The sequence below is a fragment of the Natator depressus genome, chromosome 2, assembly GCF_965152275.1.
Source record: "Natator depressus isolate rNatDep1 chromosome 2, rNatDep2.hap1, whole genome shotgun sequence".
In the NCBI taxonomy this organism is placed as follows: domain Eukaryota; kingdom Metazoa; phylum Chordata; order Testudines; family Cheloniidae; genus Natator; species Natator depressus.
The window spans coordinates 208,241,946-208,386,124 of NC_134235.1; the positions used below are offsets into that span (position 1 = coordinate 208,241,946).

Below are 144,179 nucleotides of genomic sequence, written 5' to 3' on the forward strand. Positions count from 1 at the left end.
AGAAGGGACCATTATGATCATCTAGACTGACCTCCTGTGTAACACAGGCCATAGAACTTCCCCAAAAAATAATTCCTAGAGCAGATCTTTTAGACATCTCAATTTACAAATTGTCAGTGATGAAGAATTCACTCATGTTCCAAAGGTAAGTACTCACATCACTAAAAATGTATACCTTTTTTTCAGTCTGAATTTGTCTAGCCTCAACTTCCAGTCATTGGATCATCTCATACGTTTCTCTGCTAGATTGAAGAGCCCATTATTAAATATTTGTTCTCTGTGTAGTTACTTATAGACTATCATGCAGTTACCCTTTACCTTGTCTTTGTTAAGCTAAATAAGAAATTAATAATCATATATCCTAGGAGAAGTGAGTGACACCCTAAGTTAATGGATAGTGGACTCTGGTTGGTTAAGAAACCCCGTTCCAAAAAGGGAAGTTGAGAGGCTCTCTCTAAGAGATCAGGGATTGCTCCAGAGTTCTTCCTTTGCTCTAGGTTTCCCACTCTAAATCATGCATAAAGCTTGCTGCTGCCGTCACCACAAGACTACAATGGTGGTAACTGGATCGTTGGAGCTGACTTTGTGAAACTGGACTGCATATTTGAAGGTCATGACTCTGAACCAGTGGGTCTCCTTTGTGGACTGTAGCAACCAGTTGAAAGAGAGCTGCCTTCTGATGCCCACTTGACCATGACTGAGTCTACCTGGATATGTAAGTAGGGTTATAGGTGGTTGGGGATTGCCTTGTGAATAAGTATTCTTGGGACTCAACTAGCCATGCAATTAATTGTAGGAACTGTGGGGTTGGCCATACTCCTAATACACTGTGTTTAAGCTTTCAGATTTTATTTTTATGTAGGTATATAGTGTGTTATTCCCCAAATAAAGAAGTATTTGTGGTTTCTTAAACCCAAAAATTCCAGGGGGCTTGTGTGTGGAGAAGAAAAATGTCAGAAAAGATGACTGGGGAGGGTGGCACAACAAAGGAGGGAGGTTGTGGGGAGCTGGTTACAGATTCCATTTTTCTCTACCCCAGCCCAAGCTCAGCTTGAGTATGATTCTCTAGGAATTTTATGCCAGTTAAAGATAGTCAGCACCTAACATACCATGGCTGCTTTCCCTCCCTTTCCATGCCATGTTCCCTGAACAGGGGACTGAGGGGAGGGAAGCATATGAACTAGCTCTATGCCTATTGGGGATGACTTCATGCTGGAAGTGGTCCCTGGCAGGAGACAAAGGGGAGGTTTCTGCTTCTCTGAACCACCTGCACCATGGAATGGGCAAGCACTGGAGCAGACAATCTGTTCACCTGTTTTCATAAGGTGCATAGGACAATCTCAGTTCAGGATTCAGGCTTTCAGAATATAAGCAAAGCCAGCAAGGCGTTGAAAAATAAAGTAGTTTAAGAAATTAAGCCAAGTACATAAACAAGCATTTCCGGAAAGCTACTGCTGAAGAAGAGGAGGAGGAGGAGGAGATTAAAGGGTCATTCTTAAATAGAGAACAACATCAAATCACATTTTAAAATGCTATTATATGAAGCTATTACTCTTTTTTAAAATGAAAGCTAGAGTCTGCAACTATGCCCTTTGGTGTTTGTGGCTAAACTCTAAGTTTGTAAAAGAATAAATCTGATTATAACAAAGCTGACTCCAAGCCAAGCAGGGAAATGAAAAGAACACACATTAAAAGTATTATTTAGATCACCCTGAACGTGAACCCCATCATGAACTGTAATGGACTCTGCTTTGGCTGTGGTGTTGTGCAAGAACTCATTTGATGTTATATGTTGTATGTATCTGTAATGGTAGGTTAAAGTTACATGTTTATTAAAAGAAGAGCTACAGGGCTTAGCCAGTATATGATCATCCTAGATAAAAGCTGATTCGTTTTGGCCCAAGGGCAGAATCGCTGAAATAATTCTTCTAAGCGCTAAAATCAGAGAGAATCAAAGCTTCAAATCTGGCATGCAAGAGCTTTAATCTAGAAGCACTATATACAATGTATTATAGTTTGGATTTTAATGTACTCATTGCTTGGAAAAACATCTGCTTTACATTATGACTGCAGTGAAGATTACGTTGATTTCATTGCATTTCTACGCAGAATAAAAATTACTGGACTCTATGCCATTTTTAAAATAACTTTCGATAAGAGTAGAACAACTGCTCTCATATTGGCATGGCATAAGATCCTAAAACCATATTTTGAAACCATAGTTCAGACCTGTTGCAGTCATTTTTAATTTAAGTTAGCCTGTAGTCTGACCACTGGTTATCTGCAATGGCCACTGAGCGATTTGACTGGAACATTTCCCTCATTGTATTGACAATTCCCTAAAGTAATAGGAAGAGAGACTGACCTTGAATAGATAGGTTTTTCAAGCTGTGGGGCATGAACCTATTCTTCCCCTACAGAATGTAAATTATAGCAGAATTCAGCACTGTTTTGGATTTTCAAGAACTTTAAACAGTGAGTATTTGTGGGTTTTAGACTTGTGTAAAATTAGATGTCAGACTGCTGATTGTAACAGGGCTTCTGAAGCCAACCTTAAAAGTAAATCGAGCGTGTAAAGGGTTTACAAACAAAATAAGCAGCAGCTTCTGCCATAGAGGCAACCATAACTTGCTGGAATTTTCAGGGAGAGTGAGAGAGACTCAGTGATGGTGATACTTTGATTATACATGTTACTGCACACGTAGTGAATGACTGTAGCACACAATCCTATAACAGCTGAAGAATATTTTTATTATGTCACCGGCCAGCGTAGAGGGGGAAAGTAGCCTAGGACAATGGTGCCAAGGTCAACCTTACCTTTTATTGTAAATTCTCCACTGCTCTTACAGAGAACAGACAAGTTGCTCTGTGGAGTTAAAGTTAATGCACTATACAGAATAATTTGGAGGACTGAAGCCTGGAAGTGCTGTTAGAGTCAAAACTCAAATCTTGAACTATTTCTCCTGTCAGGGGTCAATGCAGAGATGCTGTGGCTAGGATCCCCTCTACCAACACTTGATAATCATTAGGCCAACAACTATTAGCACCTGATCTATATGTCTAATATAGACATAACCCAACTTCATGACATAAAACCATTCATTAGCATTATCAAGACATAGTGTTGGACAAACATGCCACAGAGATGGTAAAAAATAGCCCAGAACAAGGCTGAAACCTTGAGCAAAGGTCACACCCAAACACCACATCACAATAGCTATACAGGTAAAAAATTAGATCTTGTGTATGTTAAGTTGTTTACTGAAGAAGCCCTAGTTTTGATGGAGCTTTTGGCTAATACGTTTGATTGTTTTAACCAGTATCCGGTTATATCAGCTTCTGGTGGATCATTAACCAGTATCTGGTATCATATCAGCTTCTGGTGGATCATGTTTAAAACAGCTGTTCAGTGTTAGCTAAACATTTTATGGTACATAAAATGCATAAGTGAGTTTCTTTAAGAAAAGAAGTAATTGGAAAACACTTTGAAAAATGAAGGGTTCCTACCTGGAATGTAAGGAGGAGACATGAAAGCATTTGTTTTGAGTTTACTTAAGGAGGTTTTGGATCTAAGTCCAGAGATAAATGTACAACTAAATTAATCTTAGTAACATGACAAGAAATGTTTTTACAACTAGAAATCTCTGAGGATGGGAGATGTAATTATATTAAATGTTTTCTTATGTCTTATTGATGGAATGGGTCTTGAGACAACACTAAAAGTGAACATTTATATTAGATTGGTTGGCACAGACAAGGCTGATTCATCCATTAATCTGTAAATCATAAGGAAGCTTCAGGCATTCAAAAATATTAGTCCTAGATATTAGGATCTGCAGACATCCTGTAAAAGGAACGTAAAAATGATTCTTCTCCTCATTCCGGATAAAATAAAGGGTTTCTGCATCAGTTTAAGTTGGGAACGAATGCCAGTTGCTACATTCTGGGTTGTGTTGGAGACTGGCTCAGTTGGGTGTCTGTAGTATGTTTAAGTGCTTCAACTATGAGTAACAAATATATTAAAAAAATTAGTCCATGTCCATATTATTTATTGGCTTTTTATTTAGTTATTACAAATGTGTATGTGAATTTAGTGCTGTTCCTTAGTAGTGAATTGACAGCATGGGAATTAAGTCTTCTAGCCCTGGAACAGATTTAGTAGAAGTACAAGTTTTCCCCTTCACTACCCAGCCATTGTACTGCAACTTGATCTGAAGAATCCATCTCTAGCAGATGAAGAGGGCAGTTCAATCTCCATTCCAGTTCAGGCCTTTGAGCCTTTTTCCATCTGCAAGTTCTGGTGCCTGTGTTCATGATGTGGTTTTAGATGGAGACCCAGCCCATTTCACAGAGGTCACTGAACAGCTATCTGATGATAATTACTTTCCCTCACTACTGTTGTGGGTTCCATAGTATTATTACCATAGCCCATTACCGTGATCCAGCCCATACTTTCAAACATTCATGAAAATTTTTTTCTTTCTCTTCAGAGTTGCAGGCCTGTAATCTGGTGAGTTCTAGCTCAGCACGTATATGCAGTAGCTGGCCACCCTCTAGTAGATCTTATTTTTATGCTGGTATTGGAGTTGAGGTTGATGGGTGGATATTACATCCCTCTCACTATTTCCTCCATTTTGCAAACAAGGCACAACTCTTGCATTGCACAGGTGGTAAGCCCTACTTTACCAGTCCACCTATGGACACTACTGGAATATGGTGTCAGGTGGCCTTAAGGAAGACTTACATGCAACCAATGGACCATTCCAGTGATGGCGTGATGTGACATTATGCCCATCTTTATTTGCTACAGAGGCCCCAAATGCCCACTTATTTTGTACTGTCCTCACAGGCCACTGTGTTATACAGGCAACCTGTGACAGATGAATCAGGATGGATGGAGGCCTGAGCACTGGTGGCAGAGAGCAAACTCTGACTTCCACTAAATGTGACATATAGTGGAAAAATGAGAAACAGGAAGGGGGAGCTCTCACAGCATCAGTTAAGGAGGGTGGGGCATGGCAGGGAGGGACAAACTGCTTACTTAAACCAGGGAGAGGAAGGGGAAATGTTATTCCATGACTATATTAATCATGAAGGATGAGTCTCCTGCTACACACACCAATAGCCTCTGTTACGCCCCAGTCAGCATAACAAATCTGCTGTATGGCCAGCCTGGGGCCTATGATATCACTGTAATGAGCAAATCATTAAGTGTAGAACTTGCAGGTCATTGCAGCATACAGGCTTAAAATAAATGAGCTTTCTGGCATGTAGCACATCTGCATTTAAAGCAAACCTTGTTTTAAATTTTTTTTGAAAAATACACTAGAACCTTTAATGAATTGTGCCTTTGTGTCAGGCTTTGAGCCAGAGAAAATGCTGTACCACTGGCTTTTCAGGGAAAGACCGAAGTTATTATTCATGGGTGTGGGGCAGCTACTATACACTGCTTTGAAGTGAAACCTTTCAAAGACAGTTTAAAGCTTCAGGTAAGCCACATTTATTTTTTAATATAAAATGTTCTCAGCCAGTAAAACTATGTGTAGCATGTCAGTAGGAAACCTTTAAAAGGAACAGTTTTATCAGAGGCAGGGAGAGGTGGCTTTCCTGGGAGATTAGTGCTGTATGAAAGAGAACACTTCTTCCCATGATCATTAGTATGGGACTATTCTTGCTAGGTGCTCAGTACCTTCCATGAGGGGTTCACTTCTGTGGAAGCTGAGAGTAGCCTCAACACCTTGCGGAATCAGGCTCTGTGTCTAACTTTTCTGTATGTATTTGTATTTATCTAGAGTGAAATGCACCCCTGAGCAGAGGGCCAGCGCAAAGTCTATGCCCATGGGTCGTGGTAGAAACATCTATGGAGCTCAACGTTCCATTCCAAGGATAGTGTCTTTGGACACAGAAATGCCCTCCAGGAACCTGCTGAAATAAGTCTCTGTGATGATCAGATATGCTTGGGGAGGTTCCCCTGCTCTGTCATAGTACCTTGAACTTCCTGAGATCAATATCCTGTTGTCCTGGACATCACTGCTTCAACAATGTGGTGTCATTTTGGTCCCCTACTGGGTGAGTAGTTGAAAGATTTATTAGGTGTTTTTCTACCCAGCAGCAGGCGTGACCAAGGTTGCATTGTCTGACTATTCTGGGATTGGGTTGAGTGAGTTAGTTGTCTTGAATTGGACCTGGATTGTTGAGTTACTGTCATTACCTCATTTTGAGGTAGTTGAAAACTATTTCTCTCTTGTTGACCATTTGCTCTGGGCCATCACCTTTCCCAGCTGGGGTTCTCATTCATTCCCAGTGAGAGTGCATCCACTTTTCCTCTCAGCAGACTCAATTAAACAGAATCCAGTACACAAAGACAGAATCACCATATTTATACTTGTGAATTTTCCCTAGAAGGCATTTTAATTATGTGCATAACCATACATTTATGGTAGTTACTCATCACAATTGGTTGACTCACTGTTTTTTTCATTTTGAAAAAAGAAAATCTATAATTGCCTTAATATATTTAACAGCACTAGTGAGTGGGTGATATATATGGGGGTTGGGCTAAAATAAAGATTTGTCACAAGTAGAGATGAATGAATAAGTCACAATGCATGGCTTTTGCTAATGGAATATTCATGAGCAAAGTCCAAATTACTTGAATTTATTAAATGAGTATCTTAATGATTTTATACTCTGTTGACAGAGCACCAAAATTCAGGATTCATGCTGTATTACTTAGTTATGATTGGCCAGGTGTGTCACATGGTATTTCTGTTCTCTGTCTGGGCAACCTTACTAGCCATTCTGGTGTGAATACTTACACATATAAACATAAAAATCTGGTTTCTGTGAATACTCATACAATTGACTTTGATATTCACTCTCAAGTAAACATTTTTCCTAGTGAAACACTATTAATTACTCAAAGGTTGGCAGCAGATGACCACAGAAGGAGAGTTAACATAGAGGAAGTAAATTCATTAAGAAATTAAAATTCCACTCAAAATTCACTGGATGATTTATGAGTGGTAGCATCACAAATGAGTTATACCAATTTTCCCATAAAAGGAACTAGCATGCTTAACTTTTTGCTTCAGCCACAACATGGTGGGGGGTTTGTCCTTTTTCAGTCTCCATCTGCTTTTTCCCTTTGAAGTATATAAAATATTAAGGAAACTGCTATGTCATTTATGTGGGTGGAGAAGTTAAATAAACTTTTTGTTCTGGACTTGTAGATGTATGTAACTATTTGACACTTTTACCATAGTTAGTGAAATGTAGCCTTTTATCTTATACATCTCTCACAATCCATAATCTTGCTCATTTGTAAGGTACAAAAGAGGGTTACGTCTAGTGTTGGATCTGGTAACAGATCTCTCTCTCTCTCTCTCTCTCCAACAGAGAAGTCTTTCTAATAGTCTCTCTTCAACCTCTAAAATGGTTGGACTGTGACCTTATCTCTCTGCAAAAGGAATAAATAAAACACATACCAATAAAGCTTCATAAGTGGGTCACTCTGCCGCAGCAGAGGTTGGAAATCTCTACTCTAGTCACTGAGTACCAACACTGATAGTTCATTTCTGCTGCCATATTAATGGTGGAGAGAAAGTAATTGCAGGTGGCTGCTTTATTTGAAAAACAAACTGACCAGACTTCTGCCATCTTCTACAAGAAAGAATTTTCCAAATATTGTCAGAACACAGAATGCAGAAATACTGTCCTTTCCTAGACAAATCAAGCAACATGGTGTAACTTGTGAAGATGTGTGTGTCCTCTTGTCAAGGTTCCTTCCCCACCCTGAACTCTAGGGTACAGATGTGGGGCCTGCATGAAAGACCCCCGAAGCTTATTCTTACCAGCTTAGGTTAAAAACTTCCCCAAGGTACAAACTTTGCCTTGTCCTTGAGCCCTATGCTGCCACCACCAAGCGTGTTAAACAAAGAACAGGGAAAGAGCCCACTTGGAGACGTCTTCCTCCAAAATATCCCCCCAAGCCCTACACCCCATTTCCTGGGGAAGGCTTGATAACAATTCTCACCAATTTGTACATATGAACACAGACCCAAACCCTGAGATCTTAAGAACAATGAAAAATCAATCAGGTTCTTAAAAGAAGAATTTTAATTAAAGAAAAGGTAAAAGAATCACCTCTGTAAAATCAGGATAGTAAATACCTTACAGGGTAATCAGATTCAAAACATAGAGAATCCCTCTAGGCAAAACCATAAGTTACAAAAAGATACAAAAACAGGAATATACATTCCATCCAGCACAGCTTATTTTACCAGCCATTAAACAAAAGGAAATCTAACGCATTTCTAGCTAGATTACTTAATAACTAACAGAAGTTCTGAGGCTGCATTCCTGTTCTGTTCCCGGCAAAAGCATCACACAGATAGACAGACCCTTTGTTCCCACCCCCTCCAGCTTGGAAAGTATCTTGTCTCCTCATTGGTCATTTTGGTCCCGTACCAGTGAGGTTATCTTAGCTTCTTAACCCTTTACAGGTGAAAGGGTTTTGCCTCTGGCCAGGAGGGATTTTATAGCACTGTATACAGAAAGGTGGTTACCCTTCCCTTTATTTTTATGACACCTGTTTTGAGGGGGAGGGGATACTATGTCCTGACAAGGGTGGAATAAGGCAGGGAGATATTTAGGTGATCTGTTATGTCCCCCACCCCCACCTTACCATCTCAGCCACTTTGGTCCCAAAGAAATCCCCAGCCTAAAGCAGAAAAGTAGTGTAATAAAATGATCAGTCAGTGTTTTCAGGGCTTAAAATGGACCTAAAAAAACAGAACTTTTCTCACTTAATGGCTTTTTTTTTTTTTTTTTTTTTTTTTAAAGATAAAAGCCTTCAGTCTAAAACATTCCAGCCACTGCCACTGCACTTTTTCTACATGGATGAGGAGAAGTGATCTCTTTCCTTAGGCATGTACAGTCTCAAGGTAAGGTAGGCCAGTTTTAAACCCACCTGCTATCTTTGACAAGCCAATTTTCTTCCTTTGCAGACTGAACTAAATCCATTGTGACTGGGCCTTTAGGGTAAGGAACAACAGGGAGGATAAGAATACAAGTAAGGGTGGAGAGGAGGACTGCAAGCCAGAAGGTAAATAAATACACCCTATAATTTATAAATATATAATTATTTTTAACACACTAAAAGGATTCCACAAAGTATTGCCAGAAATGCTTGGAAGCATCAAACAATTTATGGTGCAGTGTGTTAAATGCTTTAAGATGAAATATAACTGGAAGCAAATGAAGTGTTGGATCGTATTAAAGAAGTTCTGTATTAAAATCACAAATGAGTTTGAATCCCCATAGTTTAAATTCCAGGGTATTACTAATTAAGAGGTTCCTTGGTTTTTGGTACTGTTTCTCTCCCTCTATGTGTGAAACTTGCAAGCTGCTAATTGTGTTAGTACATTCTAAGACAGAGTCTGTTCTCAAAGCAATTCTTTGTAACAACAACTACTCACACAGAAAAAGACTCAAAGCAATACTCTGTAACAACAGAAACAGCACCTAGAGACTCCCCGCCCTTTTGTTGTATTCATCTCGCTTTGTTAACAATTGTGATTAAAATAGAGATAGAGGATGGATGCTTGGTGTGGATAACAAGTGAATGATCAGGGAAGTGCCAGCCTAAGAATCCAGTGTCCATCGGCTGAAGAAGGCGTCAAGTGGAAATAACCAGAGGACCCCCGGAGGGCAGACTGGAATCCACCCAACAGCCTCAAGAATGGGAGAACCAAAGAACAAGATAACATCTAGCAGCACGGAGCCATCAGGAATGTGCTATCTGCTGATTGATTCAGCAACAGCATGATGAAGCAATTCCCATAGACTGACATAGGAAGAAATTCCAATAAAAATGGACTCTGGAAAGTGAGAACTTTGGGGGGGGGTCTGATTCTGCAAACCAACTTCCAGGAGCATCAGATGAGCATCTGACAAGGCCCTGCTCCCTCCTCATGTCCAGGCTACCTGGCCAGTGGCTTGGCATGAGCAACTAAGGCTGGTAACTATGATAACAACCTTGCAGAACCTCTGTGTGTGTATGAATGAATGTGTGAATAAATATGAGATTGAATGGAATGTTATAGCTATAACTAACTGCTTACTATGATTCTTTCTGTAGTCACAATAAATGTGGTATTTTGCCTTTTCCCCTTTAATAAGATCCTGCTGGTTTTTATTTTATTGGTATAACAGAAGGTCTCTGGTTGTCTGTCATGGACCCTCTTCATGATAGCAGCAAACATGCTCTGCTGTCTGAAAGTACAAACACTAGATCTCAGCTGGGGCGTAAACACCCTCCCCTTCTTCCAACATTTCTGGGGAGATTTGGAAAGAGTATTTGGCTGGTGAACTTTTAAATTTTTTTGTTTGACTTTTGAAAAATGTACAAAAAATGAAATGTGGTAGGCGAATCCAAATTCTTCAGTCTCTCTCTCTCCTCTCACTCTCTCACACACACACCCACCCACCCTCTCCTTACATCTCAGGAGCTGCATGAACATGGGTTTCCCAATAGACTGAAAGATCCATTCATGGATTCTAAGCACATGTATCATAGGGTCATAAATTAAAGATGGGAGAAACCCATTAGGTCATCTAGTCCATCCCCAGAGAACAAGATGGTTCAGTCTATTTTTAAATGTCCTAATCGACAGAGCCTCCTTTGCAGACTCTTTCACAACCTAACAGATTTTACTGTTGGGAATTTTCCTTATACTTAGTCTACTCCTTTTTCTTAATTTCATCCAAATATTCCCAGCCAGATTATCTGGTACCAGGCTAATTCCTCCCTTATTTGGTATTTATACCCTTCAAGGAATCACAGCCAGATGTCTCTTCTTTAGTTAGCAGTTACTATCTGGTACCAGGCTAATTCCTCCCTTATTTGGTATTTATACCCTTCAAGGAATCACAGCCAGATGTCTCTTCTTTAGTTAGCAGTTACTATGTCTGTTCCTACGCAGAGGGGAATCATTGGAAAAAGAAACACCTGTAAGACAGCAATGGACAAAGAGAGGCTTTGGCGAGCAAATCAAATATGAGCTTGCAATGTAATATGCAGTAAATCCAGAGCAATGCAATGCTGGCATGCATGAGGAATTGTCTCCTGGAACAGGGAGCTAGGGAGTGGTTCTCTCCATCCAGATACTATTATAATGTGATGAGTACTTAGGGCTTGTCTTTACTACTGTGCCACATCGGTGCAGCTGCGCCTGGTGACCACACACTATGTTGAGAGGAGAGCACTCTCCCATAGACATAAGTACTCCACCTCAACGAGAGGTGGAAGCTATGTTGGTGGGAGAGCATCTCCCGCTGACATAGCATGGTGTAGACACCACTTTAAGTTGATGTAACTTAAGTCACTCAGAAGCATGTTTTTTTTCACACCCCGGAGAGCCGTAAGTTACAATCGACTTAAGTGGAAGTGTAGACCTGCCTTGAGACCCTCTGTCTGGAGTGACGGTACCTGAAATATCATTTTCAGTTTCAGAAAAACCTTGCCAAAGTGGGGGAGTTTAGAGAACAACAATAAACATGTGTGGGGGTGGGCAAGGGGCAGAAGGGATTTATTTATGAGGAAGATTAAATATGGTCTCTTCTGACCTAATAGGTATTTGGAATATTAACGTTTAAGGTAGCTCGTCACACAGATTATTATGTTGAGACACGATGAGAAAAAATGAAAGCTCTCTCTATGCTGCACTGCAGTGCAGACTCTGGGGGTGTGAATTGCAGAGCACCCTAAACTGTTCTGCTCCCGCTGCTCTATGTGGAGGTTCCTAGCATGAACTAAAAGATAACTGATCCTGGTTGAAAGAGGACTATGCTCACACGACCTCGGTACCTTTCATTTTGCACAAGCAGCAGCTGCACAGGGCAGTTAGAGCACAGCATGCTAGTAGTAAAGATCTTAGAGTAAAATATGCCCAGCTTGGCTAAGCAACAGCCAAGTGGGAAGGGCATGAGAACAGTTAAATATTGTGTGGTGTAAATATCCAGGAGAAAGAGGAAACATTTGATATAATGAACAGTGTATAAGGAAAGGTAATGGGAAGAAATTAAGAAAGGGAAAACTTAGCCTGAACACAGGGAAATCTTCCTGCCAGTGAGAACTATTAGGGGTTGACTGATCTCTCAAGTGAAGTAGTGGAATCCCCATTGCCTGGCACCGTTAAACTTCTACTGAACAAAGCTTTAGTACAACAACAAGCAATGCTGCACTGCCAGCAAGATGACATAGTAGGTTTTTACCATATCTAGATTTTATAATTCATCAGTAACATTTCAGTTTCTTTGATCTGTCTAAAGGCAGTTTAAAAATCAGGTAGATGTGGTTAAGAAATCCAGTGAAATCATAATGTTGGGCAACCTTATTAAAACAGGGGTGTATCGCAACATGTTATAACATGGTTTGGTTTTGGCTTACATCTCTGATGTAGGTAACATGGCTGCCTTAATATGGTTTGGACTGGTCTGCATAAATGAAAAAAATCCATGTTATAACACAGTTGGAGCATTGTAACGGGGTTCCCCAGTTACACTGTCCTTTAGATAATTCTTTAATTATCAAAGTGAGGCAGCTGGCAAATGGGAACTTTGATTGATGTCTGCCCTAAAATACAAATTAAGCAATGTCTTGATATTTGGCTGAAGCTGAAGTACAACCACCATGAGCATATAAAATGGCATGACAGTCACAGATACAGCTAATTAAAATTAATCCGATAAAGCAGTTCTACTCAATACTTCATTGTGAAACCAAAAATTTAGATTTTCATGATTGTAAGGAGAGATTTAACAGATTTTGTTGATTAAAGCCTTGAAACACTGTTTGATTGTTGGAATTTGCTCTGCAAATGCAGCTACCCTGCAAATGCTCACCCGAAATAATATGACAAAAAGAATTTAAGCAATGCTATGCTTAGTAAGCACAGTATCACAGTACTTGTGTTTTAGGAATACTGGAAGCTAAAAATACACAAGGCTCTGAGCCATTAAGAGAATCACAAAAATCAGAACAGGATGTAATCTATCCCACACGGTCAAAAAAGTTCTTTTTAATGTAACCTTAATGGAAATATACTAACATTCATCTGGTATGAATGATTCTATTTAGGCAGATTAAAAAATCCAAAAAGCCACTAACTGATATGTGGTTACAAATGAGCATGCCCCCAAAAAGTCTAAAGTAAATGATCCATTCAACAACATTCTCAGGTCTTCCAACTAATTTCCCCTTCTGCTACTAGGCAAAATGTGCACTTGAACACCAACAAGATTAATTTATGCTGGGTTGTATAAAGAGCAGTTGTGGGACCTTTCAGCTATGCTATAGTCTCCACCAGAACCACAATCATTTTATTTGTAAATGAAGGAGCATATTTGCTTTATACCACCAACTAGCCAGGAATTTGCTTGCTAACATGGGCATTTTATGCATGAATTAGTATGTTGAGTGCCAAGTAATTTTATCCTAAAATATACTATTAAAATACAGTATGGAGAAGCAAAGGTTTTGCTAGATCAAATTATTAATTGACTCATGATTTCAGTTCCAGGGGGTTATTTTATTCTTTGTCACACGATTTTTATATAGTAAGGGGTCCTCCGGGGGACTGAGTCATCTATCTGCCGCCCTGACCGGGAAAACCGAGAAGTCTGCTGCTTGCCAGGGGCTAAGATTCGCGATGTGACGGAGAGACTGCCAAGACTCATCAAGCCCTCAGATTGCTACCCCTTCCTGCTTCTCCACGTGGGCACCAATGATACTGCCAAGAATGACCTTGAGCGGATCACTGCGGACTACGTGGCTCTGGGAAGAAGGATAAAGGAGTTTGAGGCGCAAGTGGTGTTCTCGTCCATCCTCCCCGTGGAAGGAAAAGGCCGGGGCAGGGACCGTCGAATCGTGAAAGTCAATGAATGGCTACGCAGGTGGTGTCGGAGAGAAGGCTTTGGATTCTTTGACCATGGGATGGTGTTCCATGAAGGAGGAGTGCTGGGCAGAGACGGGCTCCATCTTACGAAGAGAGGGAAGAGCATCTTTGCGAGCAGGCTGGCTAACCTAGTAAGGAGGGCTTTAAACTAGGTTCACCGGAGGAAGGAGACCAAAGCCCTGAGGTAAGTGGGAAAACGGGATACCGGGAGGAAGCACAGGCAGGAACGTCTGTGAGGGGAGGGCTCCTGCCTCATACTGAGAATGAGGGACGATCAGCAGGTTCTCTCAAGTGCTTATATACGAATGCACAAAGCCTTGGAAACAAGCAGGGAGAACTGGAGGTCCTGGTGATATCAGGGAATTATGACGTGATTGGAATAACAGAGACTTGGTGGGATAACTCACATGACTGGAGTACTGTCATGGATGGTTATAAACTGTTCAGGAAGGACAGGCAGGGCAGAAAAGGTGGAGTAGCAGCACTGTATGTAAGGGAGCACTATGACTGCTCAGAGCTCCAGTATGAAACTGCAGAAAAACCTGAGTGTCTCTGGATTAAGTTTAGAAGTGTGAGCAACAAGAGTGATGTAGTGGTGGGAGTCTGCTATAGACCACCAGATCGGGGGGATGAGGTGGATGAGGCTTTCTTCCGGCAACTCGCAGAAGCTACTAGATCGCACGCCCTGGTTCTCATGGGTGACTTTAATTTTCCTGATATTTGCTGGGAGAGCAATACAGCGGTGCATAGACAATCCAGGAAGTTTTTGGAAAGCGTAGGGGACAATTTCCTGGTCCTAGGGGGGGAGCTTTTCTTGACCTCCTGCTCACAGACAGGGAAGAATTAGTGGGGGAAGCAAAAGTGGATGGGAATCTGGGAGGCAGTGACCATGAGATGGTCGAGTTCAGGATCCTGACACAGGGAAGAAAGGTAAGCAGCAGGATACGGACCCTGGACTTCAGGAAAGCAGACTTTGACTGCCTCAGGGAGCAGATGGGTAAGATCCCCTGGGGGACTAACATGAAGGGGAAAGGAGTCCAGGAGAGCTGGCTGTATTTCAAGGAATCCCTGTTGAGGTTACAGGGACAAACCATCCCGATGAGTCGAAAGAATAGTAAATATGGCAGGCGACCAGCTTGGCTTAATGGTGAAATCCTAGCGGATCTTAAACATAAAAAAGAAGCTTACAAGAAGTGGAAGGTTGGACATATGACCAGGGAAGAGTATAAAAATATTGCTCGGGCATGTAGGAATGAAATCAGGAGGGCCAAATCGCACCTGGAGCTGCAGCTAGCAAGAGATGTCAAGAGTAACAAGAAGGGTTTCTTCAGGTATGTTGGCAACAAGAAGAAAGCCAAGGAAAGTGTGGGCCCCTTACTGAATGAGGGAGGCAACCTAGTGACAGAGGATGTGAAAAAAGCTAATGTGCTCAATGCTTTTTTTTGCCTCTGTCTTCACTAACAAGGACAGCTCCCAGATTGCTGCGCTGGGCATCGCAACATGGGGAGTAGATGGCCAGCCCTCTGTGGAGAAAGAGGTGGTTAGGGACTATTTAGAAAAGCTGGACGTGCACAAGTCCATGGGGCCGGATGAGTTGCATCCGAGAGTGCTAAAGGAATTGGCGGATGTGATTGCAGAGCCATTGGCCATTATCTTTGAAAACTCGTGGCGAACGGGGGAAGTCCCAGATGACTGGAAAAAGGCTAATGTAGTGCCAATCTTTAAAAAAGGGAAGAAGGAGGATCCTGGGAACTACAGGCCGATCAGCCTCACCTAGTCCCCGGAAAAATCATGGAGCAGGTCCTCAAGGAATCAATCCTGAAGCACTTAGACGAGAGTAAAGTGATCAGGAACAGTCAGCATGGATTCACCAAGGGAAGGTCATGCCTGACTAATCTAATCACCTTCTATGATGAGATTACTGATTCTGTGGATGAAGGGAAAGCAGTGGATGTATTGTTTCTTGACTTTAGCAAAGCTTTTGACACTGCCTCCCACAGTATTCTTGTCAGCAAGTTAAAGAAGTATGGGCTGGATGAATGTACTATAAGGTGGGTAGAAAGTTGGCTAGATTGTCGGGCTCAACGGGTAGTGATCAATGGCTCCATGTCTAGTTGGCAGCTGGTGTCAAGTGGAGTGCCCCAGGGGTCGGTCCTGGGGCCGGTTTTGTTCAATATCTTCATAAATGATCTGGAGGATGGTGTGGATTGCACTCTTAGCAAATTTGCGGATGATACTAAACTGGGAGGAGCGGTAGATACGTTGGAGGGCAGAGATAGGATACAGAGGGACCTAGACAAATTGGAGGATTGGGCCAAAAGAAACCTGATGAGGTTCAGTAAGGATAAGTGCAGGGTCCTGCACTTAGGACGGAAGAACCCAATGCACAGCTACAGACTAGGGACCGAATGGCTGGGCAGCAGTTCTGCGGAAAAGGACCTAGGGGTTACAGTGGACGAGGAGCTGGATATGAGTCAGCAGTGTGCCCTTGTTGCCAAGAAGGCCAATGGCATTTTGGGATGTATAAGTAGGGGCATAGCGAGCAGATCGAGGGACGTGATCGTTCCCCTCTATTCGACATTGGTGAGGCCTCATCTGGAATACTGTGTCCAGTTTTGGGCCCCACACTACAAGAAGGATGTGGATAAATTGGAGAGAGTCCAGCGAAGAGAACAAAAATGATTAGGGGTCTGGAACACATGACCTATGAGGAGAGGCTGAGGGAACTGGGATTGTTCAGTCTGCAGAAGAGAAGAATGAGGGGGGATTTGATAGCTGCTTTCAACTACCTGAGAGGTGGTTCCAAAGAGGATGGTTCTAGACTATTCTCAGTGGTAGAAGAGGACAGGACAAGGAGTAATGGTCTCAAGTTGCAGTGGGGGAGGTTTAGGTTGGATATTAGGAAAAACTTTTTCACTAGGAGGGTGGTGAAACACTGGAATGCGTTACCTAGGGAGGTGGTAGAATCTCCTTCCTTAGAAGTTTTTAAGGTCAGGCTTGACAAAGCCCTGGCTGGGATGATTTAATTGGGGATTGGTCCTGCTTTGAGCAGGGGGTTGGACTAGATGACCTCCTGAGGTCCCTTCCAACCCTGATATTCTATGATTCTATGACTCAGAGAAGGAAAAATTCAAAGTTATAGAGTTTTCTTTATAAAAGAAAATAGTAAGTAATGGAAGTGTTAATGTGAAAATCTGTTCTCTTACTACTTCATACAACTGAAATTAATACCTTTTATATGTATGAAACCCATTTACCATGGATTCTTCTCTGGTTAGCAGACGTAGTTCATATCCCAAATCAATAGGTGGATTCTGTTTTCTTATCATAGATAATCCAAGCAATTTATAGAAATCTTGTCCCCCAAAGTAAGTCCAAGAATCATATAGGTGCCAGCTTGCCTTGAGAAATTCAGTATCTGCTGGAGATTCGTCAACAAGTTACTTCAAGAAGCTACTGGAAGACTATTCACTTAAAAAGAGAGGTTACTTACCTTATACAGTAACTGGAGTTCTTTGAGATGTGGGGTCCCATGGTTATTCTTTTTGAAGTGCACATGCACCTGGAACTGGAAGATTTTTCACCAGCAGTGTCCATTAGTCCACACCTGAGACTTCTTCCTCCTGGTGTCCAAATTAAGGGTATAAAGAGCAGTGTGGGCTGACTGCTTCTCCAGTTTCTTCTCTATCACAAATAATCTTCAGGGTGAGGATCTGAAGCAGAGGGGAAGGAGGGCAGGTAATGGACTACATACTGGAACCACACATCTCAAATGCCTGTTACTGTACCTGGTAAGTAACTTCTTTCTTGTTTGATTGGTGTGTATTCAGTTGAGGCAACTCTCAAGCAGTGTTCGCTGAGCAGGGGGGTGAAAGGAACCCTGCTGTGTCACAGATTGGAGAACCATTGATCTGAAGGATGTGTATGCTGTAGAAGCTGGTACCAGGCTGTCATGTCTTGCTAAGGTACCCACAGAGCCCCAGTTTGCTACTCTGCAGCCCTCCAGAAGGGGAACATCACGGAGTGAAGCTACCAACATAGCCTGGGCTCTGATCAAGTAGGATCTCACACCTTGTGGGGTAGAGGTTGCAGCAGGATGCAGCCTGAGTTCCATTTAGAGAGTCTCTGTGCAGAGATTGTGATTCCTCTTATGCATTCAGCAGAGACAAATAATTTGGGAGAGTTCCTGAAGGGTTTTGTCCTTTGCAGGTAGAATGCTGAAGTTCAATGGCCATCCAAAGAGTGGAGTTTCCTGTCTGTCCTGCTGGCATAGGTTTTCAGATAAAAGACAGGCAGGTGGATGACCTGGTTAAGATGACATTCTGAGATTACCTTCAGAATAAATTTAGGGTGTAAGCTCAAGGAAACTTTAATCTTGTGGGAGACTGCACAGGAAGGGTCCACCATGAGACCTACTCTTCTGGGTAAGGTGATTACAACCAGAAAGGCAACCTTCACAGATAGAGGAGCAAAGGAGCATGAGGCTAATGGCCTGAATGGAGGGTTTTTAATACTGAAAGAACTAGATTGAGATCCCATGATGGTATAGATTTCAGCATCAGAGGTAAGGTTCTGTCAGATCCCTTCTGAAATCTCACAGTAGTAGAATGGGCCAAGGCCAGAGGGTGAAAGGCACTAATAGTACTGCCAAGCGTACTTGCAAGAAGCTAAAGGATAGCCCTGACATTTTTAGAGATAGGAGGTAGTCCAGAATAGAAGGGATTTCAGAACGCTTTGGGGTCATTTGATGATTCTGGTACCAGACACAGAATCTTTTCCATTTTGCTGTGTCACATTTTCTTGTGAAATCTTCTCTCTTATTGCTAATGATGGATTCCATAGCTTCTGTGCAAAACCTCTTAGATTCATCAGCCATCCAAACACCAAGCTGTTAGCTGGAGAGATGCTGGGTTGGGATGGAGGATCTTGCCCCTTTCCTGGGTCTGGGAAGTACTGGCTGGGGATGTGTGGGCACAAGGACTACTGAGGGATGCTGATGAACCAGAACTGCCTTGGCCACCATGGAGCCACTAGGATCTCCGTCACCGTGTCTTGTTTGATCTTCATCAGGACTCAGGTAAGAGGGGGATGGGTGGAAATGCACATGTCAGCAGTTATGATCATATCCACTCTGGATTTGTGGCCCTTGACTCCTGGCTGCTTGGAGTAGGCCAGGCATTTCTTGTTCTCTTGAGATGCAAAGATATCCCATGGCAGAAATCCCTACTGTTGAAGGATGATCTGGACTTGTGAATTGTGTAGTTTCCACTCCTGGTCTATGGCGAGAGCTCTGTTGGGGCTGTCTGCCAGAGTACTGTGAACTCCAGAAGGGGCTCTGCTAAGATGGTGACCTGGTGATGGATGCACCAATTCTAGAGATTGACGTCTTCTATACAGAGGTAAGTCCCTCCGTTTGCTTTGTTGATATAATAAACTGCTGTCATGTTGTCCAACATGATTTGAATATGTAGGGTCAGAATAAATGGCAGGGACCATTTGCAGGCTTCATGTACTGCCCCCAGTTTCAAAAGGTTTGTGTGCAGCTTGGATATTATTGGGTTCTGTGCTCATCTAGATATGCTCCTGATATGCAGGGAGGCATATGTAATCAATTTTTTCATGGACAGAAGGTGCAGGGGTGGGGAGAAGGAAGGACCCCTCCCCCCCACACACACACACATTCTCCCACCAGCTGAATGAAATCAGAATGCTGTGGTGGAGACAGACCTGTTTGTCCAGACTGTGCTTGCTTGGCACATAGACTATCTGCAGATAATGCAGACAAAATCTCACAGAGGGGCATCACATAAGTGCACAAAGCCATGTAGCCTGGAAAGACAAGGCAAGATCCCACTGTCAACTGAGGGCTCAGTCAAAGATGAGTGATGAGATCCTTCATAGCTTGGAACATGTCTTGAAGTATGCATGCTTTGGCTCTGATAGCATCCAGAGTCATTCCATTAAAGTCTATAGCAGGGGTGGCCAAACTAACTGACCCACTGAGCTGCATATGACAATCTTCAGAAGTTTGAGAGCTGGGGTGCACCTGCGAGGTCTTGGGGCTTCAGCCCTGCTCCTGCTGAACCCCCAACCCCCAGCAGGTGCACCCCGCTGGGCAAAAGCCCTGAGACCTCCCTCCCCACTGGTGAGAAGCCCCTACCCCACCACCCTGCTGCAAGGGAGGGGTCCCAAGCTCCCATGCAGTCTGGTAGGTGGAGAATGGAGGGCAGGGGGAGCGCCTAGGGGGGTTCCACAAGCCTCACTTTATTGGGAAAAGAGCCGCATGTGGCTGGCGAGCCACAGTTTGGCCACCTCTGGTCTACAGTCTGCATAAGTGGTCTTTTCTATGTTTACTTGGAGTCCTAACCATCATGGCTGGGATACGGTTGCTATCTGCAGTTCTTGAGGACTTCCCTGTGAGCAGCCAGTCATCAAGGCATGGTAATACTGACATATCTTGATGATGCAGGTGAGTTTCCATGAATGATGATGCCTTTGTAAACACTCTTAGCACCGTCAAAAGGCTGAAAGGGAGCATTCTGTACTGGTAGTGATCTAGGCCTATGGTGAATCATAGGAACCTCCTGAGTGCGGGTGGATATCTGTGTAGAAAAAAAGTGACCTTCAAATCAAGAGCTGTAAACCAATCACCTTTGTATAATCCCCTGAATAAACAGGCCAGGGTGATCATTCTGAACCTCAGGCAGTGGATGAAGATGTTCAGTTGACTGAGATCCAGTATAAGTCTCTAGCCCCTTTCTTGGGGATGAGGAAATGTCTTGAGTAAAAGCTTTTCCCCCTGTGTTGAGGAAGCTTCCAGAGGGAGCAAGGCTTCTAATTCCTGTCTGAGCATCCTCTCATTAACAGGATCCCTGAAGAGGGACAGGGGTAGAGTTTTTTGAAGAGGGATAGACAGGAATTATTTTGTGTTACTGGTAGTGATTATCTCCAGCACCCATCTGTCTGATCCTATATGGTGGAGGAAGAGTGAATTAAGTGGCCAACAAATGGGGGTGAAGGAATCTAGTCTGAGTGGATTTGGTAGGAGCACTGATTTTCTGATCTCAAAGGCCACATCAAAAGGACATCTTGCAGGGAGACTGGGGATGACAAGAGAATGAAGGGAGAACATTTTGCTTACTGAACTGCATTCTTTGGTATTTCCTAGGAGGTCTGTAAGCCCTCTGGTAGCAAAATGGTTGAGGAGCTAGTCATTGTCTGTAAGTGCTGAGATAAAGATATCCAGAGAGCAAAGAAGTGTTCTCAAGTGCTTGACGGTGTGTAATGATTCATATTTGCTCATTAAGTTCATTTCCCTCAGAAGTCAGATCCTCCGTGGTGGATTGAATTTCTTTGGGAAATCCAGAGAATTGGAGCAACGAGGTCTGCTTCATAACCATGGATGCTTCCATCGAGCAGGAAGCTGTATTTGATGCGTCCACTGATGGAAACCTGGAAGGCCGAGCCGGCTATCAATTTACCTTCTTTGATGATTGCTTGGAATTGACGTCTGTGTTCTTGCAGCCCTTTGTTGGTGAATTCCAGAAAACGTATCTTAATAACATCATCTGTGACCATCAAAGCCTTGTAGTTTGCTAAGCAGAACTGTAAACTTGCCAAAGTTAAGCTCTTTTCCCCAAAGAGGTCTAGACATTGGCCTCTTTGTCTGTGGGTGTAGATCTAGGTTAGTGCTGCTTGTTTCTTTCAGCGACAATGTGCATGTAAGAGTTTGGAGCAGGAGGGAGAATATGTATTCCACCCCTTTTAGCTAGTACAAAGTATTTTTTCTTTGCTCTTTTCAGAGTGAGCGCACAGGTGGCTGGAGCGTGAGAGACCATGATGACCTATTCTAAGATGACCTCACTGATTTGCAAGTGCCACTGTACGAAAGACCCACACTCTGCAAGATATTCAGTAGCTTAGGAGGGGTTGGCTGTGCTTCCTTGAGGGGGATCTAGAGCATATTCATGATTCTCCTCAGGAGGTTCTGGAATTGTCTATAGTAGTAAGGCAGTGATGGTGAGGCTGGCATGAGTGCCTCATCTGGTGAGGATGATGATAACCCTGCAGGGGCAAGTGGGTCCAGCTGATCAAATGGTTCCTGTTCAAGAGCATTTCTGAGTTGAAGTTCCTCCCCCTGCCTAATCATCATCAGGATTTGGAACATCTCATATCTGGATCCCAAGGCCACCGGGAAGGTGTGAGACACTGTACCTCAGAATGGCACCCTGCAACCCCTATATTCATTATTCATATATGGTTGTAATATTTCATACAAAGCCTGCCACGTAAGCTATCCTATGAAAGGTCATGATCTGCTGAAGCCCATTCTTCTGTCCAAATATGTATAGCATTAGTGTGTATAGAGCTATGAGATTATGCTTTATGGTTGTTAGTAAAACGCTGTAAAATTTGCTAGTGGCATGCCAAGGATCCCTGCCCACATAGGTGTTGACTGTCCATTAATCATCTGAGAGACTCAAGTAGGCAAGCCCCACATAATGGGAACTGATCCATCACTGAGACTCAGGGGCTCCTTGTTCACTGTAACTCAGCAAAGCCCACCAGGACATGCCTGGGCTAGTGTCTGCCAGGCACATGGGCCAAGGGTATAAAATAAGAAACAGTGCAGCATAAGGGGGACTTTCTCCTCTACCACCTACGCTGGAAACAACCATGATGCCAAGATGACGACGATCAGCTGAGGAGACTGGTCCAGACTTCAGGAGGGAAGTCTGTGCATTAAGGACTATAACATCTAGCGGGTGAGACTATTACTTGATTCAAATTTTGTTTAGTTTCTAGAATACAGATTAGGTGCTTATTATTTTCTTTGGTGACCATCTTGATCCTTTTATGCCTACCACTTAAAATCAATTTTTCTGTAGTTAATAAACTGGCTTTATATTTTGCCTAAAACAGTGAACTTTGCTTGAAGTGCTTGGGAAACAAGGCATTCCACTGCCTGTGGGTCTGATCCCATAGGTGTGCTCCGAGCTTGCAGACAGGCTCGGGCTCCCAACAAAAAACATCCAGTAAAGAGCAGGTTGGGAATTTTTGTACGTGTTCCAACAGTCCAGTGGCTAGGATACTCACCTTGGACACGGGGAGTCAGGTTGAAATTCCTGCCCAGCCTTATTTTAAAGCAGGGACTTGAACTCATCTCCACAACCCAGTGCCCTAACTACTGGACTATCTCAGACAGGCTGGGCTGGATCTTTTGCAAATCTCCCCTGCTGAAGCTGTTCTACTTTGTATAAAATACTTAAATACTAATTGGGCACTAAGGAGGAGTAACTTCATAGTTGAGTGGCTAGTAAACTCTCTTGGGAGACCCAGCTTCCAGTCTACACTCGAGTGAACACAAGTATTTTATACAAAGCAGGAGAGATCAGAGAAGAGTAGGGTTGGAAGAGACCTCAGGAGATCTAGTCCAACCCCCTGCTCAAAGCAGGACCAACTAAATCATCCCAGCAAGGGCTTTATCAAGCCAGCCCTTAAAAACCTCTAAGGATGGAGATTCTACCACCTCCCTAGGTAACCAGTGTTTCACCACCCTCCTAGTGAAATAGTTTTTCCTAATATCCAACCTAGACCTCCCCCACTGCAACTTGAGATCATTGCTCCTTGTTCCGTCATCTGCCGCCCCTGAGAACAGCCTAGCTCTATCTAGATGAAGAGAAACCCTCCACTCAGAGGACTAGATGACAAGAGGGAAAATGACCAGTACCTGGACAAGTTATTGCCAAACAGTTCCCAGTAGTTACATAATAAAGTGAAGCCTAGCATCTTGTGTGTCTTTCTGCAGTGTCTGGAACAAAGGGTAAATGGAATGACTCAGGTAACCACAGGCTGATTAGCTTGACATGGATATCAGATAAAACCATGGCAAGGTTAACACGGACACAATCAGTAAAGAATTAAAGGATGGTAGCATGCTTGATACCACTTGCCATCATTTAATGGAAAATAGGTCTTCTGAAACTCATGTCGGTTTTTTTGCTTATGAGTTTGGTTGACAAAGTGCATTAACATAAGAGACTTCTGTAAGACATTTGACTTTGCACTATACAAAGTCAATACCTAATAAGTGGTCTAGCTGATGAATATTCTCTTTTGATGATTTGCATTCTATCTCATGAGGATGCTTTTAGTGGGGTCTCCACAGTGATCTGTTCTTGGCCCAGTGGCATTGGATCTCTCTATCCGTGATCTGGAAGAAAATATAAAAGCATTGCTGATAAAGTTGGGGAGTGGAAAATAATCATAAGGTCAGGGCTGTTCTGCAGAGTGATCTGGATCACATGGTAAGCTGGGGCTTACTTGGAGAACATGTGATTGTAATACAATTAAATGTAAGGTCATACTTCTAGGAAGGGAGGCTCTATTTTGGATGTCAGGAACTCAGAGAAAGACTTAGGGAGGACATAGTTGACAAACAGCTGAACATTAACGCAGTGTGATGTGATGGCTAAGAAAGCAAATGCAATCCGTGCATGTATAAATAGAGAAACATCAAGCAGAAGTAGGAGGGTGTTATCACCACTGATGCCATTACTACAATATTGTATCCAGTTGTGTCCACACTTTAAAAAGGATGTTAAATTGGAAAGTATTCAGAAAAGAGATAAGAATGACTACCTTACAGAACCTAACTTACAGGAAGAGATTAAAAAAGCGCAATCTATTGGGTTTACTTAAAAAAAGGTTCAGAACTGACTTGGTATCAGTCTATAGTTACATAATGTGAAGATTTCTGATACTAGACTCTGAAGATATTGCTAGCCTGAATTTGTCTAAGACGGATTTTTTAAATCAAGGTTGGATGTCTTTCGAAAAGAAATGATTTAGCTCACCCTGAAGTTATGGGCTTGATGCAAGAACCACTTATTGAAAGTCTTTTGGTCTTAAAATCTAGTAACCTGATGGATGGCCTTTGAGTGTATTCATTTTAAATTAGCCAAAAATTGTGTTAAAATACTCAAGACTGTGGGTTATTTACAAATTGTTCATGCCAACTAGACACCCTTAATTTGCACAAGGAGAGCAATGACTGGAACATGTTAGGATGAATAATCATTTGTGCTAAAATTAATGAGACATTTGAGATTCATTAACATTTTAAAATGCTCAGCAGCCATCCAAATCGTCAGACAGCCTTACTCCAGGAATATCTGAGATCACTTTCACTATTCAACTAGTTGTAATACTACAGAGCATGGACAGAATATTCTCTTTTAGATAGCAATTGATAACGCCCTTTAATGCTAAGAGCCATATTCCTCTATGTACTGAGAAGCAGAAGAGGGAAAGTACAAGACTTGTGTATCACTTAAGCCCTCCTCTGTGTGAGGAGGAAGGAAGGGCCTTTTTCTAAAAGGAGGCAAGGATGACTACATGACTCACAAATGGAAAACTCATGAGTTGGTCATGCCATCTCTAACTCACCTACAGAAAGGCATATTCCAGAAGAATAAATGCATTTTTCCTTTTATAGCAGACTTTGTTCAGTATTTTTTTTTATTAAAAGAGCACAAGATCAAGGTTTTTTTTCTTTTATATTTATTAAAAGGTTCTGACTGATTTATAATCTCTTTGAAGGCAACTGTTCTCCTATTAAACTCTTTCCTCACATGCACCTCTCTCTTACTTTAAAATAACTGCTGGTCACTTTGTACATACTCAAAAAAACCCTGGTTTTTTCCCCTCAGAGGAAATGTTTATACATTTTTCATTCAGAATATGGAGCCCTATAAAACAAAGTGAATACAAAAGTGTTAAGTCAAATGTTGGGCCTATCAAACTCTGGTTTCCTGGTATCAGACTATCTGGTTAGCAAGTGGTGTCTAATCCAACTCAACTGTTAATTGTTGCTATTTAAAATGTTGATAAGCTGCCAGTTACCATTCTCTGTGTCATTTTGTTACAGAACTACAGTTCAAATGTATGTTTTTATATACAGCACCAAATTGTCTCCATGTGCTTGTGTCTAACACTTTGGAAATTCCAAAGTCCACAGTGGTGAAATCACAAAGCTTCTGCCATAGACAAAGAATTGTTTGTAGTGAAAGAACATATATATCAGCTACATTCATATGATTATTTTATTACCATATATTATGTTTTACAAACATTGCTGAAGGTCAGTAAGAACACTACAAAAAACATACCCTAAGCCAAGAAACGTATTGCATGGCATGTGCAGGCATAGCAAATCAGAAATAAGAACTTAAAGCAAAACAAGCCAAGAAAACTGGTACAAAAATGGGTAGTAATACTGATTAACAATGGGTTATATCTTATATCATAACAGAACTGGAGGGCTAATGAAGACATTCAAAATTTCCTGTGCACTTTTGAAGTAATTTGGTGTAGATTAATAGTTCACTAATACACAGTCAATCATGGGTTTGTTGTTGGCACAGCTACAGAAAAAAACTGATATTATGTATATAACAAAACTAATGTTTATAATAAGGCAGTACACTAGTACTGCTGCTTCCTTGGCACTTAGTGATAGAACAAGAAGGTTTTGGTTTAGCTAGACTGATCAGATACATTTTTATTTATACTGATGTAAAAATGTACATTATCCCTTTGAATCTTTCAGTTTTACAGAATTTATATAACAGGTTGTCAAATTCACACTCTTAAAAAGTGATACACTAACTAGAAATGCAAGAAATTGGTTAAAACTTACCTTAAATTAAAAATTTAAATGTTAAAATGTGAATCCAGATGCTATTAAAATCAAAACTTTTTGTTTTTAGCGTGAGATATCACGAAGTTTGAAACTTTTAAAATTTTAATTTCATGCCCCAAGCCAATTTCTTTTTAGGGCTTTCCTGAATAATGAAGAGTATTAATACAAGTTATTTCCTTGACATCAGTTTCTCCCTTGGTAACTTTATTTAAAGGAACTGGTAGAGTCATGCATCTGAAATTCTACAACTGAATTTGATATTCTGTCTAGCAGATCATATTACACTATAGAAGGAAATGAGTTTTACTTTTGGAGAGTGTGTTTCAAAGAAGAAATCAAAGAAATGGGATGAAAATCTAATGCACAGTATTTAGCTTTGTAGTTATTTCAGTGCAGATTGCACAAATGGTGGAATGAAAGCTCCCGCATCACATTTTCAACAATTTTGCAAAATATTTTCTCTCCTCAAGTTAAAAAACTCCAACTATCCTTGTATTAAACAATATGAACACCAACCAGGAGGAAGGTGGTTTATTTTTGTTTCCTTTTTAACAAACTGCCTACACTGTAATTTATATTTATACACAACGAATGTAAACATTTCATCTTTATATATATGATGTAACACTTTAAAATTAACTGTTTTAAAATATTTTACAAAGACATTACATATGAACAATACAGCACACAAGAGTGTGCAATAATTTGAACATATACACGTTTCTGTATTTTTCCATTATGCTACTGTTTTGCACCAAACATTGGTGGCTACAATTCTAGCAATTCTCTCAAATAAAAAACCCAAAGCAATATTTTTAGCTTTTCTGAAAACAAAAAATACAAACATCTTTTTCATTACTAGGATAATCTCTCTGAACTTGAACTAATTTTTTTTTCAATTTTATATTTTGCACATAGCTCTTTTCAAGTGGGTTCACAAATGAAAAAATGATCACTTTTTCTTTAGAGTGCAATTTATCAGGGATAACATTTAATAGCAGACCCTCCCTTCCCCCCTGCAATGTTAAAAACTGCAGTCAATCGAACTTAGACTATCAGTGAAGACATTTTTTACAAAAGTAAACCTCAATACTATTTACTATTGAGACAGCTCTTCCCCCATAATTCAAAAGTTAACCCTTTTCGATATCCATTCTAGTGAAAGTATTTGCATAGAGCAGCCTTGTACTTTTATTTCCGAAGAACATTACAAGTGTTTTAACACAAGATAAGGCACATGTTTTTCAGCCTTGAAAATCTGAAACTAATCTTGAGGAATCCTCCCCCATGCAAAATCTCTGTTGTTTTTACCCTGTTTTACCTGAAGAAAGCAGATGTGTAGTACAGAACAACAAAACCCTTTACTTGAACTAAATGTAAAACATTTACATCTCCAGAAAAGTGTTACAACTCTGCAGACTCAGAACTGAGTCTAATTCGAAACAGCAATTGCTAAAAACTTTATAGAAAAAAGAAAGCCAATAGCACTGTATATGTTACTTAAAAGTTCACACAATGTCGATGACTAATTTATGGTGAATGTTTTCCAAAACAAGCTTCCTTTCAGAAATAAGGTAGCTAAGTTGTGAGGCACTTAAGATTGTCAGTAAAGGAGGAATGCAATGGATTTGTTTATATAAAACCTCAAATTGCATATCAAATCCTTGTTTTAATCCATCTATTAAAGTGCTAGAACTGGAAATTAAAACAAAAGGAGCTAAAATAACAAGCAATTAATCAAAGGAAAAAGCTTAGTATGCAGTAAAAAATAAGTGCTTCTGATGCTCTTAAATTTAGATCATTCTTTTTAAATTTCAATTTTTAAAAAATAAAATCTGGCAATAATCCAAGCGTGAAAACATTTTCCTTTGTGTCATTACTAGGTAGGTCGTCAAAGTGCCCATTTATTTTCTAAATAATAAAACCATTTACCTTATCTTATGTTCTACAACGCGATGTATGTAGTACATAATCCATATTGCAGCAACACCACATTTTCAATCTGACTGACAACAGCGCATGCACACTTTTAGTCAAAGTATAGTTCCTATTTCTACCCCAAAAAGTCAGGTTTTGGATTACATGTCCTATTGGTATATAGTGCAACCAGCCTCAACTACTCAAAACGTATTCGGGGCTTTAAAGCCCAGTGTTCATAGCCTTATCAAGCTCTCCTTCACAGGCCAAAGTGACAGCCATCAAAAACCACAGATGGGATATTGGCTCTGAATTACATAAATCCATTGGATGCCAAATCTGAGAAAGGTCTGGATTCTGTCGGATGATGAAGCGGCTGAAGGTGTGTAGCAGTCTGTGTGTTACTGATGACATCTAACTGAGAGGGATATGCTTCATGTAAGTTTATTTCACCGAAACCATTTTGGAACTGGAAAAAAAAATTACAAGGATTACTGACTGCTTTCTTTAAAAAACTTCAAAAGCATTTAGTAAAATGCACAAGGAAGATTAGAGATTCCTAATCCTAAAATAAAAAGGGACTCTTTCTGCATTCTCTGCCTAAGCTTCTGGTGGTGTTTACTCCCCCCCCTCCCCAAAACCCCACTCCAATCGTGAAAGAAATGCTTCTTCTATAGGGGCAGAAACTAGTCATAATCAGCTAACCTAGCTCCAGGTCCACAAAGTGACTCAGGTGCCTAAACCCAAGATTTAGGCACCACTGCAATCCACAAAACCCATGCTAAGTGGCTATCGAACCATGTAAGTGTCTAAACTTACTTGAGGACTATATTTTTTCTGTAAAAGTCCCCTAGGTGCCTAAGTTTCTGTAGGTGACTGGATGCCTATCTCAGACCTAAGACAGGACTAGATCTTAGTTCTTTGAGAGAGGACTAGTCCTAATTGGCACATTAATGAAAAGTTAATGTGCATCAGCACGGTACCGACCACAGCTAGAGCACAGTAGGCTAGTGCAGAGTAGATTCATACCTTACCGCAAACTAAATACGCTTGTAGACAAGCCCTTTGCATTATGGCTGGGGCCAATAGAGAGATACAACATATTGGGATGGGTAAAGAGGGCAATACAAACACACAGTAAAACAGTCATGTTTAACATAAGCAGAAGTCACAGCACAGAAGGCAAACTCATGGTCCTGGTCCTGTCAACATGCCTTAAGTCTATAAGCTACAGGCAGGGATTGTCTTTACTACAGGTGTACACAACCTCAAGCACAGATGGATCTTGACCCTTGATTGAGGCCTCTAGGCACTGCTGCAATACAAATAGTAAATTAACCATCACCACACTGGGTATGTCTGATATCTAAAGGGAATGGTCTAGCTATTACTTTTTGCTGAACTCAGTAAAATATTTCAATTATACCTTTCAATAAAAGTTTTTATGCGATACCCAATAAAGGATTAAAAGCTTAATACTGTATACAGAAAAATCCTATACTGTGTCTGATAGCAACTATGTGTCACCTTATGAATTGGACATGTGAATCCATGAGAGCTATCTATGGAAAAGAAAAGAACTCAGTCCCCCAATAATACATTTTTCATGTTTCCATACATCTCAAAGATTAGTCAGGGGCAAGAACTGCTTTTGCTTAGGACAGAGTTTGTGGACTTATGTTTTTCCCCCACCTCTCTTGTTCTTCCCCCAAAATTAAGATTACACAAAGATCACAGGCAATATTTTAGGATTATGAAAACTTTTCTGGCATCTAAAATTAAAAAGGAGTTGGCCATTCCAGGAATTCTGAAACTGGTTCTGAAGAATTAATTATCAAACTTCTGAAGTAGTAAAATAAGCTTAGTGGTTTTTGAATGTAAAGCATTCTTAATGGCACAAGACTCAAGTATTTCATTTTATAAATAATAGATATTTAAGATGTTAAAAGTTTATTTTTCCCTATTTCCTCAAGACTGTTTGGGGGACTTTTGTTTAGAAAAATATTAATAGGGGTTCCTATATATAAATATATTTTGGCTCTGCACTGCAAATCTGTCGTCATTTTTTAAAATAAAAAAAATTCAGTATGCCTTGAAACTTTTCAGTTCTAACTTTTTGTTAATAGTAAATACTAACACTGCACATGTTGCATAATAAAATCATAATAGATCCTGATTTCTGTGGCCAGTTGCAAACAGAACACACTGGACTAGTGAGAGAAATGGAAAGTTAAACAAACAAAGATCATGGGCACAATCCTACTTTTGTTGAAGTTAATGGGAATTGTGTCACGGACTCCAATGACAGAAAGAGCAAACACCTAGGTCTTGAAAGTTTCTCAAAATCAGATTTTTAGTGTGATTTTTTCCCCTCACCTCAACACTACCAATTTCCTTGTCAAGAATGTTACAATTTCAAAATCCACCTAAGGTCCTATTTTTGAGTGTGTGGTGGTGGTCAGCTTTTATGGTTCTTCTGTGAGTGCATATTCAGTTCACTTATAAATTGGAACGTACCCCACTTAATGCAGTTGGGTTTTTTGAATGACTGATGATCATCACCATATCTAACAAAATCAAGTGAGAGTGCTGAATGTTTTTTATTAGTCTTGACATACTGCATTTCAACAATTCTCTTCAAAAGCATTCCCCCTCACCCCCCGAACTATTTTAATCAACTGATGTAATGCTATCATTTACAAAAATCATTATATGCACAAATATTCCATATATTAGTGGAAAATAAAGCAAAATACTTTAAAAATTACATGAACTCTTTACAAAGTAGCCTTGATTTAACAGGGCATGAGGTGCACCCAAATTAGTTAAGGCCTGCCTTAAAATAGCACATACTTGATACTACAAGCCATGCAAGTGTGCACAGCTCTTTTCACTCTTGAGTTTCTAATGACTACAGGCAGTAGCTGTGGATTTTGCTGATTTTCTATCTGACGGTGACAAATCCTTCTGAGACAGATACATCAATTCTCTTTAGAAATATTCACAGAATCTTAAGTCAGAGATGGAAAATATCTACTAAGTCACTAGGACAGGATTATTTCAATGTTCTTCACTAAATCCATTTTGTGGTGAGATCACTTAGTAATATGTGCATTGTCTGGCAGACTTTGCTGAGCATATAGTAGTAATTAGTAAGGGGGAGTAGTCCCTGTTTACTAAAAGGACACTGGTCTTACAACCATTGGAAGAACTTTTCAAAGGTTGTGGTAGCTTCTTAATCACTAGAAACTTTAAAATCAAGTTTGAAGATTTTTCTAAAAGACATGCTCTAATTTAACCAGGAATTAATTCAGAGAACTCCTATGGCCTGTGTTATGCAGGAGGTCAGACTAGATATGCTCAGGGTATGTCTACACTGTGATAAAAAACACCCATGGCACTGAGTCTCAGACCCCAGGTTAGCTGACTCATGTTCATGAGGCTCAGGGGGCAGGGGCTACAAAATTGCAATGTAAACATTTGGGCTCACGCTGGGACCCAAGCTCTGAGACACTCCCCACTGCAATTTTATAGTCCTGCAAGCTTGAGTCAGCTGACCTGGGCCAAACATAGCTGTGCCATGCATCTGCATGGCTTTTATTGCAGTGTAGACATAGCCACAGCAGTCCCTTCTGGACCTTAACTACAAATCTTGTCATATAGAAACTAACTAGGGATAGAAGGATCATAAAAAGGGTAACTGACACAAAATGCTTGTCCATACACTTTTTCCCACCTGTTTTATTACTGTAACCATTAATAACTTCTCCCTATCTACAGTAACCATGTCTCAAATTCATTTTATTTACAGTCATGGTTTTGGAACAGAACTTATTTAGTGTCATTACGACTACAAGTATACATCCATTTCTCTCTCACGCACACTTGTTTGGAATCATTCACTCTTCTGACAGCCACAGTAAATACAGACATGATATAAATATATTTTAACATAAAACTGTCCTGGTTGCTCGTCTCCCTTTGATGCGTTAACATTACTACAAAAAGGTGAAAGCAGAACACAGTATTCTAGCGGTTTAACCATTTTCATGGACTAACAACTAGATTTAATTTTAACTATTTATAGTATCCTATTTGTGTGACAGTACATTTTGTTAGTACTGTGACAATCCACTAGAGTACTCTGGCATGATATCTTTGCTGAGGAGCGGGAAGAGAAAAAGTTTCAAAATGAAGTAACAAAAATGGGAAATAATTAGAGTGGCTATGAGTATTATAGTGAGAAATTAACAACCTACAAGTTAAAAAAGAAAATTTAAATTGGTTATTAAAAATAGGCATCAACATAACAATGCTCAAGAGTATGTGTGTAAATGGCAATCCTGTACTATTGGAAGGAGATTAACTTGGATGACGCAGGAGATGCTTTCCAACACTATTATCTAGGACTATGAAGGATTAATAGCACCGACTAGAGTGAGACATAGTGCAGCCAAGTGTTGTGTAAGTTTCCTTACTGAACTTTGCCAAAGTATCTTCATGCTATTTCAGTCTTGGGTCTCTCAAGCAAAAGCTATTAATCTTGCAGAAGCATGCTACATTTTAAAGGAGGTTTTATAATTCTATAATTATATTTTAATTAATGAAAGAATTAAGAAATGTAACAAGTCTTCATTTTACTTCTGATATGATGTAATATAGACTCTACATTTTCTGATTCTATTCTTCTTCCTTGCTCTGTGTATGATATGTGCCAGTTAATGCTTTAATTCGGCAAATACCTATGCGCATGTGCACAAGCATTTGTAGGATCGTGGCCTTAGAATGTACACTCTTTGGAAAAAGAATCATGCCTTTGTATTTTTGCTGCTATTACAGTCAAATAATTGTATTGAAATTGGAAGGTTTTCTTCCAAAGCTGCTAATGTACTCAATTCTACCCAGGAAGAATTTTGCTGAAGATGTCGTCTGAAGAATGGCTACACTATTTTAATGTGTTACATTATTTTGTTTTGCACTCTCCTTGGCAAAATATGGATATGGCTACCATTTTCAATGTTCAGATAATTCTTCCTTTCTGCTGCATATAAACAAAACAAAAAAGGTAGAGAAGACCTGGGTTTTTAAATCAGTAACTTGAGGAACAGGAAATAATTGTTTTGACCTTTTTCTGCTGCCGTATTATTCCTCTTTCACTGAGGTGCACTATAGCTAGTGACTTTGCACATTCAAAACAACTAGCACATAACTCCTAGTTTAAATCAGTAGTCAGTCCTGGTTTTGCTTGAATGTGCCCTAAAGAGCAAACTTTTCTGTAGCATTAAGGTATGCTTCTGAATAACCTTTTAACCCTTTTAACAGTTTTCTCTTTTGGAAGTTTTTTAAACTAAAAATTGTATACTCCTAAAGAAAAGAAAATTGTGTTTTTATAGATAGGTGTATCTTAAAATAATTTATGTCCATGCTCTGCTTTGAACTTCCTGCACTAAGGTAATTAGTCCCACCAATCAAGGCCTAACCAATATTTAATTTTTATTTTTGTGTGTATGCCCTATTTATGTAGCTTGTGCTAATTTTTCTCATATTCTTAACATTGCTCTAAATGCTGCAAAAGAAATACATGTACTTTTGTAAAAATTTAAAGTATAACATATTTATAAGTCTTAGTTCTTAAAAATGTTGTGGTATTTCATGAGTAAAATATGTATAGGCCAGTTTCTCAACTTAATGGTGTACCACATGTTGCCCCACAGTTTGAAACCACTCTCACAATACCTCCACATATGTAGGACAGGGATTCATATGATTCCATGCAAGTTATGTAAAATCAGAATTTGTATGTTAATGTGGTCTTTAAAATATATGAAATTAAGCAGTGAGATTCTGTTGATTTAAAGAGAAGATTTGTATTTTAAGAATCCAAACAATGAAAGTTTACCTTTTCTTATTGTAAAGTAATGAATTGACAATTAAATGTGCCAGACAATTGTACAGTCAGCAATCTATTTACCTACAAAATAGATACACACATACTCCAAGCTTCTGCCACACTGCTCAGCCTTGGCCTGGAAGAACTAATTTTAGGTTTGAGAGGAAGGATATTTGTAAGTATAAGTTTGACAGATACCAATTGTAGAGGTTCCTGTGATATGGACACATCCCCTGGGACCTGGACTGAGCATGGCTCATGTCAGGCTAATGAACAGAAGTTACAGTACCTCTCATTCATTACTACAACTGCATCAGTTTCAGATCCAATGACTTAGTTGACAATAAGGTCTGTATCCCATAAACCATCTAGTTTCCTGCTAAAAACTATTAGAACATGGAAGAAAATTTAACAATGCCCTTTATCATACCTTATTTAACAATAGTTGACCCTCCATCATAGAATTATATTGCATTTGATCCATAGGGTTGGGTTGAGTTTCTGGAACACACTGGTACATAGACACAGCACCTGCATAGCATGTTTGAGGAGTTACCATAACTGGCTGAGAGTTTATTCCACACTCTTGATTCTCGGGGACTTGTTGTGAACAACTGAGAAAATCCTCCATGCTTGAAGAACCAGGATAGATTGATCTGTCAAAATGTCCTATGGGGAAATCTATTTGGGTAAAACTAGAGAGCTGTGGCACGGGGGTTGTGGGCTGTTTATAAGGCATAAACTCCTGCCTACATGCATGAGGTGGAGGGTTGACTTCTGATTTGTAAGCGAACTCTTGAGTAGTACCATGCATGTCAGAAAAAACATACTGCACTGGCTGCTGCTGTGAACAGCTAAAAGGCACACTACTACCAGAGTTCCAATTTGTGAACATCCCATTGACCTGCATATACTTCATCTTCTGACATAACTGCTGCTGCTGCTCAACCACTTGTTTTTGGTGCTGATTAAGTTGCTGTTTATCCAAATGTTGCTGTACCAAACAGACAGAGTTCTGAACCGTTGTCTGTTGCTGATGGCAACCTGAATACAAGAAGTCAGGCTTATTATTTATAGAATCCTCAACATAGGTCAGGATTTCATCAGTTATGTTGATGTCTCCAAAATCATCCACACAAGAAAATTCAGCTTTAAAAAACTCCTCATCCTGCTGAATACATTTTATATCTTCAAAGTCAATACCCAGACTTCTCATGATGTTGTACAAGTCACTATTTTTATTATCTTGAAAGAGCTCTGCACTGTCCTCAGTAAGCATTAAGTTGCTTTCCTGGGGACAGTTGGTTTGTTCCCGTTTCAGGATGTTATTTCCAGTTGGTAAGAGATCATCTTGCCAGTCACTGGTAACAATGTTGCCCAATTCATCGCTGGTGTCCGTAAACAAGTTTCTCTCAAAAGAAAGTTTATCTGAAGCGGGAGGACAGAGATATACAGACTCATCTTGTCTTAACCTGGCACCCAGAAGTGAGTTTGGCTCAACATATTCTTTATGTAGTGTAGCTTTGGCAGGAGGTCCTTTCCCCTTGGTGCTTTTAACCTTTGTCTGCAAGGGATCCATTAGGCCAGGCAAAGGGAAAGTTACCTCATACAACACAGCCTCACCAGTTGCAAACATAAAAGGCACCATCATGTTTCGCTTCCGTAAATGCTCTTCCCCTTCTTCTTCTCTGAAATTGACAAAAAAAATAACAGTACTTTATTACAGTATTGTAGTAATTACAATAAAATAGTATAGTTTGTTTCCTTGAATTGACGCATTAAAAAAGTGAACTATTCTATTTGTAGGCACTTGAAAAGTGCCAGTCATGAAGGAATCTGACTATTAAAACTTAACTCTAGTGGGTAAAATGAGCAACAGATCTTGGTAGAAGGAGTTTATTTACTGTAATACTTCTGCATAGGTTAATCAATATTATGTGTGCAATTCTATAAACCCAAATGACATACTTCATATTCTACTATTCTTGCCTGGCTGGGAGCATGGATCTTTCAGCACTGAATTCTCTCGATATTTTTCATTTCTCATGTCAAGTAAGTGTTGGATTTGTCTGGATGATGCTAAATAATAAGTGGAATGGAATTCAGTAGGTACTCTACTGAAGTTAATTCCTATGAGTAATATATGAGGTCTCTGCAGCTGCAGTTGGATTTCTTCCAAGAGAAAAAGGGAGAAAAATAGAAGTAGGGTGGATGGAACAATTTTGTGCCTTTGTTTCATTAAATTTACTTCCTGAGAGGAACACCATGGCATCTGCCATAATCAGTGCTACATACAATTTGAGATCTCAAGGGAGGGATTTACAGATGGAATTACTGCAACACTGGCAATTTTTAACTCTTTTAAAGAAAAGAGCAACAAAAAACCAAAGCTCTTTGCAGCAGGTAGAGAACATTCAAAAAAACAAAACAAAACAAAAAACAAAACATAACCCCCAAATCCTGCATCTTAATAAGATCTATGTCAGATGGTAGGTTGGTTGTTTTCAAGCTAAGCTGCCATACTGTAACAATTACTTACGTAAGAGGTCTCTGTGTTGAAATGATATAATCAGGTCTTCCGTTTTTGTAGATCAGGCGTGCATTTGCTTGAACCCAGGCCCATCCATTTTCTTTGGTAAGAAGTCTAAACACAGTCATGCCACTCTCTCCAGTTTTTATCACTAGAATTAAAAAGGTCAAATATACTGCTTAATATTTTTTTCCAATTAAGCAATAAACAAGAAAACTTGGCATGTTATAAAAATAATTCCACTTCAAAAGCAATTTAAGTCTCCAATTACCTACTAGTATAAAAGGTAAGTACTTAATAGTATGTTTCCATATTACAGAATTTGTTCTCCATAAACCCATTGACATGCAATAACCAAACCCATTTGGACCCAGAAAGTAAAATAAAAACAAAATGAATATATGATCTGCCTGCCAAAAAGCTTTACCTAGGCTATGGGTAAATACAAGAACAAAAATCACAATGAATTCTAAGATATTCATATGACACTGACAAACCAGCACAGTTTAAAATGAACTAGCCAGTCCACCTGTGTTTAACCTTTAAAGGCATGTCAAGAGGCACTGCAATATAATCAGGTCAATTCAATGTGTGCTAGTATCAAAGCGATGTTAAATGGGCTAGCAGACACCAGCCCATTCAATTATGTTGATAAGAGATCAAGGAAAATGTTGATGGAATTGTTTTTGTCTGTCTGTATCCTGTACGCAATCAACCTTAAGATCAAAGATATGTATATACAGCATGAAATTAATGATATTACCTGCATTGTCTTCAATTATCTATCTCTGTTAAAATGAGTGGCCGGCAATTACCTTATATAAATCAATGTAACTCGATTATTTCTGTATGGATGGGAAGTAAAAGGTTAACTTCAAAGCAAGGGTCCTTCGTTTAACAATGGAGATTCACGAGCTGTCTGCATTACCTATTCTTACTCAGCAGGTGAAAACCCATGCTGCAACAGTGACACTCACCAAGCTGTTTGCAGCTATAAGCAGCAGCACTGGGAATGATCCTACCTTCTCTGATCTGCCGAACTCTCAACGGGGGAGTTTTGAGCCATTGGACTGAGATCCCCAAAAAGCTAATTTTGGGAAAGCCCTGAGACTCTTACGGCCATTAGCAGACATTACATCTCTGCTGTCAACTGGGCTCATATATTCTGATTCAATTGTAATGTATTTTATCTGCTTTTAACCTTTTTAGTAACATTTATTTTATGGATTAATAAATCTGTAGTTAGTTTACTAAGGATTGGCTACCCGCATTGTTTTTTGGTTAGAACCTGAAGTATCCAGTAACCTGAGGTGAGTGACCAAAACCTAGTGTGTGTTAGTTTTGGTTTTAATAACCTTACACCATAAAGTCCAGTTTGCCTGGGTGGTAAGTAGGGGCTGGAATGCCAAGGGGAGGTCTGCTGAGAGTCACTCCAGACACTAACAATTCAGTACAACCTCCCCAGTATTTAATGGCACCGTGGTCCATTATCTCACCAATAACAGGGACTGCTAAATACAACAGCACATAAATGATAAAATCCTAAACTCTGTTCTAGCACAGTGGTTCTCAAACTAGGGCCGCCGCTTGTTCAGGGAAAGCCCCTGGCGGGCCGGGCTGGTTTGTTTACCTGCCGTGTCCGCAGGTTTGGCCGATCACAACTCCCACTGGCCGCGGTTCGCCGCTCCAGGCCAATGGGGGTTGCGGGAAGTGGCATGGGCCGAGGGATGTGCTGGCCGCCCTTCCGGCAGCCCCCATTGGGCTGGAGTGGCGAACCATGGCCAGTGGGAGCCGCAATCGGCTGAACCTGCGGACTCGGCCGGTAAACAAACCAGCCCAGCCCGCTGGGGGCTTTTCCTGAACAAGCGGCGGCCCTAGTTTGAGAACCACTGTTCTAGCAGAAAGGCAACTGCAAATACAAAAACACAAAATAAAATGATCACCACCACCACACACAGGGCATTTGCTTTGAGTCAAGGATGGAAAATGTTTAGTTGTTTTAGATCTCTAATATGATGAAAATATTATAACAGTGAGTATTTCAAATAGCTACTGTAGCTTTCAGATGCTATCTCAAAAATTCTATCTGCCACTGCTTCATCTTGCAGTCCAACTGTCACTTTTATAGTACATACAGTGATGAAATAACTGCATTCCTAGACACAATAAATAATTTCATTCCTAGACACAAACTGAACTGCAAAATAAAAATGTAAAAGTTTGTAAGAGTCCCTAATAGAAAAAAATCTATTTTATAAGGAGGCGTTTAATATTCTTCGCACCAGAGTGGGGAAAACCAATGGGGAAAAATTATTCCATCTCTTCCCTGAACCTTCTCCCATTTTAAAAACCAAATCTTTTGAGGTTCTGAAACATTTGAGATAAATTTCCCTTCGGTGCCACCATTTTCAATCCTGGTCTCAGCCAGAAATTGGAAGTAATGAAGCTACCTTTGTAATATTTACATTCATTGCATGATCGGATTTGGGTGGGGGTGATTGAGTGAGCCACCAAATTGTTCTTTAAGGCTCCCAAACCTGCAAGCTGATCTGTGTGGGCAAATCTGACAGATTATTAATGGGGCTCTGAACAGACACAGGGTCCACTTACACATGTGAGATTTCACAGGTCAGGGAGGACTGTGTGCCTACTGGTCACCCCTTTGGTATATAGAGTGGGGGATAGCTAAACAGTTTGCTTTACAAATGATCAATGGAGAGCAGAGTCTAGGTGATTTACTACAGATGTGTAAGGGGATAGCAGGAAATTATTAAATATTACCTCCAAAGAAGAGTAAAAGAGACAGTGCCTGTAGATCATAGAAAGTTTTCCTGTAAGAGGCTAAATTGAGAACTATCTTAAAATCCATCTCCCTAGGAGAAGTTGCTGAAATAGCAGCAGTTGGGCCGTGGGGAACAAGAACTGTGAACAGCAGGACATGACAGGAACCAGGATATTTAACCAAAATGGGTCCAGATAGGAATATTAAATATTTCTTCTTCCAGTATAAACTCTTATATGAAGCAGAAGGACATGTATAAAGAAAAGTGTTTATTTTGTAAATGACTAGATTAATTTTGGTTGTGTTTCATAACATTTAGTATAAATGTAATCTTTTGTTTTAGCAGCCTGCCTTACACAGATGCCAAATTACACTTACTTCGGATATGATTCTCAGCACAATAAAGCATATCAGCTGCATGAAGAAACTGATATCCTGTTCCTCTCATACACAGCTCTGCTTCAGTGTATCCCAGCACAATTTTTCCTCTGTAAGACAAAAAGGAAAAGAAACTGTAGCACTACTGATGTATCAACGTACAGTATGAGCACAGGAACTAATCAATCTGGGCTAAACATTTCTGCTACAGCAGAGTATGTCATCAGTATTTACAATAAAGATTTTATACAAGATTTTAATGTGATTCTTCTTACAAAATTTAGCAAATACATCATGAGCCATAAGGCCTTTATTATTTACCTATTTACCTTCAGAATCCAGAAATGCTTCCACAAAATGAATTGGGATATTCCAAAAATAGACGTTTAGAGTTAGGCTCCTAATTCTGTATTTTGTTACGTATACAAAGTGGGCTAATTTTCAGAATTATTGTGCATGCAGTAGCTCCCACTTTCTGCAAAGGGACCCCTAGTCTGCTTGGCACTTTTATGTGTGTGTGCGCAAATCAAGCCATGTTTTACTGGTAGGTGCCTAAATATGGCATTACATTTCCTTGCTAGTTAGAGAAGTATTCTAGGCAATTTTCTACATCTATTCTACTCAAAAGTGTGTCCAAGAATATGCCACTTATGTTACTGAAGAGTCTGGGGATGCTCATAGTGCAATTAGGTGGTTGCTCATAGAGCAAAAGGAGGCTGGCACTGTGTGCTCTAGTTCTGCAGCACACAAGCCCACGGTGTCTCTAACCTCCCACTTCTCTTAAAAAAAAAAATGGAAGGACCTCCTTCCTCCAGTTATTAAACACTGCTTCTATCTCCTGCATTTCATGCCAGCTGCCACTCACCCAAGCTGCTCAATATGGGAGTGGATGCGAACGCCACTGTACTAAAGGGAACAAAGAAGAGTTGTGCTGGCAGTAGCACCATGCTCCATAGCAGTCAACAGGATTCTATAAGAGCCCTTCGCGGCCACAGCAGGATCAACAGGATATTATCAGGAATGGGGGAGGAAGAATGGAAGAGGCAAGAATTTTGAAGGAGCTGGGAGTATCTCCCAGCGACTTAGACAGTGGAAAGCTCAGTGCAAGGAAAGACTGGGGAGGAAGACATTTGGGGCACAAATGGAAGATGCAGTAGAAAGAAAAGGGAAAGAGATGTGGATAAAAAAAAAGAGAAAACAAAAAAGGAAAGGAAACAATAGACAAAATAAAGAATAAATGGTTTGTGAATGAAAAAAGAAAAATGGGAGATGGAAGGTAAGACAATAGAATAAATACAAAAACAAAAATGGAAAGAGGAAGAGATGAAGTTAGCAACCTCATGGCTAGTAAAATTTTACTTCTCTTTTATTTATTCACATATGTACTTTTCTTTATTGGGATTAGTAGTAGTTGGGGGAACATGGGAAAAACACTCATATACTGACGAAAGGGTGGAGGATAGTCTGGCTGTACATTGTGCAGCATGGGTTCAGGGGAATCTGACCAGGGCTACCCAATCATAAATGGAAGTGAAGATTTAAAGCACTGACAACACTTGAAAATCTGACCTCAGAAAGGAAGGGAGAAGGGAAAAAATTCAGGAGAGGCCAGAGGATTTTATCTTGTAAGAGGAATCAACTTAGTGGGCTTTTTGCCATGCTTGGGGCATGGTTGTGCTACTTTAATCTAGAAATGTAGTAGGGTTTATTTTTTTTAAATGAAGAAAAAAGAATGGTTTGGGAACTGATCCAAAGCACTGTGAAAAACAGTTATTTCATGTGGTTAATTTCTGTAGAATTTAGTTTCATTTATAGCTAATTTGCAACAAATCACATTTCCATAGTAGTTTACATCTATTTGAATTGAAAAGGTGTAGTGGAGGCGCAGGAGGAGGAGGAGGAAGTGGTGAGAAAGATGCTTTGATCTGGGTGAACTTCATCCTCATCAATGGAGAGTATTCTAAATCATCCCTCCCAGGGTTACCTTTTATCTCTAATTCATAAAAATACTTCTGAAGAACAATTTTTTGTTTTGATAATGCTCAGGAGACAGGTATCAAAGAGTTTCTGAGCGGATACCCGTAGACAGTACCCCTTCTATCTACAAGTGCTTTATATCTTCCAGCAGTGGAGGAGAAAAACCTAATGACAAAATACTACTTACCACCCGAATACACAATCACATCCAATGCTCACCTAAAGGTACTCATTTAAACACTTTAAAGGTGCAGAGATCTATTTCAGCTGCAAGTGTATGGGGAAATGTAACATGCTACATAGATGACCGTGTACCTACTTTGCATCACAGCCTGTAGGTGTGAAGTCCAGTTTGTGCTTAGTTCTGAAAATGAAGTTTTTGGTTCGTATCTCAAGGATGGATGGAAGCTGCAGTGGGGTAGCCACTGCAAATAGAGCCAGCTGAGGAGAGACAGAAGAGCCATCCTTCCCTTTCTTGTTCTGTCCATGAAGAAACTTTAATCTCCCTTGAAAATTCATGGCCTTCAGATGAGGAAAATATATAGTGATCACAGATGACAGAGATATTTACAATTCAAACTTTATTTATTTATTTAAAAAAAACCCACTTCTCTGAAAAGTGGCAGATTTTAACGTATTTTAACTTCCATCAAATTCATGCTTTGGGCCTTACTATTAATATATTTTTTTTAAATAGAGTTATGCTACTATACTTAGATGCCTGTCATTTAGAAATCTATTACCCCATAAACCCATCTCAAAAAGCAAATACAGAAAACCTGGTGTAAAACAGAACATCACTAGTAAAAAAAAAAAAAAAAAAAAAAAAAAGCTGAATTGTTTTGAACTCTATGTAAGCAGAGATGGATTCAAAGAACCTTTTATTTGATTCCTCGGCACCATTACCACCATTCTCTAGTTTTATACACTTTAGGCAATGGTGGAAGCCTTTATATAATTGTATACTCACCAAGAACCCAGATGAATTATCCAGGAGGCACCGTAATCTGCAGACGAAATTTCTTTCCATAAAGGAAGAATTCTCTGGAGGAAGCTGTTCTGGCTTATAACAGGCTGCTGGCTGTGAAAAGCCATTATCTCCTACAGGAAAAGATTATTTATAAGGGTTATTTTTAGAGAAACACCTAGTCAAGGCTATCTAAAACAAATGATCTTCCGCCCCATAAACAAAATCGCAGGTCATGACCTGAACATGAACAATGTAAACTGGAAACATCCTCAAGACCTACATTGACTGTACCACTAGAAATGGTTTAAATATCAGTCCTCCTGATAGGATCGTGTTTAACTGTTTATCATACTGTAGAATTGTGTCTAACACACCTCCTAGTTGTTGTTTACTAGTCCTTTTTTTTTAGTTTATGATTCAGATTTTGAAGCAGTCTTGGAAAATTAGATTTCTCCATGGGGAGTGTCCACACTGCCTTACAGGTGGGATTTTCAACAGGGAGTTTGGCAGTCAACTCCCATTTAATTTCCTTGGGAATTAGGCACCTAACTCCACTGAGTCCTTTTGAAAATCCTACAGCATTTCCTGTTGACGCCTAGTATTGCGTTAAGAAATCACAGCTCTCTACGCATCTAACAAAATCCAACAGGAAAAGTGCCACAGATCAGCTGCTCTGTTCAGTTGTGCATACTGCCACTTGTTAAATGTTTATTTTTTATAGATTTCAGAGTAACAGCTGTGTTAGTCTGTATTCGCAAAAAGAAAAGGAGTACTTGTGGCACCTTAGAGACTAACCAATTTATTTGAGCATGAGCTTTCGTGAGCTACAGCTCACTTCATCGGATGCATCCGATGAAGTGAGCTGTAGCTCACGAAAGCTCATGCTCAAATAAATTGGTTAGTCTCTAAGGTGCCACAAGTACTCCTTTTCTTTTTATAGAAACATTCTCATATTCATATATTGTGATGTCTCAATAGAATGTGCAGAACAGAAACAACAAAAGCAGCAAGATTTGTTATGTACAGTGCTGATCATGAAATCAGTGTGTCGTTTTACCCATCAGAAGCATGTGCAACTTTAGGATGTGTAACTGAGGTGGTAAAACGATACTGTGTTAGCAATTTAGGATAACTATTTTCTGTTGAAGTGACATTCAGGCATTAATTTATATTTCAACCGTTAAGGTCCAAGAAACATAATGCAAAAAACACTGCATCAGTAACCTGCAAACTGATCATATGATCTGCATGATGTTACATATTACAATTACTGTACTACGTCTGTTCAACGTTAGTTAATGAAGTACTCTCTGCAGGCAATACACCCCCTCCCCCCCAAATTCATATGCACGTACAGGTGAAATTGAGAAAACTGCCACAGTAAGAACTACAAGATCTCTTACGCAGTATATACGCCGTAGCTTTGGAGTTGTGCAAACAGCTTGATTAAAATAAACTAATCAGGTGCGTAAAACCTACACAAAATTTGCTCTGGCATTTACTCTAATAGAAATTCAAGAACTAACAGTATCAATGAAAAACTACACAAAGTCAATTGAAGGAACTGATTTTGATGGTATGAAAAAAAAGCCAAACATTAAATTTCAGATCTCAAGCAAGATCTAATTTGTTGTTTCTCATATATCAAACACAATAAAGTAAATGAGTTGCACATTAGCTACAGTACCATTCTCTCTCACACTATTTTGGGAGTAATTTTAGACAGTCCTGAAACACTGTTCAGCAATCCACCTTTAACTATCCATGGTACAGCTGCACTCAAGAATGTCTAAACATTTCTTCTAACTACCTTAGAAATAGAAAAGACCCAAACGTACACATTGGCACTTCTTTTTTGGATCCAGAGATCTAAAAGGTCATGAAATCTGGACTCTAATTTCAAGGTGTTAAAAAAAACATCTTACAATTAACTATGAATGCCAAAAATGGCAATATGAACATTAACACTAACAACTCAGGTAATTCATCGAAACATTGTGTAACAGAAATCGACATAGCGTAACCTGAATAGTATGGTCTGGGGTAGTCAATTGCTGTCCTGTTATTTCTTAGACTTAATCTTACTCTTAATACTAACACAGCAGGCTCCCTCCACAGCAGAACTACATCTGAAATTTTGAACATATTTCATTATGGAAAACTCAATTTTATACTGTCTTCCTTACTGTCATACCTACTATTTCCCTCTATGAATACAAAACAAAAAGGGAAAGTAAAAACAGCTAAATGGCATACATGGAATGCTTTCAGTGTTTCCATATAAGAAGAAAATGTTATAAACCATGAAAACGTGTTAATAATCCAGATTACCACACTTACACACAATTTACAATTTAAACGTGAAATGTTTGTACTACACTGAAAACTAATGGTTTCTAACAAACTAAATTTTCTGATTTACAGGTCCAGTAAATCGATGGCTAGTTGAATGAACTCTTCCTTTCCATTCTGCCCTTAATTCCAGCCATGCCTCACAATGGGTAAAATGTTTGTTCAGTGTCCATAGCAGTTTTATCCTGTTGGTCACTAAAAGTACAAATCAAGACAAATATATGTATACGAGATGACGGAATTAAAATGCTTTCACTAACATTTCGGGGTCCTCGTGATCATAAAAGTGACATCTGTTTTGTATCTGAATTAAATAATAATAAAAAAGACCAAAGAGCTGAAAGTTGTATTTTCCCAATTTACAAGTAATCTGGCATGAAAACCATTAAAATTTAAAGTAAACGAGAAAGTACTGCATAGCACTAATATTCCTGCTCTGTTCTTGCATTACTTCCATCATTCAAATGAAAACTGATGCTGAGTTAAGCTATTGTCTTACCTAGTCACACATTATTTTCACACATTATTTATAAATTGCTCTGCGCTGTTAAAAGGCATTTTTAATCTTGGAATGCTTTTTCACTCTAAAGTAAACCACTCTATACAAATATGTCTTCTGACAACAGCTGTTTGCTAAATTAAGTCCCAACACTAAATCAAAAGACATGTTCACTGTAGTATGTTTTCAGCTAGATGTGTAAATTGATCCAGATCTGGTATAAACACTATAAAAACCTAGTTGAGTCACAAACACAAACTAACTGTTTTGTACTAGGCACAAGAACAACTGTGAGGCACACTGAGCTTTAAATGAGCCAAGACCATAGGTCAAGGATATTTGGTCTTCTCCTACCTAGCTTAGTGGACATTTATCTTATTAAATATTGAAATATGCCATCTGTCTGCAATTGAAGAAGGTTAAAGGGAAATTGGAAAATTTTAAATCAAATTTCCTTATGTAGGTAGATTGACCACAATATGGGTTATTCCTTGTTTGCTGGATTCAAAGTAGAAATAATCCAATAATAAATAGGAAGAGGGGACCTGGCCCACACATTTATAAAACTACAATGCCAAAATACACTTCTCCAAAATGTTTTCAACCTAATAATGGTCTTTGCCCTCTTTGTCATGCAGTTTCAATGGTGAAGGCCCAAATACCATTTTCATTGCTATAAGAAGAGCAGTACGAAAGCCTTATTAAAGCTCAATCTAAGAGTATCACTGAAGCTAGTATATATGATAATTCAAATACAACTTTTGGATGGTATTCCAGATAATACAAACTGTAAAAATGTTAGCACCAAAGAAAGTATCTCCAAACATGATTCATTTGTGGGTGGTTGTGCTTTGAGCAGGGGGTTGGACTAGATGACCTCCTGAAGTCTCTTCCAACCCTAATCGTCTGTGATTCCATGAAACCACATGGTTACCTGGATACTGACTAGTTTGGTGGCTTTACTAGGAAGGATTCAGTTCCTTTGTTATTATAGGAAGCCAGCCATAAAGGCAGCTCTCCCAGTCCCTATAGGTAGGAGATATATTACTCACTAATTGCTTCTCAATCCAACAGATCAAATTGGCACCTACCCCATGAGGCCAGTTAGGATAGTCTCTGGTCTTAAGGGCCATCCCTCTTGTGTATTCAGCTACCTTTTGTTCTTTTGCCCGCTCCCACCCAGGAGGGGGTGCACATGGGAGAAACTTCATATATGAATGGGGAATAAAAAGCCACTCTTCCACAGCCACCAATGTACTTTTCCAGTGCTAAAATGTGACAAATGCACTGATTCAGCCATCACAGAAGATAGGCCAAAAGTGCTAAAAAGGGATGTCACACAATTTCAATGACGTCCTGATTGAGCTAACAAATTTGATGTCAAGCTCAGTATCAGGAGAGGATGTGTAATAAATGCATAATTTCATGGAAGGGACACCACTTCATTCAAAGAGAGATGATTAAGACCTTTACTCCCTCCTGACAGAGATCTTTAGATAAATTGATTGGTTGATATGTGTGTTTGTATCTTCAGTTTATGAAATAAAATCACATTTGGGCACTTTTGGATACATAGTATCCATCCTAGGCATCACATTATTTCACCCCAATATGAAATTAATGAGTAGTGATGTGATGCACACGGCTTGGGATCTGCACTTCAAAACAATATTTTCCACCTGTAATTTTCACTTAAAGTGAAACTAAAATCTTGTTTATGCAAGAGTCGTGTTAAATGCTATAAATGGTTATCAGAAATAAGAATTTATTATTCAGAATACAAATACATGAAAGGCAACTAAGCTAGCTGATTGCATTCTCACCTTGTATTCTCTCTGCAGAATCCGAAGGTTGTGCAGGGTTTAACGCCCAATGAAGCTGATGCTGAAACTCAGGTCTGTCTTCTGTATGAATCAATTCAAATACACTCTGGTGTATAATATCAGACTATACACAAAGAAAAAAGTTGAGAGAATAAGACATCTCTGATGACAGTACCAAAGTCATCTTATTGACTTCAATGACATGACTGGTTGCTGAACTGGGTATTACAATCCATCTCACTAGAGGTACAATAATATCAATTTGTATTTAAGAAGAAAAAGTTTCATTAAATCATTTATAAATGCTCATAAAAGAATCCAGTCTTGCCCATTAGAATTGAATTCCTTCTTGTTATATTTTGGTTTTCTTCTGACAAAAGCTCAGCATATCTTAATTTATCAAGGTTTTACTTTTCACTCTTCATTGTCCATGACAGCCTAACAGAAATGTAAAAAGAAGAAAAAACAACAGCTTTGCCATATTCAGAAATGACAATGGTAAATACGTCTCTCTCTTTTTTAAAATAGGAGATAAAGAAGTTTAGACTTGAAATTAGACAAACGTTTCTAACCATCAGAGGAGTCAAGTTGTGGAATAGCCTTCCAATGGAAGCAGTAGGGGCAAAAGACCTAAGATTATGGAGGAGATGGTATGATGGGATAACATGATTTTGGCAATTAATTGATCTTTAACTATTCACAGTAAATAGGCCTAATGGCCTGTGATGGGATGTTAGATGGGGTGGGATCTGAGTTAGTACAGAGAATTCTTTCCTGGGTATCTGGCTGGTCAATCTTGCCCACATGCTCAGGGTTTCAGCTGATCGCCATATTTGGGGTAGGGAAAGAACTTTCCTCCAGGGCAGATTGGAAGAGGCCCTGGGGGTTCTTCGCCTTCCTCCGTAGCATGGGGCACAGGTCACTTGCTGGAGGATTCTCTGCACCTTGAAGTCTTTAAACCATGATTTGAGGACTTCAATAGCTCAGACATAGGTGAGAAGTTTATTGCAGGAGTGGGTGGGTGAGATTCTGTGGCCTGCATTGTGCAGGTGGTCAGACTAGATGATCATAATGGTCCCTTCTGACCTTAATATCTATGAGTCTAAGATGAAATGGATTTTTTTTAAAGCACACTCCAGTTTATATAGGAGCAAAATAAGCACAGCGCCAGTCAGGACTTGAGCACAGTTGTGCTAGGAGTCAAGGTCCCGAAGAAACTTACAAATATAAGACAACTATAAACTATGAACGTTGGTTTTGTTTGCCTGAAATCTTTCCCTGTCTAAGGTCCATTTTTATCTTTAATTATTAAACTGCCTTATCTGCAGTAATGGTGCTTAAGAATGGGAAGTGAGCCAAAAATTAAGAACTTCCTGCATCAGGGGGTGAGAAAGAATTGAAGGAAAACTTTAAAGCTAAGAAAATAATTTCAAAAGCAGAATCAGTAAATTAAGATAAATTTCTGTGCCGTACGTTCTCTTAGAAAAATGTTTGTTTTCTGTGGTACCAACCATTATATCAACTCACAGTATCTAACAAGAACATAAGGGATATAAGATGGTTTTGGCAGAAGCAACAGTTTAGCTCAAACTAATTAGTTCTTTGATTTATGCATGTTTTATTAAAAAAGTATATATACACATACACAGAGTATAAGTTTTAAACAAACAATTTAATACTGGTACACAGTGATGATGATTGCAAAGCTTGGTTGAGGTGGAGGAGTCAGAGGGTAGGATATTTCCCAGGGAATGCCTTACCGCTAAATGATGAACTAGCAATTGGCTGAGCCCTCATGGGTTAACTTTCACACTCTACAGGGCAGGAGGAAAGGAGGGAGGGTAGACAGAGCCAGAGACACACACCCTGTGTGCGTTTGAGAGACAGAGATGCGCTTTTCCCCTTTAAGTATGAAGAGTGGGGTCAGAAGTACACTCTTTGTTAACTAGCTCAACAAGCTGAGACCTGACTGCAGCTGCTGCCTAAGACAGCAGCTCCCTCTGTCCATGTGTCCCCCCTGCTCTATGGAAGATGGGGTAAGCGGGGTGCAGGAGCAGGGGGGGGAAGGACATCCTGACATTAGCCCCCCTCTTCTTCCCCTCCCCCCCACACAGCAAACAGGAGTCTCAGTCTCCGGGAGAAGCTCCAAGGCAGAGGGCAGGAGCAGCACATGGCAGCGGGGGGAGGGACAGCTGAACTGCCCGCAATTGATAGCCTGCTGAGCAGCTGCTACATAGGGAACTTAGGGGAGCAGGGAGCTGATAGGGGGGCTGCCAGTTCACCCTGGTTCCAACCACCCACCAGGTAGCTCCAACGGGCTGCTCTTCCTGCAAGCAGTGGACAAAGCAGGCGGCTGCCAAACAACTTAGAAGGGAGCATTCCACAACTTTAAACGAGCATGTTCCCTAATTGATCAGCAACCTAACAACGAAACAACGTTAACCTGGACGACTTTAACTGAGGAGTTCCTGTATATCCAGCACCTGGCAAGAGTGAGACCTGTATTAATCCCAGGTGGTGAAGAGATTAAGTACAACTGTACCTTCCAGATATCAGTACGATCATTTTCCACGAAACAGGATTTTTTTTTATTCTGCAGCACAACATAATTTGTTTGGCTTATATATTAAGTGATATTATCATTAAACAAAAACTCAGTTCCTTCACTTACACAGTGAATTGTTTACAAAAAAGGTACTATACTTAAGAAAAAGAAAAACAAAAACTCAAAGGAACTAAAAAAAAATCAGTAAGCTAACCCAATACATAATTAAACTAACCTTAAAGCATATGTAGTTTATTTTATAACAAAAGTTTCTATTGAAATTACCTTTCTAGTGAATTACATACCATTCAGCTCCGTAAATTGTGCAGCATTTGATATGACTTCAAACATTTATTCCAGTATAGACAATTTAACTGTGAAAGTTCCCTGACTTGCTTAACATGTTGGAAAAATATTCCTATTTTGCTTGGTGCAAGATCCCTTCTCTACTATATCAGCTAATACTAAAGTAGTATAGTACCAAAGTAATCCAACTCAAAATATTTAACTTAGATTTTCCATGTAAATTATCAAAGACTAAATATGAGCACTGAAGCTTTAGGAAATTAAAATCTTCTAGAAATGAATAAAAACTTGTCGGGGTTGGGGAAGGGCGTAGTGAGAGAAAAAAGAAAAAAAAAGACATACTTGCTGGAACCCCAGATAGTCCTGGATGGTTGAAGAGACATAAAAGACTAGCGCATCTGCTGTAACAACCAGCACAAAGCCATTTAATGCCTGGAAAGAAAAAACACCAAATCGGTTAGCTCGAAAGACAGAATTCCAGATTAAGTAGTGTTTCCATAAATTCCAGTATTCCTATAAACCTACTGGCTGCTTTTTCATCTCCAGCTTTAGTTTGAACTGCAATGTACATCCGATGAAGTGAGCTGTAGCTCACGAAAGCTTATGCTCAAATAAATTGGTTAGTCTCTAAGATGCCACAAGTACTCCTTTTCTTAAAACAAAGTATCACTTTAAAAGAAATAAAAAATTTCCCTACTTACACTGTTAGACAATTAAGTCCTGATTTTACCAGTACCTTACAAAACTATGCAATTCTGTATAATTCTGAATCTGAAAGAAAAGAGTTCATATAAAAAATCTTAAGTACACATTTCTGCATATTGACTTTTTATGCAATAGCTTTAGAGCCATCCTCCTCCAAGCACATAACACCACCACCTAGTTCCTATCTAGCACTTTTTATTATTGCGCAAAATAATAATGTAGAGATGTGTTTTTATAAACTGAGAGGACTTGGTGCTATAGTAATGAACTGTAGTTAAGGATGCAAATATTTATCAAATAACTTCAGAGTGGAAAACTAATAGGCCACTCTAATTTCAAAAGAAAATAAATGCCTGAAAGCCAGGAAATTAACTTAAGTTACATCTTAAAACCTCAGATATTCAAAAGTCCATAAATGCAGGATTACGATAATCAGGTCACCTCTGTCCACAGATCCCTCTTACCCTACAGCACCAATCACAAGACAGTCATACCTCTTCAAATCATGTACTGATGATGAGTCATGCACACCAAATAGGTATATGGTAAGTGTAAATTAATTTCTAAAAGGTTAGTTGAAATACTATACTTATATATTCTACATATTTGAGTTTAATTAATTCCTGATGAAACACCACTGAGGGAAAACACTAAAGTAAGTCCTCTGAAGTTATTTACACCAAGGATGAATTTTGTTCTTGATGTGTTTTTTTTTAAATAAAGTCCCAATAATAGAAGAAATAAGGCAATAATGCAGGGTTAGCTCAGAATGCATAACAAATTCTCAATTTTAAGTGCATAACAGATAAACAATTTAAAAATTACCTTTTACTTATTTATAGGCTTGTCCACACCACACTACAAGTACCACAATGAGTGAGGAATTAAAAATAAAGACAAATACATAAAGACAAAACAAAAAAACACATTATCTCAGAGTTTTAACCCAAAAGGGATAAGCACAAAGCGACTCCATGAAGTTCACTAGTAACTTCTCTAATGCTACCGATTTTTTGTTGAAGATGTTGAGTTACTATGGTAATGGGCAGCACTATAAAACCAATATAGATCTAGTTACAACACAATTCTCCCAACCAACGGGTGGTGCAGATGAAACTTTAGTAAGGCTTAGATAGCCCAAACCTTTTACACAATTAACAGATAAAATCCCATATGCAGTACAAAATGGAACCAAATCTATTTTACTTATAGTGCATAGAGGCCTCACATGGAGAAGCAAGTAAATCAAAAAGCTCTATATGATTAAAAAAGCATTTTGCAGATCATTTAAAATATGCAGCTGAAAACCTCTGTACTAGCAGACGCTGCAAGCAAACAATGTTTTTAAAGAGAGTTTCCCCTTTATGAAGAAGTAGACAAAGTGGCTCCTTATTTAAAGTCATGCAAAGGGTAATTTATCTGAGCTCACAATCAATATGGTTCACAGCAATTGTTGTGATAGCAAACAGAACATTTGTGACTTGGCAGCTCATCTAAAAGGTGCTGATTTACTTCCATGGATTCCAGTCAAGATTTTAACAAAAGGCTGGCTCAAGGGACTGAATTAAGTATGTTTTGCCATTTAATTACCATAGTTGCATTTAGAGTTAGACTTTGTCAATGTGTTCAAATAAGCATATTTCAAAACTTTGTTTAGTGTGAAAAATTATTATTTACAACTTCTGGATCACAAAGTAAATGAAAGATAAAATACTGTCATGTTTACAAACTAAAGTAAGACAACGAATCTCACTACAAAGAATTATCCACCACCCCTACCCATTTGTGGTCCTCGGCACAACTGTTATTTCATGAATTCACCCTCCTAGGGTGCATTTACTACTTCAATTTGATCTTCCCATTACCAGGGTTTAATAAGGTTAGGTTAAATAGTCCATTAAATTACCTTTTCGAAGACTCTCTGAACACCTTACATTTAAAAAAAAAAATTAAAAAAAATTCAGAAATGTCACGTTTAAAAACTTTTCAAAAATGAAGTGCCCTCCACCTATAAACAGGATATTGCAGTTCTAATCCTGGAAGAATAAGTGACAGTATGAGTTCGAAAGAATCCAGAGTTAAATTAATAGTATAGCCAATCCAAGAGGTCTTCAGATCTCCCATAGCTGTCACTTAGTCAGCTATGAGATATATGTAAAGTGCCTGGTTTTGTTAAAAGATAATATAAATTAAAAGGGAATACAGTGCAAAAATGTCATGGCCTTTGTTTGGGTGCTCTTTTGATTTGATTTATACAGTACGAATACACCTAAAATTAAAAAATGCTGTAAACTGTACAGTGATTAAATTCTGGCCCAGCAGCTAAAATTAGTAATTTTAGTAAAATTAGTAATTCTGGCCCAGCAGCCAAAAGGTAATTCTGGATGAAAAGGTACAGAAGTCAAAGTAAGATTCTTTGCTCACTGTAATATGAAGAGGTCATCTCTCCAGTCTGGAGCAACATATTTTATAGTAAAAAGAAAAGGAGTACTTGTGGCACCTTAGGGACTAAAAAATGTATTTGATCCTAAGCTTTTGTGAGCTACAGCTCATACTCCTTTTCTTTTTGCGGATACAGACTAACACGGCTGCTACTCTGAAACCTGTCATATTTTATAGTGGTTCTGATGCTTAGTTCAGAGAAAAATGGCTGTTCATGCCAAAAATGGGTTATGTTAGATAAGCAGCAACTTCAGTTTCTATAAAATACAAAATAAGTCACTTTCCCAAAGCTTTTATTAGAAAAATAATACTTAATATTCTGTAAACATACAGGTGCCCTACATAAATTTGAACTCTTCTATTTCTTGTTTGGTTACAACAGTTTTATCAGGTAATTTATCTGTTTTTAAAAACTGGATAAAATAAAACGAAATTTCACTTTAAACCTAACAACTGGATGTCTCTAGTATAAATAAGTCCTTTATGTATGGGTGTGTTTTGCTCCATTTAAAAGGTAAACTGGTGGCCTTAATACTTCCACATTTGTTCACTATATCTGCTTAGAGTTAAAACAATAATATACTGAAGTACCTTCAATTTTGATTAGCTTTTCTAGTCATTGAGGACATTACTTTTCATCAATATTAATTTATAGTCATTGTTTAAGGATTCTTTCTTTCCCTTTCATGTTTTTTTAGGGATTGTTTTCAAGACGACAATATCTAAGACAGTATAGACAGAAACAGCTGTAAAGAAAGGGAAAATGTTGCGGGTCATCTTTCTTGATGTTCCTATTGAAAAAGTTGGTGAAGAGGAAACGCCAATTTTTTTAAAAAAAGACTCCGGAGGCAATCCTTTCAACTTCTGTACCAGGCAAATTGGTTGAAACTACAGCAAAGAACAGAATTATCGGAAACAAAGATTAACACGGTATGCTGGCAGAAGAGCCAACATGGCTTTTTTAAAGGGAAATCATGCCTCACCAATCTATTAAAATTCTTTGAGTGTCAACAAACATGTAAACAAGGGTGATCAGTGGACACAGTGTACTCGGACTATCAGAAAGCCATTGTCAAGGTCCCTCACCAAAGGCTCTTTAAAAAGTAGGCAGTCATGGATTAAGATGGAAGGTCTTCTCATGAATCAGTAACTAGTTAAAAGATAAGCAACAACGGGTACGAATAAATGATCAGTTTTCCACAATGGAGAGAGGTACAAAGGGATCCCAGAAAACGGGGTGACTAGGCCAAAAAATGGCAGATGAAATGTAATGGTGATAAGTGCAAAGTAATGCACATTAGAAAATATAGCTCCAATTATACATACAAAATGATGGGGTCTAAATTAGCTGTTACTATTCAAGAAAGATCTTGGAGTAATTTTGCATAGTTCTTGGAAAAATCTGCTCAATGTGCAGCAGCAGCAGACCAAAAAAAATAAAAAACAAAAAAAATCTAACAGTATGTTGGGAATCATTAGGAAAATTATATAAAGTCACTATATAAATCCATGGTGTGCCCACATCTTGAATAGTGCATACAGTTTTGTTCACTCAGTCTCAAAAAAGATACATTAGAATTGGAAAAGGTACAGAAAAGGGCAACAAAAATGATTAGCAGTACAGAACAGCTTCCATATGAAGATAGATTAAAAATACTGACCAGCTTAGAAAAGACACAAATAAGGATGGATATATATATATGTCTACAAAATGATGAATGGTGTGAAGAAAGTGAGTAAGGAAGTACTCTTTACCCCTTAACATAATCACTCAATAAAATTAATTGGTGACAGGTTTAAAACAAATATAAGGAAGTACTTCTTCAAACAATGCACAGTCAGCCGGTGGAACTCCCTGCCAGTGTATGTTGTGAAGGCCAAAGTATGGGTTCAAAAAATAGACAAATTCATGGAGATTGAAGGGTCATTGATGGCTATAAGCCAAGAAGGTCAGGGACACAATCCCATGCTGTGTGTCCCTAAACCTTTGACTGCCAGAAGCTGGGACTGGATGATCAGGGATGAATCAATAGATAATTGCCCTGTCTGGTTCATTCTCGCTGATGCACCCTGCATTGGCCACTGCTGGAAGACAGAATACTGGGCTATATGGACCAAGGGTCTGACCCAGTATGGACATCTTATGTTCTTATAAATATCAAAATTCAAAGTAGTACATAAAAAACCCAGTCTCGTTCACAACACTTCCCCCTGTCTCCCTCCCCCTGATACTAAAAGTGAATCACAAATTTTAGGTTTTACAATGTGAGCTGAACTTGTATTGCCAAATTTAGGCTTTTTCAAACCACCAGAGAAGACAGGATCTTTCACTCTATACCACCACCTATAAACATTTAAGTCACATGAAGTACTGCCTAGAGCAGCTCAGCAGATGGTATATTTCATTACACAACTCGAGAGTGTAAGTTTTAGACAGCTAAGTCCAAGATCACAAATTGTTATAGGTTTTAACCAATACTTTGAACTACACCTGGAACCACATAGGAAGTCAGGACTGGGTCCAGAAGACTGGTGCTCTGTGGTAACAGGCTGAACCAAATGAGACAAGATGTTGCTTTTTATGCTAACAAGCTTTTCAGTCATTGAAAGAGTACGACCAAGTGACATGTATCACCAGAGCCGGATTGATACTTTGTGGTCCCCACACCGTCCCTGGTGGCTGGGCAACTGTGGGGCCCCAGCTCCAAGCTCCCTCCGTCTGCAAGGGCACCCCTGCCAATCAGTGGCAGAGGGAGCTGTGGGGTACCCCCACCGTCCACAGCAGCTCAGAGCTCCTAAATGCTGCGGGGGTACTACTTGTAACTTTTAGGCGCCCCGCCCCCCCACCGCCTAGTGTCCCCTGCACACCCCCTACTGCCCAATACCCCAACACACATAGACCTCCCCCACCCTACACTCTCCAGAGCCCCCTCCACAAATCCACTCTCCCATGCCCTGCCCCACGGCCGCACTCACCCGTTCTGCTGGGAAGTGTCTGTGTCCACCGGGCTGAGTGAGGAGTGCTCCAGCAGGGCTGTGTGGAGCTGTCTCCCTCTTAGCTGGCCCTGCCCCGACGGGACCCGGGAGCAACAAAAATTTGAATTTTTAGGCACCCCCTCGGCAGGCCTACAGTTCCTAATGGGAAATCGGCCCTGTGTATCGCAGTAATTTGGCTTTGAAGATGCACCCATGGATCATCTACATCAGACAAACAATCCAAGCCCCACAGCCAAATATATATGGATAAAAATTGTTCTACACTGTATAGTTAAAAAAAGCAAAACACTGTTCCTAGACTCTTTGAATATAGTTGTTGTTCCAAAACTGATGAAATTGTAGCGCTAAAAGTTTCATATGTATCTCCAAAGAAAGACATTCTCGCAGCCCTTTCCCCATTGCTTCTAGTATTAATCCAGTTGTTCAAAGAATTTGGGAAGAAGCCCCAGGGAAACAGACAGTTCTTTCTGTAAGAACTATGTTTGATCTTTTGGGTTTTTTTTACCAGAGAATTGTAGCAGTTCTTTTTCTAACCTTTAGTAAGCACTATTCTCTTTAATTGTTTTGCATTCCCTTCAAGAAATAATTTTGCATTTCTGTTTAACAAAAGAAAATGCTTTTTCTGGTCAGATCTGTTCTTTATACAGCTATGCTGCTTTCTGTTTGTAGTCCCATAATCTTCTATATATAAGGACGTTTGTCCCATTATTTTACTGGGAACAGACATTGTCATTTACCAGTTTCATGATGGCTTCTTCTGCAATCCTCTGGTAACATCAGTCGTGAATTTTCAGTAAGTGTCAATGGTTCACAACTTTTGTTATCTAATTCCGTAATACCCAATTTTGTGTGTCATATGGGCCTGCTGATTTCTATATTAGTAAAAAACTTGGAAAACTAATACTTCCCAACTGGCCAATTTCTGCCTTTAGAATTAAACAAGGAAAGATTTTGCATTACAGCATCTGTAATGTATTTGTCCCTTCCCCTCATTTCTTATGTTTGTTCCTTACTTTCTCACTCACATTTTTAGTCTGGGAACAAGTTCCCCTTGCACTGGAACTGAGAAGAGAGCTGAAGGCTGTCTTCTGAGGGCTACTTTGCAAATTGTGGTGTAGGGGGGGATTCTGCAAGTGGGACTTCAACTTTGTGGAGTCTGCTGGGGGTGGGGGAGGTGGAGCCAGAGCCACAATGCATAATGTTGCATAGATCCTGGGCAGCACAGCTGCCCATAGACAGCCAGGGACAGACTACCATAGTTTAGACAAACCCACCAGGGTAATAAGTTACACAGGCAGTCACTTCAGCCCCTAGATCAGCCCAGAATTTGGGAGGTTGCTTTTAGCTGTCAGCTGAAGCCTGAGCTCTGGGACCCCATGAGCCTGCGTTAGCTGATCCGGGCCAACCAGCGGTGTTTTATTGCACTGCTGACATCCCCACAGAAGCACAGCATGGAATCTCACCCACAGCATCTTTTCTGGATTCTCCATTAACTCTTTTTTGCTTTTAGAACTTAGTCTCATTCCAGTCCTATGATTATTCCCTATGTGTGCCACTTAAAGGTACAATTAAAGCCCTGCTTTATATTGTATTCAATAACTAGCAATGGTATCTTATGCTATTATTCACATATTCTCCACCATGCATCTTTAAATAGGTCCACATCAGCCTCCTTGATCAGTTAGAACTATTTTTTTCTTTTGTTTTTAACACTGACCAGTTTAGCTTTATTAGTTACCCAACAAAAATCTGAGCAGAGTTTTGGATCAGTGTGGTATTCTGTGGTTTTGAATACCTTAAGAGTTGATATCGAAAATTTCCATTCTTGAGTTTCTGCAGTCCAGATGGTTTTTAATAGACACCTACTGTATTTTCTCCCTGTTCATTCTATTATAAGCCAAGTAATCTAGCAACAATTGAATTTACAATAGAAATACAAATCAAAACTAATTACAACGGCACTTAGAACACTATAGTTGTTCATAAAACATGGCATGCAAAATAGTTTGAACCCAAAATAAATTCAAACATCTTGAGTATGAAGGTATCAAAAATATAAAAAGTGTTCTACACTGTGCTTTTAAAAAAGTAATGAAATGTTTAAATAAATTCTCAAGTTAACAGCCTCCAAGCTGGGTTACAGATGGCTAGCATTTTAACCTTCCGTCAATACAAGGCATGGTTTTGTGTATTTGTTGGGCTTTTTCTTATTTTAAATAATCTGTTAGAGATTAAGGGGTAAGAAAGAACTGGAAGACTATTGGCTGACAGTAGGAAAATAGCCATTGCTATGCTGGATCAGACTAGTGGTTCATCCAGTCCAGTAGCCTGTCTCTTAAATTAGCTAGTACCAGATAACTCAGAGGAAGGTTCAAGAAATCCCATAATGACAATTACATAGTAATTTGACTATAAGAAGTTTCGTCCTAAACCCCATCAGTTAACTGCTGGCTTATTAAACGTAACAAAAGGCCTTTCTTCAGCAATTATTATATCCACTGTAAAACTTACCTGTAATAAAAGTTCTCCTTCTAGTAGATGTATGCCTTCTCCAGGCTTAGTTGTTCTGCAGCTGTCCTGAATGCCATTTATCTCAGGTCTGGTACAGTTGGAAGATTTTAATGCAACTATGGAAACAAAACAAAAAATAAAAATAAGTTTTTCTTTGAAGGTCTTAGTAAGCCATGAAAGTGCTAAACTGTAGTTAAAAAACAAAACAAAAAAAACCCACACACACAATGAAAGGTTCTTATGTTTTAATACCTTGTGTCCGTTTCTATCCTCTCAAAGACACAAAGTGTAATAATATGAAAAACAAGTAGATTTTTCAGGTTTTGTAAAGGCTATTTACAGAGTAGAAACTTACACTGCACGTCAATGGGACTTTTTTAATAAATCAAAATCTAGTTGTCACAATGGCAGTTTCCTGTTTTGTTATTTAAGACATTTATTTTTCACCACCTTTGCAATATGCATCTTTGCAATATGTGGCAGTTTTCATTTAACATACATTTAAGCATGTGTTTATATGTAAGCACATGCTTGAGTGTTTTCCTGAACTAGGACCCCAGTCCTGGTGGACATCACGGCATAAATGAGAGCCAGCTGCCTGAGTCTCTATCTGGATAAGACAAAAGAGAGATTGGTAGGCTGGGAATAACAGATGGATGATCACGTGGAAATTATATCTGCTGCTATTATTGAGGTTATACATCTGCAACTTATTCCCTGAGTTCATAATAGCAGGTGTCATTCACCCTGTGGAGAGAGTGGAATTCCATGTTTAATTAAGATCTGTGGGCCAGGGTATAAATTTCTAGCTTTCACATATGTGAGGATAACCTTCCAAATGCATTGTCGTCTTCCCAAATCTACAGAAGAGGGTTCAGAGAAATGATTCAAGCATTGGAAAAACTGCTTTATAGTGAGACTCAAGGAGTTCACTATATTAATTTTATCAAAAGAGTCTATTAAGGGGTGACTCGATCAGTCTATAAGTACCTACATGGGGAATAGAAACGAGGAGTCTTCAGCGTAGCATACAGAGGTATAACAAGATTAGATTCATCGATTCCAAGGCCAAAGGGATCACAGTGATCATCAAATCTGACCACCTGCATTTACTAGCTGGAAGTTACAGCTAGACAAATTCAGACTTGAAATAAGGTGCAAATTTGTAACTGATTGTTCCAGTGGTTGGTTTCTATCTATTAAGGGTAATGGTGGATTCTCCATCACTGGAAATTTTTAAATCAAGATTGGATGTTTTGCTATAAGACATAGTCTAATTCAAACAGGAAAGGCCTATGGCCTGTATTACGTAGGAGGTCAGAGTAGGTGACCACAATCATCCCTATAATCTCCAAATCATTAAATGACAGACTGTAGTTTGCGTTTCATCTTATTGTAATTTGACTATCCAACTCCAATCTTCCAGCAAAAAAGAAATCAAACCTGATCATTCTTACATGGATTTAAAAGAAAAAAAAAATAGAAAAAATAAATTATGCACTAATGTTTACATATTAAAAAAGGAACAAACAAGAGCACAATTAATGTGCTTCTCTGCAATTTACTTTTAATGAAAACCTTCAACAACTTTACAAATAGCACAAAAATAAATCATCCAAATTTTCTTTTTAACAATTGGGCTTCAGGCTAAGCACTTTTCTACTTTCATATGAAGCTAAACTGTAAACATAAGCTATGCAAGTGGGTAAATACAATTTATAATATCTGCATACAGGATTCTTTTTATATAAGAAAATATGTCCTATTTATAATCTCAAACTTCACTGGTTGTCACGTAATCCTGGATTTATCATCCAATAATAAATCACCCTACCATTGCCAGGAATTTTCCAATGCAGGTAAACACTAAACCCTAGATGTAGCAGAATGAGGTAGTGACCTTTTATGGCTTTTCTAAAACACAGCAGCTTCATGATTTTGTGTGCATTTGTCTTGAGTGTGAAATGCGATCTGCTCACACTCATACCAGCAAATGTAAAAAATATTAACTTGATTCAGTTTGTACTATGTCTACAGAAGACAGCAAGTTAAATACAGACACTTTATAGGAGAAGTAATTAAAATGCCCATGTTTAGCAACCATAACCTCTTATCTTTAATTCTAAGTATATGGAGGAAATTGAGTTTAAGTTAGATAAAACTGTGTTGTAGGTAGATGCTGACTTAAATGGTAAGTGGCAAATTAGTTTTAAAATCAGATGTTTGCATAGCTAGAAGTACCCATGAAAAAATGAACTGGCTCTTTATTTTCACAATGGAATTTCCACTTTGAGAAGCCTTGCTTCCTGGTATATTCTTGTACTGCTTGAGATAAAAGAATCTTACAGAATCAAAAGTCAGACACCACAGAGAAAAACATTGCATAAACTGTAGCCTCACCTATCATAACTGTAAACCACTGGTTATGATGCAGAAGAGAGAGGCATGTATGGGGGCTATCACAATTAAAGAGCAGTTGCATTTTTGACTCCTCTCTGATTTCTGAGTACCTGTCCTCAACTGTTAGGCCCTGTGTGCTGACTTAACTCAGCATGGAATCCCATAAGTCTCAGATTTATAGACTGGGTCCCCAGACTACAGAGCTCTGTGTTCCAATCCTGATAACTCACCAGGCTCAAATGGATTCAATACCTGCAAGTCTTCCCTTTGGGAGGTGTGGCCAATGGTTAATACAGTGACCTGAAAACTTCCATAAAGCAAGTTATTATTTAATCTTAACAGTAGGAACACAGCAAAGCATAAGAGAAAAAGTATTTAAAAACAATGAAAGCCCTCACATACCTATCTTCCCAGTGGCTTGCCATCCCTTGAAGGCCCTAGGGCATCCATTTCCTTCAGATCCCTGGCCTCTAGAGCAACCCCAACCACTATTCTCCTTCTCCCTCAAGAATGTCTCATGTCCCCACCAGCAGCCCTTTATCTTGCTTCTTGGGCTTTTGATACTCCTATGATTACAAACTGTGATTCTCCCCCTTAACAAATTGGCCCAGTGAGCTCAACAGGAGGTTAGAAGTCAGATATCAAAGCAAACGAGTATAATATTGTCCTTCAAGTGCATAAATAAATGGGTGGCACTCTGAAGATATTTACCTTGTTCATGCTGACTCCTTGTAGTCCGACCATAAACCCCTTACCACTGTCAGACAAGCAGAGCCCTATTCCTAAGTGATTACAAAGCAACTCTACATCCGTCACAGAAAACTGACCAGATTTAAAGGCAGTCCAAACTTACGTGATAGTGAAAAGACCTCCCCCTGTACTGTGTGGAGCCAGGTCCCTCGCACCATTTTGGAAGAGAGTCTAGCAATGCCGAGACGTGCTGTAACGTGTTGTACTATGGCAAAATTCAATGATGGATGTACCACCTTAAACTCTGCCTGCTCTGTACTTTTAATCAGAAGTAACAGTATGAAGACATACTCCTCCTTGGAATAATGACCACAAGGCTTTTTGGTTAGTAAAACAGGATATTGCTTATTTTGCCGACACTTATGCGGAGAAGATCCAGGAAACCAGAGAAGCAGCATGGTTTGATGGACTGGATGAAAATGAATCTTAAATTACAAGCCCAGCTCAGCCCCTGACTCAGCATCTGGGTATGTTTCTGAATCTGTCTCCATTTCCCCATCTGAAAAAACCTACCTACATACCTGACAAGGGATTTGTGAGAAACTTTAGCACCAAATCACTAATCACAGCCTCTTGGACAGATCTCATCACCTTTGTAGTAGCTCAGACAAGCCATTTTTTGTTTCAGGCAGACCTAAATTTGAGTCTAAATACTTAATTTGAAGAAAGATATGTTCTTGCAAGGCACCAGAAATAACCTCTAGGAATAAGAGAATTGTGAGTGTTGAGTGGCTGAAGAAAACAGAGGCCTTCAGTCTATCGAAATCAGTCAGGATTAAACAGATCTCTGATCTCAAAGTCTTCCAAAGCCAGAAAAGCTTTGTGAATGCAGATTGATCCTGCAACCATTGGCTGAAAAAGCTGAATGACAATCATACGAAACCCCTTCTGTGAGTTGAGCTTTTTCTTATTATTACAGATGAAGATGCAACTAGAGGCAGGCTGACTACTTGCATTGAGGTGGGAAGAAAAGTCTTAAGTTGCTAACTCCTAATTGAGCATTTTTAGAAGTCATTGCCAAGTTTCTGCTTAAGTTTGAGTCTATGCAATTTTACTATTAGGCAAATGATCTATTCAAGCCTAAAAACGTATTAGGCAAGTATTACATCAATCACAAGTAGATCTTTAGCGCATCACTCATGCAGCCCTGGAATTCAATACTAAAGAACTTCCCAGAACTGTTTATCATCAAATTTTGGCACAACTCTCACAATTTGATACAAAAAGTCCAAGTTATAGTTAGAGCCAGTTTAGTCTGTTTCATAACCCTTTCAATACTGTCATCAGTGCAACTAACGATCACTTTTAAAAATGCTCTGAAGAAGGGGACGTTCTTAGTTGCTTGAGTAACTACCACCAAACACCCAAAATAAAGTTAATCAATCAAAACCAGACTTATTTCAAAAAACCTAAAGGAAGACACTATTTGGAACACTGAGTTAATATTAAACAACTGCTTAAATCATTAACATACTTTAAACAGTTTATGCTAACTGAAGGTTTTTTTTTTTTTTTTTTAAATTTAAACTGATCTTTTCAAGGTGTTCCAGTAAAGGATATACTAAAAATAGATTTCACATTAAGTACCAGGCTGACTTGAGTTAAATCAGCAAGCAGGAAACATTGATTTAAATCTTGATTTACATTTGTACTTTTTAGTTATTTTCCTAAAGCAAGGTTGATCATCATTGGTTGTTACCTGTTAAAAACACATTGATCTGCAACTACATGTGGTACATTTTGCTAAACAGGAAGATATAATTTATCAATACACATTTACTTAAGCAAAAATATATATTCAGATTCTTAATTTTTTACTTTTTGTAGTATGCTAGAAAATGGTGAATGATGCTTTTCTTAAATTTTCCTTTGTAATTTGTGACAAACTATCTGTACGGAAATTAGAATCCAATTAAAAATCCAAAATTAGCATTTTAAAATTGCTTTCGTTAGTTAATGTGACACAGAAGAGGTATTTGTTATTAATATTAAATGTGCACATGAGAGAAAAATAAGGTTATCAAAACATTTTGCACTTAACATTAACTGATTTATTGAATAAAAAAGTACTCTATAGCTAATGAATTGAATGATTGTTTCTGAGCAGTCCTTCAAGATTTTAGAACTAGCACATCTCATCCTCTCACACCTAATTCCTATTCACAGATAGAAAAAAAGTGAACAATTTCCTGCTTCTTCAACTCAAATTCTTAAATTTGACTGCACTAGTCATTGCATTGAACTAGTTCAATCAACTGAAATGAAGAAAATGTGCTCTCTGCACCTAACCTTAGCACCAAATATGTACTGTAATTTTTTAAATTTCATTTACATTATTTTAACAGATTATAGTGATGGTGATGGATTCTCCCGTAGCTTTGACAGATGAGCACATATGAGCAGCTAGTATATTAAGTTCTGGGTTTATTTGTTTTTATGGCTTCTCACATGGAAACCAAGTCCAATCCAGGATTTTCAAATGCAGCTGCATTTGGTAGTGGGAGGGTTTGAGGCATCGACCTAATGATGCACTCACTCTCTTCTCAAGCAAAGACTTCATGTGCCACTCCTCAAAACTGGACACAGTCTTATGATGCACACTTCTCCAACCGGGGCTATCCTGTGCAACTTATCCCCCAAGTTTTAATGTCTATCTTGCACACTTTGATGTTGGCCTTCAAGGTGTGTCTGTATCGGAGGATGGGTCGCCTCTTATTGTGGGTTCCTATGCTCAACTGGCTGTAGAACATCGCTTTTGATATATGGGAAGCCTCCATGTGGATTGTGTGTGGACCAAAGTTGAGCTCTGATGAGCACGCTCTTGATGCTAGGGGTCTGGCACCTCTCAAGGACTTTGGTGTTGGGGATCTGTCCTGGCACTTGACACTGCAGACAGATCTTAGGCAGTGAAGGTGGAAGACTTCCAGCTGTTTGATGTGGCTTTGGCACAGCGTCCATGTCTCACAACCATAAAGGAGTGAGATGAGTACAGTGTGGTAGACTTATCTTAGTCCTGAGGCAGACTTCATGGGCCCTCCAGTGCCAAACTGCCCTTTACAGTCGCTGAATGATACATATAACATGGTGTTGCTGGAAAGCACGCTACCCAGATAGCTCTGTCAGGAAATTCTACTAAGTGACAATGGGATCATGATGCTTGTGATCTGGTTCTGGCTGGTACACCACCTCCGTCTGTTTCAGGCTGATTGTGAAACAAACATTTTGAGGCACAGGTAAAGCGATACACAATAAGATGAATATCCTCAAAAGTGCATGCAATGAGGGCACAGTCATCAGCAAACAGCTCTCTTGATAGCTGTTTGATTACAGTAGAACCTTAAAGTTATGAACACCAAAGTTACAAACTGACCAGTCAACAACACACTTCATTTGGAATTGGAAATATGCAATCAGGCAGCAGAGACCAAAAAAATGCAATTACTGTACAGTACTGTGTTAAAGATAAACTAACAAAAAAAAAGAAATTTAAAAAAATATTCACAAGGTAAGGAAACTGTTTCTGTGCTTGTTTCATTTCAATTAAAATGGTTAAAAGCAGCATTTTTCCTCTGCATAGTAAAGTTTCAAAGCTATATTAGGTCAGTGTTTGGTTGTAAACTTTTGAAAGAACCATAACGTTTTGTTCAGAGCTATGAACATTTCAGAGTTACGAACCACCTCCATTCCAGAGGTGTTCGTAATTTGAGGTTCTACTTTATGAAGGAGTTTCCATAGGCTCCGTGATTCACCATGTCAAAGCTTTGGTCAGGTCAACAAACACCAAATAGAGGTCCTTGGCTCTGTTCATGAGCCTTCTCTTGTATTTGTCAGACTGCCAAAATCATGTGCATCCACAGCCAGCACAAAAGCCACACTGACTCTGCATTATAGTAATTTTAGGTCTAAACAGTTTGTCATGTTTTCAGATTTAACTTTAAATAGTTTTTTTTAAATTTATTTATATTTTTTAATATATATCTCCAATTTTATTGAAAATTATTTTCAATCTCCCTTGTTAATAAATGTAAATCTATAGTGTAAAACTAGAGTGTATTAGGTAGGAACACGCAACAATGTAGGAAATGCAAAAATTAAGGTTGCATGTGGAAGCTAAACTATGGCATTTTGAATTACTCTCTACTGCTGAATCCATGTAAGACAAAAGGAGTTTATGAAAATACTTTAATATACATGATATCTCATCATGGAATAGGAATTATAAATTCTAATTTTATAGTATGAGACAATATATTCATGAAATGTTTAAAAAAAAAAGTTACGTAAATGAATTCCAATAGTTCATAGATCAGGGACCCAATCTTATGGGGTTCCAGGGGCTTCTGTATACGTTATTTAGGTTAATCATTCTATCTCCCAATGGGACTCAGTGCTCAGTCTAGAAGATACCATCACAGATGCTTAGTTTTGCAATTCTCAAACTGTGGATTTGTGTTAACAGCAAAAATATTTAAAAATAAATAAATATATAGAGGTGAGAAATAACAGACCTCAACCCTATTGTCCCGCTGCAAATTTGTGTACACAGTCAATCCCTTACCGCTCTCTAAAAAGTAAAAATTTCAAAAAATACAATGAATAGAAGATTGTTGGGGGTGGAATAGATCTGGACAAGGAGAAGTCCTGTGAGATGGGAGGGACAGACAGTTGAAACAACAGTGAAACTGTTGAGCAGCATATTAAAAAGTCTTGAGGTCTTTCTGAGTGCAGCCTTCTTTGATTTGAGATCTACCATACCATTCTCTCACTAGAAGGGAAAACCTATAATGGCAGCAGGCCACAAAAGAGACCCAGTTTGGGAATAAGAATCATTCAAGAAATATATGCTTGCTGAGGACGTTTTAAAGGAAGTCACACCAGTGAACTGGTGAAAGTTACCAAAGCACTTGGATTCAGAGACTGTTGAAGTGATAATCTCACTTTTAACAGCAGTAGTTTCTTCTGCCGGTATAGAAAGAATATTTTTTTCCTTTGGAATAATTTGTTCTAAATTGAGAAAAAGCAGGAAAGCTTGTTTCTTTTCCAGATTATGAACAAACAGGAAAATGAAGGTGAAGACGACTGAGTTAGCTGCAGAACCCAATATTTTAAGTTTCTCATGTTGACCTGGCTAACAGTCAATTTTTTTTTTTAAAACTATTTTAAACAATTTTAACAAAAACCAATCTGATTTTAAAAAAACTTGAATGTTTAAATTCAAAAATTCATATGCTTGTTTTGTTAAAACATTATATATTTTCTGTTGAAGAAAAAAATCCAGAATACATAATAATGTTATTTTAGTAAAATAAAATCATTTAAAAGTCTGTCTGGTGATGTTCTCCTCCCAGTACAACATGGCAAGAAAATCCCCCAAATATTAATGATTAACCTGCTGAACTGGAGATAGTTCACCTCCCAATGACTTCATAAATTCTGCTTCAATTACCTTTGGTAAATGAAATAACCAAACAATCATTCATTTTCTGATATAGCTGTAAAAACTAATCTGAAAAGTTTTCAAAATAAATCACTTTAAAAATGTATAGTGTGTACGTTCTAAAAATGAAACCTATATCTATCTCTGAGTTGTGAATAATATGTATTAAGGTTATAACAACCAACAAGAATGCACTTTTATGTAGAAAACCATGATTAAATCAAGTCTTCCTGACTAGTGATTTAAATCAAATCCACCCTGATTATTTGACTTAACCTTAAAGTGGAGTACAACACACTATTTTTTGTTTGTTTAAAACTTCCACTCATTGCATATTGCAATGAAAACTTCTCAGTAGCAGCAGCCATGTTTTAATATAGTCATGATGGCTTCCAATTAAAGGTAAAGGAATCAGTAATGAAAGCAATCAGCGAGCCACCTAAGGCATAACTTTTTGATTCTGGACATGCGCCTGCCTGGTCTGGGAATGGCCTGTATAAGGCATAGTTTTAAAAATAAGGATTGGTGGGAGGAGGATAGTAGAGGTCTCCCTCTTGAAATTTTGTCATTGGCCAATAGGTGGTCAGTCAAAACTACATGGGCTGTGATCTGATGGGAGGGAAATAGAATCAGAGACCTTCGGGTATCAGTAAGAAAAAACAGGTTGGAGCCCAACAGTGTTAGTGGGCTTGGAAACAAACACTGTGTCCTAAGAGTCTTGTGGCATGGCATAGAAGCTCCTGAACTTGTTTCCAGCTAGTCTAGTATCAATGAAAGACAATGACAGCCTGAGTCAGTTACTGGGTGTCAGAGCTGGGCATCATTATTTATTTCTGGAACCACCCACAATGTGCTAGACACTTTCAAAAAGTTATCTGGCTTTTTACTGGTCCAAATGGTGAAAGCTCTAGAAATTCACTTTGGGGGAATAAAGGGTGTATCACTGGGCATGCACTTACAGAATTCAAGAAAAATTCTAGTGTGCATAGGTATACGGTTCCAACTAATCCCTCTCTCAATCAGCAGCATAGCTTCTCAGCTGCTGCAACTGGGGTTTAAACTGAAATGTCTGAGATACATGTGCAGTCCTGCATTTTCATTCACCCAAACATTTTTTTAAAAAACCTCCTCTAAAACTGAGTAAAGCACATACTCCTCAGTGAACACTATGCCCATGCTTTATTATTTTTTATTATAATAGAAGTATAGCCAGTTATGAGCACATACTCTACTCAGAAAAACAAAACAATTTTCTCTTTGCAAATGGGAAAAATGTATTTTGTCACTCTTCCATAGTAAAAATTGCTAAAGAGAATTTGTTCAACCTTTGCAAAAAAAATTCAAACTCAGAACAAAGAAGGAAAATTTTAGCTCTAAAAGTGAAAGAATCAGATATTTAATAATGTGTGAACACAGAGGGTTTCAATGGAAACTATTTTGCAATCTTAATTATAGGGGTTGTCACTAAAAACAAACACTAAAATAAAGCACTATTTGGTTGCTAAAATAAAAAGTGCTTTGCATATTTTCAGTTTAGTCAGGATAAAGCACTGCCAATATTAAGGTTTTATTAGTAATTGTTGAATGTTTTAGAGAATACAGATGGAAACAGACTTACAAAACAAATAAAATAGTAAATATTTTGTCAGTATTGTCTTGAAAATTACTCAACATACAGCTACAGAAAATCCCCAAGGTCCCGAGTGCTTAAACTTTAAAAACATGTCTTCGTACATATTTTAAATTAACATGGAAAAGGAGTAGGCACTCTCTAAATTACTTCAGAGTCAGCAAAAAATACTCCTTGACTTAATTCATTATATGCACACTGTATACATACATACATACATACACACACACACAGAAAACAAAATAGAACAGACTCATGACCCAGGCATAAAAATATATTTTAAAACTGCTTACATTTTCATGAAAGCTGACTGCTAATAGTTAGTTTTTTTTGTGGTGCTTTAGAGTCATATACTACTAATGGTTTAATTTTAAGATAACCTTGGGTCAAAAGAAAATGTAAAATTAATATTTTTTCTTTAGCTGAAATCAAACAGACTTAATTAATTTAGCACAAAAACTATTTCTGTCATAAGGAAGTCTGTTGCTTGCCCTTTCAAAATTTACATGTTTGTGAGCTCAAACCACTGCTACTTGGTTTCCAAGTCTATGGGAGGAACATGTAGGTTTATAAATCAGAAGACAAGAGACAAGAACTTGGCAGAAGGAACCTCCTTCCCCACCCCCACCCCACTCCCCATTGAATTTCACTGGCTAAGACCAAAAAGCAGCCCATAATTTCCCAGAAATTACATTTCAAGATCACAAGAATCCCAGTAATAACATGCATTTTTACTAAACAGAACTCAAAGAACTCTTGTGTTTCATTCTATGTACAGTATCCTCATTTATTAAGTATTCTACTTGATATGGCTTAGTAACACAAATGAGGAAACATTAATACAGGGGTTCTCAAATTGGGGGTCAGGACCCCTCAGGGGGTCATGAGGTTATTACCTGTGGGGTCACGAACTCTTAGCCTCCACCTCAAACCCTGCTTTGCCGCCAGCATTTTAATATATTTAACACCATTATAAAGTTTTTTAATTTATTGGGGGGGGTCGCACTCAGAGGCTCAGGTGAAAGGGGTCACCAATACAAAAGTTTGAGAACCACTGCATTAATAGAAGTAGAAAAGCCTTTTTAAAAGGTTTTGATTAACTACTCTATACTCTTAGAGAGCTAATAAGCAACCTTATCTTACAATGGTCACTGGTGCTTTTATTTCCCAGTCTTCCCTTCTATACTCTGTTTTTCAAATTCTCATTCTTTATTTCATCTTAGTATTGAAAGCTTACTCAAAGATGTATTTCCATATCAGTAAGACGCTGTAATATATTCCACCTTAAGAACAGGCACAATCTTGGAAAATTTTGACACAATTGCCTCTGACCAAGATTATAAACACTTCTTTTCTCATATTAAAAGACATTTATTTACATAGGTAAACCAAAAGCATTCAAATATACACCATATCTTCATTAAAAAGCTGAGATTTCAGTCAAAAAACACATTTAGCATTAGACTAGTAGAGAAGCGACAGGTGGGGGATATGCGTTAATGTTTTCCTGTAATGACCAGAATACATACATCTGCTAGTACATAACTACATGAGGGTATGTTTTGAAAGAGAGGGAAAACCAGAAGCATAAGCTCCTCCTTTCAAACAACCTAAGCCAGTGGTTCTCAACTAGGGCTACATGTGCCACTGGGGGTACGCAAAGGTCTTCTGGGGCCACATCAATTCATCTAGCTGATATTTGCCTAGTTTTAAAACAGCCTATATAAAAAGCACTAGTGAAGTCAGTACAAACTAAAATTTCATACAGTGAAATGTTTATACTGCTCTATATACGCTGGAATGTAAGTACAATATTTATATTCAAATTAATTTAATAATTATATGGCAAAAATAAGCAATTTTTCAGTAAGTGTGCTGTGACACTTTTGTATTTTTGTTGTTTGATTTTGTAAGCAAGTAGTTTTAAAGTGAAGTAAAACTTAGGGGATATGCAAGACATATCAGATTTCTGAAAGGGGTACAGCAGTCTGGATCGGTTGAGAGCCACTGACATAAGCTATCTGCAGACTTCTCATATTAAGATGCTTCAGCTGCCTCGGTACCCTTTCCTGCAGTGGAAAATTTCTTAATTAACACAACTCAAAGAAAAAAATAATCTTCACTCACAAATGCAGCACAACTAATTCTTGGATGAAACATTGCAAATGTTACAACACACAAGCTTGGACAGAAAGTGAACCTTATTCAAATAAAAGTATGGGCTAAATTATTCAGGCAGATTATAAAGTAAATTTCTGAATCAGAACTTCGCCAAGACAGCAGGGTTATAACACCTTTATTTTCATGAAAAGGGCCACAGATATAATAGCTACAGACGGTCAAAACATAGGTTTTAGACTACCTGTAAAATACTGCAGCTGACCACGAATGATAGAGCAGTGGTTCAATATTGAATCTGAAAAGAATGCTACTCAGAGGCCTTCTACATGCTTCCCAAGATACACAAACAAGGCAACCCAGGCAGACCCATCGTATTTGGCCATGGTACTCTTACTGATATTCAGACTCCTATAAACTATTCACCACACAAAGGGCCAGCTTCCTACAGGACACAACCGACTTCTTCCACAAACTCCACAACATTAACAAGCTCCCTCAGAATATCATCCTTGCCCCCATGGATGTCACCTCCCTGTACACTAACATCTTGCACAATGACAGCTTAGCTGCCTGCCTCAAATATTTACAAAACAACGGACAACCCTCAGATATCCACCCTAAACACATCCCCAGACTCATCCATTTCAGCCTCACCCATAACAATTTTACATTCAACACACACTTTGTCCAAACCATGGGAACAACCAGGGTACTAGGATGGCTCCCCAATATGCCAACCTCTTCATGGGCCACACTGAAGAAGAATTTCTGGACAAATGCACCATGAAACCAATGAAATACCTGAGATATATCAATGATATTTTCATTCTCTGGACAAACGACTTGAACTCACTCAGAATTCCACCACAACTTTAACCACCACCACCACCACCACCACCCACCCATTAAAGTGTGTCTGGAACATTCCCACATCAGCATCAACTTCCTGGATACTACCATCAGCTCCAAGAACCGAACCCTACTGACAACCGTACACAAGCAACCCCTGGATCACCACACCTATCTTCAAGATACAGTAACCATCCCAAACAAACCCAGAAATCTTATCTCCAGTTGGGCCCTCAGACACCGCATAATATGCTCCGAGGAGAAAGTCTGTGATATACACTTTAACACACTCAAAACTGCCTTCGCTAAACAAGGACACTCCACCAGAGAAGTAGATCGCAGCATGGAACAGGACAACCAAATACCCTGAGAGAACCTGCTTCAAAACAGAAATGACTGCACACCCCTAGTTGTCACCTGCCACACCACAATGGAATCCATATGGGGTATCGAACAACTACAACCCATACTTGATGGGGACCCCATCCCGGAAAAAGAAAAAAATCTTTTGAGTCCTCGCCCCATCCTGTTCTGGCCTTCAAAAACCAACAAACCAACCCCCCAGCCTCTTCAAGTTCATCGTCAGAAGCAAGTTCCCCACAGACCAGGACACACCAACTCAAAGCGGCACCAGACCCTGCCAGAACAAAAGATGCAAAACCTGCAGACATGTCTCCACCACTACAGTGATCAACACACTTTTCAAGATCCATGGATCCAAAATCCAACACATGTGGTGTACCTCATCCAGCTCACTAAACGCCCTAATAAAAACTATGTGGGTGAAGCCAGACAATCACTACACTCTTGAATGAACTCACACAGGAAAATGATAAAAGGCAAAAACACCACAAACTGTGGGTGAACACTTTTCACAAAGCAATCATTCTATAGCTGACAGATTTTATAGCTGATCCTCAAAGGAAACCTGCACAACACTTTCAAAAGACAAGCCTGGGAGCTTAAATTCATAACTTTGCTAGACAATAAAAATCATGGACTGAATAGACACTGGATTTAATACAGAAATCTATAACCCACTAACCCACCCACTCAGATACAGCTTTGTTATCCGTATGTTGGGGAAATTAGTGTCAGTTAGTCAAAAATTCCAGTTAACTAAGAACTATTCTTACCAATAGAGGGAGGGAACTGGGGGTATGGGGTCTGGGCTCTGGGAGGGGGTATGGGTGTGTGGGGGCTCAGGGCGGGGGAGTGAGGCGTGGTAGGGGTTTTGGGGTGCCAAAAACTGGTGGCGCTCACCTTGGGCGACTCTCTGAAAGTGGCAACACGTTCCTGCTGCCCCTAGACGGAGATGTAGCCAGGCTGCTCCGCGTGCTGCCTCCACCTGCAGGCGCTGCCCCTGAAGCTCCCATTGGCTGTGGTCCCCAGCCAATGGGAGCTGTGGAGCCAGCACTCGGGGTGGGGTGGGGGCAGCACAGGGAGCTACCCAAGGTGAGCACTGCCCGGATCCGGCACCCCAAAATGCCAGTTTCTAGAGCTTCCCAGGTGGTAAAGTGCTGGATAACACAGCTTTTACTGTACTGCTCCCCCGACCCCTTCCTCCCTGTTACTGGAAGGGTGTTAATAGGCCACTTCATCTTGAATGGTCCCTTGAAATGGGTTAACTACTTATGCTAAACAATATGTTCCATCTAGTATTTAGCTGTGACACTGAGGGCTAGTCTACACTAAAAGCACTACAGTGATGCAGCTCCATCAGTGCATCTGGAGAATACACTAAGCCAACAGGAGAGAGCTCTCCTGTTGACTTAATTACTCCACCTCCATGAGAGGCGGTAGCTATGTCGGTAGGAGAAGCTTTCCGGCCAACACGCTGTCTACACCAGCACTTAGGTCGGTGTAACTTATGTCACTCATGGGGTGTGGATTATTCACACCCCAATCGACGTAAATTATACTGAAGTAAGTGGTAGTGGATACAAACCTTGAGTTAGTTTCCCAGACCTGAAGAAGAGCTCTGTGTAAGCTCAAAAGCCTGTCTCTCTCACCAACAGAAGTTGGTCCAATAAAAGATATTACCTCACCTACCTTTTTTCTCTAATAGCACTGGCACAGACACGGCTACAACTACACTGCAGGCATACGTATATATGCCTGAGTCACTTTCCAGTCTCCCACTCAAAAATTAGACTTCTCCTGACATTGTTAGTTTCAGATTGACAATATTAGAACAGAAGATAGCATGACTGCAGGCCAAATATATAGGTACTTGAAAAAAGGAAACAGGTAATAGAAATATTGACAGGTTTCAGAGTAACAGCCGTGTTAGTCTGTATTCGTAAAAAAAAAAAAAAAAAAAAGGAATACTTGTGGCACCTTAGAGACTAACCAGTTTATTTGAGCATGAGCTTTCGTGAGCTACAGCTCACTTCATCGGATGCATAGCATATCGTGGAAACTGCAGTTTCCACGATATGCTATGCATCCGATGAAGTGAGCTGTAGCTCACGAAAGCTCATGCTCAAATAAACTGGTTAGTCTCTAAGGTAATAGAAATATTGTTGCTCAACCCACAAATTTCCACATTAGCATAAGTAATGTTTTATACAATGGAATAGAAAAATCAGACATTGCCTAGATACTTATATTTAAGTAATCAATTTTAAGCAATTAAAAAATGTTGCCAGAGCAAGTGTCATTATAGCAGTCACAGTGGTAAATGAAATACTTGTATATGAATCCAGTTATGAAACAGTCAAGAATATTTATCAGAATAGAGAGGAAGCATGGTCCAGTAGTTAGGGGAGTAGCTTAGGACTTAGAGTTCCTACTTCAGCACAAACTGCCTGGGTAACCCTGGGCAAATGACTTAAGCCGCTCTGTGACTCAGCTTACCATTTGTAAAATGAAGATAAAAACAGTTCTCTATCTCACAGGGAGTTGAGAGAGCAATACATTAAAAATTGTGAGGTGCTCAGATATGAGGGCCATCTAAGTTCCTAAGATAGATATTTGAAAATAGTTTAAATTATACCTAAAGTTTATGTAGAGAGAACAATACAACTTTTTAAGCACTCTCGGTTAATTTGGTTAGCTGCACTGAACAATGAATTATGAATGGTTACCTTTTTTCCCCAAGATCCTGTTGTTTTTTTAAATCAATTATACAAAATACATATGAACATCAGTATCTTTATACATTCAGAGTATAAGATAAAGAAAAGCATGTGATGCATCACAGCCTAAGGCAGCAGCTTTGCTGAAGGCTGGGCTTGGAAAGCCTAATAGGGTACTTTCTTGACTGAAATACAGACAACAAAGGCAGGGCTAACAATTTACTACTCAGCCTGCAAAATGCAGAAGTTGGGTGCTGTATACAACTACCCTAAGAAAAAACACACTGGGGAGCGAGAAGAAGAGTTAAGGCTGAACTTACAGGAGGAAGCCTAGAAAGAGGAAGAAGGGGAACTGGAACCTCTGACTACTTAATCCACTCTTCCCAAAGGGAAAGCTTCTTATGGAGTCCTGCACTCAAAGCAATCTGCTGTTAAGTGCTGAATCTGCAAATGCCTCCATGTTCAGTCAATTATGTTTTAAAGAAAAAATGAAGGGGCAAGCCAGGTGAGAAACTTTGCAAAGCTTGTCTATAAATTGTAATATGTTGGGCTGAGGGTTTTTTTGTTTAGTTCTAACAATACAGCTTATACGTACTATAAATTAATGAGTACATCCATGATTAATAATTCAGAAATATAATATTCATCAACTCTGACTGTAAAAAGTTGGAAAAAACTTATTTACTAAGAACTTACTGCTTAAATTATGTAAGCAGACAGCAGCGTTAGCCTTTTAGGCAGGCAGCCTACAGCTTCAATGTACCAAACAAACAATTTTGGGGGCTCCATCAGCAGATGATCATTTTTTCTTTAGAAAACCTAAAATTAGAGATTAAACTTTAAAATCTAAGGTTTCTTTAACTAATGATTTAAATTGCCAATTTCAGTTGCCTTGATTTAAATAAATCTACCCTAAAGACCCCAGAAGGCTTTATTCCTCAGCTCTAAAAAGGAAAAATACATGTTATTTCCCCACTAGAAGTTCACCTTATGAATAGAAACTACACACAAATCCCCAAATATTTTTATTACTTTCCATTCTAAATCTAAGCAATATTGTATTTGGTTAATATAGTACCTGAATCAGCTGCAAGATCCACCAACCAAACGTTCGTTCTTGTTTAATAAGCACCAGGAACTTGATTGGCATAACACAATACACAAAAATAAATAAAGCATCTGCCTGAGAAGTTAACAGCCTGGAGAACAAACACATAAAGTAAAGCAAGATAATTGCCCAGAGTAAGCATTGTTGTTAATTTGGATTTTGTTTTAGTTTCACTTCTCATCGCAAAGAAAATATTTGACTTGCATGGGCTTGCAGATTTTTTTTTTTTTAATTAGGGTTTTTCTTTAGTAGGGATTTGAAAGAGTTCTATGAATTAGTGTGATTATAAACAGATAGCATTACACAGTACCTTCGAGCCTCTTGAAGCCACCCACACCTTCACATCACCAGATTGTACAGAAACCCACTAAGTTATGACTAAAGGACTATGCATTCTATACCACTCTACAAAAAGATTCCCATATAGTCTCTCAAATCTGCCACAGCGTTTTCTATGAGAATTTTTAACCTGCTTGTGCATGATGCCTAGAAATGATTGGCATTTGTACCTCTAAGGAAGTTGTTAGATATTGGAAAGCCTGAACACAAGTAGTTTTCTTTTGAAAGAATTACCGTTTTAGAATACCATTTCAAGTGGTTGGTAGAAAGCTAAGCTAGAGGGGCCAGTGTCTTTCCAAAGTACGCTAAAGCAAAATTTTCAACAACAATACATGTAATTTATATGTGGTAAGAGCCACTGTAAATTTTGTAAGTTAAACGATTTATCTCTGATGAATTTTCTGGTCTGTTATACACTGAATATCATTCAGTATTTGTCTTCAGCTGTGTGTTATCTGTACATTTGATTTATACACATGAACTCTTCTGAGAATACTGAAGAGTATTTCTTAAAGGATAGACTGTAAATGGCCTTTTCTGACCCTCATGCACTTCAAATTCACCCAACTGTAAATCTGCTGTGCTTTTTCTTTTTTTTTTTTTTGGGGGGGGGGGAGAGGGGGGAGAAGGGAACTGAAAAATAATCTTTGCGTTTTCAATATAGTAGAGCAATTTGTTGATAACATGCATGTTCATGTTTTAATTTAAATAAGTGGTGGATGAGGTTGGAAAACTATTTCATAACTAAGTTCAGTGTTTTCCAACTTTACACTATAGACTGATAATTGTAGGACAAAGTTAAAAAATAAGAGGTGACATTTATTTATTACTATATAGCTATCAACCAAGTCAAATGTGATAGATTCTTAAGTTTTAAAAAAATAGATTAAGATTTTGATTAAAGAAAAAATATCAATCCCCATTTTCAACATTGGAGTTCAGAAAGAAATTGGCCTATTTTCTGAACAACCTTTTCCTTCTTTCCCACCAGAATTAAACAATTACAAATAAAAAGATAGTGACATGACAGTTATAGCTGAACAATGCATTAGGTTTAGGAGCATCATATTTACAAAAGGATCTCTCTGTGTTTGGTACCAAACTGATTGTGGCTTAAGAGGAGAATACAGTGCTACCAAGACTAGAGAACCTGCAACAGTTATGAATGTTGAGAGTCTAGAGTGCAGGACACAGCAAAAAAGTATATTTTGCTATACAGGTGAGTCGCATCATACGTGCATTTAACTTACGCAAATTCAACTATATGCGCTCGGCCAAAAAAAAACAACCACCAACAAGAAGACACCTGTAAATAGTGCGAGCGATTCCGCCCACTATTCCACTGAATGAGCATATGCCCCGGAGCGAGCATGAGATGGGAGACGTGAATCTGCTGTTTCCTCGGTCGGTCTCAGTTCCCACGTGCCTCTCATAGTGTAAGCATCTCACCGCGCTGAGTGTGATTCTAGTGTTTAAAGATACTGTACGTATTTTTTGTACAAAATGGCCCCTAAACACAAGCCAACTACTTCATCTGGTGCTCAACTGAACAAACAGCGATCTGTTCCAATGCTGGAGGAAAAACTGGCTGTGCTGGACTTATTGAGAGACGGTATGTCGCTCTCCAATGTGGCGTGTAAATATGGCCGCAATGAATCTAGCATCCGTGCCATCAAGATTTGAGAGAGAGAAATTCGTCAAGCCGTGGCATCAAGTGCTCCAATAACTGCTAAGCTGACAAGCCAAGTGCATGATAAAACTTTAGTGAAGACTGAAAAGGCATTAAACTTATGGCTGGAAGACATGAACCGTAAACGTGTGCCTATTGATGGCAACACATTGCTCTTAGCCTCTATGTGCTGTTCAAACCTCCCACTGAAGAGGGACAGCCTTCTGATGAGAAGGAATTCAAAGCCAGCCAAGGTTGGCTTAACAGTTTTAGGAACCACTTCAACCTCAAAAACGTGCAGACTACTGGTGAAGCTGCATCTGCCAATGAAGAGGCAGCAAAAGCTTACCTCGAACAATTAAAGAAAATCATAGAAGAAAGGGGCTATCTTCTGGAACAAGTTTTTAATGCTGATGAGACTGGGCTGTTCTGGAAAAAAATGCCCAACCGCACTTACACTTCGAAATCAGAAAGACAAACCCCTGGCTTCAAAGCAGCTAAAGACTGTGTTGTTTTGTGGCAATGCGGCTGGGCATTTAATAAAGCTGGGCTTGCTCTACAGGGCTGCAAATCCCCGTTCCCTAAAAGGCAAGAACAGAAATCTCCTGCCTGTGTTCTGGCAATCAAATAAAAAGGCTTGGGTGATGGCAGCATTATTTCTGGATTGGTTCCACAAGTGTTTCATTCCGGAGGTCAAGCGGTACCTCGAAGAAAAAGGATTTGACTTTAAAGTGTTGCTGATCGTAGGCAATGCTTCTGGACACCCTGCGGCACTCCTGTTTGCACATAATGACGCTGAGGTAGTCTTTCTCCCCCCAATACCACCTCCATCCTCCAACCTCTCGACCAAGGCGTGATTTACTGTTTCAAGGCCACGTACACGAGGCTTCTGTTCTCACAGATACGTAGCACTATGGATGCTGATCCCAATCTTAATGTGAGAGAGTGTTGGAAGTCCTTCAACATTGCCGACTGCATCACTTATATTAAACAAGCAATGAATGCAATCAAGCCTGAAAAGTCAATGCATGTTGGCGAAACCTATGGAAAGAATGCGTGAATGATGTTAAGGGTTTCCCGACCATTGACAAAGAAGTGAAATGCACTGTTCAGGTGGCCAGGCAAGTGGGTGGTGATGGCTTCATTGACATCCTTGAGGAAGAAACTGAAGAATTAATTGAGAGCCATAGAGAAATATTGACTAACTAAGAGTTAGAGGAACTGATAAAATTATCTACAGAAGACGAAGATGACGACAACAAACGGGAAGAGCCAGAAAATTGGAATCTTCATAAATTTGCTTAAGTGTTCCAAGCAGCAAAACACTTGAATTATTTAATTTCTGAATATGATCCCTCTATGGAACGAAGCCTCAAAATCACACATAGTATTACGAATGATTTGAGACCGTATCAAGAAATGTTTGAGCACCTCAAGAGACAACAGCAACAGTTGCCAATCACCATGTTTTTCAAGGAAAAACAACCAGCAGCAGATAAGCCCACGCAATCAACTTCCAGAGCCAACCACTTCATATACGACTCACTCTCCATCCCCAAGCTCTCTGTCACTTCTGTCTCCTGGATCGACATCAAGCCCTGACACCCTGTAATTACTCCTCCTGTAATTACCAATACAGTACTGTAAAATTATATTTTGCATATGTACTCTTATATACTGTACATTAGTGTATACATTATACATATTACTATACAGGGTTGTATACACAAAACCATGTACCATATACTGTACTTCATGGGCGATTTAAGGGATTTTCAAGGGTAATTATGACTATACATGATTTTCGCCTTACACGCTGACTTTAGAACCAAACCCCCGCGTAAGATGCGACTCCACTGTAGTTACAATTCTTTATATCAAAAGTGTACCATCTCAGAGGAAGTCCCTTACATGACTTCACATTACTGCAATAAGATACAGTAAACAACTGGAGTTAACAAATTTAAGAGTTTGTTTATGGGGGGGAGGGAAGCCCAGAGTATCTAGTGTGGAATAGTGGATTAACCTAAACATCAAAAAGGCACGCTAAGGCATCTACACTAGCGGTGCTAAAGCAGCACAGCAACAGCGCTGTCCAAAGCCACTGTAGCACCGTAGCGCAGATGCTTCCTACAGCAACAGAAAAGTTCTTCCTATCACAGTGGATAATACGAGCAGAGGTAGTTAGGTTGATGGAAACTGCATCTACACTTGGGCTGGGTGAGCTTAATTACAGTACTCACAGATATGAATTTTTCACATCCCTGAGCTAGGCCAAGCTAGCTAGCTAGGCCAATCTAATTTTTTAAGTGTAAATCAGGCCTTAGTATGGAATAATAGCATGGGAAGTTAGGGCAGAATGGCTAGTCTTCTTTAAACTCACACCCTACCTATTTTGCACTAAATTCTGCACGGTAGACAAGACCTAAGTATTTGTGAATGTATAACATTGGCTTTAAAGTTCAAGTGTTTTCAAAACAATCTACACATAGAATTGTTTTGAAAACACTAACTTTAAAGCCAGTAGTATACAATTCTTTAGGGTTACACAGAAGCAGAGCCATCTAACGCTGCACCCAACTCAATCTGCAACAGAGGTTCCAACTACATGTGTGGACACTCCCAACAGTTATTCTGTGCACAAGAAGGAAGAAACAAGAGAAATCTGGTCCAAATTGATGTGTAATCCTTTTCCACCCAGTACGTTTTTAGTAGTTCGACATCATAAAAGTTGAGACAGAATTACAGAAATGCATTTCACTTAAATGTATGAACATAAATGATCCCTCCGGGGCTTTTGATTTTTTTGAAAATGAAAGGCATTCTTAAAAGGTTTCACATACACTATGAACATAAATAGTTAATGTGGTTCTCATCCCTAAAAAGCAAACATAAAACAGGGAATACTGTTATAATATGGGAGTCTGCTGTGGCTGCAAGCCACAGCACAATAAAGGATTGCATAATTCAACAACCAAATATATAGCGTTTGGCACATTAGTTTGGATTCTAAATACTCTGCCTTTAAGATACTTTTATCTAGCATTCCAAGTTTAATGTAAAGTATTTACCATTTGTTATGGTTCCACGGCTAGCTGTGCCTTTGACCTCTCCTATCAGGCTCTCTGTGGGCACCCTTTCCAAGAGACTTCTCTGTGAGTGGAATCCCCATAGTTCACTCCACTTTTCAATTTTAGGTTCCCAAACTCCTGTTTACCAACTGTGTTTCCTTAGCAGGCCAAACTGGATTTGGTGCCTACCAAAGACTGGCCTTTCAAGTTTGCAATCACAGGTAAACACTCCAAAAAGCTTCTCTAAAACAAAGTATTTACTTACCCATAAGAACACAGCAATCATAGAGAAAAGGATTAAAACAACAACAAAAAGGTCTATACATCTATCATCTTAGTGAAAGCTTTGTATTTCTCTCATGTTTGTTCTCTTTTTTTAAAACAATATTTATGGACTGTAGACTAAGTAAGCTTCTTTTAAAATACAGAACATATATAATTTAGTAAGTCACTTCACTGAAAGTTGATCTTAACATTTACCATTTTCATAGAATCATAGAAGAATCGAGTTGCAAGAGAACTCAGAAGGTCATCTAGTCCAAGCCCCTGCTCAAAACAGGACCAACACCAACTAAATCATCCCAGCCAGGGCTTGGTCAAGCCAGGCCTTAAAAACCTCTAAGGATGGAGATTCCAACCCCTCTCTAGGTAATGCATTCCAGTGCTTCACCACCCTCCTAGTGAAATAGTTTTTCCTAATATCCAACCTAGACCTCCCCCACTGCAACTTGAGACCATTGCTCCTTGTTTTGTCATCTGCCACAAGTGAGAACAACCTAGCTCCATCCTCTTTGAAACCCCCCTTCAGGTAGTTGAAGGCTGCTATCAAATCCCACCCCCACCCCACCCCCGCTTCTTTTCTGCAGACTAAATAAGCCCATTTCCCTCAGCTTCTCCTCATAGGCCATGTGTGCCAGCCCTCTAGTAACTTTCGCTGCCCTCCACTGGGCTCTCTCCACATCCTTTCTGTAGTGGGGGGCCCAAAACTGGACACAATACTCCAGATGTGGCCTCAACAATGCTGAACAGAGGGGAATAATCACCTCCCTAGATCTCCTGGTAATGCTTCTACTAATGCAGCCCAATATGCCATTAGCCTTCTTGGTAACAAGGGCACACTGTTGACTCATATCCAGCTTCTCGTCCACTGTAATCCCCAGGTCCTTTTCTGAAGAACCGCCACTTAGCCTGTCGGTCCTGAGCCTGTAGCAGTGCATGGGATTCTTCCATCCTAAGTGCAGGACTCTGCACTTGTCCTTGTTGAATCTCATCACATTTCTTTTGGCCCAATCCTCTAATTTGTCTAGGTCCCTCTGTTTCCTATCCCTACCCTCCAGCGTATCTAACCTCTCCCCGCAGCTTAGTGTCATCCGCGAACTTGCTGAGGGTGCAATCCATCCCATCATCCAGATCATTAATGAAGATGTTGAACAAAACCGGCCCCAGGACCGACCTCCTGGGCACTCCGCTTGATACCGGCTGCCAACTAGACATTGAGCTGTTGATCACTACCCACTGAGCCCGACGACCTAGACAGCTTTCTATCCACCTTATAGTCCATTCTTCCAATCCATACTTTTTTAACTTGTTGGCAAGAATACTGTGGGAGACCGTATCCAAAGCTTTGCTAAAGTCAAGGTATATCACATCCACCACTTTCCCCATGTCCACAGAGCCAGTTATCTCCGCATAGAAGGCTATCAGGTTGGTCAGGCATGACTTGCCCTTGGTGAATACATGCTGACTCTTCCTGATCACCTTCCTCTCCTCCAAATGCTTAAAAATGAATTCCTTGAGGACCTGCTCCATGATCTTTCCAGGGACTGAAGTGAGGTTGTAGTTTCCCAGATTCTCTCTCTTTCCTTTAAAGATGGGCACTACATTTGCCTTTTTCTAGTCATCCAGGACCTCCCCCGATCGCCAAGAGTTTTCAAAGATAATGGCCGATGCCTCTGCAATCACATCAGCAAACCCCTCAGCACCCTCGGATGTACTGCATCCGGCCCCATCGACTTGTGCATTTCCAGCTTTTCTAAATAGTCCTTAACATGTTCTTTCACCACTGACGGCTGCTCCCCTCCTCCCCATACTGTGCTGCCCCAGACTGCTGCACTGGAGCTGACCTTGTCTGTGAAGACTGAGACAAAAAAAGCATTAAAGTACTTCAGCTTTTTCCACATCTGTCACTAGGTTGCCTCCCCCATTCAGTAAGAGTCCTACATTTTCCCTGACCACCTTCTTGTTGCTAACATACCTGTAGAAACCCTTCGTTACCCTTCACATCCCTTGCTTGCTGCAATTCCAGTTGTGATTTGGCCTTCCTGATTTCACACCTGCATGCTTGAGCAATATTTTAATATTCCTCCCTAGACATCTGTCCAAGTTTCCACTTCTTAAAAGCTTCCTTTTTGTGTTTAAGCTCACTGAAGATTTCTCTGTTTTCTCACTTTGTAAAGAAATGTAATTAATGACATATTAAAAATGTAAATATGCAATATGTGCATCATCTGAGGAACAGCATTCATCAAAGATTTTGGCTTTTATAGGAGAAAAAGGATGACTGAAACTACGTTTACAGTCAAAATTCAACTGCAGTTTTAGTTGTAATCAATATGGTAGCATATATGAATTTATCTGCGTACACTGTCAAAAGCATCATTTTATATATCAAAATCATTATTTTGTATTCCTAAGGATTGGATCCAGAAAGTTTTATTTTGGCTGCTTTGCTTTATATTTCACTTTTAAAATCTAGTCCATGTCCATATCAACTGCACTCAGATTGCTATTTGAGTAAGTGCAAATCAACTTGAATTTTAAGGGTGCTGCCATTCTTTTTGTAATCTTGCTGATAGTACACAAAAGCAAAGCAAATGAAACAATCCAAACAAGAGGTTTCATTTCACCTGCCACAATGAACAACACTCAAGGGGGCAAAGACAGATCTGTTCAATAATTATATATTTTAGTAACTCGTTCCAAATGCTAAGAATATGTGGGATTCAGCCAAGAAGAAAAATAAAAGTAATAGGGGTAGTCAAGCAGTTCCTCACAAACCATGTATAAAGTTATCTTTAGACAGCAGTTCTTTAAAGTGTCTATTTAACATTTCTGCTGGATACTGAGCCCTTGTATACACTGCAAACTTATATGGGTATAACTATGCTGCTCAAGGTGTGGAACACCCTGACTGATGCAGTTATACCAACTGAACGCCTGGTGTAGACAGCGCAATGTCGATGGAAGGGCTTCTTCTATCAACATAGCTACAACCTCTTGGAGAGGTGTAGTACCTATGCCAAGAAGAGAAGCTCTCCAGCTGGTGTAGACAGCATCATCACTAAGCGCTGCAGCTGCACCACTGCGCTGTAAGTGTAGACAAGCCCTAAGTTAATGTATAAAAATCCATTTCAGAAGTGAATAGGAATGTGGTTAACATGCAAGAGGTACATTTTCAAAGAAACTACACCTAGTTTTAACCCACAACTGCTATTTAAAACGATACTAGCACAAACAAAGCTATACATAATGCTTCTAAATATTTCACTGTCAATTTCACTTTGTTGGTTCTATAGTCCTATAAACACCTTTAAAAACATTAACAATGCATTCTATTCCACTGTTTTTTCATTGACAGTGAAACAGTCCAACCGGAATGTTTAATTACACTTATTCATTCACTACTTATAATTAGCTAATGGAAATTAGGTTTAACTCCTTGATTTAATATTTAGAGTTTTTTGCTCTCAAACTGTCAATACATTTAGAGGTATGAATTTAAAAAAAATTAAAAAACAATGGTGTTCTTAGAACACTAAAATTTGTTATAGTACAAAGAAAAAAAGATGTCATAAGTACATACAAGATAGTCAGGAAAATTGCATACAAATAGGAAAAATCAGAAAGTGAATATTATAATAGGAAAATCTGCATTACTTCCTTCCCTCACTCCCATGTCCCAGAATCTCTTTTAATGAGTGTCTGCGGCTATATCGACACTGGAACAAAACCAAAAAAAAAAAAAAAAAATCCACCCTCCATCAGCAAGTCTCAAAGTCCAGGTCAATTGACTCAGACTCACGACACAGGGATAAATATAGAAATGCAGACCTTCCCACCTGGGCTGGAACAAGAGCTCTGAAGTCCAGCAAGGTGGTGGTGGGTTTCAGAGCACAGGCTCCAGCCCAGGCTGAGACTTGCTATCATGGGGGGTTTCTTTCTTTTTTACAATGTAGATGTACCCTTTAAAGATAATAGCTCCTAACACTAGTTCCTGTATAGAATTATGAATTGCTCTCTGACTTACTTATGGGTACAAAATAACACTTATTTCCCAGTCTGAAGCCTTACTGAACATTGTGCATTACACACAACACTTCAGGATGGTCTAAAGCACGAGTAGACACAATTAAGTCAACACTTAATTCCCACTTCCCAACTTTTAGCACACTTGGCATCTATAGTTTTTCCCTAAGCTTAAAACAGGAAACGATTGCAGTGTCTCACAACAGTACTGGCAAATGAAGATTTTCTAATGGTGACTTATGTACTGTAAAAATCTAAGTGTGACTTGAGGGAGAGCTGAACTAGAGGTCAACAGCAATGCTGATCTAGCAGAGCAAAACAGAACGTGGAAGGGACGAGCCCTTTCTACAAAACCCTGTGTTTATTCTCCAGATATAAACCTAGTTTTGTTTGCAGAGAAAAGTGGACCCTTAACTGAGAGCCTGAGCACTACAATGTTTACAGTGTTTGTACTTTTAATGCACTTAAACCATGTTAAGGGGCAGAAACTTTTAACTGCATTCCTGGCTCCCAAACTGCTGTTTCTGTAAGAAAGTTTTTCATAGGAATTTAAAGACTGAATGTCGCCATTACAGTTAGTGTGTCAGCTAAAGTTATACCAGTTAATGGCAGGAGTTCCCTAGTTAGTCCAGTAAGTGTAAGAGCTTTTGATGTGGACAAAACACATGCATGGAATTAAGCAGCAAGCCATCACTTCTGTCAAAAACTTTTAGCACGAGACGCACTACAAGCCCATCACCCATACTCTCCTATATGGGGTATTTAATTGGTTCCAGTATGGGGATTACAAGGCTCCATACCATATAACCCGTAACTGGCACCTGGGTTACGGGGCTCCTTGTCGTATAACCCATAAAGCAAGTTAGGCTCTCCTTAACCTACCCACTAGGACTCAACTCTCTCTGCACCCTAGCATTTCCCCTCCCTGCCCCCTCTCGCCCCCGAGGTCTGACCTCAGCCCACAAAAGCCACAAGGTCTTACCCTATCACATCAGCCAAAGGCCCATCAAGAAAACCCCAAGTCTTTTACCTCTGGGAACTGTTCATTTTATTCTCTCAACCAGCTACAGGGGGTGCCAGCAACTAGCTTGGTCACCCTGCCTGCCTGGTATCTCAACTTGACTAGAACAGATTTAAAGGAAAAGAAAACTGATCAGCTATTTCCGTATGTGGTGGTGGGGGACCGGGGGGGGGGGGGTGGTGGTGGTGGTGAGAGTCTGGATTTCATTAGCTTGCAAATAAGAAAAGAGTCATGTCATTTTAATAAGTTACACTGATATGCCCTCTTGACCTGCAGGAGACATACAGCATTTGATGAAGCAATTACCCAGTACTACACTAGCAGCTGAAAATTCTTCTAATTTGCCTCTAAATATATACATAGATGGTGAAACAAAACTACAGTAAGGTTCCTAAAACACTGTAAAGAACTTTGCATAAAAATCTGTTCTCACTATTACATTTTAGTACTTTTAGCAAACATACTATGACTTTTTATATTAGTCCTTTTCATACATTTTAGTCAATTCATTTGTCCCTCTTACTTGACATCAACAAAGAAAAACAGGAAAAACTTGCATCGTTTCAAAGGAATGGGATATTTTAAAATTTTATATTCCTTCTGTTAATGTAAAATAAAACTATTTCTTGCTTAGAATGGAAGCATGACTAGACCTTATATGGACAGCCTATAAAATTGTGAAAGTATCACAACTGAGCTGCATAAATGGATTTTTAATGCAGAAATCAATTATCTACCATTAATTCTTGTGACAAAATATGGCCACCAAAACCATATAATCGGGGGGGAAAAAGTATGTTCAATCACTTAAAAGACTATTAAGTCTTGTAGAACCATAGTGATAGGCTAATAGCCATTGGGAAGGAGTAAAGGGTATGTCTACACTGCACACCCCTTGTGGCGGTGCATAGAATTCCCATAGCTACATGCCGCAGTGAAAAGCGGACTACGTCCACATTATGGTGTGTAGTTACATATATCAGCGAAAGGCTCCGGCAGAGGGGGAGACAGTAAGGAGATGCCAGAGCCTTTCCTCACAATGGGAGAAAGACTCCGGCAGGTCCCTGTAGTGGTGAAAGGCTCCCACAGCAGGACACTTCACAGCTAAAAACAGCAGTTTAGATGGAAGACACTGCTATTTACGCCTTTGTTAGGGCATGCAGTGTATGCCAAAGTAATGTTGTAGACAAAGGCAAAAAGCTCTGTTTTTCTACGGCTAAAACAGAAGTCCCAGATATCTTTAACAGAAAACTAGGCTGTGGGAGCTCTCTCCCAGAAAAAGTACTTCAATATGTTGCCACCCTGGGTAACTCAGGCTTACCAGGGGGAGGTCCCAGCATGGACTCTTGTTTTTCCACAGGTAACCTTTCCCTAGTCGGCTGAAAGAGTTGTCAACTCATCCTGTTGAAAACATTAGCTATCATACGATCACTGTCTCTATTTTGTGGCTGAAGAAAAATACCGAATATTTTTCTTTCAGACCGTAAATATCGATCATAAGCCGGTTAGTTTATAAGCCTGGCTGGAGCTGCTCCAGCTTATCTCTGTCTTTGGCTGTATTTATAGGATCAGATTTGTTTTCCTCCTCCTATAGCTAGGAACAGGTAATCTACCAGGGCAGGGCAGGTTGCAGGAAACACAGGTGCCAACTTCTTTTCTAAAACATACATTTAACATGGGTTAAGGTAATTTAATGATAAAATACACAAACTAGACAGAGCTAAACAATGCTTTCCATTAGAATCACAAAAAATATGCTTGGATGTCTGGAAAATTCAGTAATAATTTACTCTTACATTTATGTACCTGATTGCATTTCCTCCCTCAGAACCTGGTGCCAGAACACCAATTTATTTCACTCCAAACCTTTATATAAAAAAAGGTATAAAAACCATAGATGGTACCTTTCTGGAACCAGTGCAACTGACCTAACACAAATACCATATACAATGTGTTGACATTCAACTTATTTTCTTAGCAGGCTTTCAAACAAAACTGACCCTGTGGACAAATGTAATAATTTTCATTAAACCACTTCAGTAATAACAAGGAAAAACAGTCAACCAAACAAAATCTACCCTTCAGAATCACATTCAATTACTTTATGAATTTTCTGCAAGAATAATCTGTCATCTGTCAAAATACAAAGGCAGATTTATTGGCTGGTTTTCATTTGTAAGTCTAATTAGTTATATAGTTCATCTTGCCTGTTCCGTTCAACATTTATGGATAAAACTTTATACATTTGGATAACTTCACTGTGTTGAATGTGTCTCTATTTCATCTTTTAGACTTACCAGTCACTGAACTGATTACTTTTATAGTTATATATAGGTAAGGTGGAAATGGTTACTTTTAGAAAAAGTGCACTGAAAGATGTGATCATTGTAGATTAGATAGTTTCATCTATGTTTTTCTTGATAAAAGTTCATTATTTTTCTTGAATTGCTGGAAACTATGCAAGTTTATAATTTAGATATGGATTTCCACAAGAGGAGGAATTTAATTTACTTGGATGGTTATTGGTAAAAAAGAGTGGCACCTATCAAAGTTTTATTATAGCTGTACAATAATAGGCTTATGACTGCAATAATAATTTCATCACAAATGATGGTACTAATTGGGCTCTCCTGGTCACCTTTGCTCCCCAGCTAACTGGTACATTCTTACATATTAAGACTGTCAAATGAGCCACACAATATGCCAAGCATTAACTTACTAAGTAACGGAGGAATAATCCTCCTGTATTACAAGGTACTTTTAGCACTGTAAGTGATCATCTTTGCTGTTTATCCCTCTATTGCTATAAAAAGTATACTTCTGAAGGCAAAGGAAGCATTGCCACAACTTGAAATACTACTATTAATGTTATAATTTGCATTCTGCCCAATACAGAGACTTCTCGTTTGATCCATATAATGCAACCATAGTTAGCTTTGTTTGTCATGAATTGTTACTAGCACCTAATGCTACTGTGATGGGGCGCTGGGCCACAGGCACGTGTGCATATGCCAGTATACCTATTACAGCCCTTTGACCCTTTAAAACCCGGAACTGCAGTTGAAAGCCACATGTTCTTAGTCATGTGTACTACAGAATATTGGATATAAGACTTTCTGCCCCATAGGTAGGGAAGCAGAAAGCCAAGGACCTGGAAGGGGAGCTCTCCACACTTGTCAGAGTAGATGACCTTAGAGCAGGGGTTCCCAAACTTGGTTCACGGCTTGTTCAGGGTAAGCCCCTGGTGGGCTGCAAGATGCTTTGTTTACCTGAGCATCTGCAGGTACGGCCGCTTGCAGCTCCCAGTGGCCGTGGTTCGCAGCTCTGGCCAATGGGAGCTGAGGGAAGCAGTGGCCCGGCCCATGCCGTTTCCCACAGCTCCCATTGGCTGGGAACAGTGAACCGCGGCCACTGGGAGCTGCAAGCAGCTATACCTACTATAGCTAGCAGCCCAAAGGAGCTTGTAAATAAAAAATGAGACAGCAGACAAACCTTTAGAGAATCAGGGGAACGAAGATTGAGAATTTCTCCAAGAAATTGGAACAGGAACGGCGAACTGCAGCCACTGGGAGCTGCGGGCGGCCATGCCAGTGGATAGTAAATGTAAACACTGTCTCGCGGCCCACCAGTGGATTACCCTGATGGGCCGTGTGTGGCCCACAGGCAACAGGCTGCCCACCACTGGCTTAGAGGAACAGATCAGATTCTAATAAAAGTTGGAGATAGAGCAGGAATCTTACAGATATTGTTGAAAAGCTTTGCAGAGGTTATCTGACAGATTTTAAGGAGGAAAGGTAAGTTGTTTGTGAACTAATATGGGTCAATTAAGTACCCTACAATTCTTGAAAAAACCTGCTAATTTATTACCTATAAAAAGTTCCACTCGTCACCCGTGCACACTTTTTCTTTCCTCCCTATGTCCATTTACAATCCTTGATCAAATGATCCTTTCCCAGTAATAAATTATTTTGTTTGTAGTGGTGAGGGGCAAGATTAGCACAGTTGGATTCCTTTTTAAGATGTCATATGCTCAAGAGGAAAATTAAAGGCAAGAAACTTTTTCATTTTCAACCTGAGGTGTGCAGACTAGGGCAATGCACCAAGATTGGGCAGAGGTCTATCTAGTTCAGTCCTTCCTCCAACAGTGGCAAGCACCAGAAGTTTCAGAGAAAGGGGCAAAAACCCTTTAAAAGGAGGCTTATGATGGGAATTGTCAGAAAACATAAGCAGAGCTACCAGTCTCACTTCCCCCTCACCCCTCCCACACACCTCCATCTAATCAAAACTGACTGGGAATTTTTCAATTAAATGGTTTTTCTTTGATATAACTTCTTCACTAGACTGTACCAGTTTTGATAAACTTTTAGTCAGGAAATGGTTTCTCATGTCCAGCCTGGAATATCTAGTCAAAATAAGAGAGACAACACCTGTCCTGAGAACAGCTAATAGACTGCTATCTAAGCATACATCTGGAGTTGGGAGACCCAGGTTCAAGTTTCTGCTCTGCCTGATTCAGACCTGGGACTTGAACCTCAGTCTCCCGCAACCCAGGTAAATGCCTTAGCCACCAAGCTGTTAAGTGTTGCGTGGAGTGGATCTGTATCTATCATTTTGATCAGAAAATTCATCCTATACTTAAGAAACCCTTCCCAACAGGTGGGGGTTTTTTTTGTTTTTTTTTGGTCAAAATTGGTACACTCCCAAAAAGAGTATGTTTTGATGAATTAGCATTTTCTGACAAACCATTTCAGTAAAAATCTCCCAGTGAGCTCTATATCTGTTGTCAGTAATAAAACTAACTTGTGTACTTCTCAGCTTCTGTGGATGTCTCCCCAACTCTTAGTTTAAACGCTCCCCCAAAATATATTTGTTTTTTGTTCCAGCAGTCTGATTCTGTTTTGATGGAGACTGAGTAGGCTCCTTCTTCCCCAATTGTTTCCTACTGCCTAATAAACTTAACTTTTTCATTTATACCATCTTATCAACCACACTTAGGCTTTATCTATACTAGCAACTGAACGACAAAAGTTGTCATTCAGAGGTGTTAAAAAAAAAAAAAAAAACCAGAAAAACACACCACGAAAGACAAAAAGTTTATAGACGAAAAGTGCCAGTGTGAACAGCGCTTTATCGGCAAAGCTACTGCCACTCGTTGGGGCTTTAAGGTTTTTGTCGGCAGGAGAACTGACAAACAGTGGCTACACTGCGCACCTTTTAGCAGCACAGCTGTAACGACACAGCCACGTTGCTAAAAGCTGCAAAGTGTAGGCAAAGCATTAGACTTGAAGTCCTTGTTTTGCTCCTCAAGCCAATTCAATGTCTAAAAAAAAAAACCCAAACAAAAAAGACCCTCCTACGAGATTTTTCTGTATCTACACTTCCGTGAACACTTTCGTTTAACAAAGCAAAAGGAGAGTGTCTGAGAAGGAAACCACTTGTCTAGCACAGTGCTCAGAAGTCCAATCAGCCACAATCTTCTCCTAAATGAGTGTTTCTTTCTAGATCACTGATATAGGAACTTCAACAGCAATGCAACATAACAGCTTATTATGAACTGAAACTCTATTTAAATCTTATTACAAGAAAAAAATTTTAGTCACCTGCAAAGCAGACATCCAGTCATTCCTGAATGAAAGAGTGAGTTAAAGGCACTTCAAAAGTTTTGCTTTTAGTTAAACCACAAAAAAAAAAAAATAGACAAATCAGATTGAATACACTTGTAAGATATTGTTCAGTAAAAAGCTGTATACTTGTTTTTGTCTAACTACCTGCAACAGAGTCAGATTTTTAGCCTAAAAACCAGACATTTAAATCAGGCACTGGATCTCTTGCGAGTTTGATGGCAGGTTCCAAGACTGTCTGGATCTGCTAAGATGGAGAAGAATGGCCAAGAATACCGGACTTGGGTTTCCACATGGTTACAAACCTGAGAATCTTTTTCTGCCACCAGAACTGAAAAGAATTATTATGACCATATCCCCAGTGCTGAGATTATTTGAGTCATGCCACACTTGTAATTGAATTTGGCACCACCAGGTTGTAGACGAGTATTCAACTAGTTTGCAAAAAGAAAAGGAGCACTTGTGGTGCCTTAGAGACTACCCAATCTAAGGTGCCACAAGTACTCCTTTTCTTTTTGAGAATACAGACTAACACGGCTGCTACTCTGAAACCTGTCAACTAGTTTGGCATTTTGTGCCAGCTTCACCCTCAGTAGGAAATGCTTCCTACTATGTTTGTATAATACAAATTTTTGGTGATAAGTGATTTTGAATAATCATATTTATAGTGCATTTCTCATACTATATCTTTTCCTCTATTCTAAATATCACTAAGTCAGGTCTGTAAGGCAAAGGGCAGTTCTATCCAACTAAAATCTCATAGTCCCCCCCCCCCGATTTATAATTTATACCACAAATAACTGCAACGGTCATTGATGGTTTACAGAGTAATGCATACTGAAGTTTTAATAACATACTGCACTAATATTATAATAAATGGTAGGGGAAGTGAATCACTTTCTTTATATCACCACCAGTAACTAGAACCTTATTTTTACAGAGAGAGAGAAAAAAAAAATGTAGCAGCTATGAAATTCCTCTGTCATGTAAACCCATTGACAAGACATGACTGAAGAATTAACTTTTGACTTTTTTTTTCCCCATGGAGTGTATTTTGGGATTTTGCAAGTTTTACTAATGCAAATATTCTGAAAATTCCAAGGGCTTTATAAAAACCTAAAGCTACAGCAGGTGTTGTAAATATGTTCGTCTGCAGAGTACTCTTTCCTTTGACTCACTCCTAGAAGGATGCAAATCTTGAGTCAAAAATTGTCAAAGCAGATAAGTATTTTAAATATATTTATTTTTTTAAAATGTAAAACAGGTGAAATTCACCTATGTGCTGAGGACCACACAAGGCCCATATACAACTGAAGCCCTTGCAATATGGCTTACACTGAACTTCACTGGTGCATAACTCTTGCACACAGAGGAGACTTTCATTTAAAATGAACATTATGGACACTTGTTTATGTGTGGGGTTTTTTATGTAGCTAGTATTAATAACTATCGAACTCTACAATTAATGCTTATTTAAGAAACAGTCTCCATTAAAAGGAGAACATTTATCACAATATGGTATTTAAAATACTGCAGTGTTTTTGTAATTAAAATAGGAAACTAATATTTTGGATACCATTTGGTAACAGTAGTGTTCATTTTTTAATCATTGGAGTGTGTAGTACTGCTAAATGTAGTATTAGTTTAGATCTGGTATCTGATCAAGTTTGCAGTCACTAGATTTTTTTCAGATCTATTACAAAACTTCAGTAAAATGTACAAACAAGAATACACATTAGGGCAGGCAGAACTACTCAATTCCTTTGAGGGTTGTTTTTTTTTTGAAAAGCTTTCCATGAAGAGAAAGAAATTAGGATTTCTATATGCTGCTGCAATATAAATTCATTACTGAATGAGGATGTGTATTACAATATACCATGTATTACCTTGAATAAATCATTTTACCTTTCTGTAACTCAGTTTCTTTGTTAGTAAAGTAAAGATTTACTGTACCATACAAAGGTTTTGTGAGACATAAGCCATTTGCTGTTGTAAAGCTTGTTGAAATCCTTGAATTGAAGGTGCTACAGAAGTTCAACATGTAATTTTTACTGGTCTGATTTTTCAGGTGTGCTGAACACCTATACAGTCACCACAGCCTACAAATACTCACCTTTGAAAGGAAGATCATTTATGGTATCTGAGTTTTAGAAACATGTACTATACCTCTTAGCCCAATCAGAGGTGGCATCCAGCAAATATGACTGAAAATGATTAAATTGTTAATTTACAAAGTAAGCTAGCTGCAATTTCCTAGAGCAGTTTCAGATAACCCTTTTTGTCCAAATTTAAAAAGATTACTTCATCTCATTTTAGTCTTAATGGTAAATTTTTGTTTTGAATAGAATGCCTTGTGGAAAAAGTTGCAGCTATTCTAACATCCAATCCATCATCTCACAAGGATGGAAGTCTTCCTTTTATAATCTCTGCAGTAGGAAACAAATGAACCCAGGCTAACCCAACAAAATTTAGTCTAGAAATACTGGAAGAGCACTTTTTATTTTTTTTTCTACTATTTTAGATGTCTTGGATGGCTGAAATCTTTTACCTTGAGGTTTGCTGATAAGATACGTGTTATGAACTAACCCATAACTATTTACTACTTAGCTAAACTAATACTTCTAAAATCTATACATATAAATTGATCTAAAAGTGTTTATTAATGTTTTTGATCATCTTAATTAATGAAGTACTTGTCTGGGATTGTTCTAAACTTTTAAAATTTTTCACAAAGCAACCACTTTTTAACCAGTAACAGCTTCATTAAAACATTTACTGAGTAGCAACTGTTTTAAGGGTTGACGTTTTTGTTTCATAGGGAAATAGATTATGTTATAAATGGCCAGAGTTATAAACTACAGAGCTCAACCATACAAGCAAATATCTTATTTCCTTATCACAGTATAGATAAAAATCAAACAGGAAAACTCAGACATTTCGGTTAACAAGTATGTGTGACAGGAAAATGCTGAATCATAACAGAAACGCAAAGCATGAAAAGGTGTTTCAGCCTTAACTGCTTATTATAACTTTAAAATTACATAAGATACTAGCATTTTTAACACTATTAAGTGTTTTTCCTGCCTTCTCTCCCTCCCCACAAAGAGTGATCTTTAGAATTACAAGGAATTATTTTTAAAACAGTATTCAACGAAAAGTTCAAGGTATGATATCCTGGCACAAAGTCAATGTGGAGTTTTGACATGGAATTTAATAGGACCAGGATTTCAACAAGGATCTTTATGTACCATGACATTTTAGATTTTACACCTCTTTGGAGTAGGGGCTGTCAATTATGGTTTGACCAACAAGCACAAGGGGAGGTAACCTGGTTGTGTTTTTTAGGTGCTACTATAATCATCAATGCCATGGAAGTAGAAGATTTTCGTAGCAGCATTTTGGTAATATTGGACTGAGGCAAGATGAGAAATGAGGTCCAAGAAAGGGGACTACAGTAATTGACACAGAAGATGACTTAGAAATAGTCAAGGCTGTTTGTGCCTGAAGAGGAGATACTTTGGAAGAAGCAACGGAGCTGGAGAGAGGCTGGATGTTTGAGGGAGGAAAGAGAGTAGGAAAGAAAACAGGTTGTAAGCTTGGGTGAAAGGGAGAATACTTAATTTGTCACCAGTGAGGAAAGGAGAGCATAAGGAGTGTTGTGGAACAAACTGAAAGGTCTAGTTTTTACAGCGTTGGATTTAAGAGGGCATCAGCATATGCTAGTGCTGATGTCAGAGGCAGTAAAGTGTCAAACTCAAATAAGAAGAAACAAATCAACTTGAATTTAGGATGTAACTTTAAATTGAATCAATGAACCCAGGAAATTAACTTTCAAAAAGGGGAACACAGTCATGGGACTTTAGGCCTAACAACCTGAACGGTGTCTGTAAACAAAGTGTTTATTTTTAAAACATTTCCAGAATTACAAATAAAATCCAAAGCTGTAACTAAGAAAGGAAGATGAACAGATGCTAATATAAGTCCAGGACTGCTTGCTAGGAACAGCTCTTTGGGCTTCCTCTACAGTGAGGAAGGAAAAAATAGAGTGTGAACCTCCTACCCGCTTAGTTTGCTCATTAGGCTCTCTGGCTCCCGTCTAGGTAAAAAAGAGGAAATCGAGGGGCTACTTACCTAAGGAGTTTATGAAGTGCTTAAAGTTCTTTTATTTGGAATTTATGTTTCATTCTTAGAAATAGTATTAAAAGTGTTATGTAACTGCATATATGTGGCATGATATAATGAATATATGAATTCATGAATATTATTCAATGGGGAATATGATCACCCTGATCTGGAAGTCAGGCACAATACAGATAGAGGAGACACTTCTTCTGGAGGCTTTTGTTCTGGTGAGAGAGGCTCTATTCCACTCCAGCATCATATTAAAGCTATCCGGATTGGAGCCAACCTGGTGAAATGGCAGCTGCAGACTGGACAAGAGCTGGCAGTAGAGGATGGTGGCTGATTGCTGTAGGCTAGATAAAGTCTAGGCTGTACTTGGTAGAGGTGGACCAGAGGGGAGACTGTCCATATTGCACCCCTTTGACTACTATCAAGTTAAACTATATTTGAGAATGTGGTTTAGATTTGTGATGGGTGTGCTTTGAGTAAGTGCCTTAACAAATAGCTAATACATAAGGCTAAGATTCTGTCACAGATATTTTTAGTAAAAGTCAAGACAGGTCATGAGCAATAAAGAAAAATTCACGGACGTCCATGACCTGTCCGTAATTTTTACTAAAAATATCCCTGACAAAATGGGGAGGGAGAAGGCTCCAGCACCCATGGCTGCTGCTGGGGTTCTGGGGTTGCCCCATAGCTCCAGAGGCTGGGCAGCTGCAGGTCCCAGTTGGAAGCTTCATGGCACTTCGCAGCTCCGCACCGCTACAGGCTGAAGTCATGGAGGTCTCTGGAAATCATGGATTCCGTGACTTCCACAACCTCCGTGATAAAATCGTAGCCTTACTAATAAACAACAAATGGAACTGGAGAAGCTCCTCGTTCTCAGAAGTGTTTGGTGTTGCTTAATTTCATTTTAAAATTCATTTTTTTTAGCCCAATATAAGTAGTTGTGTTTCAGGTTCCCACAAGACTTGTGTGCGCTTGTAAGAGCGAAAATGATACACTGTTAAAAGGTGGCCAAAGTTTTAGCTTTTGATTTCCTGAACCTGAAGTGCAGAAGTGTGGGAAATCATCAAATCGGGGCATATCTAGTGGGGTTCTGCATAGACTGGTACCAAGCCTGATACTATTCAACATTTTCATCAATGATCTGGAAGTAAATGTAAAAACATTGTTGATAAAATCTGCCGATGACACACAGATTGGTGGAGAGGTAAATAATGATGAGGGCAGGGCAGTCATACTGAGCAATATGATCATTTCATAACCTGGGCCCATTCATACAAAATGTGTTTTAGTACAGACAAATGCCAAGTTATCCATCTAGGAACAACGAATGCAAGCCAAGCCTACAGAGTTCAGGGCTGCATCCTGGAATGCAGCGACTCTGAAGAGGACCTAGAGGTTATAGTAAACAAGCAACTTAACATGAGCTCCTAATGCCATGCTGTGTCAAAAAGGACAAGGCAATCCTTGATGTATAAACACGCATAGTCAGCAAGATGACTTTACCTCTGTATATGGCCTTGGTGAAACCAGTACTGGAATACTGCACCAAGTTCGAGTGTCCACATTGTAAAAAGGATTTTGAAAAACTGGGTACAGAAAAGATCCACGAAAAATATTTGAGGGCTAGAGAAAATGATTTAGTGACAGATTTAACAAGCTCAATCTGTTTATCAAAGACAATTGAGTGGTGGCTTGATTACAGTGTGCAAGTACCTTCACATGAGATAATCCTGGGTACTAAAGGGCTCTTTAATTGAGGATAGAACGGCATAACAAGAACCAATGGCTAGAAGCTGAAACCAAATACATCCAAATTAGAAATAAGGCACACATTTTTAAAACAGTTAAAGCGATCAGCCACTAGAACAAGCTACCAAGGGAAGTGGTGGATTCTCTACCTCTTTGTCTCGAAATCAAGGCTGGATGTCTTTCAGGAAGATATGCTTTAGCCAAGTACAAGTTATGCTTTAATCAAGCACAAGTTATTAAGCTCAATACAGGGATAACTGTAAAATTTAATGGCCTGTGATATACATAAGGTCAGACAAGTTCTAATGTACTTTTCTGGCCTTAAACCCTATGAATGTGGGGGAAAGGTGGAGACCTGAACCAATTGTATTATATATTTTCAAAAGGACCCCTAGCAGTAATCCTAGACATCATATTGAAATCAGCCCTTTATACAGTCTAACACCTGACAAAAGTGTTATATCTACCAGTTAAGCAGCTAAAGTGGTGAGATCGCTCATCATGATGCTCTTAATAGTTTCATTAAAAAGAAAAGGAGTACTTGTGGCACCTTAGAGACTAACCAATTTATTGAGCATAAGCTTTCGTGAGCTACAGCTCACTTCATCGGATGTAGCTCACGAAAACGTATGCTCAAATAAATTGGTTAGTCTCTAAGGTGCCACAAGTACTCCTTTTCTTTTTGCAAACACAGACTAACACAGCTGTTACTCGGAAACCTCTCTTAATAGTTTCATTGTTACCTTGTGCCCATATCTGTTGTACACATCTATTGTCTCTTATCTTAGATTGAAAGCCCTCTTGCTGATGAGGCACAATGAAGTCATCCTACACTGAAGAATGTGTGTGTTAATTATTACATTTCAGAGTAAAATTAGGAAGTGCAACTTTAATGAAAAAAACCCCTTGAAGTAATTATTTTATGTTGTGCTGGGCTTGCCAAAATCACTTGCATAAGAAACTAATTCTTATGCATATGACTTGCATAAGAAACTAATTTTCAACAGAAACTTTCTTCAGTGACAGCAGAATACTGTCCAATGAGCAACAAAAAAAAAAAAGAGTGCCTATTAAAAACCACAGGAATTCATAGGAAAATGAAATAGACACCAGCCATATAAGCAACATGCAAATGTTTTAAGATCTTTTGATATACATATCTAAAATTACAATTCAACCAACAGCACAGTGCTTTTGTATTATGCTGGCAACATAGGCAGCTTGTTCCAAGTTATGCAACTGTCTCACCCTTATAATGAATTTAATTATAGATAATGCAGTCAACAATTGCCTTTGGATATTTTTGGTTATGACTAGGGGGTTACTTGTTCTCCATTCAGATTGCTGGCAGCTCATTACGTGAATATGACCAACTGCTGAATATCATCAGACTTAATTATATTATCATTTACAAAGCTGCAGTGCCACTTGTTTAGACGAAAGAAAATCATCATCACTGAGGCAGGCACGGGAGACTACCCTCTAATTATAATACTGTAGAAATTAAGTGCATCTTCGCAATTAGTTCTGTAATAGAGTACCTTTTTACGTAAATCTGCTGAGTTCAATGGTTTCTTAATTTCAGGACTATTGGAATGACTCCCACAACTTTAATTATGGAAGCACTACAGCATCTCCTTAATATCTGAGAAGCAAACAAGTACATTAAAAGCTTCTTGCACTCAATCTTTCTCAAAGCCATGGCTGAACAGTCTAAAAGTTAAATAAGATGATGTTTTATTGATCTTTTATTTTATACTTTATTTCTACTTAAGATGACTTTTTAAAAAAGTATAAAAATAGTTCCATCTTTCACAGACTTCCGTCTTCAGAAAACAGACATCCACTCTGGATTATTTAAACTTGGAAAAATGCAAGTGTTTTCTTTGAAAAAATATCTATTGTTACAGCAAAAAACTTGGGTTTCCTTTCAAGCAAGATCATATGATTACATGTTTATATTTTACTTTCCGCAGGAATTCACATACACCCCCATTTGCATCCTGTTATTCATTTAACGTTTCCCTTCACTTCAGCATGCTGTGTTAATAACATAAATGCAAAAGTTAGCATTGTGGTTAACAGGTTTGTTTTATACACAGAGTATTTCAGCTCACTGCACAAAGATTGGTGCTTCTTCATATTCTATGAGACACTATAGAGGGCACCATTGTTTTAAACTGCACTTTACATCAGAAAAAAAACTCATGTGGTACAGAAATCCTGACCTTTTCCTTTGGTGGATCAATCTCTGTTGCAACTAGGGTGACCAGATAACAAGTGTAAAAAAATCGGGATGGGGTGGGGGGTAATAGGTGCCTATATAAGAAAAAGTCCCCAAAATCGATACTGTCCCTATAAAATTGGGACATCTGGTCACCCTAGTTGCAACTTCTATAATTAATACACACAAAGTCTTTTAAACAGTGAAAAGGTTAGGGTTGTTCCCTACTCCTAATATTGCATCTGTCTGAATCTTAGACAGTTAGATTTATTTGTACTCTTCACTTTTATTAGTAACTATAGGTGTAAACCTTTACATACTTTGAGACAGATTCTGAGTTACCAACCACACAATGCTCTTAGAATGTCTTAAAGATATATTCAGTCAGTCGGTATGTGAGTCTTAACAAAAATGGTACAAAAAGCCCAATGCTCACAATTCCATCCGGAGCGATAAATGAAGACACTTGTCACAATTTAAGATGAACCACCACAAAAGATGAGCAATATTCTTAACACAGGTCTTGCTTCTCTTTTCACATCTAACAGAGTTTAAACTCTAGAATAAATGGGTGCTACACATTTACAAACAACTGTGTTGAAGACTAGAATGTCAGAATTTCTTTGTTGTTCACTTAGTTGCTGGAATTACAGACTGCCAAGCACAACAGGATGAAAATTTAATTTTTTTTTTTTTTTTTAAATCCTGTAATGTAAGGAACTGGTTTTTTTTTTTTTTTTATACACACATACATACACTCACACAAACACAGATGCAATTTGTACAAAAGAGCCTACACTCCATTTCACATATCACAAAGCCCTTCAGATATAAAAGTAACACTAATTGCCCTGTTGTAGGACTCTACAAAAAAATAAGCGTTTATTATTCAGATTGGTTAAAGACAATGTTTTATTAGCCAGGTACATATCTCTACAGTCTTCTCTAACAAAGAGAAATGTAAGTAAAACTACAATTTATTTTCGTCACCAGAAATAGTCATGAACATTCCAAATGAGCAGAGATTTACACACTTCAGTAGAAATTAGATCAGACACTGTTCAGACGACACTTCCTCCTCCCCTCCATTCTCCTCAGTTAGGACAATGAGTTAAATACCCAACTAGTTGAGCCAGAGGAGTTTACCTAAAGTCTGTCTAACAATACATGAAAGGAGTTTGAAAACTTTTTAAAAAACATATCAAATGCAACAAATAGCAGCCACACTAGCCTTTTCAAGCTTTAAAATACAAATAGTGTGAACTCTACTCCTTTATTGGGAAGCCGCAAGATAGTCAGTGATAAAACACACGTTAAGCTAAGGTGAGCAGAAAGAGGGGTAAGATTGCATAAAAATAAATTTTTGCAACAGTAAATCACCAGCATAAGAATAATAGGAGGTACCTGGATTTCATGAAAGATACCATTTTTCAATGTTACCATCCTTATAGTATAGTCAGATATCCTTAAATTTGTTCTTAATAAAGCTAATCTATATCCAAAAATGATTCCTCTCTTTTCAAATTTATCTCCCATTATCAATTTTTTCAAGACTTCTTTCAGGACACCTTAATGTTGTACAACGTGCACAAATTTTTCAAGTCTCAGATAATTCTAGTTCCGAATATGAAAAAACTAATTCAAAGTTACTGCTGTAACTTGCAGTACATGCACATATTTCTTGTAGCTTGAAAACAAACAATTCATATTCACCACAGACAGGCAAATTAATCAAAACTCTGCTAAAGAACCCACTACTATGCAACAAGATTAAATACAAAGCATATACCTGCAACTGTTCATCTCTAAATGTAGTACAATGTGCTGAATATATATTGTTGTGTGAAATGGCTTTCATCCCAAAAGATGGGATTTTCTGTTCAGTGCTGTACAACCCTGCTACAAATCTGGATCTATTTATAGACATGTTACATCCAAAAGTGCGATGCAGGCTTTTTTTGGTACCAAGAAAACTATTTCCAATTAATCACTTAAATGGATGGAAACTACCTCTATATCCAAGCTAGTCAGACACAACCAACACACATGAGACAAAAGTAGGGGGCTGAATATGAGGCTTTTGGCATACTACTGTACTGTGTGAACTTGGCTTAAGATCCTGAAGTCTGTGCAGGATTCATAAAAATCCTGGGCAATAACAACAGCAACCTCAGCACTCATCTCTGGACCTTGAAAGACCACATAATGTTTTGAGCAGGCAGAAAACTGCAAAAACTTCAATGGGAAATTCTGAAATCTGGTTTTGCCCTAAATCAGGACAAAGCCAAAATCCTGGAATTTTGGGTGAAAAAATATTCAGAAACATTTTGTTTTGATGAGGCTGAAGTGTTTTGTTTCAACTTCTATATTATAAATAATAACAAAAGTCAAAACAAAGCATTTCTACCTTATCAAAATGAAGCATTTCAAAAAAACTGCTGTGAAAGTTTCAATGAAAATTGGTATGTCCTATGAGATCTTTATTTAATCTAAACAGCATTTTCTGATATGTCATAGACCGGCTGCCCCCCCAAGCACGGCATAATGCCTCAAGTATCCGAGGGGTGGCCATGTTAGTCTGTAGCCACAAAAACAACAAGGAGTCCGGTAGCACCTTAAAGACTAACAGATTTATTTGGGCATAAGCTTTCGTGGGTAAAAAATCCACTTCTTCAGACACATGGTGCCTCAGTTTCCCTTCTCTCACAGGGCTCCTTAATAGCTCACCACCACAGTCCAAAGGTAATATACACACTCCCCTTCTGGTTTCCAATTTACTTAGTCCTAAGGCACTGGCCGTCTAGGCCCCCACCCCAGTTCAGTGTCTCTCTCCTTGAATCAGAAGTCCCCAGCCCTCCTTCACAGAGCCGGGTTCAATTCAGTTCTGTCTCTCAGTTCAGTGTGTCTCCTTCCGAGTCAGGAGTTTGGTCTTCCAGGACCCAATCCAACTTCCTTTACTCTCCGCTAGAGTCAGTCTCATTCCCTGAAGCACACACCTGCAGCTGCTTCCTCAAGCCAGCTACAGCTTTCCACCGCTTCTGTTGCACTTGGGCCTCCTAACTGGAGTGTTACCAGCTTCCACTCGAGCTCCCTTCCACAAAGACTCCTCCTGGAGTCTGTCTGTTCCTCCTTTATCTCCCCAGCCCTCACCTGAGTTAACCACATGACCTCATTCGTGCCTACCTGGAAAGCTGAACTGATCTTAACACAGGTGGGTTGAGGCACCATTTCCCCTTAAAGGGGCCAGCCCCCCATGATAGGATGAGAAATTGTTCCACCAAACTTTTTGACAACCTGTAGTGCTGAACAAATGTCATACGCTGTACTGTCCTGATTTACCACAAAAAGCACTGCATCGACTGTTTACTCAGAGAAAGAAAAATACACCTCAACTTTTTTTAAAAGGACACTTTGCAAAATTTACCAGGATTAGTTATCAATAATAATATACACACACACTATATGTGGGACTGCTAACAACCAGTCAAGACAACCTAGAGCAGTGGTTCCCAGTCTGTTGGTCACGACCCCGGCTCCATTAGCAGATAGGGTGGCAGCAATCCCGAGTGGGTGGAGAACAGCATTTTACAAAATACGTGCAAGGTCATGCCACATGGAGGATGCGGTTTTGCTCAACAAAATGGAACCCTCCATACAGTGTGATCTCACACACAGTGTGTGTGCGCGTGCAAGGCCATGCTGTGAGGAAGACACCATTTTGTAAAGGAAAATGGCACCCTTTATGCAGTCTGATCTTAGGTGTACAATGTGTGCAAGGTCTTGCTGCATGGAGGATGCCATTTGAAAATGGTGTCCTCAGTGCTGTCTGGTGTCACAGAAAATAATACATCTGAAAATGAGGTTATACAGAGAAAGTGTTTGGGATCCACTGACCTAGAGGAAGTACTTTGATGAAAAGAAAAAGGCAAAACTATCTGGAAGATAGACTTCAGTAGCATGATTATCAATGGTAGTGAGCAATAATATCTGACCACATTACACTTGTAGTGTGGTGTTAAAGACAGACGTTAAAATGTCACACAATTTTGCTGAAAAGGCTTTCAACTAAAAGATTAGCGCCATTTTAAGCTCATTTCCTATATTAATATGGATGATAAACTTTAATTTTACATGCAATCAGAACTTCAATACTATCACAGCAAGTGATATAACAATCAACCATTTTTTTTTGTGAGCATGGTTCTTTTGCACTGCCGCAAGAGAGCCAGATTCTGGCCACAACTGGACAGATAAGAATTTCCACAGTATGGGAAGCTCTCAGCTGGCATTAAGCCAACCACCCCATTTCAGCCAAGGGGGCAGGCCAGGGAATGAAGGAGCAGCACAGAGCTTTGTTCCACCAATTCTCAGCTGGTGTGGGGAACTGTATGTTGTTGGCCCAACACAGAATAGCTCCAAGAATGCTATAACTCAAACCAGAGCCAGGGTCAATGCAGACCGGCCCACAGAACTAGGGAACCTTAACTAATTCCTTATGTTTCCCTCTCCCCTCCATTTTCCTTTGCCAAGCACAGCTTGAGCACAGGAGAGAATATGCCTCCATCAGTTTCAGAAATTAGCTTCCTCAAGCATGTTAGATGATAAAACAAATTATGTGATGGGGTTGCAGGTGTTCGATCATTTTATTCATAACAAAATTATCTTTGCAGCATCAAGGAAAACATCCAACTGATGGGAAATCCGTCTGAAAAAGTGTTAAGTGAGGAAAAGGTCTGGAAGACTCATTAAAGGTAATATTGCTTCGAAACGCAAGCTGATGAGTTAAGTGAAATGTAAATAGATACATTTGGTTCTCAAGAAACTGGACAACTGATTTTGTACAGTTACACTGTACCTCGCTGCACAACCTGACATGTCATTGAAGTATAGATACATTCAACCATTTTAAATATGAGAACAGGTGAAAGTAATATACAGCACCAAACAGTATTTTAAAAGCACTCCAAGAGAAATTAAATCTTAATCTCTTACCATCAAAGAAACTTTTGGCTCTCAGGTAACTCACACTAAGCCTAAGCACAGACAGTTTATCCAGTTTGGCGATAACATCTTGTGGGAAAGGCAAGAGGCTAGCCAAGCGATCTAACTCTGCATTCAATCTGTCTCTGTGTCTCTTGGATGGATTGGACTTGGCTCCTTCAGATGGGGACGGCTTTACTCTGTGACAAAGACAAAACACAGTATAAATGCACATTTTTTCTCAAAATGATCATATTGTCTTAGTAATTATATATATATATTTTTTAAACAGAAAGGTAATAAAGCTTTGCCATTAAACTGATGCCCACCAGCACAAATCTTTTACATTTTAACATGTAATATACTTCCCCAAAAGGACTTGCACATTCCTCAGCAAAAATTAGCTTAGATTGAAGCTAGGAAAAACATATGTCACGTGGGCATCTAAGAGCCCTGTTCGCACAGCAGAGCATTTAGTTAAAAGTGTTTGAAAGTTTAGAGATACTTAATAATAATCTGTTCTATTGTTCAGAAAAAATAATTCAAATGTCACTCGGAATGTGCCAAATACTTTATAGTGTACATTAATACTGGTATTTCAGTATTAATATTCTGTGTAAAATTGTACTCTCGCATTTACACTTGTTCACTTTTAGTGCAACATTTCTCAACATATGCTTAATTTTTGTACAGTGTTTTATTTTCTGCTTAACACTGCAAGAGTTCTAACAATTTGCTGGACACCAACATTAAGATGGCCCCTGCCCCAGATATCTTCCAATCTGGGAGAGAGACAGGTCCAAGATATGTTGGGGAGTTCCTGAGGAAGGCGTCACTATGAATGCTTGTAATGAGATTTTGAGGGTGGGAATACGTTAAATCCATTAAACCACTAAATCCACTTACAGTTCATAACATACTGAGCACTAAAATACTCTTCAACTCTTAACTAATCACAACATTTACAGTAAGTATGGCATGACAAATTGGTGAAATATACTATCCAAAACAAAGCAATAGCGTTCTTCTATGAATTATATTAGGGTGTTAATGGAAACTAGAAGCAAGATTACATAAACACCCACCATAAATTCCCAGTGCTCACTCCAAAATTTCCTACATGCAAGGCTGTGAATAGGGAACATTAATCTTACCTGAAATCATACTTGATCATTAGAAACAAATAAATTCTGAGTCTTTCAACAGATTAGAAAAGTTTATTTTAAGCATACCTGGCATGTGAGCAAAGCTAATTACAGAGGGATTAATCATTGATTCATTTTTGTGTAATAAATTCATAAAGTCAGTTTGCTACTACTTAGATTACCTTTACATGAATGTTGGCTGTGTGTGATATGCTGTCTGCAAACTCTGTTCATGCCTACGTGCTTCATTTAGTCCAAGTAGTCTTGGCAGTATTTATTTCCAAGTATTGCATTCAATCAAATTCATATTCTGCACTGGCTAGAAATTTAAAAAACCTCCCGTAATGAAATTTAGATACCACTATGTAAAACGATTTCATTACTTCCAGTTAAATGCATGACAGACAGAACTGACATCAAATAGTGAAATACATCATGTGTTTTTAGACTTCTCTTTCTTCCAGTTCCAACTACTAAGTATCTGCTGGAGGGGGGTGGGTTTTTTTTAATAGAGGGGAAAAAAATTGTCAGTATTTATTTAAATCTAAACCTTCCAAATCTACTTTTAAGAATCATGTCTTCTTATACCCGTATCACTTGTCCACTACCTCTTGATTGGGGAAAACTTGAATTTGTCTCAACTGTTCACTCTTACTATGAAAATGATGTTGTGTTGCTGTTACACACTGAAGGGGTGTAAACACTCCCCCTTTTCTTACTCAGAGTTTGTAATCTGATAGGGGCTACAGTCCAAATGTTGACAACACACACATGAAAGCCCCAGGAATAACAACCATCATCACACTTATAAACTCACTGCCATTAAAGCTAAGTTTGTTGCAGACGTAAAGGGTCAGCTTCCCCACTGCTCTGATGGAGGTTAATGGTACAGAAATGGGCAAAACAGAAGTGATGGAAAAATAAAAACGGTTATGAAAATTATGTCCATTACATAGAGAGTATATCCAAAGCAAAAACAGCACACCGTATATGGGTGTGCCATCAATTAAAATATACAGTGAAATAAATCTGGTTAAGGGCAGTATTAGAACTACCTCAATTATGAGCCTTGACTTTCTGAGGGCCACTCTGAGCCCGACATCTCTCTAAGGCCATTTGATGTCAAGATACCTGCAGCTCACCACAACCCCAGATAATATTAGTTTAGAAGTCATTCTGAAAAGCTTTTGTTCAGATAAAAGAAACCAAATAATGTTTACTTATTCTAGGGAAGCATTTGTGTACCCAGACCATGACAACTGGAATAATTCTTCAAAAAAAAAAAAAACACAAAAAACAGACTACACAACAAAAAGCTTGAATTTCAATACTGGCCAAACAACAAACTATAAGTCACCCAACATTTCCTTAACAATCCCTATTAGTAACACTAAGCCTCACTGAGTGTGAGTTGTTAACGTGCACTACTATCAGTTAATACAGAGCCAGATTAAAAAACCTATTGCTTGAAGTACAATCATTGCACGTACAGCAGGACTGAACTATCCCACTCATACACTTGTATACTTTTAAGTCAATCAACCAGGTCTACTATTCCTGCATAATAGTTTGTAGCCTCCGATTCCTGGTGGTCAGGCTTTGTCTACATTGGACTTTTGTCGGTAAAACTTCTGTTATTCAGGGGGGTGGAAAAAAAAAAAACCTCTGTGAACAGCACTTTGCCACTTTTGGCCCCCCTGCCTGGGGCAGCACCACAGCATGGCTCAGGTGGGCAGAGGCTTCAGTCCCCACTCCTGAGGTTATTTAGTAATTTTTGTTGTCAGAAGGGGGTCACAGTGCAACGAAGTTTGCGAACCCCTGGTTTAGATAGAGGGTGTAGCACTCTATGCATTACAGCAAGTTACCTGAGTGAAATTTTTGCGAATACAGACTAACACAGCTGCTACTCTGAAACCTGAGTGAAACTGAATGCTATGTCAAAATTAATCCTTGTATATGTGCTTTTTACAAAAACGGTCCAGAAAGCGGGGGCAGATTTTAAGATTGTTAAAACTACTTTAACAGTAGACTGCCCTTCCAGTCCTGCTGCTCTACTGTTTAGGTACAACTGTAGATCTGAATAAAGCGAATGGCCAGAGGTCCTTGTTTAGTTAATATATATTACAGCTGAACTAAAACCTTTCAATATTTCAATACTTGAGAGGCAGATGAAAGTGCGGTCATAGAAAGTCAAAATAAAAACAGAGTTGTCAAAGTATTATTTGAGCTGTATTTTCACTGTTCTTCTATGCCGCAGAGTCTTTAATCACATACCTTACTATGTGTGAGTTTAGACTGTATTTATTTTTTTAACACACACATATACACACACACACACGTACACAATATATACATACATACATACACACACACACACACAATAAAACCAAAGGGCTGTAGCCTTAATTTTTACCAGGAGGCCAAAGCAGTTCTGGTATATACTTCCTGATTTAAGAATAAAAGCAAATTAAAATACAATTTTGAATAAAATCAGTTGCTGAGCACCTAAAGATAAGTGAATATTAGCAGGGATCCTAAAAATCTGTTTTACACAGAAAAACGCAGAAATTGTGTTTTTACAGAGAATCTTTACTTTTTCATTTTGTGAAAAAAACACATAACTATTAATTATATTTTACTTATTCAATGCGCACAACCTCCCCCTCTTGTGATCTATTTTTGAGTACGTTTTAAATGTACAGTGGAACCCAGTTTATTCATTCTAATTGGGACCAATGCCAGATCGAATAATGAAAAATTGGGATAATCAGAAGAATTGGCAAAGAGCTTCCTATCCCTTATTTTATATGGGGTGGGAGGGACTCGGAGCTGCAGCTGCCCAGAGCTGACCACCGGATCCCCCAGCTACTGTTAGCCCGAGGCTGGAGAGCTGGATAATGGAGGCTCGAATAAATGGGGTTCTACTGTATATCAATAAAACATTGTGTTCAAAGGATACTTATGTATATTGTGGCTAGGGAACCTAAAGTTCAGTGTTTCGTTTTAAATAGCAAAAAACCCATGGATTTTTATCGTAGAATTTTGTTCATTTGGTTTTTTTTTTTTGGTCACGAAAAAAGGGATCCCTGAATATAATGCACAACTGTTTTACCGCTCAAAAAAAAAAAAAAAAAAAAAAAAAAGAAAGAGGACCTTGGAGAAGATTGACAGCACAGGCATCTGTCATATAACTGACAAACTTAATCCTTGGGGTAGTATGTGCTGCAGATGTTTTTCAACCCATCCTTAATGTTACAAAAATGGGGGTGTTATTTCTGTGCATTATTATTTAGCTCAGACAATTCAGGACGTGTGAGAAATGTGTCAGGTACATACATCATTATTTTATTTTAGAAATGAAACCAAGCAAGACATTTTGAGGACCGTGAATAAATAGCATTGAAATGGACATAAAATGCATGGTCATCGAAAAAACTCTATATTTAAATAAAACAAAAAAGCCCTTCTAAATTAAAATAGGATGTCGTCTCCCTATAGTCTCAACCACATATGAAAAGACATGTTTTTTCCCAAAAAAATTGTTATTCACACCACATCTGTTTATTACCAAAAGTGAGGCATGTTCACCATTCTCAGACAATACCACTTCACTCAGAGGAACTGAAAACTAAGCATGATTTACTTCTTTTATTCTCCCTACCACCATATTCAACATTAATAATACACTGGTTCTGATGTGCGGGGCTGGAGTAAAGAATGATAGGATGGATGTTATCTCATCTCTGTAGACTGCTGACCCCTCTGATTTGAAGTTGGGGCACACCTGTCTCAATGGTGCAACAAACCTGTTTTGTGGTTTGCCCTCAGGGGGTGACAGAACCAATGAGCTTCCAAGTAGCTTTAAAGGATCAGACTGTTCTAACTCTTCTGTCAATGGTGTGGTAGGACCCTCAGTGCATCAAGAGGTTATTATGTGCGGGGTCGTGAGCTGTCAGCCTCCACCAAAAGCCCCACTTCAACTCCAGCATTTATAATAGTGTTAAATATATACTTTTAAAGTGTTTTTAATGTATAACTAGAAGGGTTGCACTCAAAGGCTTGCTCTGTGAAAGGGATTACGAATACAAAAGTTTGAGAACCAAGGCTGTAACCTTTTGTCCTCCGCTAGGGGCTATGTCTCAACACCAACCCACTCTGTTGGCTTCATCTTAACAGTTCATTTTGATTTAAAGACTGCCTGCAACAGACAGAGCAAGAGGAGAGACTACTAGAGTACTGACAATGGAAGTTTTGTGCCAAGTTCAACAGATTGCAATATATAGCTTTTAAAATCATACACCGTGGTTGCGCACGAAGGAAAGAATTTTCTTTGCTTCCCAACATAGTGTCTTTCACTATATTTAGAAAACATTCTTAATATGCTATGTACATTTTCTTTTTAATGTCTCTCTGAAAGAAGCAGAGTACATAATAAATCTGAAATTAAAAATATGAAGTATCTTAAAATGCTATCTGCTACAAACCATCCATTTAAAGTACTGAAACCGTAAATGAATGTGCATTGTTTCTAAATAGAAAGACTGTATCCCCAGGGTGGCCAAACTGTAGTTCGCGATCCACATGCCACTCTTATCATTGAAGTGCTGCTCGCAAGCCCCCTCTGCCCCCCCACCATTCTCCACCTACCAGTCTGGGGGAAGAGCTCGGGACCTCTGCCTTGCAGTGGGATGGTGGGGTAGGAGCTTCTGTCCACTGGGGAGGAGGGTTTCGGCGCTTCAGCCCTGCGGGAGGGCACCTGCTGGGGCTCAGGGCTTCAGCAGGAGTGGGGCTGAAACTGGGCTCCCAGCAGGCGTACTCTGGCTCTCAAACTTCTGAAGATTGTCATATGTGGAGGGCCAGTAAGTTTGGCCACACTTGCTGTATACTAACTGTTTGTATTAAGTGCAATGAGAGAGAATGAAAGGTACCAGAATGAGCCTGGAAAGTGAACACCTATCTACACATGAAGAAAAAGCAATGACAGGGAAATGATCTCTACGCTGCCTCTTGAACCACCGTATATTAATCCTAGCCTGAAGGGTCACCCAGACAACCAAATAAAGCAAACATTTTTCGGGTACATTGTATATGGAGAATCCATGTAAGTAAGCATTGGACAAAGCCAATCACCTATATTTCTTGTTCATTTTTCCATTATCTAACATGCAATTAGCTTTAACTGGCATTCTAGTTTGTGTATATATGGCAATTAAACTTCTTAAAGCGCCCCCACACCAACATACCATTTTCCCACTTGTTGAAATAAAATACACAATAAGCACTAAGAAAAATGTTAAAGTATATTAAATACAAAATATCATAAGGATTAAATATATATAAACTCATAACATCAGGGGAAGGGCATTAAATGTACATAATGATCTATTTACAATGATCTATTTAAAAATCTAACTTTTGTGGATCTTGCATTCCATCCTGTTTGGTATTAAATGAACTCTATGGCTTGTTATGTATAAATGAGATTCCAGTGATTAATAAAAACCCAGGAAATTTGATAATTTGAATTCAACATATATGAAAAATAAAAAAGATACAAGCTTTGGTAAACCTTTGTTAACACCCATAGGAAAATGACCACAGGGGGGAGTCCACATCATTCAATCAATAAAAGAGAAAGAATTACATGGAGGAAAATAAACATAAAAGTAGAAAAGGTTCTAAGAAACTGTGTGTGCCCTAATGCATAGCAAGATTAAGTTGGGTGTAGGTGGTGAAATCACACTTTGTTTACCTTGCATTTTTCTTCTTTAACAAAAGACGTGGATATTCCTACATTTAAACTATCTATTGTATTTCTCCAAAAATGCAGTCAGTATCTTTTCCTTTGATACACATTAAAGTGATAGGGTAGCTCTCTACAGAAAGGATTATATTTTATACTTTATAATGTCAGGATAATAGCCCAAGATTTCCTGTGGGCTTCTGTCCTGTACACTGCAGATAACAGGACTGTTTTTTTCTGAACTGGCTTCTTCAAATTATTCTTCAAATTATTACCATGATTTTCAATTAGTTATTTTCCAGATAAAAATCAGAGTTTTTCCCATTTAGACTTTCTTGTGAACATTACATCATTATATAGATGACAAAAAAAGTTGTTCACACAAATGGGTTGTCTGTATTACAGACAATATATCACTCATGCTCCACTCAGAATTTTGGATACAGCAAGTGAAGCACAAATACACAATTCAACACAAATTTAATCTCTTCCTTATATGAAAAAAAAGTAAAAAAGCTACAATACCTCACTAAACATAACAGTATGTCAGCTCTTCTATTTTAAACTATTTTTTCAAGAGGTTTGAAATTTGCCTGGAAAAAAGCTAACTTCAAGGCAGTTATCCCACAAGTGTCCTATATATTAATTTGAGGAGTATCAGAGGCAAACTAGATCTTTTTACAATAATTAACAAGCTTCATAACAACTTTAAAAGTCAGATCTGATAATCTGCTGTTACTCTAGCATTCTCTCTCTTTTTGGCCAAGAGTATGAACTATGATCAGTTTTTAACTGGGCAAATCAGAACCCTCAGGCCTGCAGATAATGCGTCTCCCAGGACTGCTATCATAGTATAAATGCAAAATCAATGTAAAACTAAACATAAAGAGAGGGAAATAAATATGGTACACTGAACAAACAGAAATTAAGCTTGCACAAATTATTGGTCAATCCAGCCAGGTAGCAAATAATATGATTAAAAGGAGAGGGTTTTTTTTAATCTGTTATAGGTGAAGCCAAAATTACAGCTAGATTAAAAACAAAAATATTTACCTTAAGTTAAGAAAGGTTTATTTTTCCCTTTCAGTCCTAAAAAGATAAGTTATTTTATGACAAGGACACCTCAAGACCAATATTAAACTTTTAAATTTAGTTTCCACCCATATGTTGATAGACATAAAAAAAGAAAATATTCAGATTCAAATAAAGGTAAGTGTGGCAAATTAAAATAAAGAATATGAAAGACTAAGCAGCTTGAAAGTCAGACATTTTTATATAAAGGTACAAAAACAGAAACAGTTTTCAGATCTGACCAGCATTTATTAGGAAACAAAGCATTAAGACTACTCTGATCAGAAAGAGTGAATAGCTACACAACAGTTCCTTAAATGAAGATTTTTGTGTACTTTAAAAAGGATTAGTCTAAGAAAGTATGTAAACAGAGCGGGGAAGTTATCTGCGCTTGCACATAGCTGTAGAAAAAATAAATATTTCCTATATACTTGTATATCTTGAAATAGGGCAACTATTTCTTTCTAAAACATAGATTTATATTGTTGAACTGTTTCAACACTTCTATATTTTAGCATGGAAGAGGCTAGCCACATTTATATTAAGTTATATTCACATTTACTGCAGCTTCTGCAGAGCATTGGTAGAAACCATCATCTATATATATTGCTTTTACTGATTTATTCACTTCACAAACATAGTAAAATTTCATTTAAAGCAAAATACCCACTTGTACAAATACTTTAATAGCAACAGCTGTGATTGAACATGCACTCAATTAACTGATCTAAAACAGGGAGCTGAATGATATAAAGGAACTTGCTTACACGCAGTGTCCCAAAATGTTTTTCTCGTTTACTAGTATGTTACAAGGAACAACTCTTTCAAACTTAGTGTATGATTTTACTTTTTAAATACAGTTTTTTTCAGTAATGCTATTTGAAAACAAGTGCAATTAAAAAAAGAATAAAAATGTTTGTTTTGGCCATGAGTCAATAAGAAATAAGCTGTTGGGGGAAAAAAGCAGCTAATTAGACCACTTATTAAAGTAGCTAATGTATGCATCTTTATGTAATAGATAAATGTAAAAGTTAATGATTTCCTCTAGGCTGAAAGTCATTTCAGTTTAAAGTAATCTTTTAGTGAAGCAGGTACAGCCTTGGGCCCAATCCTATCTATACTTGGGTAATGTAATTGTCTTTACTCATGCAACTAAGGGTTTTCAAAATTAGGCCCTATTTTAAGAGGTAATTTTTCTTCTTTTTAAGATGTCGCAGTAATTTCTGACTTTTGTGTTTGTTTGGAGTTAAATGAATAAGTACCATAAAATATAATCAAACTTTTGACAGAATAAAAATATTAAGAAAAATTGTTTTTTTAAATATTCCCAAACAGGATAACACGATTATACATAATCTACTGTCATGCCCTTTGTTGAAATGTCCCAGGCACCTTGTCAGAGACATCCACATTCAGAACCACCACTCCAGGAATGTTACATTTTAGTGGGGTCCAGGATCTGATGTGTAAGACTTCATACAGAGTTGAAGTAATAAAATGTGCTTTATTAGTTAAAAATCACAGTACCGACTGTGAAATACTCTACTGCAGAGAGTGAATAGTAACCTACAAGCCCATCCAAATGGGGACAACCAGTCAGGGGCAGTGCACCCAGCACAATGTGCCTTTCTGCACTCCCACCACAAGTCCTAAGCAGCACAGCTAAGCACTGCACTATGACCAATAAGACATTTAAAAAGCTGCATTTGTCATTTAACTACTTTTAACAATTATTTTAGCTGGTGGGGGGCTTTGTAGCCATCGCTAGGGAACTGCCACCTTAAATGCCTCCTAGTCTAGATCAGGTAAACCAGCCACAATACAACCTAAAGTTATTTCTTCTTTCTTTCTTTCTTCCTTCCTTCCTTCCTCCCTCCCTCCCGTCCCCAAGCCCTCATTCTGCCTTTTAATTACCATCCTTATACAACTGGGTCATCAGTGCCTGTTAACAACAGGTTTCAGAGCGACAGTCGTGTTACTCTGTATCAGTAAAAAGAATGAGGAGTACTTGTGGCACCTTAGAGACCAACAAATTTATTTGAGCAAAAGCTTTCGTGGGCTAAAGCCCACTTCATCAGATGCATGCAGTGGAAAATACAGTAGGAAGATTATATCTATCTATCTATCTATAGATAGATATATCTTATATATATATATACACACACACACAATATATATATATATATATATATATATATATATATAGAGAGAGAGAGAGAGAGAGAGAGAGAGAGAGAGAGAGAGAGAGAGAGAGAACATTTTTTCATGTTCTCTGTATAGATCTTCCTACTGTATTTTCCACTAGATGTATCTGCTTTAGCCCACGAAAATTTATGTCCAAATAGATTTTAGTCGCTATGGTGCCACAAGTACTCCTCGTTCTTTTTGGTCACAACAGGACTCCGAACATAGCTAACTACAGACTTCCCTGTTTGGGGGGGGGGGGGGGAGAGAGAGAGAGAGAGGGGAGACTGAAAAGGGACCTCCTAGATCCCCACAAGTCGCGCGCACGCCCAGCGCTGCTGCCGGGGCTCCCAACCCAAAGCCGCCGACAGACTAGAAAAGCCCCCGCGAAAGGGCACCAAGCACTGCAGCAAACAGCCCCCTGCCTCTGGGGCCGCGTCCCCGGGCAAAACCCAAACAGCGCCCTGGACGAACAAGGCAAACCCGTAGCTGCCGAGGCCCACGTGGAGCGAAGCGCAGAGCCCCGGGGTTGTGGGGGGGCCGGGGGCTGCGGCAGGAAGCAGAGGCGGGGGCTGCAGACACCCACCCGGCGCTGGGCAAACGGGGAGCCGCTACAGAGCGGACACTCCGGCTAGAGGGAGAGGAGGCTGGGGGCGCAGAGCGCAGCCAGGGGCCGGTTTGGGTGAGCCGCTGACCGCCCCGCAACGACCAGTAGCGAAGCCGGCCCGGCAGCTCACCCCACCCCACCCAGCGCCCTAGCTGGACTCTTACATTTTCTGCACGGGTTTCCGCCGCTTGCGATTGGCGTAGGTGATATTGGGGTTCATCTTGCTGCTGCCGCCGCGGCTCCCCGTCCCGCAGCCGTTGCGAGTCCCCGGCGAGCCCGCTCGGCACCGCAGCCCGCAGCTGCCCGGCCCTGCCCTTCTGCAGCGCGGCTCCCCCGGCCGAGAGAGGGCGGGGAGCCCAGGTGATCAGCGCCGGCGACACCCACCAACGCCTTCTGTGCCCCCGGAAACAGGGGCAGGGGCGGCCGGGGCTTTCCAGCTCCCGCTGCCCGGCTGCCGGCAGCGGCGGCTTCTCCTGCCTGGGAAGGTAGGGGCCTGGCCACCGCACCCCGAGGCTGCTGCCGCTGCCGGCGGCTGCGACGATCCCTCTGTCCCAGTGCGGCCGCCGCGGGCCGGGCAAACGTCTGTCGCAGCTCACCGCCCCCGGCCGCTGCGGTCCCAGAGCCAGCCAGCCTCCCCCTGCTCTCCCCGCCCCGCGGGGGAGGCTCCGCCGGCTGCCTACGTGAGGGGGCGGCGTGCGCCGCCATGTTGGGTAGGTCACGCCCGGCGAGAGGCCCCCGGGACCGAGGCTGCTGAGGCCCGCCGGCAGCCCCAAGGACGCAGCAGGAGCAGCAGCCCGGCCCGCCGAGACTGGGGAGGTGGGAGACGCGGGCCCCGACGCCCGGCAGAATAGCTACCGCGGTCAACGAGAACAACAAGGGAAGGCACAGAAATCAGGGCATTTCCCGTCCAGACAGGCACCGGCGCTGCCTGGGTGCAAGGGGAGAGCTGTGCGCCCCGCATCGCCGCTCCTCACCCCCGCCTACATTAACTCGGGGGCCGCCCGCCGCTGGGACAGCAGGTGTGAGCCCACCGCAGGGAGGAAGGAGCAGGGTGCTGGTGAGGCCTGGACCTGCCTTGAGTGGAGGAGGAGGAGTGTGGGGGTGGCTCATGCCCTTCCCTACAAGCAACCCGTGACTGCACCTATGAAATTCTGCAAGATAAGAGCCCAGGATATGGTTACGGTCTTGCTAAGGGGGAAAGCCATTACATTTTAAAGGAAAAACAAAATTACAAGCGACGTGGGCTACTAAAGTGCTGCTAAGTCCCGCTGTTCAGTCAGAATCATCATGCATTTTGACTAGGGCAGTCAACCAATTAAAAAAATAATCATGATTGTGAGATTAAAAATATCATGATTAATTGCCGTTTTGGCCTCACTGTTGTTAATAGAATACAATTTATTTACATATTTTGGTTGTTTTTACATTTTTCAAATAGATTAATTTCAACTGCAACACAGTAATACAAAGTGTACAGTGCTCACTTTATATTATTATTTTAGTACAAGTATTTGTACGGTAAAAAGATAAACAAAAGAAACAGTATTTTTCAATTCACCTCATACAAGTACTGTAGTGCAGTCTCTTCAGTGTGAAAATAATTCTACATTTATAAGTTGCACTATTATTTTTACATAAACTGCACTCAAAAATAAAACAGTGTAAAACTTTAGAGCCTACAAGTCCACTCACTCCTACTTCTTATTCTGCCAATTACTAAGACAAACATGTTTGTTTATATTTATGAGAGATAATGCTGCCCGCTTCTTATTTACAATGTCATCTGAAAATGAGAACAGGCGTTCCCATGGCACTTTTGTATCCAGCATGGACGGTATTTACATGCCAAAAATGCTAAACGTTCGTATGCCCTTTCATGCTTCAGCCACCATTCCAGATGCTTCCATGCTGATGACAGGTTCTGTTCAATAATGTGCCAAAGCAGTGCGGGACTGATACACATACATTTTCATCATCTGAATTAGATTCCACCAACAGAAGGTTGTTTTTCTTTTTTGGGAGTTAGGGTTCTGTAGTTTCTGCATCGGAGTGTTGCTCTTTTAGGACATCTGACAGCATGTTCCACACCTCGTCCCTCAGATTTTGGAAGGCACTTCAGATTCTTAAACCTTGGGTCGAGTGCTGTACCTATCTTTAGAAATCTCACATTCACCTTCTTTGCATTTTGTCACATCTGCAGTGAAACTGTTCTTAAGCTGTAGCTCACGAAAGCTTATGCTCAAATAAATTGGTTAGTCTCTAAGATGCCACAAGTACTCCTTTTCTTTTTGCAAATACAGACTAACACGGCTACTACCCTGAAACCTGTTCTTAAATTGAACAACATATGCTGAGTCGTCATCGGAGACTGCCATAGCACAAAATGTATGGCAGAATGTGAGTAAAACCACAAAGCCAGAGATATACAATCCTCCCCCAAGGAGTTCAGTGACAAATTGAATTATCACTTTTTTTTTTTTTAACAAGTGTCATCAGCATGGAAATATGTCCTCTGGAATGGTGGCTGAAGCATGAAGAGATATACAAATGTTTAGCATATCTGGCATGTAAATACCTTGCAGCTCTGGCTACAAAACTGCCATGCGAATGCCTGTTCTCCTTTCAGGTGACATTGTAAATAAGAAGTGGGCAGCATTATCTCCTGTAAATTTGAACAAACTTCTTTATCTTAGCAATTGGCTGAACAAGAAGTAGGACTGAGTGGACTTGTAAGCTGTAAAGTTTTACATTGTTTTGTTTTTGAGTGTAGTTATGTAACAAAAAAATCTACATTTGTAAATTCCACTTTCATGAGAAAGAAATTACTATAGTACTTGTATGAAGTGAATTGAAAAATACTGTTTCTTTTGTTTATCTTTTACATATTTTTCACATATTTGCAATAAAAATAATATAAAGTGAGCACTATACACTTTGTATTCTATGTTGTAATTGAAATTAATGTTTGAAAATGTAGAAAAGCATTCAAATATTTATAAATTTCAATTGGTATTGTATTATTGTTTAACAGTGTGTTTAAAACTGATTAACTGCAATAATTTTTTAATCAAGTTAGTTTCTTTTCAATTAATCACTTGAGTTAACTGCAATTAATTGAGAGCCCTAACTTTGATCATTTTTTCTTCCCTCCTCATTTTCATCTTTTCATTCGCTACAGCTCAGCAAGGTTCTTCTCCCCCTAGGTAACAATACAGTTTGTGTCAGAACTCTGAGGCAGGGGCAGAAATCTCCCAACGTAAAACAAAATATATACAAGTCTTTGCTGAAACAAAAGCCCTGCTGACCTGTAGGGAGAGAGAAGAGGAGTCCAGTCCTGCTCCCATTGAAATCACCTGCAAATTTCTCAGTAGTTTCAGTGGAAGTATGACTGGGCCCCAAGGAGGGAAATGAGTCAAAGAGAAGCACATTTTCCCTCTTAGCAGCTTGGAGGGAAATTTTCTTTGCCTTTGGATTTCCCCAGCACTATTCATCTTGGAGTTCTCTACTTCAGCTACAAGGAGTGAGAAGCTGAGGCAATGTCTTTTTTTGTGTGTGTGCTGGATAAATGGCTTAAATCTGACTACAAGAACCAGCCAGAGTGTAAGGGGCAAAAACAGCCAGTAACAACAACTGCATATTCACTAGATGGTTATTAAAAACAATACAAGATTATGCAAATCCTTCTGTTTGGATTGGCTGATAGATGTAATTAGCTATAGTACAGGTATTAATATGCTGTGTAATTACTGAGAAATAATGATACAATGATTATGCTAATCAGACAGCCAGAACCAATCAATGCATAGAATTCCATAACTGCAAGACTGCACAGTTATGTTTCAGTAATCCTACAGCTTCCCTGTAGCTGATTGTTGGTACAATATTTGTTCAGTATTGACAGTATGAAGAAAAGGAGTACTTGTGGCACCTTAGAGACTAACCAATTTATTTGAGCATAAACTTTCTTGAGCTACAGCTCACTTCATTGGATGCATACTGTGGAAAGTGTAGAATATCTTTTTATACACACAAAGCATGAAAAAATACCTCCCCCCATATGGCTGTTACTCTGAAAATTGACAGTATACTTACTCCTGTACAAAACAGAGGAGAAAATATAGACCTCGTACTGATGAACTTGCGATCTAAATAGCACAAAACACACTCTCCTGCTGGTAATAGCTTATCTAAAGTGATCACTCTCCGTACAATGTGTATGATAATCAAGTTGGGCCATTTCCAGCACGAATCCAGGTTTTCTCACCCCCTCCCCCCCCCACACACAAACCCACTCTCCTGCTGGTAATAGCTTATCTAAAGTGACCACTCTCCTTACAATGTGTATGATAATCAAGGTGGGCCATTTCCAGCACAAATCCAGGGTTTAACAAGAACGTCGGGGGGTGGGGGGGAGGAAAAAACAAGGGGAAATAGGTTACCTTGCATAATGACTTAGCCACTCCCAGTCTCTATTCAAGCCTAAGTTAATTGTATCCAATTTGCAAATGAATTCCAATTCAACAGTTTCTCGCTGGAGTCTGGATTTGAAGTTTTTTTGTTGTAATATCGCAACTTTCATGTCTGTAATTGCGTGACCAGAGAGATTGAAGTGTTCTCCGACTGGTTTATGAATGTTATAATTCTTGACATCTGATTTGTGTCCATTTATTCTTTTACGTAGAGACTGTCCAGTTTGACCAATGTACATGGCAGAGGGGCATTGCTGGCACATGATGGCATATATCACATTGGTGGATGTGCAGGTGAACGAGCCTCTGATGTTATTAGGCCCTGTGATGGTGTCCCCTGAATAGATATGTGGGCACAGTTGGCAACAGGCTTTGTTGCAAGGATAGGTTCCTGGGTTAGTGGTTCTGTTGTGTGGTATGTGGTTGCTGGTGAGTATTTGCTTCAGGTTGGGGGGCTGTCTGTAGGCAAGGACTGGCCTATCTCCCAGGATTTGTGAGAGTGTTGGGTCATTCTTCAGGATAGGTTGTAGATCCTTAATAATGCGTTGGAGGGGTTTAGATTAGCTATTACCAGCAGGAGAGTGAGGTGGGGGGAGGTATTTTTTCATGCTTTGTGTGTATAAAAAGATCTTCTACACTTTCCACAGTACGCATCCGATGAAGTGAGCTGTAGCTCACGAAAGCTTATGCTCAAATAAATTGGTTAGTCTCTAAGGTGCCACAAGTACTCCTTTTCTTTTTGCGAATACAGACTAACATGGCTGTTACTCTGAAAATTGACAGTATGCTTACTCCTGTACAAAACAGAGGAGAAAATATAGACCTCGTACTGATGAAATTGCGATCTAAATAGCACAAAACACACGAGGCAATTATCAGTCTTTTTTGGTGGCTCAATTGTTTACCTCTCAATCTATGTCTGAGGCAAAATATAGTGAAGCCACTATATTGATTTGACTGCTAAAATAAAATGAAAAAGAGGCAGCAAATTCCAAAGTAAGTTATAAAATTATGTGTAGAAAAAAATATATATATATGGCAAATAAAGCTTGCAGAAACTTAGTTTAAATGAAGTATAACAGAAGAAAAAGTGTTTCCTGAGCATAAGTTTGTTCTCATCTCCATTAGTTTTGTCATATTCCTAGCCAAACAGACCTATTTCTCCACTCAAATTGATTGCCATGTCCATGATAGCTGTTTCCTATTTACCACCTTCTACTTCCTCCTCAGACCCATTCACCCATGTCTCTCTCCGCACAAGATCTTCCCAAGATTTTTCAATGAAAAGATCAACAAGATGCACTATAATCTCCTTCTTTCCTCGTCTCCCACCTCTTATACCCCATCCTCTTTCACCCCGTGACCAAAACTGAGGTATCTTACCCGTTGTTGTCCTTTAAACCCTCTATCTATCATGAGCCCCCCATTCCTTTCAGCCTACTCAACTCCCATATCCCCCTTACAGCCTTCTCCCTCCTTAACCTTTCATTATTATCTAACTCCTTCCCCTCTAAATACAAGCATACTGTGATCTCCCCCATCCACAAAATAAATTCCTTGACCCAACCTACCTCTCAAACTACCACTTTGTCTTCATTCTCCTCTTCAACGCTAAGCTGTGGTTACAATCATTGCCTTGAACTCCCTTCCTCCAACTCTTCCCTTGATCTCTTCCAGTCTATTTTCCACACCCACTCCATTTAAACTGCTTTCACCAAAAAGTCTCTAAGAACCGCTTCTCAGCTAGGTCCCAAGGTCTGTACTCCATCCATGCCCTTCTTGACCTCTTCGCTACCTTTGACACTGTCAATCACCCCCTCCTTGTCATCCTTCATCCTAGTCTTCTGCAATTCTGTTTTCTCCTCCTTCACCTGCATCTGACTGTTCCTTCTTCATCTCTTTGAGTGAATCCTCCTCTCCCACTGTTTGTAACGGTATCACAGAGCTGTGCCCTGCACCCCTACTTTTATCATTCTTATTTTTTTTCTTTTTGGGTGATCTCATGTACTCATATTGTATCAGCTGCCATGTCCATGTAGACAACTCTCAAATCTACCTCTATACTCGTGCCTCTTTCCATCCAATCTGGCATCTCAGCCTCTCTGACATTGCCTGGGTGTTTCACAATCAATTTAAGCTTAAAATGTCCAAAGTCAAACTCCTTATCATCCCTCCAAAACCCTGTCTACTGTGCTTTCTCTGTCACCATCAGTATCACCACCATTCTCCATGTTACTCAAACCTGCAACTGACTCATCTGTAACCTTTGTCCTACTTATTCAAGCCACATTCAAATATCTGTTTCTTCCAGCTAGCATAATGCAAGCTATAGAAATTAATCCATTTTAGCCATGGTGGGGAGAACTAAGCACATAGGAAACTGGTAGGGGAGAGAGGTCCAAGGTGAATTTAAGCCACCGTTGTGCTTCCCGTATGCTGGGGCTATCTTGGGACATATCTGACTTATGTTCTATTCTCCATGGAACCTGAGAAACAGAGAATTTCTATAGAGTGGTGTGCTCTGGTCACTCCCTTGACACACACCCCACTCAAGGAGCAGGGATATGGGCTGGGAGCAGGGCCAGGCCAGAACCTTTATGCCACTTCTGCACTAGCCAGGGAGGTCCTTTGTTCAAGGAGGATTGTCAAGAGCCATTTACAAACACTTTTAGTTCCTTTTATGCTCCCAAACACTGTAAAAGGCCCTTAATGTAACCGAGAGCCAGACCCAGAAGCCCTAAGCTTATTGAGTCATCTGGGATGTGGAAAGAACCTTTAATTTTAAAAATTAAAAAGGAAAAAGATGTGTATCTAAAGATAGAAAGATTTCTCTAAGTGAAGGAACAAACAAGTTTACTGATGTGTCTACTACACTGTATTGTGTTGCTCTATGACTATTTCTCCTATAGAATCTCTTATAATGGTTATTAGATTGCAAAATAAGCAACTTTTGTGTAAGTTATATAGTCACGAATTTTTAAGATAATCACACTTCTGTGGGCACAGGAGAAAAGCAGTTCCCATATGCCAATATTTAAAATAATGTCTGTTGTCTTCAAAACTAAGGGCTTGTCTTCATTACCGCAGTAAGTCAACCTAAATTATGTGATTCCAGCTACATAAATAATGTAGCTGGAGTCAACATAGCTTAGGTCAACTTACCCCAGTGTCTTCACTGTGCTGCATCGACGGGAGATGCTCTCTGGTCGACTTCCCTTACACTTCTCGGAGAGCTGGAATACCACGGTCGACCGGAGAGCGCTCTGCCGTCGATTTAGCAGATCTTCACTAGACCTGCTAAATCGACCCCTGCTGCATCGAATGCAGCAGCGTGGATCTCCCCAGTAGAGAAGACAAGCCCTAAGTAGCATACTTATGGAGAGGAGAGGTATGGGGTAAGAGGATGGGAGAGCGCGACGGGATGTATAAATCCTCAGTAGTGCTGAAGGAATTAAATACTGGGCCCAGATAACCCCGCCCCTGCAGATGCGCAGAGCATGTGTCAGTTGGAGAGGAACCTTAAAAGTGAGCAACTCAGAAGGGAAGGAAGACAGATCTGTCCTGAGGACTCCTGAACAAGGGGGCTGAAGACACCTTATTGGGAGGAAGACAACTGCCTTAGTTGTCTGTGGAAACCAGAAGCATTTGATCACAACAGTAAAATCATTAGGCCTATCAACAAATAATGACCAACATATGATTCAGGCGCTGCTGTACCAAAAACCTATACAACAAGATACATCAGTAATGGCAATTATTTTTTCTTTGTGCTTTAAAAATACTGCTGAATTACTTTGACTAAAAAGGCTTTCTTGCCAAGTAGGCTTCTAACTTTGACAAAATGTGTCTTAGAGAGTTTAACACAAGCTTACATTTATGATGTCCCACTAGTGGGCTGCAGTTTCCTTTCTGCTCTCATTAAGAGGCAAGTGTATAACACACAGCAAGATTAATTATATAAAAATAATTATCTAAATTAGAAATGACAAAGTAGTTAATATCCTGGTGTTTCACTTCTGTAACAACAAACCTGAGCTAATTTAACTAATTATAGTATAGGTTCATGAATTTTAACCTGACCATGATTACCATTTTAGTAAAATTTTGTTAATTGAAGTATCACAAACTGCAGGTAATGTATGAATGACAAACATTGTCTGTTTTCTACTGGACTTCATATGAAGCCAAACAAGTAAATATCCAAAGTGAGAATATGGGGAAAATGACAATATAGACATAGAGACACAAGTCAGATGAGCTAATATCTCTGATTGGACCAACTTCTGTTGGTGAGAGAAACAAGCTTTAAATAGTAAGCTTGAAAGCTTGTCTCTCTCACCAACAGAAGATGGTCCAGTAAAAGATATTACCTCACCTACCTTGTCTGTCTGATATACTGGGGAAAACATGGCTACAACACTGCATACTGTATAGATGTAATCCATAAGGACCAGCCCTAAAACCTAACTAAACAGTTACAAACATTGGTATTTTATAATATGGTAAGTGTACTCAGTGTGTTACCTACCTGAGAGGAGTGCCAAGAAAGAGTGACTTGAAGAAGATGAATTGAGGAAACAGCCTGCTTAGGAACAGAGAAAAATAATTCTCAGGTATCAGAGTCACCATGGAGTCAAGTCCATGGATCCTTCAGTTCTGAATAACTATTTTGTTTAAAGGCAGGTGTGATTGGAACTTTTGAAGATGATAACTGGGACTCTAGAAGAGAAGATACCCTTTAGATAGTAAACTTTTTGGAGTGGGGACCTTCTTTTGTGTATGTGTAGTACCTTGTACAATAGGGCTACTCTCTGGCATGGATGGTGGGTACTGTGATCCATGGTGCCTGGGATAGCCCTCACTGAAAATGCCAAAGTCAGGGCAGGCTGAAAAAGGAAAAGCAGATTCTCCCAAAAGTGGTGGTTAGCACTGAAGTTAGACTCACCAATCAATCACAGACTATGCTCCTGATTTCCCACACTGGTTATTAAGAAGCTAAAATAGGAATCACACACACCCTCTATTGCATTCCAGTTCTCTGGCTCTCAGTCAGAACATAGTGAGAAGTTATTTAAAAATTCTGCTCACTATACAAAATATTCTTCTGACCCCAAAGGGCCAGCCATATTACCAGATCAATATTAGTTTGGATCTTATCCAAAATAGCATGCAGCCAGCCAATCCTTTAGTATTTAAAAATAAAGGTTTATTAGAAAAGAAAAGAGTAAGGAGAGAGTTGTTCAATGGTAAAGCAATCAGATACATGCATAAGACTTCACAGAGCATATATCAGGTTCTTAGCAATGTTGGTGAGTATGCTAGCTTGACAGTCCCTCTGGAACACATCCAAAGCATGGATGGGTCATTCAGTCCTTTGTTCAGAGCTTCAGTTTGCAGAGAAGTTATTTCAGAGTTGAGGAGCAGGATTGAAGACAAAATGGAGGTGATGCAGCTGCCCTTTAGTGATGTTTCCCTGTGGTGTTATCTGGACCAGTGATCTGCTAGGTCACTCCAATCCTTGACTCTGGGAGCCAGCCTTACCCTGCTCTGCTGTGAGAACCCCCACTCCTGTGCTGTTCATGCACAGCCTCTGGCATGTAAGCTGCTTGGACTGTGCAACCAAATGACCCTAGCCAATATCTCCGGTCTCAGACAAAACCCTAGGAACCTCCGTCTTGCAATGTCCAGTTATGCCCATTGGACGCTGCAAGCGTATATGAGTTCATCAATTTAACAAAGAAATTGATATGTACCAGGCTTGTTATCCCAGGGGGAGTCCCTGACATGCTTCAAACCAAATGCACTGCTTCAGGTAAAATAAACAAACAGATTTATTAACTACGAAGATAGATTTTAAGTGATTATAAGTCAAAGCATAACAAGTCAGATTTGGTCAGATAAAATAAAAGCAAAATGCATTCTAAGATGATCTTAACACTTTCAATGCCCTTACAAACTTAGATGCTTCTTACCACAGGCTGGCTGGTTGCCCTTCAGCCAGGCTCTCCCCTTTGATCAGCGCTTCAGTCTCTTGTGGTGATGCCTGTAGATGGAGGTGGAAGAGAGAGGAAGAGCATGGTAAATGTCTCTCCCTTTTATCATGTTCTTTCTTCCCTTTTGGCTTTGCCCCCCCACCTTCAGAGTCAGGTGAGCATTACCTCATCTCAGTCCCAAACTGACCAAAGGAAGGGGGGTGACTCACTCAAGAGTCCAACAGATCCTTCGTTGTTGCCTAGGCCAGTGTCCTTTGTTCCTGTCAGGCTGGGCTGGGTTTGTCGCATACATGCCCTGAAGAGGTGTGAACTGCCCCTCTGCTCTTGGGGAGCTTTTGCCTGGGTTTGCTTTAAGCCATGAGGACACATTTTCAGCCTCATAACTATACACATGAAATTACAACCTATAATATTACTATAACAATGATTACTATAACATTACCATAACAACAATGCTCAGTACATCATGAGCCTTCTGAAGACACCTGACATGACAAACTTTGCATTAGATCCCACACAATCATATTATAAGGATGAACATGGGGATATAGGGTGTTCCCATGAGGTACAGAATGTCACACCTCCCCCATTAGTTAACTGCAAGAGAGTTAGTCACTGACTAGCTCGAAGGCAGTTTGTGTTATAGTTCTCTTGGCATCCAGCCATTAAGGCCATGAGGCAGTGTGCCTTGGTTCCCCATTCACACAGGGCAAACCAGGTTTTTTTTATGGTTTCTCTGCTGTGATAATCTTTAAACCTGTTTACAGGTATTAATTGAAAAGTAGCATTATCATAAGGTTAAACATCCATGTCAAAATTCTTATCCACAAAACTTTACATTAATACCAAAATTTTTATCACAGATGGGTGTATCTTTATAATACCACACCCTCTGTTCAGATAGTGTAGTTTGAGGTTAGTTTGTTCATTACCCGTTGTGTCCTTTGACTCTCTCCCATGTAATCAGTCACTGGCCGCCTTCTAATCCACATATCTCTACAGCAGAGGAATTTTCAACTGCCCAGCTGCAGCTAAGATGATTTTCCTGATTCTTTGCACCACTGGACAATGAGTTGTACTGGTTTCAATGTGGACTCTCAATGTTTATTTGAGAAGTGTGATTTCAAGAATTAGCTGTACGGTAGAAATTAGACACAAACGTTTAAGAGAGGATTTAATATATAGTGAAGCAGATAACCAGACTATTTTGTTGCTTGCTAATTCAAATTATCTTTAATCTCAGGGTCAGTGTCCAGACTAATGTGTACTAATCAATTAGTGAAGTTAGTGTCTCCTTTTCTATCATTTTCTGAAGGTTTCTGTAGCAGTCTATGTATTCAAAATAGAATAAAGAGTCCAGTCTATCATTTAGTAATCCATATAATTTCACCAATAGTGACATTTCCAAAGTATAGTAATGTATATCGTAAAGTAGACCATAAACTCCATAATGAGCTAATCACATTCCAGGCCTCTAAAGTTGACCTGAAAAAAAGAAAAGAAATGTTTTGTCCTTTAAAAAATTTCTATAGGATATATAAAGAAAAACTGAAAACACACTGTGAGAACCATCTGTTTATTAAAGCTTTTGTTCCATAATCAAAGTGTTTATATATTGTGGGGTGTGGGGTGGAATAACTAAAAGAGACTTAAGATTGAAAATGTGCTAGCATCCAGCTAATACATCAACGCAATTTCTACACTTCTTTTTCAAAAAAATCCAAATATTAGAATGTCTGGAAATGAACAGTTAAGAGAGTCAGTCTGTTCTGTAATTAATTACTATATTGCATCATTCAGTCTTACTCTACCTCATTCTCAGACTCCATGCAGTGTTTTTGCTAACAATTAAATTACAGCGTAGGAAAAAAGATGGGGAAAAAAGTGGGGGAGGTTGGTTGTTTTCTTTTTCTTTTCTTTTTTTTTTTTTTTTTTTGTCACTGGGTATCTTTGAGAATGAGTCTAAAAGAACCCTGAGGTTACGCTCCTCTTTCTTTGAAAACCAGAGGCCAGGTACTCTGAGCAGGGAGGTCACCGCTTCTGTGAGATTGTCATACTTCCTCTCTCTATTCAAGGTCAATGCTCTTTTCTGAAGATTGAGTGTGAGCCTCCTATTTTTCATCTGGTCTCCTAATTCCTTCTAGACTAGAAAATCAAGAAGACAATATTATCCATGCTAAATGAGAAGATGATGTAGATCTAGGAGTCATAGGTATATTAACAACACTGTAGCCCATAGTGTTTTACCCAATGGCCTTATAAATATGTGGAACTACAAATAATGAGTCTGTTCATCATATTTTTCTTTATGCTGCTGATAGAGCTCTATGAATTCAGTATCTTCTGTCCTGAAATTTTAGCCACAGATAACAGATCTTTAGTTCAAAGAGAAACTGAAGAAAACAGATTATTTTAACAGTTCGGGTGGATGCCACTGTATTCCTGCTATAAGTGACAATCTCCTTTCAGATAATTGGGCATAGATCTGTGATCACTTCTATCTCAACATTATGACTTACAAAATAGTTAATATATGCAATAACCAAAGATCTCACTAGATAGGCCCACCTTCAACTTTCTCTTCTTAGGATGTATCAGTGTGATAAAGTGAATATGTTGCCCAAATGGTTGACTTTATGCGAGTCTATAACTTATATACAATATATAGCATTATTTTCTATTGTGATCTTTTGTGACAATTTGGCAGCATATGCAGACAAGGAAGTAGTGGGGCACCTTCATGGCTGCCTTTGACCCGTAGACTGAGACCTCTCTCATCTTTTCTCAAAAATGCACTGTCATTCAGTTACTGCAATATATTAATCCTGATAATTTTCCCCAAGGATGCTCATAAATTCATGTAAAAACACAATCATGAGAAATTTCTCAAAAACACTTAATAGTGAGGAACTTTATCAGCATTTAAATGTATCATACCTGCTTTTATTATGGACTCGCTGTTAGGATTCTCCTGTGAGGGAGTGTAGTTTTTAACATACCTGAAGTTCTTCAAAAAGTTGCATTCAAGGGATGGGAGTTGAAAGGAGTGACTTTGTGAGAGAAAGATTCCCCACCATTGAGTAGGGGCAAGAAGTAACTAGGATCATGTACATTGTAACATTCCAAACTATCCCAATAACTACAGTTTGGAATTCAGCCTTAAAATTCATTTTGTCATGCAAGAGGTTTCCTGCCCTCAAGGATGGATTACATTGAATAACAGTGAGTTTGTGTGTATATAAATAGATAAAAGGTCAAAGCCTTCATGCAGCTGGATAGAAATTTCAGACCCTAGGACTTCAAAGTATACATTTACCTCCGGAAGTTAACGAGACAGTCATAGACCTTCAGAGGACAAACCCTTGACTGCTAGAGCTACCCAGAAAGCAACTGGGAAAGAGAAACCAGGAGCACCTTTAGGGAGGGATCTACCTTTTGACTAGCTGGCTGAAAGACAGATGACCTTTTCACATGGCTATGGAAGCTTGTCAGGGAGAGGCTGTGTCATAAATAGAAAGGGAAGGGTAAACCCCTTTAAAATCCCTCCTGGCCAGAGGAAATCTCCTCTCACCTGTAAAGGGTTAAGAAGCTAAAGGTAACCTCGCTGGCACCTGACCAAAATGACCAATGAGGAGACAAGATACTTTCAAAACCTGGGAGGAGGGAGAGAAACAAAGGGTGTGTGTGTCTGTCTACATTTTGTCTTTGCCGGAGATAGACCAGGAATGAAGCCTTAGAACTTTTAGTAAGTAATCTAGCTAGGTATGTGTTAGATTATGATTTCTTTAAATGGCTGAGAAAAGAATTGTGCTGAATAGAATAACTATTTCTGTCTGTGTATCTTTTTTGTAACTTAAGGTTTTTGCCTAGAGGGGTTCTCTATGTTTTGAATCTAATTACCCTGTAAGGTATTTACCATCCTGATTTTACAGGGGGGATTTCTTATTTCTAATTACTTCTATTTTTATTAAAAGTCTTCTTGTAAGAAAACTGAATGCTTTTTCATTGTTCTCAGATCCAGGGGTTTGGGTCTGTGGTCACCTATGCAAATTGGTGAGGCTTTTTATCCAACATTTCCCAGGAAAGGGAGGGTGCAAGTGTTGGGAGGATTGTTCATTGTTCTTAAGATCCAAGGGTCTGGGTCTGTAGTCACCTAGGCAAATTGGTGAGGCTTTTTACCAAACCTTGTCCAGGAAGTGGGGTGCAAGGTTTTGGGAAGTATTTTGGGGGGAAAGACGTGTCCAAACAGCTCTTCCCCAGTAACCAGTATTTGTTTGGTGGTGGTAGCGGCCAATCCAAGGACAAAAGGGTGGAATATTTTGTACCTTGGGGAAGTTTTGACCTAAGCTGGTAAAGATAAGCTTAGGAGGTTTTTCATGCAGGTCCCCACATCTGTACCCTAGAGTTCAGAGTGGGGGAGGAACCTTGACAGGCTGATAAAAAGCTGGGGAGTCTGCCAGAAGGAAAAGAGTTCCTATCTGCTGTAGCTGTGGCAAGGTGGGACCCTGATGGAAGAAAATAGTGACCAGGAGCTGGACCCCATAAAGCTAGGATAAATTACACTCAAGGGTGGATTAAGGTTTTGTGGGGCCCCTCCCCATCCCTTCCACCTGCAGCCCCCCTCCCCGTTCCCTCCCAGTGCTCCCATGCCCTGACCCCACTCCATGGCAGGAGCACTGGGCAAGCGGGCAGCTGGAGCAAGGCAAGCCCCTGTGCCACAACCCTGCTCGCCGGCAGGAGCACTGGGAGGGCGGAGTAGGTCGGAGCGCTGGAGCACCTATTTTTCTGGGGCCTTCCAATTGACTCAGGCCCTGGGCACGGAACCCATTGGCCCAGTGGCTACTCTGCCACTGATTACACTCTCAAGTGTATAACAGCACTTATATACTCTCAAGTGTATAACAGCAGTATTATCTCTATGTCCATGCTGTTGGTAACACCAATAAAGTGTCTGTGTTTGTTGGCTAAACATCTTGTGTCCTGGATTCTTTGAACCAAGACCCGTGAACCCATCACACATTCCTTCAAGATATACTTCTCAAGACAAATGTTTTGATCAACTGACTGAAAGATTAATGTTGCTGGATAAACAGCTTTTTCAGCACTTAAAAATGAAAAATTGTATGGCCACTTTTCTCTTTATGCACAGGAGTATGACCCATTAAGACTTTACTGATAATCAGAACCTCTTTGAAATGATTTAGAATGCTGCAACAGCACACCCAATTCTTCAAGAATGTATGTCTCAAAAGCTGATATGTCTTGCCACACAGGGAACTGCTTTCCCAATCAATATTACTTCCCCAAATAAGTGTGTTACCTTTTCTCTTAACTAAAAAGATTTTCATACCTACTAAACACAGGTCAGGACATGATCTGTATTACAAACAAATGGATAGACTAAAATAAATGGATCTAATATTTCAGAATTGATTAATATGCTATATGTTTAACTCATATATTTTAGGATTGTCTCAACTGCTTAATTATTGGGAAACAGCATTTGGATCAGTCATGGATCCACAGGTCTGGTACTCTGGGACAGTCCCTGGGAGGACTCCTTTAGTGTTCCAGACCCCACCCCCCTTAGTGTATCACTCTTTCACTAGGGTTAGCCACTTGGCTTTGCAGTCTCCTTGGTCTGAACCTAAATGCCTTCAGCACCCCTGCTTCACACTGTGAGCTCCCTCCAGCAACTCCTCCTGAGTTGGGCACCTGAGAGAGACTTGTACACCCACAGAGAGCAATGCACCCTACCTTTAGTATCTGTAGTGATTTTCAGCCAGTGTTGTAAAAGCAGTAGGGTTTATTAGATGTCTGGAACAGAGCGTAAAAAGTCCTTGGTTAGCACAGAGAGCGGAAGGTTACAGCGTGATCTATCTTGGTCAACCAAGAGCCCTCTGACCACTCTTTTGTCCCAGTTCAGGAGAGACTCAACCTTCCAGCAGCCCACACTTTACAACCCCCCACCTTGCCGGTCCACAGTCCTTTGTTATTCATGGGCAAACATGGCTGGCTTCCTGCAGAGGGGTGGGCCATCCAGTATCATCGGTTGCTAAGTACCAAATGTCCAGGCAATTGGAGTGGCCAGTGCCTTCTGACTCTCCATGGACATGGGGCCTAGGCTGCAGTCAGCTAGGCATCAGTCACACCTGTATCTCTGATCTCTGCAGAGAGTAAACAACCCTTTCCCACCACCTAGTTAACAAAACAGCATATAGTGGAAACTGGGTCATACACAGTATTCAAACAAAATGTTACAGAAAATTTCCATTCTGTCACAAGACGTATTAGTGGCATGGTGCAAATGACAATATAGATACCTTTGTGTTGGGCACTGTTTTTTTTTTTTAAAGTCTAAATAGATAAATAAGGACAGATAAAGACGGAGACCCAAATGGAGCAGGGGTGGAAGCCTGGGGATGGATAAGGGTATTAGAAATGGAACTGCCTAGCCAGGAACAGAGCACAGATGAAGAAAGAGTGAAAGAACAAACTTCCAGTGCAGGAAGTCAGTATAGGTTTGGAATTGCATCCCATGACCTTAGAGTATAGGGTAGACAACGCATAAAGAAAACAAGCATGGAGGACAGGGGAGAGATGAAGTGATCATCGAGTCAGAGTGAAGGGTGATTGGGAAAGAGAGGATGGGGAATGACAGTAGTTGAGGATTTAGAGAAATTTGTCTCCTTAGGAGGCTGAAAAGAAAGAAAAACCAAACAAACACTAAAGAAAAGAAAATATAACATAATTTCAGTAGAAGCATACAGACTGATGGAGACTATTATTTCACTCACAGAGCTAGATTCAAATAGGAAAGCTGCACAGGACCTGATAGAGACTCCCAGTAAGGCAAAGTCTGCAGTAGGGTGGTTAGTAGCAACACAAGCTGTTCCAATCTCCACAGCCAGTCAGTGCAGTCCAAAAAAAATGGAGGCTGGGGGAAGGAGGGACAATAATTTGGTGGTCAGGGGATGATCTTCCTTGGTAGCACCCATCAGTGGCCCTTTAATGGCAAAGATCATCTGGTGAAACTTAAAAACTGCCCTCCCTCAGTAGAACCTTCAGGGGGAGGCATGCATGGAAAAATATCTGCCTCTCCCCAGGTGTGAATCCCCCTGCAACCAGCTAAAAACAATGGCTTTGTTGTAAAGGAAACTTGAGAACAAACTAAAAGGGTGGGGTATTTTCTGCATAAACTGTGTATCACCGCAGCTGTGCGACTGTCGCATTTCAGTGGAGACACTACCGAAGCCGACAGGTGACAGGTTCTCCCATCAGCATAGGTACTCCACCTCCCCTGAAGCAGTAGCTATGTTGAAGGGAGAATTCTCCCATTGACCTAGTGCTGTCTATGCCAGGGGTTGGTTTGGTTTAACTGTGTCGTGTCAGGCTGTGGATTTTTCACACTCATTGCGACATTGTTATACAGACCTAGTTTCCTAGTATAGCCCTGGCCTAAATAAAGGTCTGGCTGTGACTAGCGGATATCCTTCCATGGCCTTACCAGTAGTTGTTACAATAACAACATTTTTTACACAAGTGATTAGTGACATTAATCTTGATTCTGAAACTGTTGATTACTTAAATTAATGGTAGTCAGATAACTTCTTCTGGTCCATTCCAGCTTTATTGAAACTGCTGCCTGTAATCAGTATAAGCTGCATGATGTATATGTAACAAGCCATACTTCACTGATTAATATGTGCTGACATTCAAATGGAAAAGAAAAAATAATCTGAACTCTTTCTAATGTCAACCAGCATTCTGTATAGAGACGTGACTTAGAGCAGACTTTTCAACAAATGGACATCCCCTCATTGCCAATGCATTCCTGATTTATGTCCAAAATTTCTGGAAAAAGTAAATATAATATTTCTGTAGCCATTAATGATATTATTACTTGTATGCATTTAATTGACTTCCTTGGTATTCAAATGTCCTAAGAGCAGGCAGTATTACCAGTATTTAGTATGTTGTACTACTTTCAATTTCATTTCTTCCACACTGAGGGCATGACATACACATACACACAGAAACACACACTGATGCATGCGCATAATATTTATAAAACTCACATATGAAAATGAGAGAAATGATAAAATTATCTTGGAACTGTATTCCTTATTATAACCCACACCACATCCCCCTGATTTCCTGCATGCAAAAGAATTCCACTCTAAGTAGCTAGATCACATGCATCTATAAAAAGCATAGAAATTATTTGTGTTTAGTCCAGTAGTATTTCTCAATCCCTTCAATCTGTGTAGCTCAACATAAGTACAGAGGCACACAGATGCAAACAAATCTGTCCTTTTCAAGCTTGTTGCTTAAAAAAAATAATCAGACCAAGTGGGTGGCCCTACCATGTTTTCTCTTGTAACTGAGATCATCTCATAGGTAACATGAGGTGAAAAAGCATAGCTATTATCCCTCTGCAGAAACCTATGGTATCTTACTTCCAATTCCCCTCATTCCCAGAAATAATTTATTTAAGGCCAGATTCTGCTTCTCCTGCTCACAGTGAGTAGTAGTATCTTACTTTGCCAATAGTCCTACTGAAGTTAATGAGACTACTCAAGGAGTAGAATACTACTCAGTGTAAAGGTGTCAGGATCCAGTGCTTAATGACAGGTTTCAGAGTAACAGCCGTGTTAGTCTGTATTCGCAAAAAGAAAAGGAGGACTTGTGGCACCTTAGAGACTAACCAATTTATTTGAGCATGAGCTTTCGTGAGCTACAGCTCACTTCATCCGATGAAGTGAGCTGTAGCTCACGAAAGCTCATGCTCAAATAAATTGGTTAGTCTCTAAGGTGCCACAAGTCCTCCTTTTCTTTTTAGTGCTTAATGAGTACTTTTCGAGTTTAATTACATTAGTTGGCGCTTTGCTTAAGGGTTTCTGTAACAGTTTCATCAGCTGTCTCTTCCTTTACTGATTTCTGCCCATAAACATTTGTGAAAATGCTCACAACCAAAAACAACTGCTGGCTTTCTGTTTTCTTCAGTCTGAGCATAGTGCTGTTGTGTTTTAGAATCATAGAATCATAGAACTGGAAGGAACCTCAACAGGTCATCTAGTCCAGTCCCCTGCACTCGTGGCAGGGCTAATTATCTAGACCACTCCCGATAGGGGTTTGTCTAACCTGCTCTTAAAAATCCCCAATGATGGAGATTCCACAACCTCCCTAGGCTATTTATTCCAGTGCTTAACCACTCTGACAGTTAGGAAGTTTTTCCTAATGTCCAACCTAAACCTCCCTTGCTGCAATTTAAGCCCATTGCTTCTTGTCCTATCCTCAGAGGTTAAGAACAAGAATTTTTCTCCCTCCCCCTTGTAACAACCTTTTATGTACTTGAAAACTGTTATCATGTCCCCTCTCAGTCTTCTCTTCTCCAGACTAAACAAACCCTGTTTTTTCAATCTTCCTTCATAAGTCATGCTTTCTAGACCTTTAATCATTTTTGTTGCTCTTCTCTGGACTTTCTACAATTTGTCCACATCTTTCCTGAAATATGGCGACCAGAACTGGACACAATACTCCAGCTGAGGCCTAATCCATGTGGAGTAGAGAGGAAGAATTGCTTCTCATGTCTTGCTTACAATACTCCTCCTAATACATCCCAGAATGATGTTTGCTTTTTTTTGCAACAGTGTTACACTGTTGACTCATATTTAGCTTGTGATCCACTATAACCTCCAGATCCCTTTCCGCAGTAGTCCTTCCTAGGCAGTCATTTCCTATTTTGTATGTGTGCAGCTGATTGTTCCTTTCTAAGTGGAGTACTTTGCAGTTGTCCTTATTGAATTTCATCCTATTTACTTCAGACCATTTTTCCAGACATTTTGAATTTTAATCCTATCCTCCAAAGCACTTGCAACCCCTCCCAACTTGGTATCATCCGCAAACTTTATAAGTATATTCTCTATGTCATTATCTAAATCATTGATGAAGATATTGAACAGAAGTGGACCCAGAACCGATCCCTGCAGGACCTCACTCATTATGCCCTTCCAGCATGACTGTGAACCACTGATAACTACTCTCTGGGAACGATTTTCCAACCAGTTATGCACCCACTTTCTAGTAGCTCCATCTAGGTTGTATTTCCCTAGTTTGTTTATGAGAAGGTCATGCGAGCCAGTACCAAAAGCCTTACTAAAATCAAAATATACCACATCTACTGCTTCCCCACTATCCACAAGGCTTGTTACCCTATCAAAGAAAGCTGTCGGGTTGGTTTGACATGATTTGTTCTTGACAAATCCATGCTGACTGTTATTTATCACCTTATTATCTTCTAGGTGTTTGTAAATTGATTGCTTAATTATTTGCTCCATTATCTTTCCAGGTACAGAAGTGAAGCTGACTGGTCTGTAATTCCCCAGGTTGTCCTTTTTTCCCCCTTTTTATAGCTGGGCACTATATTTGCCCTTTCCCAGTCTTCTGGAATGTCTCCTGTCTTCCATGACTTCTCAAAGATAATTGCTAATGGCTCAGATTATCTCCTCAGTCAGCTCCTTGAGTATTCTAGGATGCATTTCATCAGGCCCTAGTGATCTGAAGTGTTTTGCAGTCTTTTAGGCGGTGTTTTGGGAACTGGACAATCCTTTTGCAGAAGTTCAGCCCCCGTATCCATGTGAGTTTGCATCAAATGAGATTTTAAGATTTGTTAATCTCAAAACATTTTAGTATCAGTGCTTCAGTACTAACTTTTAAATATGTCCAAAAACTCTTCTCTTGCCAGTCACCACATTGCCATTCTATACTGTTCTCTAGTAATAATCTGAGTGAAATACTTAATTGTGACAAGTTAGTGATATTGTAATAATTGTCACAATGACCTGTTATATAAAATTATTTAAGAAAAGATATAAGAAGGAGGCAAAGACTGAACTAACTTAAACAGAATGGGTTTTACTGACACCACTCAAGGACTCTGATAAGATTAGGACTAGTAAACAAGGGGAGTGGAAGTCAATGGATCAAAATTGGTGCTTCAGAAATTAGGCCTTATTGGTGGACAAAATAATAAGAAGATGGACCATTCCATCCATTGCCCTTCTGGGGGCCCTTGAAAAGAAGCTTTGGGGGAGAAAAGGGGAACTTTTTACCTTCACTGCAGCTGCAGTGGAAGTATAGTTTCTGTGACACTAGATTTCGATACTCCAGTGGGAATGCTTGACCAGTGGCACCAGAACAGGGAGGGCCAGGGGGCCATGCCCCCCCCCCCCTTTTTACCAGCTGTAAGGGCGAGCAATGTGGGAGGGAGGCGAACAGAGAGGAAGCACGGGAGCAGGGCCTCGAGGGAAGGGGTGGTGTAAAGGCAGGGCCTCAAGGGGAATGGGTGGTGTGAGGGCGGGGGCTTGGGGAGAAGGGGTGGTGTGGGGGTGGCACCTTGGGGACTGCACAGCACAGTGCAGCACAGATGGGTGCGGGGCCATGTTTCGGGTGCCTATGTCCCCCCCACACACACACACTTTTAGGGCACTTCCGCTGCTCCTGTGCTTGACCACCATTGCTGCACCAGCTTGGTAAATGTGAGCTCCTGCTCGGTTTTCACCTCTCTCATGTATTCCTTTCCGTTCCCTACACAATCTTCCTTCTGCCCTATCTCTCTCCACTTTTCACCTCATCCAGAAATCAACTGCACTGTATGGCACCAGCACGGTGGAGATGAGACAGCCTGTCCTTAGAAGGACCAGAGAAGAACCAACCAGATGATGTCCCTGAATGGAAGGTTAGCCAAGGTCCCAGCAATAGCTGTTGTGGCTGACCTACCAGCCTAAAGCATTCACCCATGACTGACCAGCCACACTGTATCCTGATATTATCAACAAAATGCTGTATTTCCTCCATCTTTACAATCCTCTCTCTTCTCCCCATTCTTTGTCTGTATGTTTGGTCTAAAGCAGGAAAGTGGCTATCATTTCCAACCCAAAATAAGTTTGTCAGAATAAGAGACTTTACCCAATATTCCTTCTATAACAAGAGACTTCCAAGGGTTTTGATTAAGTTTGTTTTGCATAATCACTCAATTCCAGTTTCAATGCTTTGTGCCTTGATTTGTTTCTTTTCCATTTGTGTGTTTCAATTAATAGATTGCTAATCTTTGGCATGAATATCATAATGTGTTTGCTTTGGTCCTAAGCAGACTAAGTTCTCTGTACACCAAACCCTGAACCTGCTTAACATTGTTTCATGTGGGACAGTGACAAGATTATGTTTGAAGGAGTAAAAAGTGCAGCCTTATGGATCAGTTCAGGGAGGGCATTCTGTAAGTAAAGAGTGACATGGAAGAAGGTACAGAGTCAAGCGTGAAAAGCTGTAGATGAGGCTGGCAGAGCAGAAAGGGAAATAATGATGCAACAGGAAACACGATCGATCAGATAAGTAGGAAATGTCAGAGATATGAAGTGCCTTGAAGGGGAGGACAAGATATTTAAATCTGATGTGGTTGGAAGGGGAGACTGGGTGAATGAGAGATCGGAGAAGTGGGCATGAGTAAGACCAGAAAATCCTTCTTTCCAGCATCTTGTTGTGCATTATTTAGCAGTTCTAAAGGAAGGAATGTTAAAAGCTGGTAATTTCATGAATACACACTAGAACTCCTCTTTCTTTATTAAAAAACTTGTTTTCCTGAAACATTTGCTATGGATGTGATATTACAATACACTGGCAAAGCCAGCAGATTGTGTAAGCTCTACAAGCTGAAGCTCAACAATGCAAACAACTTATATGTTCAACTAGTGAAACTGTCATGCTCTTCAGGCTGAATATTAAGTAACTTACAAGGAAGCATGCAGCAAAGATGCCTAATTAAAGATCTCTGCTAGCAGTGCTGCTTGTGGAAATCACAGGTACTCAGAAACTGTCCGGGAAAGTTCCACCAGGCCATGGAAAACCTCAACATAGGTCAGGACTCAAGACTAATGAATTTGGGAAAGCAAATGAAATGTGTACACACCATCAATTACTTAGACTGTAAGTTCATTGGGACAAGGAATAGGGCTGTGCAAATTAAATATTTTCTGGTTCACTGGAAAATCTGAAAAATTGAAAAAAAAATGCATTTAGGGTCAAACCAAAAATTATTTTTTTGAAATGTTCAGTTAATCAAAAAATTGATTTTTTTTGTTTCAGTGTTGAACAAAAAGTTTTGTTCAAAATTAAACATTTTATTTAGATTTAGAGCATTTAACTTTTTAATGATTTAAAAATATATTTGAAGGAAATTTCTGAACAAAAAGTCATTTCACACTGACAATCTGAAATATGTCGTGTCAAAAATGTCAAAATGAATCGGCTGGAGTTTTCAGAATATTTTAAAGACATAAACATATTGGTGAAACCGACCTGAATTTGCAAAACGTTTCAGTGTTGCTGTAATTGCATTTTTGCCTCCCCCTCCCCATAAGCTTCAGACAAAAAATTTCACCCAGCTTTAACATGGATCAACTTTCTTTTGTTGTGTTTGTATAGTGCCTTGCACAATAGGAACCTAGTCCAAGGAGGTTCCTGTACCACAATACAAATAATAATAACATCAACAGTAATAAAATAATCATCAAATCCAGATAGAGAAACGTATTGTACAAGCTCTGACTGGAGAAGAGCTTTCTAAGGCCCCGTCTACACTGACAAGTTTCTGTGGAGTAAAGCAGCTTTGAGCGCTGTAACTCCCAAGGTGTATACGCGGCCAAGCCACTTCGTGCGCAGAAACTGTGCAGATGCAGCGCTTTAAAAAAGCCACCCAGCCGAGAGGCGTAGAGCTTTCTGCGCCGGGGCTACAGTGCTGCGGTGCCAGCGTAGACACCAGGGTGATTACAGCGCTGCGATGGGCCTCCGGGAGGTGTCCCACAGTGCCTTTTCTCACCTCTCTGGCCATCGGTTTGAACTCTACTGCCCTGCCCTCAGGTGACCAACCGTCATCCCCACCCCCTAAATTCCTTTGCAAATTTGGAAGTCCCCTTCCTGTTTGCTCAGTGACGCATACAGTGGTCTCAGGGCATCTTTCGAGGTGGCCATGCCTGCTCCACGCACCAGGCGATCCCCCGCTTGGAACAATGCCGAGCTGCTGGACCTCATCGGCATTTGGGAAGAGGAGGCAGCACAGTCCCAGCTGCGCTCCAGCCGTTGGAATTATAATAGCTATGGACAGATTTCTAAATGCATGACAGAAAGGGGCCATGACCGGGACACGTTGCAGTGCAGGGTCAAAATGAAGGAGCTGCAGAACACCTACCACAAGGCACGGGAGGCAAACCGCCACTCCCGTGCTGCGCCCACGAGCTGCCGGTTCTACAAGCAGCTGGACGCGATACTTGGAGGCAATCCCACCTTCACTGCGAAGGACCCTGTGGATACTTTGTTGGCTCATGTGCCAGTCAAGAGTGGACCAAGCCAGGAGGAGGCAATCTTGGATGAAGAGGGGGAAGGGGACCCAGAGGCAGAGGATGACTAGGAGGCCAGAGATGCATGCAGTCAGGAGCTCTTTTCTACCCCGGGGGAGCCTAGCCAGTCACAGCAGGTGGATCTTGGAGAAGCTCAAACAGGAGAGGAGGCCCCTGGTAAGTGGATCTGATTTTGGGAATTGCTGAAGCGAGTTGTTGGGGGCAGGAGGGTTGCAGAAAGCCAGCTCGTCTCCCACCGCATGCCTAGTCTGAGCAGCAGAACAGGCTGTTGATACACTCCCTCACTTCACGGGAATCTCCCTCAGAGACCTCCAGGAAATTCTGGCGGAGATACTTGGCAATCTGCTGCTGCAGGTTCCTTGACAGAGCTTCTTTGTTTCTTGCTCCATTAATAGTAACTTTCCCACGCCACTTTGCCATGACAGGTGTGGGGGGGGGATCATTGCTGCACACAGGCCAGGGTGGAAGCCGCAGGCTTGGAGAAGACCCTCCCTTGATTCCCTGCTCACCCTCAGCAGCAAGATATCTTCCATAATGATCACCTCCTGTGGAAAGAGTGGGGACAGGAATGATTATCAGGCCCACCCTACAGTGCTGTCTCTCCCCAAGAGTCATGTGTACAGCAGGGTCCAGGAACAGTGATTTATCCTGCCTCTGTGGCTACTCACCATTTTGGGGGTCTTGTGGCTCATGTGTGCTTGCCTGGGGTCAGCCAGTTAGTGACAGGTGTGTGAGTACTGGCTGTGGTTTAAAGCACTGAAACAGTGTTGTCTGTGTTGAAAACAATACTGCTTCTGTAAAATGTTGCATTTAAACTTCACAGAGATGACCTTGGGAGCACAGCCTCCCTCTTTGTTATCGGCAGCAGAATAGCTGTGCAGAATTAGAAAGCAGCCAAGAAGAACTAAGGAGGACTTTCTCTGTGAGGTTATGATGCACTCCACCGTGGAGAAAAAAGAATTGAAGGAGTGGTGGGACAGCAAGAAGAGGGACCAAAAGAAGAACACGACACACCAGAAAGAAGCCACAGAGCAGCTCTTAACAGTTAGGGATCACCAAGCAGACACGCTCCAGGTGATACTAGCTCTTCAAACTGAGCAGCTCCGTGCCCGCCCTCCCCTGCAGCCGCTGTCGCAAAACTCTTTACCATGCGCCACCCCCCCATACACACACACTGCCAACACACTTTTATCAACCTCCTGGCTCCCCTCTCTACCTGCAGCATTCCACTCCTCCCTCCTCACAGTCCCGCAGTGTGGATGCCCACTACCCGCTGCACTCAACACCCTTATATCTGCAGTTTGGCCCTGCTGAAGTACAGCACCCGCTGCATTGTACTCCAAAGGAGAAGGTTGGGTATGATCCCTGGACATACACAAATCTGTAGCTGCCCCAGAACCCCTCCTCCTCTTGAGACCTTCCCGCCCTGCCCCCCCCCCCCCCCGCTGATGATTTTTTTCGTTTGACTCTCTCCTCTGGTTGTTGTCTTTCAATAAAAGAATTGTGTTTGTTTGAAAGCAATCTTTATTCTATTAAGTGAAAGCAAAAAAAGCACTGCAAAGCAACATACAATTATGTTAAGGCCCCTTCTTGCATCATGTGCACCAATCACCTCCTAGCATTACAAGCACTGCAATCCTGAGCATAGCAACACATATTAGTCACTTTCAGCTTCAGATTGCTGCCTCAAAACATCCCTGATACTTATGGCCCCGCGCTGTGCCTCTCTAACAGCCCTGGTCTCTGGCTGTTCAAACTCAGCCTCCAGGCGCTGAGCCTCTGCCCTGAGTGAAGCTTTCACCCTTCCCTTCACAAATATTATGGCGCGTACAGCACATGGCTATAAGCATAGGAATATTGTCTTCCAGCTTCCCATACAGGCATCGCCAGCAGGCTTTTAAATGGTCAAATGCACTCTCCAGAGTCATTCTGCCCTTGCTCAGCCTGTTGTTGAACCGCTCCTTGCTGCTGTCAAGTTGCCCCTGTATGGCTTCATAAGCCATGGCATTAAGGGGTAGGTGGGGTCTCCCAGGATCACAATGGGCATTTTGACTTCCTCTACAGTGATCTTCTGGTCCGGGAAGAAAGTCCCCGCTTGCAGCTTCTTGAACAGGCCAGTGTTCCGAAAGATGCGTGCGGCATGCATCTTTCTGGACTAGCCTGCGTTCATGTCTGTGGAACACCCACGGTGATCCACAAGCACCTGGAGAACCATTGAGAAATACTCCTTGCGATTAATGTACTCAGTGACCAGGTGGTCTGGTGCCAGAATTGGAACGTGCATGCCATCGATCACTCCTCTGCAGTTAGAGAACCCATTTGTGCAAAGCCATCCACAGTGTCATGCATGTTGCCCAGAGTCACAGTCTTTCAGAGCAGGATGCGATTAATGGTCCTGCACACTTCCATCAACACGACTGCAACGGTCGACTTTCCCACTCCGAACTGGTTAGCAACCGATTGGTAGCAGTCTGGAGTAGCCAGCTTTCACAGTGCAATCGCCACGTGCTTCTCCAGCGACAGGGCAGGTCTCATTCTTGTGCCTTGTGCGGCAGGGCTGGGGCGAGCTCATCACACAGTCCCATGAATGTGGCTTTTTCTTGCGAAAGTTCTGCAGCCACTCCTCGTCATCCCAGATGTGCATCACGATGTGATCCCACCACTCAGTGCTTGTTTCCCGAGCCCAAAAGCAGTGTTCCACTGTGGTCAGCACCTCCATGAATGCCACAAGCAATCTCGTATCGTAGCGAATATGCTTGGCGAGATGAATGTCGCACTCCTCT

At 39.8% G+C, this 144,179-nt stretch overlaps 1 protein-coding gene across 2 annotated transcripts; it reads right to left on the bottom strand.

Moving 5' to 3' along the window:
• Positions 1 to 26,112: 26,112 nt before the first annotated feature.
• On the bottom strand, positions 26,113 to 117,115 carry AHR (aryl hydrocarbon receptor). 2 transcript variants are annotated; one of them, XM_074945818.1, is made up of 11 exons: positions 116,685 to 117,115; positions 105,783 to 105,970; positions 59,286 to 59,401; positions 50,973 to 51,062; positions 47,780 to 47,903; positions 43,106 to 43,236; positions 42,455 to 42,657; positions 40,159 to 40,268; positions 37,008 to 37,149; positions 34,899 to 36,156; positions 26,113 to 29,047 (listed from the first exon to the last, which is right to left on the bottom strand). In XM_074945818.1, the coding sequence occupies exons 1-11, from the start codon at positions 116,738 to 116,740 to the stop codon at positions 28,892 to 28,894; spliced, it is 2,574 nt and encodes an 857-aa protein (XP_074801919.1). In that variant the 5' UTR covers positions 116,741 to 117,115; the 3' UTR covers positions 26,113 to 28,891. The 2 variants fall into 2 exon arrangements, with proteins under 2 accessions (XP_074801919.1, XP_074801920.1); XM_074945819.1 differs by having other exon boundaries at positions 26,114 to 29,047; positions 36,072 to 36,156; positions 116,685 to 117,105.
• Between the last annotated feature and the right edge of the window lie 27,064 nt (positions 117,116 to 144,179).

Coding starts and splice junctions, on each gene's coding strand:
- AHR (XM_074945818.1), bottom strand. CDS start 116,740: ATGAACCCCAATATCACCTACGCCAATCGCAAGCGGCGGAAACCCGTG. Junction 36,157..37,007: donor TCAACACAGAGACCTCTTAC/GTAAGTAATTGT, acceptor TGTCAATTTCAG/AGAAGAAGAAGGGGAAGAGC. Junction 29,048..34,898: donor GTCAACTATTGTTAAATAAG/GTATGATAAAGG, acceptor TTTTTTTTCCAG/TTCCAAAATGGTTTCGGTGA.